Consider the following 140,651-nt stretch of genomic DNA (forward strand, 5'->3'; position numbering starts at 1 on the left):
GAACACCTTCATAAAATTCCTAATAGAGCATAAGGTTCCGGGACAAGTGGTGGTGCACAAATGAGACGGGGAGCAAGTGTTAGAGAATCACAACCAACACCACCAATAGCCCTAAGTTTATATAAGTCATCCAAAGTACGTCAAAAGAGTGTTTGGAGTTATTTCACTGGAGGTAATGTGAATGAGGGAATGGAGCATCTAATTAGCAAGTTCCTTATCTATGAAAATGTCCCTGCTGAGAAGGCATCATCACATCATTTCAAAAATATGGTATTGGGATGTCAACATGCCGGTGTTGGAGTACAACCTCCCACTCCCTATGAGGTAAGAAACAAATATTTGGAAATAGAGTATAAAGACATTGGCGAGTATGTTAACAAGTTGAGATCAAAGTGGGAAACTAATGGTTGCACAATCATGTGTGACGGATGGACTGGCCCGACCAGATTGTCTATCATAAACTTCATGGTATACTCCAAAGGAAAGACAATTTTTTTGAAGTCTGTTGATGCTTCAGACCATATAAAGAACTACAAGTATATTTACAAATTATTGAGGGATGTAATCATGGATGTGGGAGAGCATAATGTTGTCCAAGTCGTGACCGACAACGGTTCTGCATTTGTCAAAGCTGGAAAAAAGTTAATGAAGCATCATAATGTGATTTGGACATCATGTGCAGCACATTGTATTGATCTCATGTTTAAGGTAATGGGGAAGAGAGAGAATATTGCTACTGTCATAAAAAGAGCTAGAACGATCACAAATTATATTTACAATCACGGTTGGTTGTTGGCAAAGATGCATGAATTTTGCAAAGGAGAAATTATTTGTCCAGCTACCACTCGAATCGCCACCAACTATATTGCATTAGACAGCCTACTTAAGAAGAAAGCAGGGTTGAAGCAATTATTCACTAGTGACGATTGGGCCAACCACAATTTAAGCCGCTCAAATGCAGGTCGTATAGTGGAAAGTATAGTGTTTGATCATGCTTTTTGGACTCAATCGGAACATGTGTGCCAAATGTTTGAACCTCTTTACAAAGTTTTAAGGATCGTTGACACAGAAGTATATCCTACTATGGGGGCAATATATGAGTTGATGCGTGTAGTGAAGGATGACTTCGAAAGAAAACATGGTGCAAGGTGGGTCATAAAGATAATTGATGACCGATGGTATAAAACATTATACCACGATTTGCATGCAGCAGGTATAAATTATGTCATAATTTGCAATTCATTTCTTTAGTTGCATAAGTATTATTTCTCTTATTAGAATATGTGTTTCTTTGAATAGCAAATTATTTGAATCCTCGATACCAATACAGACCTAGTGTTGGAGATAATGATACCCTTATACGTGCTGTACATAATGTATACTCTAAATTAGACCCTGCATCACCAGCAGTTGGCCAATTTGGAAATGAGGTACACAATTACTTAAATTATAATAATTACATTGTTGGATTAAACTAACACGATTTATTGAATTCAGCTAACATGGTTTAAAGATGCAAGAAGAACTTTTGGAGAACCAACATCAATTGCTGCTCGAACAAAAATGTCTCCTAGTGAGTGAAAACATATTTCACTATCAGTTTATAATAGAATTTGTTGGAGTTATTAGGCTTATCAACATTGTTTTTCATTATAGCTGAATGGTGGATCATGTATAGGATTGATGCACCAACTGTGAGAAAGTTAGCAATCAAAGTATTATCACAAACAACTTCCTCATCTACTTGTGAAAGAAATTGGAGTACATTTGCACTCATACACACAAAGCAAAGAAATAGGTTGGCTCATAGTTAGTTGGAAAAATTAGTTTATTGCTATACAACATAAAGCTTCAAATTCGAGATAAGGAAGCAGAAATAGATTATGTCGACCATGGTGACCCACTAGATATGTTTGATATTGTTGCTGAAGATAATGATACAGAGGGTAACCAACTTTATTAATGGATTAGACCTCTTCATTTAGATGATGATGAAGGCAACCCAGCTCCCAGAGTTGCTGAAGAAGCACGTAATGAAGGGATAAATGTAGAAAGAGTATTAGAGGAGGAGGTTGGATCTAGCAGCGCTGACTCTTTGGAAGAACTTTTGCGCCGAAGACTAAGAAACACTGGAATTCCACATTCTTCCAATCCTACACAACCACAAGATCATACTGATACTAATGATAACTCTACTACAAGATCAGGAGACTCACATACCACCGGAGGTGAAGCTGGAGGTAGTGGTGAAGGATATAGTGAAGCTGGAGGTAGTGGTGGATATGGAAACTATGTTGGATCACCTCACGGATTTATGAGCCCCTTCATTGGTGAGGCAAACTTCACGCATGCAACACAGGATGATGACCATGGCAGTAGGCGGGCAGGATCAGAAATTGGTGCTATAGGGAAGGACTATACTCGTAGAGAAAGAGGCAAGCAGATTTTGTCAAGTCAAGAAGATGACTCGTTATCTATAACTTTGGACTCTGTTGGAGTGGGAAGTAGTAACTATGGTTATACTCATAACCAACCATTTCCCTACCCTTCATATCTCATTCTTGTTAGGATGGAATCGAGCGACTCATGGAAAGAATCTGAGACTCAATCTTCAAATGATTTTTCTTATGGACAACGTCAACCAATCTCGGATCCATATGGGTGGCATGTTAACAATTACATGCAAAACTATTTGGGGATTTATCATTTGATAACTACTCTATCACAACCCGTCCCGAAAAGGGTTGTGAAAAGATGAAAATGCCCTTGAACGTGGGTGTGTTTGTGTTTTGGGTTAAGAAATTGGGCCAATTATGCTATGTCCTAAATAATTGGACCACACACACACATCCACATTACTTTTCTCTCTCTCCCATGTTCTCTCAAACTCACTATCTCTCCTCCCTTTGAACTTTCCCTCTCTCTGCAAATCGTACGGACGCAGTCTATTGACCTCCATTCCTTCACAAATCAAGCTCCCAGGACCACCATTACATTCCTTGCAAGAGTACGAACCCAACCATACCCTTAGTTGGTAGAATTACCTTCGAAAAACCCAGAAACCACGAGGGCTCCATTGAAGCACAGTAGCACCGATTCGATCGTCGAGGTTTCACGCCATTTTAAGGTTCAGAAAGGTATCTAGTCTCTTTCCTTAGTCATTTGGCATGATTTTGGTTGAAGTTTAACGTGAGAAAACCCCGGAAAAATCGAATCTCCAAGATGGTCACTATTCATCAACTTTTAAACGAAAGGTTTTCTTTGAATTTCAGGACCATAGTGAGCTTTAGAACGTCCTCACGATGCTCGGAGTGCAACGTTGAGGTATTTTGGACATCGGGGAGTAGTAGAATGGAGTTTCACTTTTTAGCCGAATTATCGAGCTTTCTCCGGTGAAATGCCATGAGTTTTAAGGCTTGAAAGTGGTAAGGTTTGGCTCCTTACTTCCTAAGCTTCATTTTGGCTTTGTTTCATGAGATTTGGTGAAGAAATGACGAAGATATATCGATTTGAAAAATGCCCAGTTTTTTTACGAGTTGCAGCAGTGACGGCGAAGAACCCCAGCGAACCCAAGGTAAGAGACGACACGCGCGGCGCGTGGCCTGCGCGTAACCGCACGTCTGGCCGTGCCTTGGCCGACGCGTGGGGCTTCGAAAAATTATTTTAAAATTTAGTGATGATCACGAGGTTGTGTATGTCACTGTTGTATATTCATATACCAAATTTGAGCTATGTATGAGAAGTTATTACATAGTTTTAGTTATGTGCATTAAAGTGATGTTTATTTAGTTAATTCTCATATAGGCGAGACCTATCTCGAGGATGAGCGCAATCAAGGAAGGCTCGAGGGCTACGACCCTTCAACATATCTGTGAGTGGACAGTTTTGTTTTCCGTATGAACCTATATAAATGAGATTTTTCCTAGAAAATCAATTTAAGTGAAATGTGATATGAAATGCGATATGAAATGCCATGCAAAGTATATGCCTATTTATTTATGCATTAGTAATTGCATATATGCATGATTGGTGCTGCGGACGCACAGGTAAGTGCCAGGTAAGTTCATAAATTAAATTTATGAGATTGTTGAGTTGATATGATTAAGAGCTCATAAATCTGCATCCAGCTCGCTATATAATCAACCTAAATTAGTTAAATCCATCATGCAATGCATTTCCTTCTAATTTTTTGTGATAAATTAATAGATAATTGACTAAATAAACATCCTGCAAAGTTTCAATAAAAATTTCCAAGTTTTTCTTACAATTTCTGTGGTTTTTATTCAATTTTTATCGATATCGATAATATCCCGATATTTCCATCTATATTTCCGTGTTTTTGGACTACCAATATTTCCAATACCATCGATATTTTATACCTTGTGTGAGACTCAAATTGGAAGAAATTTCCTTACAACTACTTTGGTACTCAGCATTCAACTTTAGGCCCTTTTTTTTATCTAAAAACGGTCATCAAGCACGTTTTGGTTTTTGCTTTATATGTAACACACGAGTACAATTAGCATCTCCTTTTAACAAATCAAATAAAAGAAATCGACGTTTCCGAGTGTGGAACTTGAATCAACAATGTTTTTTTTTTTGGTGCCACTCAATATTACGGTCTGGTGGTATTATCTTTGTTGATGCACAACAGAAAGTGTTAAGTTTATGACCTTCGCTAGATTGCTCCGGTCACTAGTGTGGATAAGTATGTAAATGGATAGAGACAAAGAAGCAAACACAAGATGTAAGTGGTTCAGCCAGATTGGCTACGTCCACAGAGTAAAGGAGTTCTTATTAATTGTGAAGGGTTTACACAAGTACATAGGTTTAAGCTCTCATTTTGTGAGTACTAGTGAATGATTTAGTACAAATGACATTTGGAAATATTGTGAGAGAATGGTATCTATTTATAGAAGAGAGTTTCTAGTTTCATTCTGACATTGACACATGTCGTGTTGTGATTGGCTTCTGATATTAACACGTGTCGCGCTATGATTGGCTTCTGATGTCGACATGTGTCGTGCTATGATTGACCTCCTAGTTGGAGGGAAACTCTTCTGGGTCCTTGATGGTATAACGTTGATCGGTGCTCAGTAGTTTCGAGATTACTCAAGTATGGTACAAATAGTGCTCCCCTAAGTTCTCGAGTGAGGGAAGCTCCTCGGTTGGGGACTTACAAGATCCAAGCTATTGAGTAATCATAAAACTTCTAAGTACCGAATTGTGGTATCATTTTCACTTGCCTTATCTGTCTCATATGTAGATGTGGCATCTTCTCTGGAAGTGCTTTTCCTCCATCCAGGGGTGGTATCTTTAACCGATAAAGATGCACAAGGTAATGTATCAATTTCACTTGAAGCTTACTTGTAGTTTCGGGCTTGGTCAAGTGCGATACAAACCCTATATTAGGAGTCCCCCAAGTCGCTGAGCTAGGAGATTTACCGAATGAGATAACATACAAGGTAAGCAATCAGACTTCCAAGCAAGCAACCTGGATCGGAGGTTCGACTTCGGCTTCCGGTTGATTGTTCTCATTCTTCTTGTGTCGTAAACAACAAAAAGGATAAGGAGAAGCAAATGGAGAAGAGATGATATGAGATACTTTTGCTTTTAAAGAAATAACTTTCCACATGCTTATTCTTGAATTGGGCTGGAGGGTTTTCTAGTGTCCTCTAAAGTATAAGGCCGACTCAAGAATTTGAGGGTCAAAACAAGTCCATCAAATCTAGAGTACGTTCGACCTTGATGATATGGGATACTTTTTCTGTTGACAAAGTAGTAGATGTATCGGCACGTGTTCTGTTACGCTTGTCTCCACATGCTTTCTTGTATCCTTCTCACTTGCCCTATCTGTTCCTCAGGCAGATGTGGTATCTTCTCTGGAAGCATAAGATGTTGAAGATGAGTACTCGAAAGCAAAGCCAGGTAAGTAATCAAGCAGGGGTTCCATGCAGTTAGTTCCTGACTGGAAGCTTGATTCCAAGTGCTGACTTATTGCTCTCTTTCTCATTGTCTTGTAGGTAAGAACAAGGTCAAAGGAAAAGACAGGGAAAAAGCATGATATGGGATACTCTTGCTTTTAACCCTGATGATATAAGATACTCTTGCTCTGGTGTGGCTTGTTTGTAGAGGTATTATCGGGAGGAAAAAAAAGCTGAGTATTTCGAAAGACTCTGCTGAGAGTGTCCTCTCAGATGTGAAGAAAAGTTAAGCATTTTTTTTATTTGCAGGTCTGCCTGGCTGTGGAGGATGAAGGTCGACATATATAGGAGTCTCCCTAATAACAAGTAGTAGTGTTATTCCTTTACCCTTCTTGGTCATAGCAATGTAGTTGGAGTTGTAAGCTTCACGTGTTTTAACTTTGTCAGAGCACTTTGAAAAAGTGGTATGTGGTATCTAGAAAGCTGATGTTGCGTGTAAAGATTGCAGATAAGCTTTATCCAAGGAAATCTGGCTCTCGAAGTTCGGAGAGCAGTGCCTCTTCGATTTTCGAACAAGCAATCATGTCCGGGATTTGGCTCTCAAGATTCAGATAACGGTGCCTCTTCGATTTTTGAGAAAGCAATCCTGTTGGGAGTCTGACTCTTAAGATTTGGAGAGCAGTGTCTCTTCAATTTTTGAGAAAGTAATCCTGTTGGGAATCTGGCTCGAGATTCGGAGGGGGTTGCCTCTTCGATTTTTGAGCACGTAATCCTGTTGGGTGTCTGGCTCTCAAGATTCGGAGAGCAGTGCCTCTTCAAATTTTGAGAAAGCAATCCTGTTGGGAGTCTGACTCTTGAGATTCGGATAGTAGTGTCTCTTCGATTTTTAAGAAAGTAATCCTGTTGGGAGTCTGGCCCTCGAGATTCGGATGGCGGTGCCTCTTCGATTTTTGAGCAAGCAATCTTGTTGGGAATGTTTTCTTAAATGTGAGTAAAGGTTGGGCATTTTTGCCAGTCTGCCTTGCCACGAAGCACGTAGGTTGACACACATTGGGACTTTCTAGTTATCAAGCAGTGGTGATGTTCCTTTACCCTTGTGGGTAATAGTAGGGTAGCTTGACCTTCAAAATTTATGTGTCTAAACTTTGTTAGAGATCTTTGGCAAAGTTATCTGTGGTACCCGAGAAGTTGATGTTGCGTGTGGAAAGTGGTGCCTCTTCGAAATCCGGAAAGTGGTGCCTCTTCGATTTTTGAACCAACGACCATGTTGCCCTTTCTTTTATAAGAGCACCAATTGTGTGCAAGAAGTACATTCAGAGAGATATTGCTTGTAGGAATTTTCCCCTTACTTTAGAGATTTATTGCACTTCATTTCTCCTTCATCATTTCTCAGAATGTCTGGCCCATCCGACCGTCGTTTTGCCTTGACCTTTGGTGAAGAGGCAGCTATGCCTTTTCAAGACAATATATGGTGCCCATCATTCTTATCCCTTACTAGTCTTCTTACCGTTGGGGACTCTGTGATGAAGAATGATATGACCGCTGCGGTGGTGGCTAAGAACCTTCTCACTCCCAAAGATAACAGACTACTTTCCAAACGGTCTGATGAGTTAGCTGTTAAGGATTCTCTGGTTCTCAGTGTTCAGTGTGCAGGTTCTGTGTCTAATATGACCCAATGCCTATTTGCTCAAACCCGCCAAGTTGAATCATTGGCGGCTGAAGTGATAAGTCTCAAACAGGAGATCAGAAGACTCAAGCATGAGAATAAACAGTTGCACAGGCTCGCACATGATTATGCTACAAACATGAAGAAGAAGCTCGATCAGCTGCAGGAATCTGATTGTCAGATTTTACTTGATCATCAGAGGTTTGTGGGTTTGTTCCAAATGCATTTATTGCCTTCGTTTTCTGGGGCTGTACCGCGTAATGAAGCTCAAAATGATCAACCTTCGGTGCCTCCTCCTTCTGGGGTTCTGTCTAGTACTGAGGCTCCGAATAATCACCCTCAGGTGCCTCCTCTTTTTGGGGCTCTACCGACTGCTGAAACTTCTCCTTAGCAACCTTTGTGAATGCTCCCTCTTATTTGTTTATTTTGATTCATGTATATGTACATATTTGTAACTTGTCGGAGGTATCAATAAACAAGTTTTGCTTCATTTCAATGTATTGTGTTAAATACACCAAGGCCTTCTTCACTAAGTTCTTTGAATTTTTCCTTTTGTTGAATCTTGTATGTTGAAGCTTTGTGAGTGAAGCATGTAGGTTGAGGTAGTGCTCCCTTAATTTCCCGAGTGAGGAAAACTTCTCGGTTGGAGACTTGAAAAAATCCAAGTCACTGAGTGGTTGTGAGACTTCCGAGTATTAAGGTGCAGTAACATATGGTAGGAGTCCCCCAAGTCTTCGGTCAAGGGAGTTGACAAATGAGGTGTCTTGCTAGTAGCCAAGTTTCCAAAGTAACAAAACTTTACAATTTTCCTTTCTAAGTGGTAGCCCAAAACTCCTCCTTCATATATATTTGTTATGAAAGTTGTTAGGCCCAAGGAAGAAGAGGCCTAGGCAATTTTTTTTTTTTTTTGTTTTGAAATTTTCGAATTTTCGAATATATATATATATATATATATATATATATATATAAGTAAAGCTTTGTAGGTGAAGCTTTGAGGTTGAAGCTTTGTTGGGTACCGTGAATTGATTTTGCTTCACACTATCTTGATCAAGATAGTGTGAAGTTTTTGTGGTGAAGCTTTTGTGGGTGAAGCTTTTGTTGATGAAGCTTTTATGGGTGAAGCTTTTGTAGGTGAAGTTTTTGTGGTGGGTGAAGCTTTTGTTGGTGAAGCTTTTATGGGTAAAGCTTTTGTGGGTGAAGCTTTTGTGGTGGGTGAAGCTTTTGTGGTGGGTGAAGCTTTTGTAGGTGAAGCTGTTGTGGGTGAAGCTTTTGTGGGTGAAGCTATTGTGGATGAAGCTATTGTGGATGAAGCTTTTGTAGGTGAAATTTTGGAGTTGAAGCTTTGTAGGTGAAGCTTTGTAGGTGAAGCTTTGGAGTTGAAGCTTTTGTTGGGTACCATGAATTGATTTTGCTTCACACTATCTTGATCAAAATAGTGTGAAGCTTTTGAGAATTTGTAGTTGTCCTCCATTGATGAAGCTTTTGTTAGTGAAGCTTTGTTGGGTACCACGAATTGATTTTGCTTCACACTATCTTGATCAAGATAGTGTGAAGCTTTTGAGAATTTGTAGTTGTCCTCCATTGATGAAGCTTTGTTGAATTTCTTTTTTTTTTCTTTTTTTTTTGGGAAACTAGAAATTTAAAAATGTGGGAGAGACAACATATTCCACACTGTTGAGCAAGAGATTGTGATGCAAGCCACACCTAGTAGTCAAATGTTTGGATGAACCATATAAATTGAATTTGCTTCGAATAATCTTGAATTTGCCTCGAAGGTTTGAGAATTGTAGTTGCCTTCCATTGATGAAGCTTTTGTTGGCACCATAAATTGGTTTTACTTCACACTGTCTTGATCAAGAGTGTGTGAAGCTTTTGAGAATTGTAGTTGCCCTTCATTGATGAAGCTTTTGTTGGCACCATAAATTGGTTTTGCTTCACACTGTCTTGATCAAGAGTGTGAAGCTTTTAAGAATTGTGGCTGAACTCCTTTGATGAAGCTTTTGTTGGCACCATAAATTGGTTTTGCTTCACACTGTCTTGATCAATAGTGTGTGAAGCTTTTGAGAATTGTGGTTGTCCTCCATTGATGAAGCTCTTGTTGGTACCATAAATTTGTTTTGCTTCACATTGTCTTGATCAATAGTGTGTGAAGTTTTTGAGAATTATGGTTGAACTCCTTTTGATGAAGCTTTTGTTGGCACCATAAATTGGTTTTGCTTCACACTGTCTTGATCAAAAGTGTGTGAAGCTTTTGAGAATTGTGGTTGCCCTCCATTGATGAAGCTCTTGTTGGCACCATAAATTGGTTTTGCTTCATATTGTCTTGATCAAGAGTGTGTGAAGTTTTTAAGAATTGCGGTTGAACTCCTTTGATGAAGCTTTTGTTGGCACCATAAATTGGTTTTGCTTCACACTGTCTTGATCAAGAGTGTGTGAAGCTTTTGAGAATTGTGGTTGCCCTTCATTGATGAAGCTTTTGTTGGCACCATAAATTGGTTTTGCTCCACACTGTCTTGATCAAAAGTGTGTGAAGCTTTTGAGAATTGTGGTTGCCCTCCATTGATGAATCTCTTGTTGGCACCATAAATTGGTTTTACTTCACACTGTCTTGATCAAGAGTGTGTGAAGCTTTTGAGAATTGTGGTTGAACTCTTTTGATGAAGCTTTTGTTGACACCATAAATTGGTTTTGCTTCACATTGTCTTGATCAAGAGTGTGTGAAGCTTTTGAGAATTGTGGTTGCCCTCCATTGATGAAACTCTTTTTAATATGTGAACCATGTTGGTTGTAACACTTAGTATCACATACTTTGTGTCAAAGTACGCATGTTGAAGCTCTGAGTTGGAATATAAGGGTAGGTTAGTGTAGGCCAAGTGTTCCAATACTAGAAACGCAAAAAACTCAGAAGAAGTTGTCTGAATTCCCTCTTCTTTAAATATTTGTCGAATGGCTTGTGTGACAAAAGATCTCAAACAGTTGAAAGTCAAAACATTTGTAATGTGTATGCCTTCTTATAATAGCATTTCCTTCAGTACCTAGTCCTCCACTTTGAAAGAGTGAGGCTTGGCCCCATAGTCATAATAGTCGACGGTACGTTGACCCCTGGTTGTCTTGATACTAACTTTTATCCCTCTTGTTGTAATGGGCTTGCTGAGAGTAAAAATCCTTCCTCTTACCAAGAGACAGATACGTTTGGCGACTGAGTGAGTAGCTAAATGAGGCAGGAGATGATGCAATGGGTGTCTGAATGGCCAATATCTCCTCACTTTGTAGAACTTGACTTCCACTTCCCATTTGTTGATAGGGGTTAACCATATGGGGGTTCCCTTAGTATGTCCTTGCTTCGGCGGAGGCGTGGTTGTAAGCTTGTGCCATCACCTAAGAGTAAGTCTTCCAAGTGTTGCCATTGATAATGTACTTGAAGAAACAATCACGTAGGCCTGCCGTGAAGGCCTTGAGGGCGGTCTTGTCATCTGCCTCAGCGCAACGAGAATACTCATGGCTGAAGCGATCGGCATACTCTTGTAGTGACTCGTCCGACTTTTGGCGAATAGTGTACAAGTCATCTGCAGAATGCAAGTGATCGGTCTGGAAGTTGTGTTGAGAGACAAACTGTCTCCTCAATTCCTCAAATGAGTCTACTATCTCAGGTGGAAGACGACAATACCAGTTTGGAGCTCCGCCAGAGAGGGTGGAAGGGAAGAGAAGACATCGTTATTCGTCGGTGTGCATCTGATATGCCATGGTGAACTCAAAGAGGTTAAGGTGTTCAATTGGGTCCTCCCTTCCAGTATAGAGTTGTAAACTAAGCTTTTGTTTTGTCTTCGCTTGAAGGGGGTGTCGAAGATCCTTCTTATGAGAGGGCCAGGCCTAAGTTGGTTCCAATCAGGTATCTCGGCCTGACGTTCGGCCTTCAACTTGTTTACTTCCTCAAGGAGCTGTAGGACAAGGGGGTCCTAAGTGAAGTCATGTACCACTGGAATTTTCTTTCATCGGTCTCCATCGCCTCTTAGAAGTAGGAAAGTTTGAGCAAGGGCGTGTGGTTTTTTCTTGGACTCGCCATACTGACTTCTAAGGGCGAGTTTGTCGAAATACCTCAGAGTCCCCTGTACCTTCATGTTCCTCTGGGACCTGTCGTTCCTTCCCTAGATTGGCATCTGGCCTGGGTCGTGGGAGGGGACCGAGTCTTTCATAAACCCTTGGGTCATTGATCTTCAAGTATATGTGGAGGGGATTCTCTCGACGTTAATTTAGGAAGTCTCGGCAATCACGATAAATGACTTTCGATCCTTCTAACCTTTCTGCAAGGAGGTGTCTTCCTCCACTTCTTCTACTTCGGGTCGAAGCATCTGGGTTGAGAGAAGTTTCATGTTGATCAATGTTTTGATGATTAGCTTGCTCCTCATCAAGGATACCCATGTCGAAGGGAGGTGACCTTCCATGTTGGGGGGCACCCATATATGATGGTTGATGTCCACATGGGCAACGAGCTTGCGTGTTTGAGTACACCTAGTTTCGTGAAGCGTCTCAAAGAGCTTTTCATACTGTTCTTGGATGACCTCATTCTTCATTGCTATCTTGTTGTTTTGAGCTTCTAACTCATCGACTTTAGCTTGAAGAGTAACCCTCTTTCCTTCCTTCTTTCGTTACTTCGCACTAGGTGCAAGAGGGGTGTCATTCTGTGTGCTGTGGCTTCCTTGGCTCCCCATGTTGGAAAGGGATGCCTGGTCAAAAGAGAGTGTATAAATGGTGGAAACTAGCTTGGCAAAGCTAAAGAGAGTGGGAATAAGTGTCGTTCCCATAGACAGCGCCAAATGTTGATGCACAAAATCAGTAAGGACTTTGGTACAACATAAAGTATTAAGTTTATGACATTCGCTAGATTGCTCCGGTCACTAGTGTGGATAAGTATGTAAATGGATAGAGACAGGGAAGCAAACACAAGATGTAAGTGGTTCACCCAGATTGGCTACGTCCACGGAGTAGATGAGTTCTTATTAATTGTAAAGGGTTTACACAAGTACATAGGTTTAAGCTCTCATTTTGTGAGTACTAGTGAATGATTTAGTACAAATGACATTTGAAAATATTGTGAGATAATGGTCTCTATTTATAGAAGAGAGTTTCTAGTTTCATTCTGACATTGACACGTGTCGTGTTGTGATTGGCTTCTGATATTGACACGTGTCACGCTATGATTGGCTTCTGATGTCGACATGTGTCGCGCTGTGATTGGCCTCCTGATTGGAGGAAAACTCTTCTGGATCATTGACGGTATAACATTAACCGGTGCTCAGTAGTTTCGGGATTGGTCAAGTATGGTACAAACAATCTTCATTTGGAAGTGGGAGGTCTTGGATTCAAATTTCGTAGATGGCGAATTCGATACTAAATTAGGTTGTCCATTGTGTGGTTTAGTCGAACTCCCAATTTTTTTTAGTGTAATAATATTGATGTATTAAAAAAACAATTTTTTTTGTAGTAGGTGTTGGAACTTTGCAACGAGAATCCTCTTCGGATCCTCTTTGTGAAGATTTTGAAATCGTGTATGTTCATCGTAAATTGTGCGATCATAAATTATTTTAAATACTTTTATTTAAAATTAAACATCATCAATATAACTTATATAGATGACATTTTAAACTTATATAGAATAATAACTTATATTGAAGACAATAACTTATATTGATGATATTTTTAATGAGGCTTTCTACATTAACACTCTCTTTTCAGTGTGATCATAACTTATATTGATGACATTTTAAACTTATATAGAATAATAATACAAAAATACATATTTAATATAGAATATACCAATATATATAATATGGATATTGTATTTTATAATAAATTTTTTAGTAATTAAACTTTAAAATTATAATTTATTTTTCTTAACGGATCGAAACGGGTTATACACGTGTTATCCACTTGTATACCTTTTAAGAACTCGTTATCTGATAATGATCCGATTAATTATCGTGTTGATCCGAAATATATTACTTTCGTGTTATTTTCATACTATATCATCGTGTCGTGTAAGTAACTGCCAGTCTTGCTACAATGGCCTTCCCGTAGAAACAAAAACATATAAAACTCCGAGCAAGCATCTTCCCCCTCGTTCCTCTTTCTCTCCCGCTTTCAGACAAATCCCTACCTCCAGTATGGCCGGAGGTCCCCCTCCCAAGGGCCCACCACTCCACAAGCCATCTTCTTCTTCCTCCGCCTCCAGCCGCAAATCTCGCTGGGAATCCTACCCCAACGCCACCGCCACCCCCACCACCACCAACAAAAACAAAAACCAACCCGACCCCAAATCCTCCAAGACTAAACCCGGCCCATCCCCGAAACCCAGCCCCGCCCATCCCAAAAACCCGACGGGCCCCTCTCCTAGAGCTGCTCCCTTCCCCTTCTCCGACCCGGCTTCTTTCGGCCCACCACCTCCGCCGGTATACGATTTCCACATGCTCGAGCGCCGGACTTTTGTTCTTGCCGACGGTAGTGTTCGATCTTACTTCGCTCTCCCGCCAGATTATCAAGACTTCCCTCCGCCCATGAACCCGCCTGGCCGGTTCATGCCATTCGGTCCCGGTGGACCAGGTGGGCCGGATTACTGGAATTCGCTCGGGCTCGACGGGCGTGGGCCTGCAGAAGGGCCCGCTAAGAGGAAGTACGCCGAAGAAGAGGGGCACATGGATAAAGCAGAAGAATTGGCGATGCGTCGGCAGCAATTTATGCAGTATGGGAATCCAAATGGTTTTCCGGGGGGTACCGGAGGAGGAGGTCGGGGAGAGTTTTTGCCGGGACCGAGTAGTCCGTTTCGGCGGGAAGCGGGCGGCAGTGAGGGGAGAGCTAACAAGTACATGAGGGTTGGTGGTGGTGGGGGTGGAGGTCATGAGAGTGTGGGGTTTAGGCAAGGCGGCGGAGGCGGAGGCGAGATTGTGGGTCTGAAGCATCTTCAAGTTGATCAAGTTGCGTTGAAGAAGGCGTTTCTTAACTTTGTGAAGCTGATTCATGAGAATACGCAGCAGAGGAAGACTTACTTGGAGGATGGGAAGCATGGCCGTCTGCACTGCATTGCTTGTGCCAGGTCTTGTGCAAATTAATTGCTTTATCTATATTTCTGTCCTTCGATTATGTTCGTACTTAGTATTGGTATTGTTTCATTGATTTGGGTGTCGGTGGTTTATACTTAGGACCCCAACTATTCTAGTTTTTCAACTTTTGTCATTTACGTTCTTCCCCTTTACCATAATAAGCCATCACTATCCAACTACCAGATTTATGCGTTTATTCGTATTGAATGGGAGGAAGAAATCTTTTTGGAGCTTTAGGAATTTCTTGGTTCACAAGTTAGATCCGGTGCTTACAATGCATTCATTTTGAAGGAGTATGGTGGGAAGAAGGAGCTTTCATGTTTTAAAAGATAGGATGGCTGATAAAGTAATGGACTAATGGCATAGTTTGTAAGTATTGTGACTATTGTCTAACTCACAAGAGGTCAAATACGGTCTACTTAGGAGTGAGAATTTGTCTTAAGAGATGTAAGTTATCTACACGTATAGAGTTAGTTCTCAAATGCAAGTAGGGTTTGCTGATTATGTTGTCTTTGTTGTTGTTGTTGGCACTATGTATTTGGTATTAGCACACTCAGTACTACGGTCTGGTGGTATTCCTTTTCACTCGGAAGTGAGAGGTCTTAGGTTCGAATCTCGTGGATGACGAATTCGATACCAAATTAGGTTGCCCATTGTGTGGCTTAGTCGAACTCCCCCTCCCCTTAGTGTAAAAAAATCGATGTACTAAAAATTAATATATATTTGGTATTAGCTATTTGGTGAACTTGAAGGATAGCCATGTTGGTCCTCATAAATGTTTTACTCTTCTTTTGCGTGTGTTTTATCTTCCTCTAGGATATAGTACCTCCACCTAATATTTAAGACATGCTTGCATGAGGATCTGTGCTTTATGGTATGTGCTGCATTAGGCTTCAAGGAAAAGTCATTTCACATTTGGTGGATAATGAAGACTGGTTATGGATAATGAAGACTGGTTATCTCCTTGGAAGAGAGAATCGTTTTCCCTTTCTCTAATTACAAGGGTTGCACTTGTTTTGTACGAGAGTTCATTGTAGGTTTCTGAAAGCTTGCATTTTGCTCGCTAAGTAACAGCTTGTTGCATGGTAGCTTCTGTTTATAGTATATCTCCAAGGAGGTTCTTTCATTTGTCTTTGTTTTTTGCCCCTGCATGGAACTGAAAGTTAATAGTAGAATCTAATCTTTGAGGGCTGCAATTCTATGTATCAACTATCAAGTGAACATTATAGCAAAGTGTGCGTAGTTGACTTTGAAGGCTGCAAGGCTATGTCAAAGAACTCAATGGATGTAATGTCGACTAGTTAGAAGCTTTAATGGGTTTCTGTTTTTAATTTTTAGTTCATCAGTTATCTTTATTGATAATTATTAGTTAAGATTTGTGCACATACACATATGATGCTTCTTTTTTATGTAAATTCATATAGAGTTGGTAAGTATATTGTTATGGTGGCATTTGATGGTGACCTGATGCTAGCCATTCAACGCAAAGTAAAAAAATTTGTTCGATATCCTTTAAAATGGTAAGTAGGTTTGTGAGAATACCAAGAAGTTGCTTGCATATGTGAAAGAATCATGAATGATTCGTAGGAACATTATACATATATCATTACTGCGCTGTGGGAATTCTAAATGTGTGTTTAGGATTAGGAAGAGTCTCATTGCTTTAGGCTTTTCCCAGATTTCTTTAGGGATCTATGCTCCAACGAAGTTTGGAGTATCAGTGGGTCCTTTTATTGATGTATAAGAGGTGCTGTATATTTTCTGTTACAGATTAAATAGTTTATTACCTCCTGGAAAGTGCCAAGCGATAGGGGAAAATGAGTGGATCCTAAAGTTCGTTTTCTTTTCATGTTTTGCTTTTTTTTTTTTTTTTTAAGATTTCCTTTAGAAATCTACCCAGACAGCGTTTGGAGAATCATTGATCCTTTACTTATTGTGTATGAAAGAGTTGTTATTTATGTACGACCTTACTATCACTATATGTATATGCCCATATTATCTGATATTCGATTATACTTTATGGTGAAGGTGGTTGCTCATTATTCCTAAAGGTTTGGACATATATGGCTGTGATGATTTGTAGGTTTTAAGACTACTAGTTGGATGGTAGCTCAAACGACCTGGTTGGTTTAGCCTAAAGCTGATTGAGATGAGGTTTTCTTTTGATGTTACTGACTGTTGTCAGGTCAGGCTAAGACTCAGATGGGCTGAGCTGGCCCTTAAGAAATATATTTGACTTGGGCAAGTCTCAGTCCATCCCAGCGTAGATCCAGGATTATTCAGTGCAATTGATAGGGTGTGGGCATTCGATTTGATTCATGCTCTGTTCTCATAAGAGAGTGGGTTGTGTCTGTACAGTTCTTTTAGATTGTTACCAGTGCTGTCTAACTTGTGGCAAAATGGGCACTAGCTCTTTCTTTATGAGCTGTTCAAGTCTAGAGGCTGAATTTGTTCGATTGAATCTTTATTTTGGTATTTTGGAATTGTTGGAACCCATTTTGTTCGTTGTGAGAATATTTATACAAGGAAGCTCATGCACATGTGGTTGTTGTTTAGTAGGGTTTCGATAGTTTATAATAGCTTATATTTTGAACTGTATTCACACAACATTGGTGTAAAATTGGTATGCTTGCCATACCAGGATGAATCCATATGTAAATATCCAATACTATCTTTTTTTCTCTGGTCTCAGATGATGCACAATAGTATCTACGATATTAGCATTTACTTTCCTGTTTGTTATGGAATTAAGAATATTCTGCATCATTACTGAGGAGCAATGAGTTACATTGTTTATTATTTAGTTTCCTACATCATCAGGCTTCTAAGTACCCGGTAGATTTTTTGTCCCCAAGTGTCTATCTTTGCTTTCTCTTTTGGAGAAGAACTTGTTGCTTTTCAATGATCTGGTATTGTGATTGATGGGAGCAAAGCAAATGTGAGGATGAATTATAATTGCTATTTAATACTTGTTTGTGACATTTGGTTTACTAGATATCACTTGGTTCCATTTCCTATTCTGGTTTGCTCTGCTTCTGTTTTTTTGTTGGTTAGTGGATATAGTGGACTGGGATTGGTTACACAGTGCACACCATAACTTCCCTTATGCGTTTTGAGCTAATTTATTGATAAGGATTCCCGATGCATACATCTCCTTTCTGTTTCCCCACTCTAAAGAATCAGATACCGCTCTACATTTTGCTACTGACTGGTTCAGACTGGTTGATGCCCTTATTGACATCCAAGTTCTGTCTTGTATGTGAGTCGAAAAGGATTTTGTTGGGTGGCATCTTTTTTACTATTTTCTTCTTTCCACATATTTTTGTTCCCTTGTGTCAGGGTCTTTCATTAAATGAAAATATTTACCTTGTTTCAGGGTCTTTCATTAAATGAAAATATCTAAGTAATATCATTTTATGAAACTAAGAAAATGCATCTTTAGATTCTTTACACATGATGATATAATGATATCAGCTCACATGAATTGCCTTGGTAAATGCATCTTCTTCATTGCCCTTTTGAGTTCGAAGCTGTAGGGCATTAATGCTATCTAAGAGGTAAACCTGAAATACATTGTTCAATTCCCTTGATATGCATTATTTCAGGTCCTCTAAAGATTTTCCAGATATGCATAGTCTCATCATGCACAGTTACAACTATGATAGTGCTGACTTGCGCGTGGATCACCTGGGGTTCCACAAGGCTTTGTGTGTTCTAATGGGTTGGGACTACTTGAAGCCTCCCGAGAACTCAAGGGCGTATCAGTTTCTTTCTGCTGAAGCAGCAGCAACAAATGTGGATGATCTGATTATGTGGCCACCTGTGGTGATAATTCATAATACTGTTACGGGAAAGAGTAAAGATGGCCGCATGGAGGGTTTGGGCAATAAAGCAATGGATAGTAATATTAGAGGTATACTCCTTCATAGTTCATATGTGTCATTCTTTATGCTTTTTTCTATCAGAATGTTCTTTGGAGAGGTTGGTCCCAGGTCAAATGCTCTGTACGCGTCCTATTTTAGCTGTGAGCCCTTCCTTTGAATCTTTAAATACATATAGTATATTCAGAGACCATTTTAATAGATTGACATCTATATTGGATGGAGTCAACCTTTCTTAGATACAGCATGAAGCATGCCTATTCCATAGAATATTACTCCTAGGTTATCCACCCCCTGGGGACTTAAGGTTAAAAAATGTGGCATAGAATAAGCCATAGTATCTCGCAAGGATATTCATAGGGCTTACTGGGAGGTGAGGTGAAAAGAAAAGCCATGCGTGCTAGTACCTTTAGTTTCCTGTCACCCTTTACAGTTTATTTGATTGAGTATGGAAAGGGAAGGTCTAGTTGGTCCATGTGAGGTATTAGTGCCTCCCTTCATAATAGATATTTTTTGTTTTATATATTTTATCGGGACTTCTTGATCTTACTGGAATGGCCTTAGGTCGAGCTTAATGGAAAATACAGAATGCATTTGCAACTGTAGTTTGCAGGGATTATATGACGTGTGGAGATTAGTTGTTCCATATAATCTTCTTTTATGTGCGATACTTGTGTTCTCTATGTGGCAATTAAAGTATGCTTGAGATGAGCATGCGACAAACTGAGCGTAATGTAGGGTTCCTAATTCATGCACTTTGTTATTATTGCATTGCCCTCTAATCACCAGGGAGGAATTTTGATTAGTTGAACCTCATTCTTCACTTTTAATGGTTCCGCCTATGGTTTGTACTCGTAGTAGTCATCGTGTATTTTATATTGTTGAGGTCATAAGTTTTAAGTCCTATATCACCCTTTTTCAGTCTGCCACCACCCCCTGCCTTTTTCTTGGTCCAGTTTGACATTGTTAACCATTTTCTTGCTTTTACTTTTAGACAGATTAGTTCCTAATTCTGTGATCTAGTGACTTGGGACCAATGTATTAAAAGCATGAGGCATGGGCAAGGCGTCCGAGGGTAAGCCTGGCCTAGGCCTCAAAGCCTCACGGGATTAATTTTTTTTTTTATATATATGTTTTATATATTATACATATAATTGTATAAAAATAATACTTTGTAAAATAAACATCCATTCTCAATTTATCATTCAAATCTATAGTCATTCAAAAGATAATATCATCTAAATTTATTATTCGAAGGTAATATCATCCAAATTCATCATTCAAAAGGTAATACAAACAAAGAAAACAATCATTCATCCAAATCCTCTTCATCTAAATCAAAATACAAACAAAGAAATCAATCATTCATCCAAATCCTCTTCATCTAAATCAAAGGCAACATCATCCTCTTCATTGCCAAATCTAGATGAACTTGTACGGTATGTCATCAATTTTCTTGTACTGTGTCATCATATACTTTTAAGTCATTAGTAGCGTCAGAAAAGCTTCCCCAGTACAGATGGTGAAAGCAGGTTTAAAAAGAAATAAAGGACCTGCTCCAGATTTATTTCCTACCCCAGAATTATGTATACACATTGCTCCTCAGAATTATGTCCACTGCTCCAGATTTATGTCGCACCCAGCCCTATCCCAAATTACTCCCATATCAAGCCAAAAGTATTACATCACAGACTCACAATACACACCAGTTATAAAAAATAAAAAAATAAAAGAATAAAAAATAAAAATAAAACCCTAACCTTTAAATTGGGGAATTGTGGGCTTGTTGACGGCGCTGGGGTGACGGCGGCATGGCGACCGGTGCTGCTCCAAGTGGGCGGCGGCTGCTGTGTTCTGGCGCGCGGGAGTCTGGAGAAGAGGGTGAAGAAGGCAGAGGACGATCAAAGGTATGGTCGCCCTATGGATGGATTTCTGGATTAAAACTAAAAACCCTTACCCAAACGGCGTCATTTTGGGTTTGGGTGGTTTTATTTTTTATTTTATTTTATTTTTTTTAAAGAAAAGAAAAAAGGGCAGACAAGGCGTCTGGATGCCTTGAGGCACGCCTCCACCGGAGCCTTTCGCCTACTCCATCAAAACAGAGGCGTCAGCCCTTGTGCCCAACCTTAGAGGACGCCAAGGCACGCCCTGAGGCGAGCCTTTTAAAACATTGCTTGGGACATGCAATAACTACCTCTGTGATCCAGTACAGACCAAATTTATTAATTTATCTCAGTCGAGCTAGAATCTTGTACTTACTTTTTATAGCTGCATTTTCTTTACAACCCTTCTTATTTGATTTGATTTATTCATTTTAAATTGTGTGGTGAATGAAATAATCCCGACACATAGGCATGGCTTTTCTTCATACCTGTACAACCGCTCTTAGTGCTGGTTAACAATGAGGGAATCTGGGTTAGGATTACCAGGATCTTGGGCTTCACTATCAAAGATCATCAAGAACAAAGATTTTTTTGTGAGGATTACCGGGATCTTGGGCTTCAATATCAAAGATCATCAAGAACCAAGAATTCTAAAGGCTACGGTAGCTAGTTGTAGCTTGCTAAATGTCTTGGTTGCATCTGAATTCCAATCTCTGTCAATTTGTCTTAAATTTTCCGTTGAAACTTTTTTTTTTTGTTTTGTCATGAAATGAAAGGATGTGTTAGTTTCCTATTTGATGGTTTGGGTGTTGTCTCATGCTGGGTGATCTTGAGGGGGAAGAATGCTTGTGTCTATTGTCAGAACTTTTTGTCCCTCACCTACACCTGCAACCGAATTGAAAACCAGTGGTTTTAAGTGGGTTTGGACCTCTTATCACATCCTTTCCCCCATCTTTTTGCCAAATTTTTTATCCTACATAATAAACTTCGGATCCTCCAAGTCCATGGACTTGAACTTCAACCCAGTTCAGCCAAAAGTGGCATAGTGGATAGATCTCTTACTGAACTGAGACAACCAACAAGGGGCACTGTCTGGCAGAACGAGCAATGTTCTTGCAGATCCTTCATAGATAGAACCTAGATAAACTCGAGAGGATAACTCTAACGTTAGATTTTAACCTTTTGGTAAATGGCTTTTGCTTGTTTAATAGGCTTGGTTGCTAGTTAGGCAGTTCCTTACCAACTCTCTAACTTCTGCAGCATAACATAAGATTTCAGTTTGTCCTAGCCTTTTCAGTCAAATGCAACATGATGCCAGTTGAATAGGATTACGATGGTGACCTTAGCCTGGGCGGAGAGTTGGTCCCTTGTGATACATGCACACAAGTTTGTATTTATAGTTTACTTTTCAGTGGATATGAAGAAGTTACGTTGTCGCATACTACATTATATTAGGAGAATTTGAGGTGATACATCTGGGTTTGGAACCAAGTCGAGGAAAGGCTGGGTGAAAAGGTGGTGTTGCCCTTAACATATAATACTTTCTATTTTGTTGGGTTTTTGATAGTTTATCATTCTTTGACTGGATCTTTTATGCTTATGTATGTTACAATCGATATTTGCAATCTGTCATTGTTGTTAGTCTGATATATTAGCGTTTGAGGCTCAACGCTGTTTTTTCTATATGTTTGGCAACTTGGGTTCATCGAGTCACAAAGTATATATGGTATGTTAACATTGTACCATGTTGGAACATTTTGACATTGGTCTGGTGGTCATCAACAAAGCCGTTTTCTTAATGGTTCTTAACGATAGGGACATGGGGGGTACTTTAAGCACTTTTATGGCTGTTGGCAGCCATTATCATGACATTTCATGTGGATTGATTAGGTCCTTTTGACAAGTTGCATGTTTTCTCATGGAATTTCTGGTAAACAGATCTTGGATTTGGAAGTGGGAAGTCGAAATCCTTATACGGTAGAGATGGTCATTTGGGTATGACTCTGGTTAAGTTTCCCGGTGACGAAGCAGGCCTAAAGGATGCCGTTCGAATGGCAGAGTTCTTTGAGAAGGAAAATCATGGGCGCAGGGGGTGGGCTCGTGTACAGCCGCCAACGCTGGGCAGTAGGGATGATGATAACAATCCAAACCTTGTCAAGTTTGATGAAAAGACGCGGGAGAAGAAGAGGATCCTATATGGCTATCTCGGAACAGCTTATGATCTTGACAAAGTTGATTTCGACACAAGAAAGAAGGCCGTGATCGAAAGCCTTAGGGAGTACAAGTCATCCAAGTAGATTCGTGGTAACATTCAAGGTATCGATGTACGTTTTAATATATGCCATTTATTACTTTTAACACCATATGGTCATCAACCTCAAGGCCTTTTCGTTTCCTTGTTTGGGTTCAGCCATCCCGTCTCATGGCATCGTAGGTGATGGAAGCTCTACGTAATATACGAGCAGCATTCTCTAATGTCGCAAGGCCGAGGCGTGAAGCCCGTTCGGATGCCTGCCGATCATTCTTGGACGGATTTTTTTCGTGCTACAGCTCTTGGTGTGTTGGGATATAAAGCAAGAGAATTCAGTGTAGAAAAGGATTTATTACGAGCGCTTGTATTTGTATGGTTTCTGAGATGAACAACTTGTATGGCAGCCAATAATTGCTTAGTAACTTTTATTTGGTGAATAGTAAGCGTTTAATGGCTACATGTTGGTTGTATAATTGCTCAACATTTGCCATGGGCTTCAGTGTCACGTGCTCAATGCACCTAATAATCGGTTAATCACGTGACACAAAGAGGGCTGAAGTTCCTCTGCCCCACCCACTCGCAAAAGCCCGATTCATTGAAGCCTTAGTCTGTGTGTTAGTTATACAGCTAATTTACAGCACTCTATTTATAATTTGGAAATTGCACAACGTAGCAATTGATGGTTGAATTTTTTTTTTTTAACGATTTAGCTATTAAAATCATTACAAATTAGATTCAAAATGATTAAATAAAAAAAAAATTTTAAAGCCGCATTTACTTTCACGATGTGGAAGACTCAAATTGGTACCAAGGAGAGAGAGCCGAGGCAAAGGAAGATCATCGTCCACCAAAGACCATTGCTGCAATGATCGAGCCGAAGACGTCATCCAAGCTTGTCTCAAAACTTTTTCGTTCATAGATTGGCTCGCTGTCTCAAAGTTGGGATCAGGGGTTGCGATGGGGGACTTGCGGTTGTAGCTGGCTTGGTGTCACTGTCAACCGAAGATTGGGATGAGTTGGCTGTTGGGTTGAAGGGAAGCGAGTTGGGGTTGGTTGGTGCGGTCATGGTGAGGAGGTGAGGGGGAAGGTTGACAACAACGATGGTATGATGGTTCTGCAGTCGAATCAATGATGGTCTTTTTTCTTTTCTTTTTTTATTTTATACTTCTTTTTTGTTATTATTTTCATATTAATTCTTTTATTTTTCACTATGTTACACTGCTTAATGAGAATGTGTGGCACATTAACATACAAACAAAAAATTTGGCGGAATTTTAACAAACGCATCATATTAATTTGGGGCACTCATATCCAAGTATTATATGAAATAATTTCATTTTCCGAGACTATCTTGATACTATTAGTTAATTTTAAAGACTATCTTGATATTATAGGAATTTTTCAAGGACTACTTATAAAAGACCCTTCTAAAATATGAACTCGTAAAGTAGTAACATTATGTAATGATATTAGGCCAAATCAACTTAAATAACACGAGCATAAGCTATTGTAATGTTTGATGCAACGTCAGTAATACAAGACGTCACAAGACTACATGTGCTCAATTTAATGATCCCATAACAACGCTGTCAACAACAATAATTTGATGTCATAACAATAACTATTTGAACCCATAATATCACTATAACAACAACAATAAAATCAAGTCATGCACAGTCCATGTCAGTGTCGTCACAGTCGTTGAATTATTGAAATATCGTTATAACGTTATTAGATTGCACCGAGTTATGTGTAACCCATGCACACGACCCGGTGCGCAGGATAAAACATTAGGAAAACTAAAGAAAATGGCTTGAAAACTTTGAGTTTTAATGATAAGAACAAAATAAATGGTAAAGTAAATAGTACTAGGATTGACTTTTTAATGTAAAAATGTGATTTTTCGTTAAAATGAACAGTACCAGGAACATTTCGTTAAAGTTTCCTAAAACATTTGTAACTTTGTGTAGTTGCCCACCATCGGCTGCTATGGCAAGCTTTCTAAGGTTCATATGTCAATCTTAATAGCTATGAACCCTATCTGTGCTGACTGCTGAGCATAAAGACGAATTTGGAAAAGATAAAAATTGCATTACAGGGACGAAAATGAAATGCCCGACACACTAAGGGACGAATAATGTAAAATTTCCTATTTTCTATTTTGTATGTATGCGTATGACCAGTATGGATGGTATGTATTGCGTTTGAAGTGACTTTGAGTGAGTGTTTTATTTTATTTTTTTAATCCTTCATCGCGCATTTATTTGTTGAAGTTAATAATTTTTATTGTTCAACTTAATATTTAAGTACACTTAATATCTAAGAATTTTCATCGCGCATGTATTGTGTTTGAATATACTTAACATATAAGTATGTACTTTTGAAATGTAATTATTCAATAAAAAAACTAATATCATATATGATCATGGAATAATGACTATATCACGTGAATGACGTAACCTAACAAACTTCCTTTTGCTTACACACGAAGATGGAAGTATGGAAGACTCTAAATACGTTTTAAGCATTGGATTTTTGTTTAAATGCAAAGAACCGAATACTCGAAGCACACAAAAAACATTTGAAGCGTAGATAATGAATGTGTGACAGACGGCTGACTCATCATGACGCGCATGCGGTCATTGTTTGTTCACATACATGCATGACTACATAATCCGGCACTTTATCTGACTATCCAATCCCATTCCTACTCTATTCCTATTCCTATTCCCATGTGCTGCTCTCAGTGGGCCTGCCCCACCCCCACACCCGCCTCTCCCAGCTTTTTCTCCCTCGATCCAGCTTCGATTTCCGGGAAAGCACAATACCCTTATCCAAACACCCCCTTATCCTACGTCATCCTCCCCTCTTACTCCCACTTTACCATTTCCCTTATCCTGCGCACCCTCCCCTCCCGCCACCAGCGCACTCTAGTCACCTTTTCGAGACGCCTCCGCACGTGTCAACCCTTCCTTCACCCACGTCAGCGCAATGTCTTCTTCTTTCTCCTGTCCACCGGCTGTCTTAGCTTTAGCTTAAGCTCACTGCTTAAGGTTTTGCTCTCTCTCTCTCTCTCTCTCTCTCTCTACCTCCGAATTCTAGGGTTTCTCCTTTCTCTCACTACCATATCTTGTTCCCCTTTGGCCGCTGACTGCACCGTACGACGATCATGGGGTCGATCCCCGATCCCGGCGAGTTGACCGAGTCGACTCCGCCGAGCTTCGACGAGTTCCAGCGGCAGACCTCTCTCATGACCAGCTGCACTCTCCTCTGGAAGGAGCTCTCCGACCACTTCTCGTCCCTCGAGCAGAACCTCCTGAAGAAATCCGAGGCCATCAAGCTCAAAATCCAGACCCTGGAGCACGAGACCAAGGCCTCGCTCGACGAGCTCGAGCAGCGCGAGGTCTCGATCAGGGACATCTTCGAAGTCGCGCTTGGCAAGGTTGAGAAGAGCAAGGAGGCGGCGCTCAAGGTGTTGAAGAGAGCCCGCAGCGACGACGAGTACGGGGAGGTGGACGACGGCGAGGGGTTGCTGATGAATCTCAAGTCGTTGTGCTTGAAGATGGATTCTGGAGGGTTTTGGAGGTTCGTGACGGCGAGGAAGAAGGAATTGGAGGCTCTGAGATCGCAGATGCCTCTGGCTTTGGGCGATTGTGTCGATCCGGCGAAGTTCGTGCTAGAGGCGATATCGGAGGTGTTCCCGGTGGACAAGAGAGTGGAGAGGAGCGATAGGGGAAACGATTTGGGCTGGGCCTGCGTTCTGTTGCTGGAGTCACTGATTCCGGTGATGATGGACCCGAAGATCGGGAGAAAGAGGCTTCTGGTGACGCGGAGCGTGAAGCAACGCGCCACCGAGATATCCGAGACCTGGAAGGCCAGCTTGGAGGAGAGAGGCGGCATAGAGAACGTGAAGACTCCTGATGTGCACACGTTCCTGCAGCATTTGGTGACTTTCGGGATTGTGAAGGAGGAGGATGTTGAGTTGTACAGGAAGCTTGTGGTTAGCTCAGCCTGGCGCAAGCAGATGCCGAAGCTCGCTGTTTCGCTTGGCCTCGCCAAGCAAATGCCGGGTGTGTTCCCTAATGCTAACTTGTGCCTTTCTTTTATTGTTGTTATTTGTAATTGTAACATTTTCGATGCAGTTCTTTTGCCATTGCTTGGTGTTGCTTATAGTTCATGGAAAATGTGTTACTTTATAAGCTCTATATATGTAGGATGATGAAGTGGTGGTTTTTCTATGTGGTTAGTAAATTTTGAGTGAGACATGTGTAATTTTTAGGTCATGTTATTTCCCCGACAGTGGCTTCTATGTCGAAATGTCTACTCTTTCCAATGATAAATTGTAGAATTGTTTAATAGTAATTCATATGATCGGCATTACTCTTCAGCTGTTCCCAATGTACTGTTTACCTTATAAATCGGATATTACTGTGGTATGTGTTTCTTTTATATATCACATTTTTCTGTAAGAAACAAAACTCATACATGACTGTATGTTGGACTGCCTATATCCCAAACATTTTTTAATTCGAACCTCTGACCTTCCTTTGAAATCAGAAATTGTGGATGGTAGAACTTCAATGTTTTAACATTACGATGGTAACTCATGGACCTTGTGGTAGTTTCGTAAAGATTTGCTTTTTCCTTCCGTCTTGTCATCTGTGTTAGTTGGGAATGTTTTGATATGGTTCTTTATACGTACAATAAAGAGGGCACCATTCTCCAATTTTTAATGTTTGGAGGTTGTTACTATGTGTGCAGATATGATTGAAGAATTGATCAGCAGGGGACAGCAGCTTGATGCGGTGCATTTCACCTATGAGGTTGGACTTGTGCACAAGTTTCCTCCTGTTCCTCTACTGAAAGCTTTTCTGAAGGATGCTAAGAAAGCTGCGGCTTCTATTTTGGAAGATCCCAATAACGCTGGGCGAGCTGCGGTATTATTTTAATCATTGCATCTGTTCTTGTTCTTGATCTCGTATGTCGTGACTTTCAGTCCTGAATGTGCATCTCAAAGTGTGTGTGTGTGTGTGTGTGTCACCTTTTGGTTCCCATAACTCCCCGTCATTTCCTTAAAATTTCCTTTTTCCCACTCCCCCTTTCTCAAATGATTGGGAGGAGAGAGAGAGAGAAGAAAGAAAAGGGAAGGGATCTTATGCCTTTTTGTTTGTGTATAAAGTAGAAGAGGGAACTCCCCCGCCCTCGCAAAAAACTCTCTCCTTTAATGGAGTGAATGACAGCCATCTACAAGATATGCATGATATTAACATCTTACCCTTTACTAATTATTACATGTGAACATGATCATATTTCTTTCCCACAGTTCTTACTATTTTATTTCATCAGTTTTGCTCTCATAGTGTTTATCCATGTCGGTTTCATCTTATTGTTGGAACATGTATGTAGTTTGACTAGTTTTGGGACAATAAACTCTTCTATATGGGTGGAATATGATTTCCAGTTTATGCATCAATTAAGTAGTCAAGATGCTATTAGAATTTTTGTTTTCTCAACAATAATTGCAGGCAGTTCATATAGAAATGAACGTAAGTTCGCTCGAGTATTTGGTGTGGCCTTATCTTCAAATTGTTGGTAGTTTTGCAAATGAGGCATAATGGTATTTCGAATGGATTTCTTCATGATGAGGCATTGTGCAGTCATAGACATCCTTGTTTGCGTTCTGATTTCTTCGGAAAGAAGCCCCTAAAAGTGCATGAACTTAAGTTTGCTGCCCTCAGTTGTAGGAGAAACTAAACCTATAGAAAAAACTGCACTTTCTTTGATCACTTAACTCTTCGTATGCAGAACCTAGCTGGACGCAAAGAGCTGTCAGCGCTTCGGGCTGTCATCAAGTGCATTGAAGATTATAACCTTGAGGCAGAATTTCCTCCAGAAGACCTCAAGAAGCGCCTTGAACAGCTAGAGAAGGTGAAACCAGAGAAGAAAAGGCCAGTTGTAGTCCCAGCCAACAAACGAGTACGAGCTAACAATGGCGGTCCCATGCCTCCGGCCAAGGCTGGACGCTTGACGAATGCATATGTGTCTTCTTTCCCTACACCTCCTACATTTGTCAGGTCTCCTTCCCATGGCCAGTATCCTGCTGGGTTCTCACCGTACCATTCCCCACCCACCATGTATGGTAGCAGAAGCCCACCAACCCCTTATGCATACTCACCGGAAGCAGCACCCCCTCCTCCTCATGCCGGATCATACCCTGGACCTCCGATGAACTATCCCGCATATGGGGCTTATGGCAATGGTATGGTACCAGCTTATCAGCCGGCTTACTACCGATAGACATGACAAACCTCATATGAAGACGGTAAGCACTGATACGATGACCCGAGATCTCATCCGCTTTTATAATGGGCTTGTTTGTAATCACTAACCGTTTTCATGGTAGCGATGTGTGTATTAATCATGATATTTCGTCATGCTTCTTGCTTCGTCACGGTGAGAAGTTGTATTTCTAATGTTGATCAAACTGTAGTAGTAGTAGGTCATTGTGAAAAAGTTGTTAGGATGACTTAAAACATCGACCCACGGCACCACCAACTCTTCTTCAGTTTAGTTGTAGAAAGACTATTTAATGCTTCTCTACGTTGTTCTCTATGGTTCTGTCTCTCCTCCCTGTCTATGGTTCTCTATGGCGGTCTCAAATCTTCATTTTTCGAGGGCCTATATCTGCTGAGACCGCACATATCAGGGGATTATATGCCAACAGGATCCTCTTCGGATTTTGTTGGTGAGGATCATGATGATTTCTAAATCGTGTTCATTCATCGTACATTGTGTGGATAGTTTTTATCAGGTACTGTTTGTGTTTAATTTTAAATAAAAATATTTAAAATGATTTTTGACCGCACGATATACCATTCACGAATCTGCGGATTCTCACAAAGAGGATCCAGCAAGGACCTGGATTAGATTATATGGTTCTCTTCTCTATGGCGCTCTCTCTCTCTCTCTCACCCTCTGTCTATGGTTCTCTGCGGTGTAACGGATACCGTCGGGTAAGAAAGCTCCCCATGTGAGCTCCAAGCTGCTCTACCAGTATTCCTCTTCAGTGGGAACCTTTACGCCAAAACCTAATTAATTTTTCGTTTTCATTTTTTCAAGTCTTGGGAGCAGCCTCTCCATAAATAGGGGTAAGGCTAGCCGACATTCTCCTCTCCCAGATCCTGCGTAAAGCGGGAGCCTTGTGTACTGGATACGACCTTTCATTTTTTCAAGTATTTAACCAAATATATTCAGAAAATGTTCATTATCTGCTGCATATTTTCATTTGTTTTGTGTAACAAAGCTTCCTAAATTGCAACATGCCATCAAAGTTATGGTAACTAATATTGTTACGACTCAATTATTTTATGTTGCATCGACTTTCAAATTTAAAGCACTTGGTTATTAGCTGATAAAAAAGATTACACGTCTAAAATAAAATCATACAAACACTAATCTATATATAAGGTGAGAAGAATAAAAAGGCAAAACATTCAAAACGCGCCTCTCCCTTTTTAAAGCTTTTGAAAAAGACAATTTAATATAATAATTCAGGACCATTTGAATTCTGAACGAAAATTATACATTAAAAACAACAAAAACACAACCCACCACATGGTGCGTGGTTACGGTGGTCTTCTTTTTCTTTGAATATTATTTTAAACAAAATAGAATTCAGTTATAAAATTGTTTAACGTAAAAAGGCCAATTGCCACACGAACATGCGTGTGACAACATGCTAGCAGTGGCGAAGCCACGTGAGGGCGAGGAGTGGCGGTCGCCACTCCCTTGCCGGAAAAACAAGGCTGGAGCGTTGGCCAGCCCCTCCCCTCCTGCTGCTGCTCTTCGTCTCCTCCGGTGCTATATGGTTCTGCTCTGCGCACAGTAGAGCTGCGTTCAATTTTTTTCTTCAAAACACCCAGGCCAAAACAACGTCGTTTTGGTTTGGTAAAAAAATTTGAAAAAAGTAGAACGAAACAGCACCGTTTCGTATAAGTTGGGAAAAAAAATAAATATATAGGGGGGACCACGTGCCCCCTATTCCATTCAGTCTCTCTCTCTCTATGTGCTCTTTTTCAATCCCCAATCAGAGTAAAAGGTGCAGTAGCAGCGTTGCCCCCCAATTCCTAGCATAAAAATCCCAGCAATCAGCACCCACCGTGCCACCGTTTGGCCTTTTGCTACCGCGCCAGCCATCTCCAACCGCCAGCTTCCAACTTTCAAAGCCACTCTTTAGGTAAAAATTTTAATCCCTAAATTTATAATCCTAACCCTAATTAATTATTTAATACGAATTTTGTTTAATTGGTATAGAATCATATGGTGATGCACTAATATGATTATTGATATGATTCTATGATTATTGGTATGAAAGTATGAAAGTATGAAATTATTTTTAGGATGAAAATTAAAATTTGAATTCTTGATTATTGATTAATTAATTGAATTATTACATAATGTATATTCATATGATTGGTTGAATTTAATTTAGGCGATCGGTTCAATTTAATTTAGGTGAAGGCTAATATAAAATACAAGAGTGATCGGTTCAATTTAATTTAGGTGAGTTTGCAAAAGCCAAAATCGTAACCAAATAATTCATTACAATCTAGTCCAATAGAGACTGACTTTTATTTGGTCAAAAGTTAAAACCAAACAAAAACCGGCCCTAGAATTCAAATCGGCCAGTTTGATCAGATTGATGCCGCCTTTCCTTGTAAATTGCATTTGTCTAGGTTTGAACACGATACATTTAATGGCGTATCCCTCCATAAGACCTGCGTCCTAGCCCCTAGGATTGACCAACCAACCGAGTGACCAGTTTTCAAAGAGGGAGAGAGAGAGAGCTTCATGGCAGCTGGGTAGGACGAGCTGTGGGGATAACTAGCGTGAGACGGGTGCCAAACGAGGTATAACAGTAATCGCCTACCAACTGTTTGATGAATTGCTCCTTAGAGAACTCTCTTGCTCAAATCGCGATACAGCAGTATTACTCTTTACTATAATGTTCTCAAGGAGAGGAATCACATTTGCTTCGGCACTGTCTCCGCATTTCCTTTCAAGGGCTGCTCGTAACTTTTGCTGCAAGCCAACCCCCACAACCATACTTCCCGTAGCAGATCATTCCGGGAAGGTTGCCAATTACTCTAGTAACTTTCATCTTTCTCCTTTGTTCCCCACCGATGATTGTAAACCTCATTCGGACGGTTATGATATTGAGCTTGTTGATCATGAGGCGTGGCAAGTTTCATCCGGTTTGGCATTGGCAGGGGGAGGAATGCAGGGGTCTGCATTGGACTCAAATTTGTTATCAGATGAAGTGGTTGATGAGCCAATTGATACTTGCTCAGTACCTGTTGAAGGTGACCCGGACTTTGATGACATTGACAACATGAGAATTCGTGGCCATCTGTTCTTTAAACTTGACCGCGATTCCAAAGAGTTCGAGGAGTATAATTTTGACTTCCATCGCAGGAAGAAGTCTTCTAAGCAAAAGGATGATCCAAAGGAAAGTAAAAGGAAGGATAATGAGTTAAAGGACAGCAAAAGAGGCAACCCAAGTCTTGACTTGCCCTCCAGAAGCGAGAAACAATCTAGAATTGTGAACTATTCTCCGCTTGATGAATTGGACACTACTTCTGTTGGGAAGAAGAAGCTGAGGAGTCCGACCTATAATCAGCTAACAGGTCCCTTCCATGAGCCATTTTGCCTGGACATTTTCATATCAAAGGCTTCTGTTCGTGCGTGCATCATTCACCGAGTGACCAGTAAGGTTGTTGTTGTGGCACATTCCATATCGAAGGACATGAAGTTTGACCTTTGTTCGACTAGGAATGCAGCTGCTTGTGCTGCTGTGGGGGAAATTCTCGCGCAGAGGGCATTGGATGATGATATCCATGATGTGATTTACACACCTAGGAAAGGGGATAAATTGGAGGGTAAGCTTCAAATTGTGCTTCAGTCTGTCATTGATAGTGGGATTAATGTGAAGGTGAAGTTGAGGCAAATAAACAGGAAGAAACGTAGTTCCTCGTATGCAACTTAGGAAGCTGGTTGAGACAATTTCAACAACAAAAAACTCCTTGTGTTGGAAACTCCTTTTGTTCAAGCTAGGAGAGGGGACTGCCCTGCCCTCCTTTTCTGAGAGATGAGGACTTGCAACAACCACCATGATGGTGTAACTATTTAAGTTACTAGGTATTCACCCCTCTTTTATTTGCACAGCCAACCACGGCACGAGAGGAATTCATCGAGTGGACTGCAGTCCCTTAATCCCCTAGCATTGATTAAACAAATTTACTCTTGTGGAACTATTAGTGTAAATTTTTCTTCTCTGTAATGTATAAACAATGATCAGTTCTCTCTCTTTCTGCATTGAATATGCACTATGCCATATTGAATTTTTTTGAATGGAGCTGGAGAAATTAGTGCATTTATCATCTGTTTAACCTAACTGATTTGATCCCTAACAGCGGTTGAATTCTGTGATTACGTTAAATCCCATTACTTCTAGGATCCTTTCATGTATATGCCTAAGTTGATTAGCTTATTTGCTCCCATTGGCCTAGTGCATGTTACGGTTAGGCCAATCAATGGGTCACGGCAGGGTGCCCACCCTTTGCATTAGGGTTCGAATCTCTCCTAGTAGGTTAAAGTAGTTTAGAATGTCGCCTTCACAAAAAATGAATGGCGTACTCATTCACAAGCTTTAAACAATCATTAACTGGTAGCATAAGATATCGATTCAAGTGATAAAACAAAGCAGAAATTACTTGTATTCAACAACCCACAACTCAATACAAACATGGGTCAACTCCCCAGTTGCCAAAATCCGAAAATTTTCAGTCATTAGCAGTTGCTAATTGCAGTGAGAGCAGCTCATCCTCCGGGATTGTCCTAATAAGACAATCCGACTTGGGGTACGACACGCACAACAATGTGTACCCGCCTTCCACCACATCATCACTCAGCATTCCTTCACTCTGATCGACGGTGCCGGTGAGAAGCTTGGCAGGGCAAGTCATGCACACGCCGAGCTTGCAGTCATGCGGCACAGAGAGGCCGGAGTCCAATGCCTTTTCCAGTATGGTCTCATCAGGCTCCACCTCCAGCTCGGTAGACTGACCCTCGTGTTCCACCACCACCTTATAGGATCGGACGGTGCAGGAGTAGGACCGCCGTGACCGGTGGCGCGGCCGGAGATTGAGCTGGAATGAAGCGGAGAGATTGGTGGTTGTGCGTACTTGTTTTGGGAGGGTGAGAGAAGGGGAGGGAGTGAGGTGGAGCGTAGCCATAGTGTGTTGGGTTCTGAGGTGGGAAACGAGGGGGAAGTTTCTGTGGCAATGCGGAGTGTTGTATTGTTTATGGTGTGGAAAAGATAAGGTTTTGGATGTTTCTGCGGTTTATTTCTGAGGCATGGGCTAATATGGGTTTGCAAGCAAATCAAGGTTTTTATTTGATTTCCAAACCAGAAGTTTTTTGGGGGTTTTTGATATAAGTCCAAAGTAACTAAAAATTGGACTTATTTCAAAAGTAAAAAATTACTAAAAATTGAACATATTTCAAAAGTTGGCCTATAAAATTGGACCTATTTCAAATTTTCCCAAGTTTTTTTTTTAATATGGTTCAGGGAGAAATTTTTGCAAGTGACCGGTATTCAAGAGTGTATTCTACGTGTTATTAGTAAGTGGAATGATCCGAAAAAATATATTATTTCATCTACTTGTAGTATGTCATGCGGAATACTACTTAAATACCTCATGCTTAGGAAAATCGCTTTGATTTAGCACTGTTTGATAACTATTTTTTATTTTTTTTTAAAACAGAAAATCAAAAGTCAAAATTTGAAACAAAGCAAAATAGCTTTTAATTTTTAGTTTTTCATTTTCATTTTTCTAAAAATTGAAAGTAATTAATAAACGAGTTTTCAGCTAAAAAAAATAAACTGAAAAGAAACTGATTATCAAACGGTTTCTAATTTATATGAGAGATGACTTCCACTCTTTTTTTTTTTAATTTTTTTTTATATCTTAGGTATTTGTTTGTTTAACTTTGCCCTCTGATTATGTGATTTTTTTTTATGACATTAATGTTAATTATGCGGGTTGTTCGGATACTCAGGTACTTTACTACTATTATATGGGTTCTAATCTCATCTCCTGCTGCTCTAAAAAGCAGCCCACAATTTCCGGCTCCTATGCAAAGTTTGGGCATCACTCCCATGCTCATGCATGCACTGAGACCACTTGGATTTTCTTTCTTCTTGGTGAGCGTGGCGTTCACTTGTCTACTCCTATTTACTGCATTAAACTGAGTGCTAACTATCTTGCTGCTAACCAAGTTCATAATGCTCGCACACTTCACATTGAACTGGATTATCATTTTTTGTTCATGAAAAAGTTGTCTTGGTAGTCATCGTGTTTGCTAAATTACCTTTATTGTTCAACTGGTTTATCTTCTCATCAAGGCTCTTCATCAGTCTCGTCATGAGCTCCTTTGTTTCAAGGTTGTCCAATTAGGTTCGTACATTTTGCGGGGTGTTAAAATAGGCAATTAAACTGGAGTTGTCTCCACAAGTATTATGTATTATACGAAGGTAATTTTCTATTTAATTATAATAAAATTCTACCAAAACAAGGCTTTATATAACCCTGTATACATTGTAATACTTTGCACAAATCAATATACGGAGTCATATTTATTCGCATGCCATGTTTACCGTAAAAGTAGGAAGACATAAAAGTAAGCTACATTTGATACAAAACCCGGAAAATGATTCTTGCCGGATTCTTTTCTTAAGGATCCCGTGATCGTGATTGTGATTGTTTATCGTACATCTTGCGATCAATTTTCATTAGATACTATTTATATCTAATTTTAAATTTTAGAATGATTTTTTATCGTACAATATACGATGAACAGTCATGATTACGGGATTCTTAGGAAAATGATCCGGCGGCGAGGATTCTTTTCCATAAAACCCAATGAAACATAATCGTATTTATGACGTCATATTTATGAACTAAATATATATGATTCTTGGTAGCTTCATTGATTTTTGATCTTTTTCTTCACAAGGCGTGCTCATCAGCTGTGTGGTGGTGATCATCTTTCAGTCTCAAAAGGTGAAATTCTCAGTCTTTAATTAAGTGTTAATCACATTCACAGATTAAGAACTGTTTTTGTTTCAGTGATCACATCCACAGATGAGTTACCCTATCGTTCTGCAAATTAAACTCATTAAAAATTCTAGGGTTTTGAAAAATAGCGATAAACCCACTAATCTTTATCATAACCAGATTATGAAATCATTAATGAAAGTTAATTGAAACATATTCAAGAAAATACTCTTTAATCTTGTATTCAATTCTTTAACTTTATTGCCAATTGATAACTTAGCAGTCGGTCGTTTCCTTATTTTTGCTACATGATCGTGTTAGACTTTTCTGTCTTATTAATTTTTTAATTTAATTTTTTTATTCCATGAAAATGAAAATGAAAATTTATTGTAATTATGGTTAAGGAATAAATTTGGTGTGTTTTTGGTTGCAGTAATCTGCAAAAGAAGCAAAATGGCGGTTGAGAAGGCCGGCATCGCCAAAGATGTCACTGAAGTAAGTTGTCGAATATCCGAGTTTTATGTGTACTAGAGTATTGTGTTTTCAATGGTTTGTTTATGTTTATGATGCTGAAAATATGTATTTCGTTGTGTATAGTTAATTGGAAAAACGCCGTTGGTGTATCTGAACCATGTCGTGGAAGGTTGTGTTGCTCGTATCGCTGCCAAATTGGAAATGATGGAGCCCTGCTCCAGTGTAAAAGACAGGTATATAGGCTTTTAGTTGTATGGCTTACTGTTTTGTCATTTTCTTGTTATGCTTGTTGGTTTCGCGGCAGCGATACCTGGATGTGTTGTGCTTTTGCTCTGATTTATGTTATTGTTTACTGATTATTGAAAAACAATGCAGGATTGGTTATAGTATGATTGCAGATGCTGAGGCGAAGGGCCTTATCACACCTGGACAGGTTAGTTATTTGATAGGGAAACTTGCTGGCTAGGACTGTTGTGTTTTGAAGAATTTGTGCATGAAAGAGAGGATGCAACCGCCTTCCCCGTATACTATTCTTGGTTTCTCCCCTAGCAGGCGTTTTATTTTAATTTCAAATGATGAAAAAGATGCAACCATGCTTTTCTCATGGGATGTTTTGGCTGAAAACATGAGTGGACTGTGTAATTAGAGAGGATTTTTTGCATTACAAGTGTTAAGAAAAAATTTCAAACATGTAATAATAGTCTACATTTCATAAAACTACTAAAAATATTGGTTTCACCAATATTGTGAGCTCACGGATCTTCATTGAATCTGACTTTTGGTTGGATGGTGTTTTATGAAGAGTGTCCTCATCGAGCCAACAAGTGGTAATACTGGGATAGGATTAGCCTTCATGGCAGCAGCTAAGCATTACAGGCTTATCATTACAATGCCTGCTTCAATGAGTCTTGAAAGAAGAATCATCCTCCGGGCCTTTGGAGCTGAGTTGGTTCTCACAGATCCTGCAAAGGGCATGAAAGGGGCTGTTCAGAAGGCTGAAGAGATATTGGCAAAGACACCTAACGCCTACATTCTTCAGCAGTTTGAAAATCCTGCCAACCCTAAGGTATCTACTCAATCAATTCTACAGGTTATGAAGCTGGCGCAACTTGCAGAAAAACAAAGGGTATATTGTGCTTGGAAAAAGTTATTCGATTTTTGTTACTGTAGATACATTATGAAACGACTGGACCAGAGATATGGGAAGGTTCGGGAGGGAAAGTAGATGCTTTTGTTTCTGGGATAGGTACAGGTGGAACTATAACAGGTGCAGGGAAGTTTCTAAAGGAGAAGAACCCTGACATAAAGGTTAGCTCGCATTTTAAAGGTTAACTAAAAAGTTCTTTGGTAAATTTGTTTATGAGCTTCTTTTGAAGAAGATCTGAACAATAGCCTGTACTTTCTTCGTGTTTTTGATGCTCTTTTACTTTGTCTTATTGTGTTCCTTTTTCTTTCTTAATGTTAGCTGTATGGTGTGGAACCGGTTGAAAGTCCAGTCCTAACTGGAGGAAAGCCTGGTGAGTTATAGTGCATTGCTGCTCTGAGAATATTTGTATTCCTTGCATAATCTGGCCTCTGCAATCTATTTACTGGCCTTTTCACTAGTTTAGAGAAAATTTTGTTCGTAATTTCATGTGAGATTAATTTGGTTTCTGATGGAGATAGGGCTGTAATAAACAGTTGGAGAGTACTGATCTCAGATGTGACTGGTAGCATAGAGAGGAGTTTCGTTGAGGGACACTCAGTTACTACTTCGGTGGAATGAGTCTCTTGCTTCTATTACTGAGAATGTTTTGACTCTTATTTTCTGTAGCTTCTGGCTTTCAACTTTAGTTGGCTTCTGATTTATTAACTCAAAAGTTTGTTGGAGTAAAAATTCTTCCTAAACCCCAATTCTACGATACATGGTGTAAATTATCCCTCAATCTTATACATACTTAGCTTATATATTTATAACTTTATACATGACTGTCAATTCTAGTTTTTGCTTGCACGTTGTTGATGTTAATTATTGTGCTCCTTCTAATGTAAAGGTCCCCACAAGATCCAAGGAATAGGAGCTGGTTTTATCCCGGGTGTTTTGGAAGTCAACATCATCGATGAAGTTGTTCAAGTAAGGCTCAAAGGTTTTTTTACTTAATCAATCTTAATCACTCAAGTGCATGACATTTTTCATAAATCGTTATATTATTATTTGCGATACAATCATTTATGGAAACAGCAGTCAAGCCGGATGTATTGTCTTTCGTAGTGTTTTAATGGACGAGTGTATGAATGGCCAACAATTTCTGTGAGCTGGTGTAAACACAGCCATTGATTTTTCATTTGGAGTTCCTTTAACTCTCTGCAAAGAACTTAGGAAAAGACACAGCTTGTTAGTTTGTTTCTAACAGCTATTAGCCTATTACTGCTGCCCGTGTACTAAATCTGTGATGTGTTGCAGATATCAAGTGATGAAGCAATTGAAACAGCAAAGCTTCTCGCACATAAGGAGGGTTTGCTTGTAAGTTCTTAACCTACAAACAACTAGTAGTGAGTTAATATCTTTGATATAGAGCCATCACATTCGAATTTGTGCCATATCTAGGATGAATCACCGTATTGCAGCGTCTGTATTGAATTACAAGTGTCTGATTATCTGTTCCAGGTGGGAATATCATCTGGAGCTGCTGCCGCCGCTGCAATTAAAATTGCCAAGAGACCAGAAAATGCTGGAAAGCTCATTGTTGTAAGTTGGATGACTCCCATTCAGTTACATAGACCATGTATCAGCATTCTAATCAACTGCTAATACACATCTACGCAATGTAGGTGATATTTCCAAGCTTTGGGGAGAGGTATCTCTCCTCTGTCTTGTTTGAGTCCGTGAGACGGGAAGCCGAAAGCATGACTTTCGAGCCCTGAGCTGATTCCTCGGTTTCTGGCTGCTTCAAGTTTTAACCAGTGGAACCGAATTGTCTCGCTTCTTAAGTTAAAACTAACATAATCTGGTAGTGTTTTTCTTACGTGAAAACATGACCATTTAACCTTTGAGCCCCGTTATGTTGTCTGGGTTTTGGCTGGTTCTCTATACAATTCTGAAGTTCAACTTCACCCGTTTAAGAGTTTTCCAGACTATTACTATTCACACTAATTTTTTTAATGCATAATTAAATAATTTATGCTAAAGAAAATGTTGATTTTTTTTTTTCTAAATATATTTTTAAACGTTTATTTTGTATTTTATTTTAATTTTAAAAGTTGAAAACCTATGCACCGTTCGACCTCCATATTGGAGACTAATCGGCCCAGATTTTGCCGCGTAAAACACCATCAGTTGCCTAGTATGATTTGGACAAGGGCAAAATTTCTCATATGAAATTGACAGGGCACCATTTGAGAAAGGCAATTTCTCATATGAAATTGACAGGGCACTACCAACGCTTCCTTTGCAACCTTGACCATTAATGTCATCTTCAATGGAGATGGTTAAAGGTTTAAAAGTCAAAAAATAAGTAGATTTATTCAAAAACTCGTATTCAAATGATGGTTAGGCTATAATTTTATGGAGTCCATCAGGCTATTAAAGGGGCATCAAGCTAGCCAAAAATAGCTCTCCCCTTGGTCTTTTTTTTTTTTAATTTTATAAATTTTTTTTATAGGGCCTAATTCCTCAATTGCAATAATTAATTCAAATTCAACGGTTAGATTTGAAAACATGCAACGGTAGTTTAATTAAATGAACTAATTATGCCCTGTAGTCCCCTAGCGCATTCTCTCTCTTCGGAATTATATGTATCCGCAGGATTAATTTGGAAAAACAGTAGGGAAGAGATTCGGCAGCAAAGACCCTCGCGATATCTTTCTGTATGGATTCCTTGCCTTTGAATCACAGTCTATTATTGAGGAGCTATGTTTAGCCCCTTCGGTTGTGATGACGTATAACTATGGCCTAACATTGTTCATTTAAAAATAATTTTTTATGCCACTTAGTAATATGGTCTAGTAGTATTCCCCTTCACTTGTAGGTGAGAGGTATTAGATTTGATTCTTGCCACATTATTACTAGCCCATTGTGAGGCTAAGCTCACCCCCTTCCCTTCGTGTAGATAATATCGTTTGTTCATAAAATTAAAACAAATAAAATAATTATAAGGCTACAATTTTGGATGAGGCTATGTTTAGGTTTAGCTCTTTCGGTTGGAGAATGGTCTTTGAAATTTTCGTATACCTTTTGAGTAATGTTATTCATACTATGTTTTTGTACCACATTTTCATATCACCTTAGGTGACATTTGATGTGGACAGCAACATCATTTGAATTAATCAGATTTTGAAATTTAGTTCATTATTTAATAAACTAATAATTAAAAAAAACTAGTTAATTAAATGATGATTGTGGTATACGAGGAGTCTTTCTCTTTCGTGTCCTTAGGTTTTGCAAATTTTTCAAATGATGTGGTTGTCCACATCAGATGCCACCTAAGATGATATATAAATGTGGTATAAAAACATGGTATGAATAACATTACTCATACCTTTTTGAGTTTTGGTTCTTAGTGTTTTCTTTGACTGGTTCAATCTTACAACTATAGAAAAGATGGGTATGTAATGATGAGACATCATTCGGGGGCCGTGGAAAAAGCAAATCGCGTGCCAGTTTCGTCTCTGATGTTGCCATCATGTGGTCCACTCCATGGCGCATTCTGCATTGCCTTGTGCTTGGTACGTGACCTCCTTCTATGAATGTATATTAGCCACTCAACAATATTTTCTCATGATCCAAACTGTTTAATTTTCAGATCTTCGTCTGAATCGAAAAGCGTTGGACAATTCCACATTTCTGCACAAAATGGAGAGAACTCATCGTCTCCTCTTGTTCTTCACTATAGCCGCAGCAGCAGCAGCAGCGGAAGCACAAACCAGTAATATCACCACAGACCAATTTGCTCTCCTTTCTCTCAAATCCCACATCACCAGTGACCCTCAGAACGTCTTGACCACCAACTGGTCCACAACTGCCTCCAATATTTGCCACTGGGTTGGCGTTACTTGCGGCGCACGCCACCTCAGAGTCGCAGCCCTGAACCTCTCTTACATGGGTCTCACCGGCACCATTCCTCCCCACCTAGGCAACCTCTCGTTTCTTGTTAAGGTGGACTTTGTGAATAACAGTTTCCATGGTACCTTCCCCCAGGAATTGGCTCGTTTGCGCTGGTTGAAGTTGGTTAACTTTGGATTCAACAACTTTATGGGAACCATTCCTTCGTGGTTCGGGTCCTTACCCAAACTTCAAATCTTCAATTTGTATGGCAATCAGTTTTCCGGTTCCATTCCTGTTGATATCTTCAACTTGTCTGCACTACAAGCAATTAATCTGAGATATAACCAGCTAACAGGTACCTATTGTTGATCGATCATTAAATTTAAGGGAGCTGTTATTGACACTCCAACTTTTACACTAGGTAGAAGTGTGTGATGAAAATTTTACAAACGAGATAACAATTCCAAATTTTAGTATCTTGTTAGATGTTTAACGTTTATCTGTAAGATTTGGTTGTTTATTTTTGTTGCTTCTTTTGGTGGCACACATAACAGGCAGCATACCAAGAGAAACAGGAAATTTAACAATGCTTAAGGATATACGCCTTGACTTCAACAACTTCAAAGGTATGTACAGTGCACTCGACTTTTTGTTGCACTATTGGATCAGGGAACTGATTTCTGCACACTTTTTTTGTAATTAGAAATTCCAAACGAGATTGGATCCATAGAGAAGCTGGAGAGGCTGTACGTGCAAGCCAATGCCCTGACGGGGCCTGTTCCAGCGGCCATCTTCAACATGTCTTTCTTGACTCTCTTGGCTCTAGCAGGAAACAGCTTGAATGCTAGTATTCCGGACAATGTATGTCTGCATCTTTCTAGCATTCAGCGGTTGCTTTTGGGTCACAACCAGTTTGATGGACCACTTCCATCCAAGTTATGGCAATGCAAAGAGTTATCCATCTTAGGACTCGATTTCAACAATTTCAATGGCGGCATACCCAAAAGTATTGGGAACTTGACTCAAATAACCAAGATTTATTTTGGCTTCAACAATTTGACAGGTACTATACCAGATGAGATTGGTAATCTTCAAAACCTACAGGTTTTGACTCTCGGAGTTAATAATCTAAGCGGTCCCATCCCATCCGCAATCTTCAATATGTCCATGATGACAGCAATTGACCTTACTGAGAATCAGCTCTCCGGTAGTCTCCCAGCAGACATTGGTCTCGGTGTTCCAAACCTACAAGAACTTTATGTTGGAGGTAATAAAATCCGTGGGATAATCCCCAACTCTATCTCCAATCTTTCGAAGCTTGCAAGGCTAGACATGGGCGGGAACTCATTTTCCGGGCTCATTCCTACCAAACCTTGAGTACCTCAGCTTATTCAGAAACAATTTGACGGTTGACACTTCAACTCCAGAACTAAACATTCTTTCTTGTTTGGTTAATCTTAGAAAACTGAAGACGTTATTCTTGGGCGGTAATCCATTGAATGCCACACTTCCTGTTTCCTTTCGGAATTTCTCTGCATCGATTCATTATGTTGCTATAAGCAACTGCAACATGAGGGGTAACATTCCCAATGATATCGGCTACTTGAGCAGCTTGTTAGTCTTAGATTTGAGAAACAATAAATTGGGTGGGTTGATTCCAACTTCTGTGGGAAAACTAGGGAGTCTCCAAGGTTTGTTTTTGAGTGGCAACAAGTTTGAAGGAGGTATCCCATTTGAACTTTGTCAACTAGAAAACCTAGCTGAATTAGTCTTGGATGGTAATCAACTCTCTGGTTCGATACCTTCTTGCTTAAGTAGCCTCGCCCGAGCTCTAAGACGTCTATCATTAGGGTCCAATTTGTTGACTTCCTCAATACCGTCTACCTTGTGGGGACTTGAGTATATCTTGTACCTAAACTTGTCATTCAATTTTCTGAACGGATCTCTCTCGGAAGATATCGGAAAACTGAAAGTTGTGATCTCTCTCGATGTATCAAATAACCATTTATCAGGTGGTTTACCAGGCAGCATTGGGGGCCTTAAAGATTTGGTTGATCTTTCATTGGAATCTAATAATTTAGAAGGCGCTATTCCGAGCTCATTTGGCGACTTGGTAAGCCTGGAATCCGTCGATCTATCCAAAAATAATCTGTCCGGAGTGATTCCAAAGTCTCTGGAAGTACTCTCGCATCTCAAGTATCTAAATTTGTCCTTCAACAGACTTGAAGGAGAAATTCCGAATGGCGGACCATTCCAAAACTTCTCTGTGCTGTCATATGTCTCAAATGGTGCGCTCTGTGGTGAAGCCCGACTCCATGTTCCACGATGCAAAAACAGCACGCTTAACCGGAACTCAAAGAAAGCTAGCACATCCAACTTGAAATATATTATTCCAGGGATTGTATCAGCAATGCTCCTAGTGGCCTCTGCATCAATGTTGATACAACGCAGGAAAAGGAAGGCGGAAGTTGCAACAGAGACTACCTTGCTACCTCAATTTCTTTGGCCAAGATTTTCACGCGCAGAACTTGTAAGGGCGACAAATGGATTCAACGAAAGTAACTTACTTGGCACGGGGGGTTTTGGCTCAGTATATAAAGGTACAATTTCTGATGGGAGAAATGTTGCTGTAAAGGTTTTCAATTTACAGCTTGAAGGGGCTTTTAGGAGTTTCGACAGTGAATGTGAAGTGCTGAGCCAAATTCTTCACCGAAATCTCATCAAAATCATCAGTTGCTGCAGTCAAGTTGATTTCAAAGCCCTCATACGGCAATACATGCCTAATGGGAGCCTTGAGAATTGGTTGTATTCTCAAAGCTCTCCGTTGAGTATTCTGCACAGGTTGAACATAATGACGGACGCAGCATCCGCGTTGGAATACATTCATCACGGTTATTCGATACCAATCGTACATTGTGATGTGAAACCAAGCAACATACTACTGGACGATGATATGGTTGCTCATGTTGCTGATTTCGGAATTGCGAAACTCATAGGTGGAGACTCCATGACACAAACCATGACCCTAGCCACAGTTGGGTATATGGCTCCAGGTGATGTGCTACATGCTAAGTTTACGCTCTCACAAAAACTGGACATATTTGTTGAACTCCCTGATAGAATTGAGCCCTACCGTTATATGTGGGACCCACTTGTATTAGAGAGTGTCAACTGTTTACAAATAGTATTATTGATCACTAAATTCACGTAAATTAAATTATGCAGAGTTGGGGATGGAAGGAATTGTTTCAACAAGAGGGGATGTGTACAGTTTTGGCATTGTACTGATGGAGACGTTCACAAAACGGAAGCCAACGGATGAGATGTTTGTTGGGGAAACGAGTTTAAAGCAATGGATTGCAAGTTCATTACTTTCGGATGATGCATTCGTTGAAATCGTGGATGCCGGTTTACTAGGGACGGAGGAAGATGGTGGTTTCGGGAGCAGGAGAGATTGCGTATCATCGGTCATGAGATTAGCTCTAGCGTGTTCTGCAGAATTGCCGGAAGAGAGGATTAGCATGCAAGATGCTCTCGTCGCACTGAAAAAAAATCAGGATCAAGTATTTGAAGGATTGTGGAGGACTCGAGTCTTAATTTTTCTCCTGTCAAATACGATAATTTTTCGTCGTCTAAGACAAGCAAACGTAGCAGTCCAATCGAACAATTCATCGCATGCTTTGATGCATAGTAGAAAAACCTCCAACCCACGATTATATTCTCGTCTAAACTCCCAAGGTGCAGTCACACCTCAGATCAAATGAAATCTTTGGACGGCAAATACAACACCCTGTTCAAGGAAAAAATAGTTTTACGTATATTCTCAGAACATAAGATAACATCTCTTTTAATACTGTCGAAACCATCAGAGCCTACCTCGAAAATTCTCTCCACGGCTCTGTCAAAAATAAGTTTTATGTACGGTCAGTAGTAGCGAACAAATAGCGGAAGAAATTGAAAATGTTGAAGGTCAACTCCAGAATTCAACCAAAGTGAACTTCAAGTTTTAGGCCTCTTTGGTGTGTCTGAACTTTCAGGCTCTGCTTTGCGCTTTATCCCTAGGAAATGTTCAACCTGAAAAAAAACATAAAATAGAGAATTATTCTTTCTATGGAAATGAGTGGAAAAAAAGGGGAGAGAAAAGAACGTCACAAATGAATGAATCGATATTTACTACAAACTATCAGCACCTGCTGCACGCAAGACAACAGTACGTAACATATCACCTAGAAGCATTTTATATAGATCAAGATCAAGAAACGAGGGCAAAGAACTGTACGAGTTCACTCACCTTTCTGTCACCAAGCATGGGTGTCAAGCCCCCTGGGAGATCCCTCTCAACCGTTGCAAAACCACTTCTGGGATCGCTAGTTTGCCTGGAAACATGAGAACAAAGGGGGAAAAGGGTAAATCAATTGGGAATTCTAATGTTGAATAAAGACAGAAAGACAGAAAGGATAAAGCAGGGAAGCATATACCACAGCTCATGTTTCTTATTCAATTCTTTAAATTAAGACATTCAGATAAGTGTTTAAAAATTTAGAGAATTAATTGAATCATTTCTTAAAGTTGTAAAGCACCGTTTTAACATTTGAATATCTCACATATACCAACTCCAAGCCTACTCACTATACTGATTTTCTTGTTTGGAGCTGTCTTGGTCAAATCCTATTGAAACTAGCAATAACTGATTCAAAACCAAAAACAAAAATCTGAGTTGAATGAAATGATTGAAAAGCATACCCTGGTTTAACATGGCCACTGAGGACAAGATATGGTGTCTGCAAGCGAGCTTGAGTGTCCCTCATCCTCTCCGCAGACAGTGATGGTGTATCTGAACTCTTCATCTGCTTCAACTTTAGTTCTTCCTGGTATTGCTTCATACGCTTTTCTTGCTTCATCTTTCCAGGCCCCTTCCCATGGAACTTATGAGAAAGTATCCTAAAGGCTTCCTTGGGTGTCAACTGGTGAAAACAAGGAAATACGTTAGCAGCGCATAATAATAAAACTACTTGATCACTGATGAAGCAAAGATAAAAACATACAAAATAATGCATGCACCACAGCTTTCCAAACACAAAACTTCTTTGTAGAATAAGCACAGGAATATTTAAATTGAATGTCGCTAACCCTACTACACATTTTTAAAAACTACACATCCAAACCTAAAATTGAGCCCATGTAAAAGGCATAAGAAAATTATCAATTGACCAAGGCTAATATAACTCTATGACCAGATTCACCGCAGTGTAACCATGCCAAACCATAAAAACAATTAACTGTAAAGGAACTGAACAGAAGTACTTACAGTTCTGCCAAATTCATCGGTTCTCTCAATGCGAATATCCTTTTCCTGATAGACTTTAGGTGCACGAGTATCCTTTTGATGGCTGGAAGAGGATGAACGAGTATCCCTTGGTTCATCCTTTTTTTGACGTGATGTATGGGTCTCCTTTGGCTGCTCCTCCTCATCATCATCTACAATACCAAAAAGTTTGCTCTTTTTCTTGTCCATGTTTCTGCCACCCCAGTCAATACCTTCTTTAAGGGTTCCTCGATCTTTAAGCAGCTTCAGTACACCTGATAAGCCCTTCCCAACTGCAACTTCATGAATTGTTTCATCAGGAACTACCTCGTCCTTATCCTCATTCTCAGGCTGTTTGTCTTCATCCATATCATTAACTTCAGTCCATCCACCAGGTTCATCCATTTTTTCTTCATGGGGAACTTCGGGTTCATCTTCTTGCATAAAAACATCTTCACTTTCAGGCTTGTGGGATTCTGAAAAAGTACAACAAAGGATAAAAGTCATTTTCTAATTATAGATGAAACTGTGATGTAGTGGCAGGACATTAAAAAATTTCAAAACCTCCTAGAGAATAACATTGTAAAGCTTGCAGAAGGCTCATAATTTAACACACCATTAAACAAATTTACAGCAGAAAAACAAAGATCTAATTGGCATGTAAAAAGCAGCAGGAGCAACATTATACCCCTCCATGGGACATTGATAATTAACGAACCGGAATTTGGTGGAATAGGAAGATGGTCACCAGCTAACTATAAGATGATGACCATTATAATATGATGTCTAAGCTGGGAAAGGGAAGCACTCCCACCCTCAGCCAATAGAAAATCAATTAAACAATACCCTAAGGTTGATTAATAAAAGCAAAAACACAAAGATAGAAGATACCTTCATCAAGCTGGAGGCCCCAGACAAACTCTTCCATCTCAGTGAAGACAACCTTGTTATCCTGTGACTCTCCAGTTGAGGGGATTTGATCATCTGCAGTCTGACTGCTGGCAGTGGTGGTGGCAAGGAGAGCAATCGCTTGTGGACCAGATACAGTTTTTTCCTCCTCTTTCTTTTTAAGAGCCAATTTCCTTGCTTTCTCTAAGGATTTATACAGATCATCGTCATCATCTGCAAAGACAGGATTTTCATCTTCCTCTCGTTTAACAGAAAGAGTTTGTTCCAGTCGCAATGATTTAGATGCCTCGTCTGCTCTAGCATAAGCCAGCTGGTATGCACTATTTCTCCTTTCAGCTTCCAATCTTTCTTGCTCCTCTTTACTGGCCCGCCTCTTTGCATCATTCCTAGAACCAAGGTCTTCAACACCCAACCCTGCAGATACTGCTTCTGCTTCAAGGGCATCTAAGTCTAGCTTCTCCCTCTTCCGCAAGGATTTCTTTTTCTTAGGTTTTTTAAACTGAAGCATTTCATCTTGAGTATAGAAATCAGATGAGATCTTTCCAGACATGTTGAGATCTTCAAAGCGGTCCTTCGTGGGAACACCCTGTATCCTCTTACGTAGCTAGCAGAAAGAAGTAAAGCCACTGTTAGTCTTTTCAATTTCTTTTGTATTTCTTTGCCTTTATCTAAAAGCAGTAAGATTGCACTACAAACTTCAATTGATCACAACTCAAAAGATAGGGAACCAAAAAAAAAAAAAAAAAAAAGACAGAAAACAATGAAAGCAACACCTATTAGAACACCATTTCAATTCACCGCAGCAAATGCCCTGAAGTCCTATCCTCCTTTTTATTACCGCTCACAAATTATGATGAGAAAGAAAATAATACCTCTTCAAGTTTCTTTTCTGCTTCACCAGTAAAGCGTCCTCTTTCATCTAAAGTTAAGCCCTGAAAATAAACATAAATTAACATATTAAAACCATGTTCCCTGCCCAATGTTTCAAACAAATGAACATGAACAAGGGAAAACACTGGGTTGTGAGGTAAAATGTAGGGGCGATAATAATATATTCACCTCATCCGGGGTTGGATCATCATACTGTGGAAGCATTTTCTTCTCGGTGCCAGGGTCGTCATTAAACCTGATGCACCATAACACATACATATAGTTAATACCAACCAATGTCGGCAATGAGATGTGAAAAAATTCCAGATTATAGGAGATGGTTAGAATAGACAATGTCACCCAATAATTAAGTTGCTTTTGGCAAATCAAATTTTTATTACACTTTATAATTATGGTTAACATACTTATCGACATAAGCCCCCCTTTTCTTCTTTGCTGCCTTGTAAGCATCGTCTCGCTGCTTCTGCTCTCCAATTTCCACATTCTCAAGCATATCAATGTCTGTTACATTGAAACAAAAACCTCTATTAAACAGTATAAAATTAAAACATCCATGGCATGCCTACAAGAGGCTGTGGGCCGTGAAAAAAAACAAAGTAACTCAAAACTTCTTTACCTTCATTAATGTCACCATCAGCTAGAATATTCTGATCTTTGAGTGTTAAAACAACTGCCCCGCCTTCCATTACTTTGTCAAGGCCATGAAGAACTTTAACACCAGCTAGATCATCTGTAAACAGGTATTCAGAGTAAGGTGATATCAAAAAACCAATCAACACAGAAAAAAAGCGTCATAGATTGTAACTAAGTCATTCAGACAGTATTGACACCTCAACTGAAAATGTGAACCAAACTCTAAAAGTACTATCAACAATATTAGACCCCACAACTTGCAACTGTTGGGTCACAGTTAAAGATATAGAAACCATATATCAAGAGCAGGTGCATATTGTCAGAATACTGAATCAAACCTCTAGAGGCAATGAGGCATACAGACACAAGACCTCAAGGTTGATGTACTTTTTATTTCGTGCTCAGGCGTAAAACAAATTCCATAACCCTACAAGTTCTAACATAAAATATGCATTCTAACTTAGCCATAGCGCCACATACCGTATGTTCTCAAATATAAAATGAAACGATAACTAAATTCAAATTCCTGTTGATGTCCCAAAGACCCTTAGCTTCTATTACGAAATATTAAAAAAAAAATCTCAAGTGAGAAGGAATCTTACGAGTGGGATCCTGGGCTGTCTCCTCATCTTCACTTTCTCCTTGACCAATATTGTCCTGAGAAATTAAAATTATATGAATGGTAGTTATAAAATCAAGAAGCTGTAAACACAATACAAAAGGAACACTATCAAACTGACCTGTTCCTCGAAAATCTTAGAAAGCTGTAAAGCTTTCTGCTTTTCTGCATTCCTTTTCTCCTCAATCTTACGACTCTTACTAACCCATGCTAAAACCTCAGGAACATCTTCTGTTTTCTTCTTTAATCTCTCTTCCTTCGTCCTGAGAAAAAAGCAAACCCAATATAACTAATTGTAGCACCATGCAAAGAAATATAGACATGTTACACATGGCAATGTCCTTAAAATAAGTGTTTACGTACATCTATGCATGCAACTCAATATAATTGTATTGCCACCATCTGCTAGAGTGTTATGATATTTGTGTGTTCAAATTAGATTTAAGTAGACCCCATGTAATTGAACGTTGAAAAATTCAGAAAGAACAATACCCACTCTGGGGGGCTGACCATCGCCCCGATTAACCACTAGGCGTTTGAAAATTAAAAATGGACGCCTAGCCCGCCTAAGTCACGGCTCTCACTTAGACAAAAAATAGATAACTTTCATTTTGCATTTTATTTTTTTCAATAAATTGTAAGAAACTTGTTGAATACTTGGATAAACACTCATTATATGCTTCTTCCCATGTTTTCAATATGTTCTAATACTTTATAATCTATATGTCATTCTATTTTACAACTTATGTATCCCAATACAGTTATGTATGTATTTAATTATAAGTACATATTTAATTATAATTTATATAATAAATTTAATAAAAATTAAAAAAAAAGGCCTAGGCCCCATGTAGACGCCTAGCTGTCAACCGACTAGCGCCTACTAGAACCTTGGCTACATTCAAAATAAAAGGCAGCAAATCCAGAAAAAAAGAATGCAAAAAATAAAATAGAATAAAATATCCGAACCGCCATAGTGTAACCACAATTGTGTCGAGCACAAATAACTCCTCAGCAAACTGTACAACCATAGTTATAACTGAGGTTGTGTGAAGAATAAAGTCACTCCTCAGTAAATTGCAAGCAATATCAGGATAACGAATACCTACCGGCATAAAATCACAAGATATAGTATACCAAGCTAATTTGTCAATAATTAATTGATAGTTGGTTCAAAGAGAACACTGCTAACATACTACAATCATCTTTCTCTTCAAATGATGCCATTTACTTTGACACAATAAACCAAATGGATAACAATGAATTGTTTTCATCCTTTGGGAGATGTTGATTCAACTTTTTTTTTTTAAACACCCAGTATGCTTTTGCATATTTCATTCTGCTTACTATTAACTTCGAAGCACATAGCCCAAGAATATTATGCATATTGTATATCACAGACAAGTTCAGGTTGCCCCTAAGATAACTTTTATATGATTCCTTTGAATGCACCAAAATCCAACTTCTTCAGTTCCCAATAAAGAACAATGAGATGCAATAATGCTTAATGCAAAATGGGATATGAAGTGGAATTCAAAAGATAAAATAGGTTGATAACATAAATCAAATATGGCATAAAGAAAACATAAATGAAGCTGTACTTACTTCAAGATGCGTTCCTCAAGCTCCGATGCTGATAGATGTGTTCCACTTGATAAGCCATCAGCATGCCGTTCATCCTCAGCATTATGGGAAACCTTCCCTTGCTTAAGAATGTCTTTATCCCTGTTATCATCACCATTTAGCTTCAATTTATCATCTCTTTCAACGCTTCTCCTGCTTCCTCTGTCTCTTGATTTATCCTTATCTTGATCCACCTCCCTCTCTTTTTCCCTGTACTTGTCTTTCACCCTCTCCCTATCGGTATCTTTATAGCTTTCCCTCCCTTTCTCTCGATCTTTATGTTTTTCTCTCTCTTTTTCTCTTTCCTTTTCTTTTGCTCGGTCCCTTTCCTTTTCCCTTTCCCTGTCCTTATCCCTATTCCCCCTCTCTTTCTCTCGTCCTCGATCACTATCCTTCTCTGCCTCTCTCTCCTTCTCCCGCTCTTTTTCCTTCCCTCTGTCCTTTTTATCTTTCCCCCTATCATGCTCCTTTTCTCTATGACTCTCTCGATCATAATCTTTCTCCTTCACCTTATTATCTCTACTCTTATCCTTATACCGGTCATCTCTATCATCCTTCCTCCTTTCCCTGCCATATACTCGATCCTTTTCCAAATCTTTATATTCTTTTTCTCTTTCCTTCACAACATCACTCCTCGACTGCTCTCGGTCTTTACTTCTGGCATCCTTCTCTTCCCCTCGGCCACTCTTCTTCCTATCCTTGCTCCGGTGCCTGCTTGATTTGTCAGCCCCATTCTCGTCTAAATCATCATTGGTTCCCTCATCCTGGTGCTCCCTCATTGGAGAGTCAGCCCGATCGTACTCCACTTCCATTTGCAACACACTAAACTGCGAAACTCCACCACTGGAATATCGAAAATCAAAGAAATCAAACCACATAAACAACCGATATAACTTTCCAAAAACCCAAGAACATTGTAAAGTATTAAGTTCAAAATATCCGGTGTGCTTGGCAAAGTGATAACATAACGAAGGAAAAAGCATCAAATTCTGAAAATTTCACTTAATTTCGAAAAATAAACAGAACACGATTTTTACATGAACATATGAAATCTGAAAAACCCTAATCAGCAATAACAAAATTAAACAATCGACATTAACTGAAAAAAAAAATCAATATTTAGAAAGAAACCGATACCTTATGAATTGTATCGGGTTTGTTTGGCGGAAAGCGTCGGCGGAGCTTCCTTCGCAATCTCAAATATCTATAAGCTCTGTTTTGCAAACTTGGACTGGAATTTGTTTGATTTGGTAAATCGTAACAACAAGTGAGTAGCGGAATCCGGATTAGGATGGCGGCGATGGCGATTGAGCGCTTGAACTTGTTGCGTTTCGAAGCTATATGGGAGCACGATAGTTGAGTGAGAAGAAGGGGGGAGAGGAGGTGTGGCAGATTTGCGTGGGTTCGAAAGCGAGGAAGTGCAACGACTTGAACAAAGGAAGGAGTCTATTGGGGTAGTTTCGAGTTTTCACCTTTTAACCGAGCCTTTTCTTTCTCTCTCATTTTTAAAATTTAGTTTTTCTATTAAAAAATCACTAATACTTTTTATTTGTTTTTACTAGCATATGCTTGCGCACTTCGTGTGTGAACATTATTTTTATTTTTGTTTCTAAAATGAGAAGGTGGGAGTGGAGTGAGGAGAGATGTTTTTGTTTTTCATTTTTTTTTAATATTAGATATATGCTAAACTCATGTAGCTGAGATTTAAATAAATAAATAATTGCTTTTATAAAATTACATTATTGTTCATAATATTTTTTTGTAATAGAAGATTAAATAGTTTTTATAACATATTTTGGTTGACAAAAAAAAAATTGTTAATACTTTGTTAACGGAGAGATAATTTTCATATACATATTTTAAAAGAAGAATTAATGTGATTAGTTTAGTGTGATTTGTATTTTGGCCAAATCGGACAAATGGTCCCCGTGGTCATAAGGTATTCGGAAGATAGCCCCTGTGGTTTAAAAATTCGGATTTAAACCCTTGTGGTGAAACCTGTTAGGATTTATGCCCCACATTGAAACTTCTGTTTGTTACTCCGTTAGTAGCAAGTGCCACCCTTCTCTTTCTCTCTTTTCCATCTTCATCTTCCTTTCTTTCTTCTATCTCTGCAACCTGCTGAACCAAAAATAGAACCAACGTGACAACTTCATCTTCCCAATCGGTCGATTCGATTCCCCATCTTAAATAGAAGCTATGGAAGCTACTCATTCTTCCACTCTCTCTGCCCAAACCCGTAGCCATCTCCTTTCACCAATTGAGGTTTTTGAACCACCATTCCATGTGGGTTGGATCACAGCAGGAAGCCAATTTTGATCAGCTGCTTCTGGGAAAAGCTGCTTTATCATCCTCTCAAGCAGCTCAAGCTTTGTGCCGCGCCACCCTCTTGAAAAAAATTGATGGCTCAACTTTGTTCTGTGCATGAATGCACCATAAACATGGTCCAAAACACAGTGGAGCATTCCCAGATTCGCAGTCACCATTTTTGAGAGAAACCCAAAAATTCAAACACCAAAATTTTCACAAAAGGTTGGGAACAGAATTTAGATGGCATTATATGCAAATTTTCAGAAATAGAGAAGAACCCAGAATCCAGTGTTGGGAAAAATAAAAATTTGTGAATTTTTTCATCTAAAAATCATGATTTTGGGGATGAATAGATTAGAGATTACTTGAAATTTTGAAATAAATACTAAAGAACTATGGCCATTATGAATCGAGAGGCATGGGCAGTGAAGAAATCAATAGGAAACTGAGAAGAATGAATTGGTGAGGCCAAAGGAGATGAGAGGAAAGGGGGTGGTGAGAGAGTCCATAACACGAAAGCAAAAGGGGAGAGAGGGAGAAGAGAGAGATTAGCAGGGGATCCAAAATACGGAAGTAAAAGTACAATTTTACCAATCCATTTAACGGACACTTAACAGAAAAGTCACCTTGGACTAAATTTGCTAACAAACTATACCACAGGGTTTTAAATCAGAATTTTTTTACCACAGGGGCTATCTTCCGAATACCTTAAAACCACAGGGACCATTTATCCGATTTGGCCTTGTATTTTAAAAGAACAATTAATGTGATTTGTTTTTTAAAAGAACAATTAATGTGCTTTACTGGGTAAAAAGAGATTGAAAATGTTTAACAAATTGCTATGGTGGGCTAGCTTTGGGCTTGCCTTCCAAGTTCCAACCCGCACGAGTTTAGGGTTTAGTCCACCCATATTCGCCTCACCACGTCTTTCACTTCCAGCGTCGCTGCGACCCTACAGTATTAGTACAGTCGACGGAGCCACCGTCTCCCTCCCCCGCTCTTGTCAGAAGTTTTTTTTTTTTGCGGCAGCAGTCAATCAGGTACGCTTTCTTTCACCTTCTTGGATGTTTCCTTCACCTCCTCAGTGTCAAATTTCAATTTCTGACTGAGTGTATCTTCTCTGTATATGGAGTGGGATCGCTGGTTAGATTAATCAATTAATTACGAGTTTCATTTTGGTTAATTGTTATGGGTTTTGTGTTTTGATTAATTGGCTTGTGCTGTTATTTTGGTCAAGTGCTAAAGAGTTGGTGTCTTTCATTAACTGATATGAGTTTTTGTTTCGATCAATTGACATGTGTAGAATTATGGAACGATATTATAAGCGAAAACTATCGACGGTTAGTTCAGATAATGTGGGTAGTTCAAGTTCGGATTATGAAGCGGATGTGAATCTAGTGAATCAAAAGAATGTCGTTATCAATCAGTCAGACCAAGATCGTATGGCTTATGACACTTGTTTGAATGTCTCAATCAATTGCATTAAGTTTTTGTTGCGACAAGATCTTTATTTCTTTGATTATTGTGATAGTGTCACTTCAAGCAATAGGGGAAATTATTTGGAGCTCTTCCAATTTATTGCCGATCACAATGAGAAAGTTAAGCAGGTTGTGTTGGAAAATGCTCCGAAGGATCTCAACTTATTAGCTCCCTCAGGTCAAAAGAATCTTGTCAATTCATGTGCCATTGAAACCATCGATGCTATCATGAGTGACGTAAAAGATAGATTCTTTTCTATATTGGTGGGTGAATCTCGTGATTTTTCGACATTGGATCAAATTGCAATTGTGTTGCGCTATGTCGACAAGAAAGGGGAAGTAATTGAAAGGTTTGTGGGAGTCCAACTTGTTGGCGACATCACTTCAAGTAATCTGAAGGAGACCATTGACTCATTCTTTTCTTTCAACAAATTAAGTTTTTCCAAGCTACGTGGACAAAGTTATGATGGAACTAGTAACATGAAAGAAGAGTTCAGTGACCTTAAAACAAAGATTATGAGTAAACAACCTTGTGCATTTTATGTTCATTGTTTTGCTCAAAATCTTGAAATATGTCTTGTTGCGGCAGCAAAGAAGAATGTTGAAATAGCCAGTTTTTTCACATATATAATTAGTGTAATTAATCTTGTTGGAGCATTTTGTCACCGTCCTGATGCACTTGGAGAGCAGCTCCATAAAGAGCTTAAAGAAGCTTTTGGAAATGATTTTCTAACGGAGAGAGGCATGAATCAAGAAACTAGTCTCAAACATACCGGCAATGCAAATTGGAACTCATATTATGGTGTATTGCTCAATTTGATTTCCATGTTCTCGTCTGTGGTAAAAGTTCTTGAATTGATTGTTGATGATTGCGACATTGATAGGGTTGGTGAAGCATGTAGGACATTGAAAGGAATACTCTCTTTTGAGTTTGTTTTTCACCTCTTTTTTATGAGATCAATTTTGGAAGTCACAAATGTTTTGTCACTTGCATTACAAAAGAAAGATAAAGAGATTGTGGTTGCAATGGATTTAGTCAAATCATGTAAGCAACAACTGCGCCACATGAGGAATAGCGAGTTTGATCTTTTGGTTGATAAAGTATCTTCTTTTTGTATCAAGCATGATATTGAAAATCCTAGCTTGGATGAGACATGTGTAGTTCAAGGGAGGTCACGGCGTAATGCTCCATTAAAGACAAACCGGCAATTTTATGCAGAGGTCTTTTTTTGTGTCATTGACGAGCAACTTACGGAGTTGGATGATCACTTCAATGAGGTGAATACTGAGTTACTTGTTTGTTTGGCATGTTTGAATCCGGATAATTTTTTCATAGCTTTTGACAAACAAAAGCTACTTCGTCTTGCTCAATTTTATCCTCAAGATTTTTCCGATGAAGACCTATTTGCACTTGAAGGTCAGCTTGGGCTTTATATTCAATATATGCGTTCGAGTAGTGATTTTTCTCAATTGCAAGGGATTAGTAATCTTGCAAAAAAAATGTTGGAGAAAGGGATGCATCGAAAATTTAATTATGTGTATTTGCTCATTACACTTGCTTTGGTTTTGCCGGTTGCAACTGCGTCAGTGGAGAGAGCATTTTCTGCCATGAAAGTTGGTGATGGTTCAGTCTGCAACAGAATGGGAAATCAATGGTTGAGGGATAGTTTGGTTATTTATATTGAAAAAGATGTTTTTGGTTGTATTGATAATGAAGCTATTATGCTACGTTTTCATAATATGAAAACTCGCGTTGAACAGTTGTAGTTTGTGCCGGTCTTTTTTTACCGTGAATTATGAATGAAAGAAATATTGTTTGATGTTTGATGAATTATAAATGAAAGCACTATCGTTTAATGTTTCATTAAGTATGGATGAAATCTCCATCGTTTACTTTTTCTCTCGGGAGGTTCCCTCCTTAGCCCAATCACTCTTCTCTTCAAGTCTCCATCGGTTGACGGTACGAGCCTTGAAGGCGGTTAAGAGACTAAGACATAAGCTACACAGCTGATGAATCAGCAACAAAATCAAACCCCAATTTAGACGATGAACATGTTGCACAACCGAAAAGAGATGCCAAGATTCACGAACACTGTTTTCTCAAAAGAAATATTTCTCCACCGTGTAAGATTTTGTTGAACTTGATCTCTGCTTTTAAGTTTTTGAACTTTATAACGTCGGGAAGTTAGAGTTCACAATGCCTAAAAGCGTTTTCACGAGCAAAACACTCTTGGTTATGAAGGTGGACTCAATTGAATTACCTATGATTCCCCTGCATCAGTTTGTTTCCCAAGTCTCAAGTGCCTCTGTGTGAATCCTACAGGTATTGCATCAACCAGAAAGCTCGTCTCTAACTGCCCCGTCGTCGAAGATTTGGAAGTAAGGGGATATTTCCCAAAAGATGGTCAGGACTTTATCATCTCTGCTCCTGAATTGAAGACGTTAACAAGAAGTTTGTATAATCGAGACTGTTACGAAGAAAATGACTATTTGTGTTGTTACAAGGTCTTACCTTCTTCGCCAACCTAAGCAGGAGATACACAAGCAACTTTCCATGTCCAAAATTGGTTCGAAGGGACTTGTTGTGTGGAATTTGTTAGGTTTCAGGAATGACGAGTTCAAAAACGATTCCTCTTAATAGAGACTAATTGCAGTTTGAAAAATGCGTATAAACTTATATTTCGTGTTTTTATTAAGTTACTAGAGTTTGAATATCACTTTCATTTCTTTTTGTGAGCCTTTAAGATAGATACAAAGTGATAAATAATCTGTTTCATGTCCATGATCTTTCTTGTTCATTAACTTGGTTTTCTAATTAGATATAACCTAGGATTTATCCTCCGTGACGCTCAAATTTTGATGAGTGTTATAGAGACATGAAAATATATACTCGGTGACATCCAAGCCTTTTCTTATTTGATGAATTAGACTGAGTGAATGATTTTTCTGCAAAATCCAAAACACGGTCACGTGACGTTATTATTTTACTCAAATTCTAATTATCCAAAACAAGTTTGTATAATCGAGACTGTTATGAAGAGAATGACTTTGTATTGTTGCGAGGTCTCTTACCTTCTTCACCAACATAAGCAGGAGGTACACAAGCAACTTTCCATGTTCAAAATTGGTTTGAAAAGGACTTGTCATGTGGAATTTTGTTAGATTTCAGTAACGATGAATTCAAAAACCATTTCTCTTAATAGATACTAATTGCAATTTGACAATTGCATATAAACTTATATTTCGTGCTTTTATTAAGTTACTAGGGTTTGAATATCACTTTCATTTATTTTTGTGGGCCTTTTAGATGGATATAATGTAATAAATAATCTATTTCATGTCCATGATCTTTCTTGTTCATTGATTTGGTTTTCTAACTAGATATAACCTAGGATATCCTCCATGACGCTCAAATCCTGGTAAGTGCTATGGAGACATGAAACTATATCCTCGGTGACATCAAGTCTTTTCTTATTTGATGAATTGGACTGAGTGAGTGATTTTTCTACATACTCGAAACACGATCACGTGACGTTATTATTTTACTTAAATTTTAATCATTAGTTTATTTTTCAGTTAATACTTATAAATATGATATATCAACTTTGTCGTCTTCTCTTATTATAACACGTGACTTTAGCGCCCACGGTAGCTCATAAAAAATTTCACGGACTAACAGTGCTAACTGGAATGGACAAGAGGGAATGAAAATGCAACAAACATAAGGATGAAAGTGAAAATTTAGTAAACTACACAGGGTATTTGTGTAATTCCGCCAAAAAACCAAAGTAAAATACTCGCTGTGTCAAACCGCGGTTGAGCAGCTTCGTCATTCGCTTCCTCCGTCGCTGCCACTCTCTCTATAGTCCAAAGAGCCACCGTCTCTCCCTCCGTCTTCTCAACAGTTCCTCCGCGCCACCAGTCAGGTACGCTTCCTTCGCCATGGGTGTTAACTTCGTGTTCTTTAATTTGAAGTACGATCATAGGGTTTCGAAACCTCTGATTTCTGTAAATTTAATCAAAATTAATAACAGCTTGGGTTTAACTGCGCCAAGAGCACGGAGAAAAGGGAGTGTTTGGGTAATTGGGTAGCTGCGATTTTCTGTTTAAGTTGGAATATTAAGATGTTCATCACTCGTCAGTATCTGCAGAAATAGCTTAGGTTTTTCTTGTTGTATTCGATTCGAACTCCGATTCTGGATTCGTCTTCCTGAAACTGCATAAAGTAGACAAAGAAACAACATTTTTCGCATTAAACATGTAAATATTGGGAAGTTGGTACTAAGCCAAGCTATTATATGTGAATTTATAACAAACTATCCAATCGAAATCATAAAATTTCTTCAAGTTCTTGAAAAATTTAAAGATATTCAACAACCAATGCCTGTTAATATCTCACGCTGCGTCAATTTCAGTATGAATAGGTGGTCTTAGTGTGTTGAAGAAAAATCATAGGACAGGGAGGGGAAACTTATTCTTCAAGACGAAACTAAAGTTTTAACCTATTCCAGCTTCATTTTGATCTAGGTAGAGATATAGGAATAGATTAGTAATCTCGATGCTTTTAGATTTAGTAAAGAACTGTTTGTTAATAAATTATCTTGAATCAATTATTTTTGAAACATTTTTTATTCTGGTTATCACGTACATCTTCACTTGGGAGCAGCCTCTCCATAAATGGGGGTAAGACTAGCCGACATTCACCTCTCCCAGACCCTGCGTAAAGCAGGAGCCTTGTGCACTGGGTACGACCTTTTTTTATCACGTACATCTTCGAATTCCAGTTCAAGATACTTTAGCGTTAAAGATAGACTCATTTGAAGACTCAAATTTCTAGTTGAGTTGTTACCGGAGGACATATTCAAAGGTCCAAAGGGTGCAACTCAATGTATCAAACATAGTAGAGATACTCGTCCAGGCCAGTGTTTGCCTTGATATTTAACATTTGGAAAAAACTCATATGGTCAGAGGAGTTGCTAACAGCAGATTCTGTGCATGTGCATATTTAATGCAACCATACTATAGAAGATTCACAGAATCAATTGATTACTTAAATGTTTTCTCTTCAATTAAATGCTACCTACCACATATTGTGTCCGTCAGATAACAACATTTGGTCAAGGAGTTTACGATAAGTTGACAACAGATTTTACTTATGTGTTTATGCAGTGCAAGTGTGCTAGACAAAGATGAGTTAACAACCAGAAATAGCCCCGGAGGGATGCAGTCATTTTGCATCCTTAGTTGGGGAGGGGATAGTATCATAGTCACACCAATTTTTTTGAGAAGAAACGATAACACTTTATTAAAATAATTGGTGTGTATCATAGTCACACCAATTATAGTTACAACTAGAATAAGGCTCTTCTTCCTTTTTCATTTTTTGTTGGGGAATGAATAAACTCATATTAGATGAACTTGTTTGTTGTCTATCATGTTGAAAAATTGTTACCTGGTTGCAACAAGCTTTAAGGTTGAATTTTTTCCCTAAATGAAATAATGCGAGTTTTTTTTTTTTTTTGGTCAATAGAAATAATGCGAGTTTGCTCCAAGGAGCATATGAACTTTGTCTATGACTAATGGTAGATGCAGCTGCAAAATTGTGTTTGTTTTTTTTTAGGGTAGTGCTATCCCATTTTTACTTCTCACACACCCTTCTTTGAATTTCGGGTCATCAGATTGAATGAATTGAAGAAGATCAATGGCCAAAAGTCTATGTAGCATGGATACGGATACGGATACGGCGATACGACACGATACGACACGGCGATACGGTTATTTTCTAAATATTAGGATACGATACGGCGTGGATACGTTAATTAAAAATATACATTGATGTATATTAATAAATAAATAAATATATATATATATATATATATTAATAGTTGTATATAAATATATACGGCATGGATGCTAAAAAATATGCATTATTTTCTAATATAAATATAAATATATGGCCTTATTTTCTCATAAAACGGAAGCCCTGGTTTGAAAAGAAAATATCACGTGACTTCAAAAAAACCCTAAGTACCTAGCACAATAGAATCTGCCGCCGTCGCCTTCTTTTCAATTGCAGATCTCGCCGTTTCTTCACAGAGCTCTCTCTCTCTCTCCCCCTCCCGCTCTCTCCCCCTCATCTGGTTAGATCATTTCATCGTCAAGGTGCTTTTGTTGCGTATTCAAAATGTCGGATTCGCGTATCAAAAGCGTATCGACGACGTATCCAGATGTCCACTGGTCAACGGATACGTTCAGATACGTATCCAGAGCGTATCGGCACGTATCGAGCGCGTATCGTATCCCAGACCGTATCTGATACGGGATACGCTCTTAAGTTGGCGTGTCCGTGCTTCGTAGCCAAAAGTTAATAAGGGTGTGTGAGAATTAAAGTGGGTATGTGAATAGCACTATCCTTTTTTAAAATAAATTGCTTACATTGCGAGAACCAGGAAGCAGAAGCTATACGGTTTGTACTAAATGCAATATACTGTATGCCTTTTTGTTGTGATCTATCTTAGCTAGCGAATTTATGTTTATGTGGATTCTTCCTACTCTTGAATACTGTTTGCTCCATCATTTGTAGGGAACCATGGCCACTAGTAAAGCTGAAGATCAGAAGGAATATGTAAATGAACAAGCAGTTGCAAATAAGTTTGCTGCTATGAGGTCTGAACTCAACCAAATTTACTCGAAAATCACAGAGCTAGAGATGGAAGCAAGCGAGCACTCGTTGGTGATCAATGCCATCCAGCCACTTGATCCATCCAGGCGATGCTACCGGATGATCGGAGGTGTTCTAGTGGAGAGAACCATCAAGGAGGTTCTGCCTGCTGTGCAGCGCAACAAAGAGGGGATTGAGGAGGTTATAGCTAGGCTGAACGAGGCATTGGAAAAGAAGAAAAAGGAAATCTCTGATTTTGAGGCTAAGTACAAGATCAGGATACGGAAGGAGCAGGGAGAGGAGAAAGATGATAGTGCTCGGAAAGAAGGGACTGCTCAAGGAGTCCTGGTCGGCCCCGCTGGCGGGAGTGAATGAATGATAAGTCTCCATTTCTATGCTCTTCCACCACCTTTGTTTCGTCGTCTCGAACTTGTTAAATGTGTTTTTAAGTGTAGCAGGTGCTAGAGATGTGGTTGATCAGGGTAGTAGAATAGTTAACAAGTTACATCTATTGTACTGAAATATGATTGTATTTGTACCCTATTTAATTATGTTTTTCTTACATTGGTTAAAATTTCGGGGGAAAACACAAATTCATAAAGTTTGACAAATTTTGAAGGATAAAGTATGATTTTTATCTCCGTAATCTTGGCAAATTTTGATGCAATGCTACTTGGTTTAACACATTGCGGTCGGAAATCAAATTCTCCTTCTTTTTCGTATAGTTTGGAGTAGGAATGTCGCTTGTAATTTAAAAAAAATTAAATTCAATCCCGTCATTTTATGAAACACAAAGAAATGGGTTTCCATTACATGATGTACAGTTTGTCTCTCTTCCATGAAGAAAACACAACACAACACATATGAGGCGGCCCGGGTATGATAGTGGGCCCAGAAGCCCAACATTATCACTTCTCTCTCTCTCTCTCAGCTGAAAAAATCCTGAACCCCTCTCCCGGCAAAAACCTGATCGGAAAACTCGGCCAAAACAGCATTGACAGTGAGCAAAACGACGCTGGAGCCGGAAATGACGCCGAGCACCACCCCGGTGGTTCCCAACACCTTAGCGAACGCCGGCCACTCGATCTCCCTAACTTCCTCCGCCACTCCGCTCAAAAAATCCCCCTCTTTCTCCTCCTTCCTCTTCTGCATCGCTGCCTTGATCTCCTTCCCCAACTCGCTCAACTCGACGGGTTGACTCGCGGCCGATTCTTTGTCTTGGGTTCTCACCGATTCCGCGCCCGACTCTGAATTCGTCTGGCTTTCGTCGACAGCTCTGAGAAATGATTGTCTTCTGTTCTTCTGTGTTAGGGGCCGTCTGGGTTGGGATAGGGGGATTGAGTGGCTACCGGCACATGGCGGTTTCAACCGTACGGGTGAGTTTAGGCTACCGGATATTGTGGGTGGCGGGAAGGGTGAGCTAACCGGGAACTGTACGAACATGCGTAGAGCCATGTTTTGGTGTTTCTGGGTGGTGGTAACTGGTCAGACTGAATTTGGATGGTGGTGGATTTTTGGGTTTTTTTTTTTTTTTACTAGCAAATTTTTGTTCGTGGGGTCCATCATGGGTGCTTGTTTACTGGGTTGGGTCGAACTTGGGCTCTGTTTTGGAGCCCAGAATTCAGTTTTTCTGTTGTAACCGGTTAAGTTTAGCTTTTAGGCCCAAACTTTGGGTTTAGGCACACACTTTTTGAGTGCATACATGGAAGTCGATGTGAAATGACTCGTGTTTGTTGTATTCATCTTCACTCCTTATCTTAACACGTCGCATTGCATCAATCGGTTGTTCAAACCCGAATTCGACTAGTTAAAATAACGGGTTACGCTACTCGACGTGTTTTACCCATTAAGAAATACTTTTGATGTGAATGGATTTTGAAATTTTATTTTAAAGGTGAAGCACCGAACAACAATCAATAAGACCAAATAAATCCAACTATAATCTTATAATCATGCACTATCGAAAATTATTTGTATTTTCAAGATTCAAAAGTTAGTAATAGTAGTTGTCGGAACTGTGAGATGTGAAGGGTAAAGTCTCACATAAGAGAATAACCAAACTGTGCAAGGACTTGTTAGAAATTGTACACCTATTCAAATTGCGTATTAATTTTATAATAAGTCTGAGACCAGTATGTAAAATTATTAAAATATTCATATGCTTCCAACGAGTGGAAACAGGTACAGGGCGCGCTCGTCAAGTTGTATCGCTCTACACCTTTTTTTTTAACATTTATAAACGCTTGTGCCGACTACGATTTGATACAGTAACATATATGCAATGTGAGAAGTGTCTGGACGCGTGCAAACAAGAGCACAAGAATATGTGCATGGCCTACAGGAGAAATGACAAAATATTTCTGTTCCATTCCCGAGGAAAACCAAGTACGATTAAACTCATGAAACTGCAGGAGCTGTAAATATATTGTTTCCATCAGACCCAAAAAAGGAAAAGTACATATGCATATGATTAGACAGAAGTATTGTCTCCATCTGATATGAAGCAAAGTTTGTCAGATTTGTTGCTGTATTTGCCACGAGGACGATACTCTTCGAATTCTTTTTGTGAGGATCTCATCTAATCACGTTTGTTTATCGTACATCGTGCAGTCATAAATTTAAAAAAAAAATTGTATTTAAAATTGAATATAAACATTATCTGATGAAAACTAACCGCACGATATACGATGAATAGACGTAATTGGAGAATTTCCGAGATCCTCACAAAGAGGATCTGGAAAGAATCCTCATTCCTGTATTTGAATGGAAGAGCATCCTCCATTGGCATGGCCTCCAACAGTCCCTCCCTCTCTCTCTCTCTCCTCTTTCCGTGGCAGTGCTATTGAGTGTAATTTTCAAACTACTGCACCATACCTCCACCCGCATTGGAGTGTTTCTGTACAACTACAAATATATATAGTTACTCCTTTTGAAGGGGATCTGCTCTACTGTTCATGTTCATGGAACGGGATAAATTATTGCCCATATATAACACGTATATTCATCTTTTATCACCTATATGATTTCACATTTTGAGTTACACACATGGATAAAAATATGTAATGTATATGTGTGGTATATATGTGAGTAATAACATGTCTCGCTTTACGAACAGAATACTTGCTATAAAGTTAATATATATACACACACGCACAAAGACATATATACATATATATACTGTTATACATATACAGGTATATTGCATGTGTGGAGTTTAGACACTTAATCCAAATCATGGGTTCCCTGGCAAAGATCTCTAGGTCCAAGAAAATCAATGTTAAGTTGATTCATATATGATCATCCATAACCCGACAATCCTCCCAACAGTACTCCTGTTCTCCTGCTATTGCATTATTTTGCATTATTTGATTGTCAAGATGATATATATATATCCTGTACTTCTACATATATTATTTGGTTGTTTCTCCAAGTTTGTAGTCTGCCATTTTGTTAATAACTACTACATTTTTTCTCTTAATGTAGATAATATCGTTTATTCAGAAAAAAAAAAACTACTATATCCTCAAAAAAAGTTAATGACTACTACTAATTATAAGAGATAATCCAACTTCTCGACCGACCTCTATTTCTATCTTATCACTTGATTCGTCGATCCATGTACTCATAAATAATAAGTTGGATTCCCTTGATAATATGTTTGATAACTAGAAATATATTAACACTTACCACAAAATAAATATTGTACACACAAATATATCAACTAAAATATGAAAGAAATATTTGTTTCTATGACTCTTACCACTAAATCATTTCTATTCCATTTAATCTATGACACAAAAAATGTATCCATTAAAAAGATATGAAAAGTAAATATAACAAAAAGGATAAATAAATATGCACTTCAAGATAAGTTTCTCATACTCGATACCATACATGTGAGCACCCGCGCCTAAGAATGTGAAGAAAATTGAAGTTATTCCCTTCAACCTGTAAGAATGCGAGGAGAAAGTTTCACATCAGTGAGGGACCAAATCATGCAAGAGTTTATAAAGAGTTGGGCTATACTCTTATATTATCAATTGATTTTATAATGGAACCTCATGTCACTGATTTTGTTCATGAACATATTCTTTATGGTATCTAAGAGCTAAAATCTTATGACATCATTTGATTCTCCCCTTTTTTTTTCTTTTTCCAAATGGCTTGGAAGGACTTTATCCATCATGCCAATTGATTTTGAAGTAATACCTCTACTTCCTTCAATTTTTTCCATCATGAAAGTATAAAGTTTTTTTTTTTTTTATCTTTTATTGGGGACGTGATTTGAAGCTGTTTTGAATGCTAAAACATTGACATTTTGATTTTAATAATTTTTTATGTGTGTACGCATATGGTTCTCAACTTTTTATCATATCTAAGAACAACATAGATACTAATGTCTAGGAAGCCTTTAAAGGAAGGGATCCCCAATTTTTTTTTTTTTTAAAATGGGGACACTGTCTTGACCGTTAGATCTGACTTTAATGAAATTATGTGGTTGAGATTCTGTGGCCTGTGATTTAATCTCAACCATATAATTTCATTAAAGCGAGATCAAACGGTCCAGAAGGTGTCCCCATTTTTTTTGAAAAATGGGAATTCCTTTCCTTAAAGGCCTGCTAATGTCTAATTCCCCAATTGTTAATCCCCTACATATTTTCTATAGTTGTTAGATTAAACATTCATCCCTTTTAAATATTTGATTAAGGTGCTTCAATCAATTGCCACCTCAATAATTTTCTATTTATTTAATTTTCATGTCATTAATTTAAATGCATTTATATAGAGGCATAAGGTAGCTTAGCAACTAATTGCCTATAATATAGGAATTTAATTTCCTCAATCTCCTTCTGCGCATTAAATGACATTTTTTTAATAAAATAAAATAAAAAATTAATTAACTAATTCCTCATTTCCTTATTATCAGTATTTAAAAAAAAAAACTCTTTCTAATAAAATTGTATCAATAAAAAGTCTTCAATACATATTTTTTTCATGTATAGATATATAAAAAATATACTTAAAACTTAGGGTACATTTGAGAACAAAAGTATCAACTTTTGGTACGTTTAGATTTCAAATGTACCGAGAAACCAAATGTACCAAAAATTCAAATGTACCATAAAACCAAATGTACCCATTGTTATGTAACCTTTTTGGTACGTTTAGATTTCAAATATACAGAGAAACCAAATGTACCAAAATTTCAAATGTACCATAAAACCAAATGTGCCCATTGTCAGGTAATCCTATTGGTACGTTTAGATTCCTATTGTACCAAAAGACCAAATGAACAAAAAATCTCAAATGTACCACAAAACCAAATGTCTCTATCAGATAACCCTTTTGGTACATTTACATTCCAAATGTACCAAGAAATACAAAAAATCAAATCCACTATAAAACTAAATGTGTCCATATTATAGGTAACTAGACGTAGCTATATAATCAAACAAATCTTTACTATGTGTTGGGTCTTCTAAATAATAAAATTTGACAATTTTTTTTTTATAAATATTCTACTATATTCACAAAAAAAATTAAATATTATAACAAACAATAAAAAAAATGCATAGAGATGGATAATAAATGCATAAATATAGGGATAATAGGAAAAGAAAAAAAAAGAAAACGAAATGCCCAGGAGATGAATAATAAATGCATAAATATAGGGATAATAGGAATTGAAATTAATAACCAAAATTTTAGGAAAATGTTTGATCAAATTTTCAGAAGGAGTGTATGTTTAGTCTAAAAAAATAAAAAACGAGGCGTCTATGTCAAAATGCCCCATTATAGGCAGTTTTCAAGATTCTCCTACATGATTGTATATAATTTGGCGTACTCGCTTATGCCTATCTCTCCAACTTGTGCATTTGCCATTTGGAATCATTTTTCATCCAGCATTATTCAGTTTACTTTTCAAAATTTTCAGTTCTGTTCATCTCCACCCACAAGCAGTGGCGAAGCCAGGATTTGCCGAGGGGAGGGGCGAAATTCAAAAGAGTGTAATGTTCAATCGAAGCGGTTGCTTTCACATTGAAGAGTGCAAAGTTTTAAATCAATATTCATAACAGAAAATAGTCTCTTTACCAATGCGGTTGTAAGCGGTAATATCAAAGCCATGTAACAAGCTTAAATTGGTTAGGATTAGATTCTTAAAGACGTTAGGCGCTAGTTAGGCAGCGGACTGGAGCCTAGCAGCTAGGCGCCTAGGCAAGATTTAGGCAGAAGTCTAGATGGATTTAAATGAATTTCTTTTATCGTAAAATAAGCATTGAACAATATTTACATTACTTTAAAAAATTAATACAATATTTATAATAATGTGAAAGTTTATAATAAATAAGCTAGGAGTCTTAAAAAGAGGGGAAAAAAATACATACAAGAATAATAAATAAATAAAAGAGAGAAATGGGTTAACAAACCACAAAAAAAGATGGGTCAGAAGAGAAAAAAAAATAGTGGGGAAAATATAATACTTGAGTAGTCACTGGGAAGTACTCAATTTAGGACAATGATTGTCTGCCCTCCACTTCTGGTGCCCTTCCCGTGCCCTCCTATTTTGTGTGGTCACGGTTAAGCCACGTTAACATTTTATATTTTTTTTATAGATATAATAAGACAAAAATGAATTGTAATATAAAATATTGACATGGCTTAACCGTGACCACACAAATAGAATGGCACGAGGAGGGTACCAGAAGTTGAGGGCAGACAATCTTTATCCCTCAATTTACTGACCAAATGATATGGGCCAATAAAGTCAGCACAGCTGTCCCTTTAATTCTTTGTTACACTTTCGCTATGTTAAGAACCAAACATATCGACCAGCCTTTATCCTGTTTTCCAAACATATGCTATCATGCTATCCAAACAGGTCTTCTCCCTCACTGAAATACTACTAGCCTTCATCCCATTATCCCAAGCCATTATCCTCTCCCACCAGGGCCACCACCAAGAAGGACGACGATGTTGGTGACTGGTCTCTGTGCGAGGAAGTAGAAAATGGACAGCTATGAAGTTCGTGAACAGAAAACCCAGAAAAACAGAGGGCGCCGTGAAGTTCGTGAACCATTATTTTCCGGCGAGGCGCGCGAGGGGAGTGGCGAAGACCTGGGGTTCAGTGGTGTTTCCCGGCGAGGGGAGTGGCGGCCGCCACTCCTCGCTCCCACGTGGCTTCGCCACTGCCCACAAGGGCCACAACCTAATGGCCATGCTAGAAATATGAAATTAAGAGATCCTCTAATATCCCACATAAATTTTATTTGTATTATATAGTCTATTCATTCTCTTTAACATCATTTAGTAATCATACTTATAAAAGATTATTCAATTTGAAGGTTGTTTACTTAATCGTTGTGTCGGACAAATTACGTTTTCATGATAAGCCATAAAAAATTTTATTCGTATGAATGATTAAATGGTCTTTAAATTTAATGAATTTTTCTAGAGATAATTTATAAATGATAATAAAGAAAATAAACGGTTATAATTAAGATATTTGTAGAGAAAATAATATCATATTGTTATTGAATGATCTTACATGTAAGGAGCCTGACAATTTCAGTCTTAAAATAATGCAGATCACACTTAAAGACAAATGGTCTGGTGTAAACTTTACCTAAACCAACCAACTCTATGAATTAGTGTATAGTATAAAATAAGAAAGCAATAATTCCTTCTTTTCTTGTAGCTGTTGGGGTATACTTTCTTTGGATCCTTTTTACTTTGTCCCCCCCATTTCTCTCGATTATGCATAAAAAACAGTATAACCACACTGATCAAATTAACCTTGTTTTACCGCCCACTTGTAACTTTGGGTTGCCCAATACCTCTGCTCAGTGATTTGTACACGGATTACAGAGCCGAGCTTATTTTTTAAGATTAATTTCTTTTGGATTTAGCCACAATATAACACACACACACACACATGCATATATATCATTTCATGCATGATCGATCCGTCCAAGTTTCTAATCAAAGCATGCATCTTTCTTGGCTGAATGCATATCTTTGCCTTCATTTTTAAAGAGCTTTGAGTATGCCCCATATATAACTGATGTTCCAAGCCTATGCAAGTTTTGTTATCTCTTTACCAAAATATAGTCTTGTTATCTTAATCACCTTAATTTGGAGTAAAAGTTTGCTAAAAGTTACTATGGATAAATCTTTATTCTTTTGTCCAATGGTTGACTAGAAGGGTGAGAAACGAGTGGTCATCGTTCTTGTAAAATACTAGTCAATCCTAACTCAACTTATGTATTGCGTTAAAATCATTGGTGTTTAGTAAATTAATAATTTTATTTGGATATATAAAATTGATATAAATGTAATGTGGAGTGTTTAATTATTGAGGGATCCCTCAATGAAAGAGGAGAGAATTAAATTTTATGTGTCAAAATAACATTATTCTTACTAGATTTAATTGTTTATCAATTATCATAAGCCTTTGTTAGCAAACCACGTTAGTTTCATGTCAAGACGTGATCAATTCCAACACGCAAATGTTTAATTTATTTAATTTTCGGGTTCAGTTCTATCTCGTTAATAATTTAGGTTGAATTCAAGTCATTCATGTGAGAATGTGAATGTTAAAGAATCTCACGTCTGTAAAAGTAGAAATTTTACAAGTATTTAAAAGTAAGTTGGGCTACTATTCATATTGTTAATTAGTTTTAGGATGTAACCTCAACTTTCTTCTGTGATTGATATCAGAGCAGATTAGCCCACATATGAAGCCCAACGGCCACATGTGGTTCACGTCACTCAATTTGTGTTGTCTACATATTTGGCTTGAAAATTCGTCACATGCGAGGGGCGTGTGAGGATGTGTAAGGTAAAAAGTCTGCAATCTGCATCGATAAAAAAAAAAACTTACAAAAGTAAAGTGGGTTACTCTCCATATATGGGTGGTGTGTTGAATAGAAAGATATATAGTCACCCTAATTGGCTACGCATGTATCACTTTTCCCTTGGCAGCATTGTTCCATATTTCATCTCATTCATGCATGTTTTAGGGGTGGTAGAAGGTACCAACTTCTTTATTTAGATTAAACTTTATTTATTTTGGATTATTTATTTATTTATTTATTTTAGATAATGTGACTATTCAATTCCTTTCTACCTTGAATTAAGAAATAGTTAGGCTAGCTCTCCTTCTTGTTAATTGCATTCAGGGACTTAATAATGTTAGCAGGACCACCAGAGGTCCACAAAGAGCCAAGAATAGTAAACCATACTTTCTTGCCACCAATTACCATTGCCAATGACGAACATTCAACCACAAAAAGGGTACATTGTTAAACCTAAAAACAATTTTTTACGCAACACAATCAACAAATACTACAAGAAATATGTATAAACATACATCTCGAGACCTCAACATATCCCACGCCTTCCTTGGTTTTGTGATCATCAAAATACGTATTTTCCTTGTCCTCATACATAAACATGAACATCCATTGAAAGAGAAGAGCCAAGACAAACGACTTATCTTTCTTTGTCTTTTTTCTCTTTTTCGAACCGTTACGCTAACCGCCACCAAATGTTAGTCGCGTCGCCACTAACTAATGAGTTTCCGGCTTTTTTTCACGTTCATATCAGCCGCTGAGGCTGGTGCAGGTGCTGGTGAATCTTCAGCACACAGTAGGCCGATGACAAGGTCGGTGAAGGCACTGATAATGTCCTTGTGCGCGTGTTTCGGATTGAGCGAAAGGTAGCACAAGAGAAGCTCATGTAAATACTCCATGTCATCGCTTGTAGCATGAACATGATCACCTGCCGATATATCATCTCGATTCGCTTCGAGCATTTCCTCCATCGAACGCCGAAAATCCATGTAAGGGTTTGAGGAATACTTGGGAACGCGCACGCCTTTGGTGACCAACATTCTTTTCTGAGAAGACTTGGGTTTTGTGGTGGTGTCTGGAGACTCGACGATGGAGTTGGATTGTCCCGGGGAGGAGAAGAAGAAGCGTTGAGAGGCGAAGATGGTGGCGAAATCTGGAGGGGAGTACTGGTCGGCGTCTGAATCGTTGGAGGAGTAGTAGAAGTGATCGTCGGTGGAGGAGGAGGAGGCTGTGAGGGATTTGAAGGTTGAGTGATCTGATGATGAGTTCATCAAGTTGAAGTCATGGTAGACGGAGTTGAAGTTCTTGATGATGAGAGATGTACATGTGGTGGTAGAGGGACGTGGTGGCTGGTTTTGGTGGTCTAATTCGTTTGAGGCTTGATCCGGTGGAGCTTGGATTGTGGGTAGGCATTTGATGAAATTAGGGAAGCAGTGGAAGTTCTTGCATAGGATTTTAGACATGGTTTTTGAGAGAGAGGGAGGCGGGTGTGCTGGTTATTGTTGTGAGTTATGGAATATGGGTTAGCTGAATGAGAGTTGGAGATAAAATAAACGGTGGAATGATAAGTTGGCTTTTATTTGGGGAGAGAGAGAGAGAGAGCACTGCAAAAGTCCGAAGGGACAGGGAGAGAAGGGAGGTGAGAATCGTGAGATTTAGTTGTGTTTTGTTCTCTCTTTAATTGTTGGTCCGACCAAACAAGAAAGGTTCTCTCTTTGTTTTGTTCTATTTCTTCATACAATATTATATTTATACGAACATTGTTACGAGTCATATAAAACTAATCACATTTTAACTCATATATATCTATCTCTCGAATAAAAAATAAGCTATATATTGTTGTTATGAAATTTATCTGTATTAAAAATATAGTTAGCAATGTGATTAGTTTGTGTGCAATTATCATTACTCTAGTTTTAATATTTCTACTTTTAGGATGGCAAGGAAAATTTCGCTTTTTTTTGTTGGATGAAAGCCTCGTATATAAGAAGCGCTAGAGTGTACACGAGCGCATAGCTTAATGTCCAATGTATCAATGGTGAGGACCAGCCACTCATATAAACGACTAACCAAGCTTTCATGTATAATTGTATATTAACTCAGATTATATATGTTAATTAATTTATTAGTACATGATTTATACGATAAAAAAAATCTTGCAACCACTTGGGAAAGTCTACAATCTACGTACATCCACAATCTGAAATGTCCGTGATCACATTCAATTTGGAAGCATAAAGATTGACCTTCAACAAGATTCATCTTTTTGTTAATTGTTTTACATACAAAGTGGATGACCCCTACTTTACTTAACAATTCCTTTATTTTTGTCAATACATATATATGGATGCTAGCTACAAATTTACATTAAAACTCATGTTCAAGCAAAGTCTACTGCTAAAGTGGGATACACTTAGATTTCATATGTTCTTTTTTTGGCTTATTAGGTATTGGTTGAAATAGCACTAGTTTTAAGAAATACTATTAGGAGACTACTTCGCTACTTGTGCTTTGTTTCACCGAATGTTTGGTGTGGGATGGGGATGCCAAGCAAATTAGAACAAAGAAAAGAAAAGCTTACTAATTAATAGTTATGAGAGTTAATTAATCAATTTCAAATCTATCTTAATTTCAAGCTCTCACAACCACCCTTAATTAGAAATTAGTATACATTACTTCTAGAAATATTAAACTTTTATCAATAACAATAAGATAACTTGTATACAATTTTATCTACTATAATGATCATATGATATGGGTGGGATGTAAAGTCCAATATATACTTATGCAAAAAAAATCTAGAAGTAGTACTTTAGTCTGTTTCATCGAGCAATTTTTTAGTATAGCCGCACCTACGTGATGTTACTATTAAACTCAAATTATAACACTATAATTTATTTTGTTAATATATCCTCAAGGTGGGACATCTCAGTCATATTGTCTACTCCTATTATAACACGTGACATAAAATACCACATGATGAGTTGTATTCTCAAATCATTTGAAAAAAAAATCCTTTCCATTGTTCAATTTACAATTTTACTTGCAAGAAAAGTAAATATTAATTCTTGGTAGGAAGATTGAGAGAGAGGAACTAATCATTTTCATGACTTTTAGTCCAACATTGAACGTCCTTTTATCCTTGCAAAGTTGCAGACCTAACATGGTTTAACCCCCTGCTTGAAAATGGAAAACTTTTTCTTGGCTTTTCGTGAACTTTCTATGCCCACTTTGAAAAAGTCACTTCCGGTCTACCATATCTGATTAACCGTAAACAAAAAGTTATGGCGCTCTTCACTTCCATTCAAAGCATCTTGCTGCTGATGATGCGGCTTCAAATGGAGGGCCTGGAGCTCCATGTAGTTTCATCATCACATCAGCTTTTAGTAACAACATCGGATCGTTGGCATCCAATCATTTCACTTCATGCATGCACATCCCAATTGCAACATTTAACATAGAAAATGGAATGGAACAGCCAAACTATGTAAAAACCAAGCGGCCATATGGCATATCCCACATAGACCAAGAATGTACATCCTAATTGTGGAAAATTTGTATCTAGCAAGGTTTGAGTTAAGCATTTAGGCATATCACACTCAAATCTATCCCAAAAAACAAGCCAGTGATTCTTAAAATGGAGTCCAGTTCTCCTTAAACTTACCCCATGGTCTAAGAATTGTGATCACAAATTGTTTAATATTTTAATCCAACGATGGAGAATTGAAATCAAGCAGTGAGTGATCACAATTTTCTTTAAATCACGAGGTCTAAGGGAACCAACACGAATAATGCAAACCAAATTACACAGAGCAAAAATGTGTTACTGTGTATGACACCAACCATTACATCTCCACCTTGCAATTATAAAATCAAATTCTCTGCCAATGATTTGATTGTTCTACTGCAAGAAAACAAAGCCATCCGTCATATCATATCATTGCCAATGAAGTAACGCAAACAACGCTGTAGGAAAGCATATGTATATATGCGCGCAACCAGGAACACAAGTTGTACTGCACTCCACAAATCTCTGTCACCTTCATATTATTATTTGTTGCATGATGCATGGCACTACGCAGTTAGGCATGAGAGTAGGTACTTGTGGGTCTCAGTCCTGTAAGTACGTGCATGATTTTTCTATTTCCAGGAAACCACCAACTCCCACACTTACTTTTACCGTTTTGGATTCTTCTTTACTCGTGGAAATATAACCGCGCCATTGCCCCGACCCTACATCCATGTGAATTATTGTCCTTGCTTGGGAGAGGATCATTGTGCATGCAGTCCATTATTAGAGGCTGATTACTAAGCATAGAGATGTCGGGACTACTTAAGTGATGTATAGGTGCAAACTATACAAGGGTCGTAGAATAAAAAGCACTTAATTGGTGTAAACTAGCTAGTTTATATTCACGTCAATGTGAAGTTTGAAAGAGTCTAATGGTGATAATGTTTTTTTTAGTGGTGCTATTCCCACGTCCCATTCAATAAATAATTGTTACATCAAACTAATTAAAGAAGATCAAATGATAAAGATTAACAAGACATGTGCGGAAAGTAAAAAAAATGTGTGGAGAGCACCACCTTTATTAGTACCAACGATATTCTACACTAACACGCATTGAGGAAAATAGTTTAAACTTGAGACGCGGTTGGCAAAAGATACACCTCATTACATGTTGGGATACTTTGCAGTGGGCAAAAGATACTACATCTCGAAGAGCTTTTAAGTTTTTGTTAAACTAGGAAGTAAATATTGTTAAAAAAACAGTTAATCTTTTATTTCCAACACCACTTCCTATTTTAACAAATTTTGAATATTTTATTATTAACAATTCAAACACAACCTACTTAAGAGTCTACCTCAAATTTTATTACTTTTCATTATTTAAAAAGTGAATAGTTGAAATTTAAAGAGCGAGTCTTGGGTCTAGTTTAGAATTGTTGTGCTTATTTAAAAAACTGTTTTTGCTATAATTTAAGAATAATCAGCTGAAAAATAAAGCAGTTAAACGTTCGATAAATGTAAATTTAAAAGTATTGTGAATATGGAAACTAGTGTAAAGTGATTGATAAACTTTAATGTAAAAGTGATATAATTGCATATAAGGGCAAAAATGGAAAGGACAAATGTGGAGGACAACAAAACCAACGGTAGCTAGGTAATGGTTTGATGGTAGTGTTGGTGGTGTCAATAAAAGGGTGTGGTGGTTAGGCCGATAGAGGTAACAATAGTTGTAGGAGCACCGACAACGGCGAGGATCACAATTGTAGTTGTGGTTATGACAACAATGGTAGTTGTTGTGTTTATAATGATAGTGGTGGTAACAGCGGCAACGATGGTTGTGGCAATTGTAGTTGTGGTGGTGGTTGTGTGGCGGGTGATAGCAATGGTGGTGATAGTAACCTTCCTTAAGAATTGTAATGGTGATTGTGGTCGCTTTTTACGTTTGTAATGGTGATTGTGGTTGCTTTTTGCTTCAAAAATATAATGTATTTGGAATGACATTCTGTAAAATCAATGAGCCTATTATAAAAACTAAAAATATTCATGAAAACTCGATTGCGCTTTTTATTAGAGCAGTTTTTAAAAGCAACCCTTACTTTTAAAAGCTGATATTTGACAGTTATTTCTTATAGATAAGTGGAATATTTATTTTATAGAAAATTTCATTTTAATCTTTAAAAAAGACGAGTTTTAGATTATAACCATATGTAAGATTAAAATTCAATTTTAGTCCCTAGCACATTTAATCATATCATTTATTAGTTGTATTTTGATGTTTTATTTTATCCTTTTATTTTTATTTTAATGTATTAATTACATTTAAATTTAATTTTTATTTCATTCATCATAATATATTTTAATGTCTACATTTAGGCAACTAATTTTTTTATAATATATATTCCGATAACAATTTTGTATGTTCTTTATTTAGGTACATTAATACATTTGAATATTTTGGTATATCCATCGGTACAAATATGTAGTTGCATTGATTCAATATAATGCATTTCGGTCAATATAATGTATTTCGTTACGTACACTTTGATACACACATTTGAGTATCGACTTTTAGGTACATTAATTCAATTATTATATTTCGGTAAATACATTTAGGTACATACATTTTGGTATTGATATTTAGGTACATATATTTTCGGTATTAACATTTAGGTACATACATTTCAGTATTGACATTTAGGTACATACATTTCGGTATTGACATTTAGGTACATTAATTCAATATAATACATTTCGGTACATACATTTAGGTTCATTATAATATATTTCGTTACAATCATGTAGGTACAAATATTTCGGTACAAAAAAGTCAATTTTATATATTTTGGCACAATCATTTCTGAACACTTATGTATTTATATTTTTTTGTATCACAAATGTTTTTTAATATTTTCTCATTTACATACATTTCTAATTAAAAAAAACTAAATATGTGCATATTAATAAAATTAAAATTTAATATGGAGAGATTAAATAAAAATACACATTAAATAACAAAAATTGAATGTAAATTTTGATAAAAGTACACTTAAGGGATTAAATTGAATATTTAATTTAGCACCAGATTTTTTTTAAATTTTAATCTTTTGCAAGAATTAATGTTCAAAAACCCCTTTATTTTATCAAAACACCTTTTTACTGTTTCACTTTGATTTTGGTGAAAAAAAACAATACAAAACTTAAGTTGTTTACAGCATGAGATGCGATGCTCCCCCTAAAATAAGAACAAACAGAAGCATTGGCTGTGTGGGCTAGCCCAGTCCAAACGTTTTATTTTTCACAAACAGCCCCACAATAAGAACCAGCAGTCCAGTCCAAAAATCTAACATAATCCTACCCGTCTACCCAAAACGGACGAGAGAGAAGTGGAGAACAAAAGAACATAAAGAATTAAGGATGCAACCTTCTTATGGTTCTGTAGAACAGAACTCAAACTGGTTAAAAGATACATTTACATATCATATAAGAAGAACGCACTGACATTCAAAGTACAACACAGCTTGGTATTTTACCGCGAATACAAAACCATGGCGCACACGTTTACATATTATTTCATATAGATACGTGGCTTAAAACTGCTAACTAATTTAGAGATTGTTGATCACAACACCTATTCAGTTTACCAGAAAGCATGAACGGCCGAATGTCACATTTTTATACTCTCATTCAGCCTAGCAGCCGCTATCACCGACGCTGCCACTCCACCGGGACGGGTTCCCATGTCCGGATTGTTTCGCAGCTCAGCGCTCACAACTCCTTCAGCATCCTGCCTCGTCGCGGCTTTGTCCACGGGCAGCTTCGCAGTTGCACCCTTCAGCCACGCAACAAAAACTACTTCACATCAAACACCTTACTGACCATATTGAATAAATACATAAAACCACAGAGTATCCATATGCCTAATGGTCGAGTTAATTACCGACAATACATCAGTGAGCTTGATCTTGTCCTGCTCCCTCTCAGTCCCAGCATTGTACGCTGCAGCGGATTGAGCCATGGCGGCCAGCCCACCCTGGCTTATCACACTGCTGCCTGTCGCTCTCACCTCAGCTGCCTGAATGGCCGCAGCATCGCTTTGATCAATTGGCCTGTCACCCGCTGTTTGGGCCGAGGCTTCCAGTGCTTCACCTATGGTGATTGAGTTCTGCTGCATGAACCCCGCCGCAGTTGCCTGCGCCACCGGGGTAGGCTGCACATACTGCCCAACCACCTAACCACATCCGAACACACAAGAAAAAGGGTCACCCACCCCCTTTACATCCATAACAGCATAGCATACATTATGTGTTGGACGTATAACACAATGCCAGGCCTCATATTTATGTTTTTTACGATGTCAAACTATACTACTAATACAAATAGCAGAATGATCAATTCAACCCTACAACATACATGTTAAATTAGTACTGAATAGTACTAATTAATAATTTAGATTCACAGCCTGATAACATAATATATATACATGATAATATTAGACTGATAACATAATATATATACACGATAATATTAGACGTAACAATCCGTATGAAGAAATATAGCGTATATATTAGACAGAATTAACATATTAAAAGTGAGTTGTATCGTTAATTGAATCGATCTTTGGTATCTAAATGATCAGGAATATGAGATAGCAGGTTGGGAACCTGTCCACCAACTGATTCAGTGATGATGCGGCTGCCGGGGACATCAGTCTCGGTAACAGTGACACCTTCACTTCCAGCAACATCAGTAGCCTGGTCATGGCGGACGAGACCGGCTCTTTCGTTCCGGCTGGCGGCCGACTGCATGACAGAGGCCGGACCGCCCTTCTGGGTCTGCCCGAAAATCATGGTCTCAGCGGTCTGCATCATGTTAGCATCTTGCGGTGCAATGGGTTTGTCAGCGAGTTGACCTGAGACGGAGAAAACGTCGCCGTACTTGATCGGCCGCGCCTCGTCCTCCCGAGGCCTCCGTGGCTGTCCCTGGATCATTCTTATCAGTATTTGTGATGAATTACAACGTTATTTCAACGGTTTTGGTGGTTCTGACTAGTTCTATACGTACGTGTAGATGTTAGGGAAGAATGGCAGACTTTATATAAGGTTATATATAATTTAGAGTAAATTGTACAAATGGTCCCTCAACTTTAATCAAATTGGAGCAATGGTCCATCAACTAAAAATTCATTACCTTTGGTCCCTTAACTTATCAAAACGTGCAGCTATGGTCCCTCAACTAAAAATTCATTACCATTGGTCCCTGAACTTTAATTCAAGTGGAGAAATGGTCCTTTAACTTTAACCCAATTGTAGCAATGGTCCTTCCAATATAACTCGTTTTGACAAATTTTTTGACATAATTGATGAAAAGAACCATAATTATACACTTTGATGAGTTAAGGGACCCTAATTATATAAATGGTCATTCCAACATAGCTTATTTTGACAAAATTTTGACAAAATTGATGAAAAGGACTATAGCTACACATTTTGATAAGTTGAGGGACCAATGGTAATGGATTTTTAGTTGAGGGACCATTGCTCCAATTTGATTAAAGTTGAGGGACCATTTGTACAATTTACTCTATAATTTATGGAACGTGATTGACACGTGGATTTTGAGACACGTGTCGATATAAAGGCCAGGACACTTCGAATTCTAGCAGTACACATGTAAGCAGGTGGCTGTGCTTGCAGTTAATCTGCCGACACTTGTCGCTACAGAGGTTGCCAACACTTATCGGCTTAGGACCCTCGTCACTCCATCGAATGTTCGAACTGATATTGGACGCTAATGCTAGTATCCTTTCAAAGGTTGTAGTTCAAGTTTTTACTATTTACTCATAGAGCCAAGAACTGGTGTTCGATTACGTATCCTAGTACCCTTCTGCAGTTGGAGTTGTTATGAGCACTAACTCAATTAATTAAAAATCGATTTTTAAATGGTTAAGAACATTTACTCTTGCACCAAAACCCACGTTTATGGTTTAGTTACTCCCACCCTAGTAGTGTTGGTATGACAAAGAAAAAAAAGTGTCTTTGAGCTAAGCAAAACAGAGATTTTTCCCGAATACTTCACGTTTCAATTAGAAAGTAGAGTGTTCTTTTGAAAATCCTTGTCTATACACACAAGCACTGCGAAAACACTCTTCCAACCACGTCCTGGCGGTGTAGCATAAGGCAATGCAGACATTGCTTGTGATGCAAGAATACCAGATCGAGCCAAATAAGCGAAAAAGAGCATAAGCCACAAACAAGTTGAAAAGGGGATGTAATTGACAAGGGGGGCTTCAGTATAGGAGGGGACTGTTTTGTTAAAAATGTCAAATATCTTTTTAGAGCAACTCCAGCGTGGGAGCTCTCCCCCAGGCTATTCACTATTTAATCCACCCTGTGAACAGTAACCGGCCTTAATGAACAATAACTGCATTTTGTATCTCCACCGTTGCACTTGAATAGCCTTGGCAATAGGCAATAAAATATAATTTTTTTAAAATAATACAGAATAATTTTTTATTTGTAATTTCGGATAAGATTTTTAATCGTTCTCTTTGCACCACATGTCATTATCCGAAAAGACAATTATTGGTGATGGATTTCGATAAGATTTTTATCCAATGCCGTCGTGCCACATGTCCTTACTTTTTCAGAATCTTTGAGGATAGATTTCGATCAGATTTTTAATCGTACCTGCATCAGTAGTCATTTTGTTGAAAAAAATTGGATTGAAACTTTGAGAGAAATATAGGAATTCGATTGAAAGTAGTTAAAAAAATATGAAATTGTGGTGTAAGGTAAATGATAATGAGAAGATATTTATAGAAAAGTAAAAACAATTTTTTTAAAAAAAATTCAGATTTTTTTCCGGATTTTTTACAATTTTTTTTAAATTTTTATTGAACTAATTAATCTCTGCCGTTGGATTTAAAAAAAATTGAATTCTAATACTCCAGATTGTGCCACGTGTCACAACGGTAACTTTTCTTAATTTTAAAACTATTTTTTCTTTTATTTATTTATTTATTTATAAAGCAGAATAATATCAACCGTTGATATCAAATCCAATGGTTGTTATTAAATAAGATTTTTTTATTTTTATTATCGTTGCAAATCGGACGGTCTAATTTAATGAGTCGTTGAGATCGAACAGACCGTGGGAAGCCACGTGGCTTCCCAACGGTAACCTCGGCAGACTGCGACATGGCCCCATACTCTGAAAAGCTGTCAGCAGACGCGCCCCCACGCGCGAGTGAGTCGCACGCGCCTGACAGAAAAAATATATAAAATTGGGTTGAAGTCAGCCCTAGCGTCACATCCACTCGGGCTCTCTGGCTGGCAATTCCTCACAGCCCCGGAGCTCGGGCCTCCACTCTCCCTTGGGCTAGCCATGCTGGAGCTTCAAGGCTGGGTTATCTGGCCCTGTCCCTCGAGCACCAGCCCACGCTGGAGTTGCTCTTATGACTTGAAAATTTTCTACTTCAAGTGTCACATGGTAACAAACTTGCATTCAACTTCTACTAGGGATGAGCAACGGTTATGACGGGCGGGTAACCGCAATTATTTATCCATAACCGTTTATTCTCATACCCGCATAATTTACTTGTTGGGTAATTGTCTAAACGGTTATACCCATACCCATAACAGTTTATTAACAGTTAACCAAACCCATAACTGTGTATCCATTTAACCTTAACCGTTTAGTACCCGTTTACCTATTTATCATTTTTAAACCCCGTTTATCCTTTTTTTTTACTATTTACTCATTTTTCACCCATTTAAGTGTTTTTTGAACAACTTGAAAATTAAAAAAGAAAAATTTGTCATACATTTCCGCATTTTAATTTTTTAAGTCATTATACCATTCCAATAATTGAAATAATAGTTTACAGACGATATTTTTAACTGTTAGCAATGAAGGTAGTATAAAATTTGCTAAGTATTCTTGGGTTACGAAAACTGTTAAAAGACAGTATTCTTGGGTTATTTGACTCGAAATGTAAAATATTAACATAATATATATAATGGACCATGAAATTTAAAGTGGTTAAGGAAAACTATATTATATTAGTTATAGTATAGAAATCATACACTATAGTCAAAAGCATTGATCTAAGTTTTGTCTTATAGGGAACATGATTTGTGTTAATTTTACATATATAAAATAAATGAGTAAATGGTTACCCGTTTATAATCGCGGTTAATACCCATAACCGTCCATTTAAATTTCGCAGGTAAACGGTTATACCCATAACCGTTTATTTATTTAAACAGTTACCCATAACCGTAACCGTGACATATAAATGGACGGGTAACCGCGGTTACCCACAACTAATGGGTATTTGCCCATCCCTAACTTCTACCAAGCCTAAATACTCGACCATCATATACTATGCAATCCGTACTGGCTCATGATACGTTACGATGGCAATTGATGTCAAGCATAAAAGCATACAACATATTTAAGATCATAAATACAGTAACACTTGAGGTACAGCTGCATAAATGAAAGTGATCATTGCTACTTATTGTATATACGATATTTTAATTATCATTTCTTCGGATCGTTCTACTTGACCTTTCGGAGCAGGCTTAGGTGTTGCCGTGCAGTTCATTGACCTGCAACCTCCAATCCATTGCCTGCACAACAAAGCATGATTGAGAAACTGAAAGGAAAGGAATGACAAATGTTCTTCTCTACTAATAGCATAGCAATGGGAAAGCTGATCGAAATCCATAGTGCATAATCAGTATACAACTGAGAGAAGATTCTCTGTGTTTGTCGGTAAATGATCTTCCATCTTCAAAATCGGGCATGCCATTCAATACTGTGTTCAATCTTTCAATTAGTTTCTCAACATATCATATTGATCCTGTCATTTTGTTCATAAAGCGATGAGTAATCCCAGCAATCCCCGCATGCTTATCCAAAATTCTAACACCTTTAACCCAAGATAAATGGCTCTTGCTTAAGTTGCAATCTTGAACACAACATATATCAACAATATATGATTAGAAAGGCTTACCATCTGGATCAAAGAAGAAGACTTGCTTGACCTTACCATCAGGTAAGGACCTCTCAAACGTCTGGATTCCCTTTTCCTGCACAACCAAATTTGTTCATAGAACTCGCATCAAAGAATGGTTGATAAAATAAATAAATTAAATGAGAACAAACCAACATACAAAGCCTTTAAACCTTTGTCTTTGCCCCTTCTAAAAAAAGGCCCCAACCTATTTAAGCCTGTTTTAGAAACCAACTTTGTTTTTAAGGGGAAGAAAACCGCTCCAATCAAATTCTTCTTAAAGCTTCCCAACTTCTTACCCCAACAAAACAAGCTAAACAGAACCAACAAAAAAAACGACTTTGTACGTCATGAGGATAACTTAACTAGTCGTCTCCCACTCTCTCATTTGGTCTAGAAAGGTCAAAGGTTGCGTTTTTGGTTCTTCTTTCTCCCAAAATTTATGCACGTGAGCTTGTTTTGAAGCTTTTCCATTGCATTGAATCTTCAGCTATGTCATTCATGTTCTGTTCCGCGTCTTAGTATATAGCTAAGTTCGTATTACTATCAGTTCATAGTTATACGAACATGTATATATAGGGTGAAAAAATAGTTAGCAAATAAAAGCGAGAGCTCATATTGTACATAACAAATGCCTCATCTAGCCTAAGATTTGATTTCACATTTCAAGACTCAATTCCATAAAGGTTCACACAAGTAGATCCGGCCAGTTGGCAGCGGTAGCGGCGGCACCCTCGAACGCAACTTCGACCGCCCACCACCACTAGTCATAAATTTGAGTAGTTTAGAATATCGTCTTTGTAAAAAGAAAATGGTCCATAAATACTTTCACTTTTCACTATAACAATCAAACTCCACAAAGCACAAATCTTTTTCACCTCCAAATGAAAACCAACAGGGCAGCAATCACAAATTCAATTCAAATCATAAAAATCCCAAAAGGGTAAATTTAAAAACGGATTCATAGTTTTATACCTTGAGGGTTTTCACAAAAGACTGGAAATTGGAGACGTTGAAGCAGATGTGGTGGCCTCTGGGGAGGTGGCTCGGGTCAGCAACCGGTGACGTAGCGCTCCATGGTCCTTCCGGAAGGTTAAAACTAGGGTTTCTTTCGATCAGGTGGAGAGCGAAATTCCCAGGCGCCTTGAGCCATATCACCTTGAACTCCCCGAAGTTTGGGCTCTCAATCTCCTCGAGCCCAAATATCTACAACGATCGTAAAATCAAAATTAATTAGATTAACTATTTGCTAATTAGCTTGTTAAAGTGATGTAATTATAAGAATCGAAATAGGGAATTAAATTAGGAAGGGTGAAGGACCTCTTTGTAGAAATCGGCGAGACGCCGAATGTCGGAGGATTCTCTCGAAATGTGGTTGAGACTCACTCCGGTTGCTATTGCCGCCATTTCTTTCTTCTTTCTTTTGGTAAGCGCTTTGGGGGACCTTATATAAGGCTGATGTGAAAACGACGTCGTGAAACGTCATTGCTTTGTGAATTCAGAACGTGTAAATAGTAGTTGAGCAAAGTACTGGTGTAATAGGCCGCCACAGTTCACAAACAAATCCAGTAAGGAAATTTCACAAAAGCCCCTAATGCACTCCTAACTTCCCTCCCTACCCCTCAATCATGACCCTAATTACTAACAATGCCATTCCTCTCTCCCAACACGCTCGCCTCCCTGGTCGAATCCGCCGTGTCGACGCACTCCCCTCTGCTCGCCCGGGCGGCACATGCCCACATGATCAGAACCCTCGGAGCGTCTCTCCCCTCCTTCCTCTCCAACCACCTCGTCAACATGTACTCCAAACTCGACCTCCCCGACTCAGCCCAACTCGTCCTCCGACTCAGCCCATCTCGCTCAGTCGTCACCTGGACCTCCCTCATCGCCGGTTCTGTCCAAAACGGCCATTTCGCCTCCGCTATCCTCCATTTCTCTAACATGCGCCGCGAGTCTATCCAGCCCAACGATTTCACCTTCCCTTGCGCCTTCAAGGCCTCGGGTTTGCTGCGGTTGCCTGTCACAGGAAAACAGCTCCATGCGCTAGCTGTCAAGGCCGGGCAGATATGCGATGTCTTTGTTGGGTGCAGCGCTTTTGATATGTACTGCAAGACGGGTCTCCGAGACGAGGCTCGGAATGTGTTTGATGAAATGCCCGAGAGAAACCTTGCGACGTGGAATGCGTACATGTCGAATGCGGTGCTTGACGGGCGGCCGCTAAATGCGGTTTACAAGTTTATTGAGTTTCTGCGGGCGGGTGGGGAGCCTAATTCGATTACGTTTTGTGCGTTTCTCAATGCATGTTCGGATACATCGAGTCTGGAGCTCGGGAAACAGTTACATGGGTTTGTGATGCGATGTGGGTTTGGCAAAGATGTGTCGGTTTTAAATGGGCTTATTGACTTTTATGGGAAGTGCCGGGAGGTCGGGTTTTCAATGACGGTTTTTGATGGAATTGGTGAGCGGAATGATGTTTCTTGGTGCTCTATGGTGGCTGCGTGCGTGCAGAATGATGAGGAGGAGAGGGCATGCGAGTTCTTTTTACGGGCGATGAAAGAAGGGGTTAAGCCGACTGACTTCATGGTTTCGAGTGTTCTAAGTGCTTGTGCTGGGGTTGCGTGGCTTGAACAGGGTAGGTCAGTTCACTCGGTTGCAGTGAAGGCGTGTGTGGAGGGAAATGTATTTGTTGGGAGTGCACTTGTTGACATGTATGGAAAATGTGGCTGCATAGAAGATGCCAAGCGTGCCTTTGATGAGATGCCTTCGAGGAACTTGATCACTTGGAACGCAATGGTAGGTGCGTACGCACATCAAGGGCTTGCCGATATGGCTTTGGCATTATTCAAGGAAATGTGCACCCAAAGTCACGAGTTTAAACCAAATTATGTTACATTGGTGTGTGTATTATCGGCATGTAGTAGGGCAGGGGCTGTGCAAATGGGGATGCGGATCTTTGAGTCAATGAAAGCAAAGTATGGAGTTGAACCAGGGGCAGAGCATTATGCATGTGTTGTGGACTTGCTAGGGCGAGCTGGGATGATAGAGCGAGCTTACGAGTTTATTACAAAGATGCCAATTCGGCCAACGATTTCCATTTGGGGGGCACTTCTTGGGGCTTGTAAAATGTATAGGAATACAGAATTGGGGAAGATTGCAGCTGACAAGTTATTTGAACTCGATCCTAAAGACTCTGGCAACCACGTGGTGCTTTCTAACATGTTTGCAGCTTGCGGCAGGTAAATATCCCATTGTAGTGTTGCTATCTAGAATCCTACACGCTTTGTGGCGTTTAAACAAACTGATATCTGTTTGGCAATTCTCAATGCAGGTGGGAAGAAGCAACGCTTGTGAGAAAGGGAATGAAAGATGTTGGGATAAAAAAGGGTGCAGGCTACAGTTGGATCGCAGTCAAGAATGCATTCCACGTCTTCCAAGCAAAGGACACCGCCCACGAAAGGAATTCAGAGATTCAGGCAATGCTAAGTGAGTTAAGGAGGAAAATGGACGAAGCTGGCTATATTGCTGACACCAATTTTGCGCTGTTTGATATAGAGGAAGAAGAGAAAGTGTCGGAAGTTTGGTACCACAGCGAGAAGATTGCGCTAGCGTTTGGACTCATATCCCTCCCTCCCGGGGTGCCTATAAGGATAACAAAGAACCTTAGGATCTGTGGGGATTGCCATGGTGCAATCAAGTTCATTTCTGGAATTGTAGGTAGAGAAATTATTGTGAGAGATAACAATCGGTTTCATCGCTTTAGAGATGGTCATTGCTCGTGTAGAGATTATTGGTGATAATTTAAAATTGTTCTAAGGGGTGTGATATCCACACATCCCATTTTACTTCTCACACACCTTTTTAATTTTCGGCCGTCGGATCGGATGAATTGAAGAAGATCAACGGACATAAATTATCAAGGAGTGTGTGAGAAGTAAAATGGAGTGTGTGGATAACACACCCCTTGTTCTAATCATTTTTAAAAAAAAAATTGAGCTACGCACACAGCATATCCTGTAGATAACAGTAATGCTACTACGGTCACTAACTTTATCTCAACTTTTTAATGTCAATTTACATGAACATAGCACAATTGGCATATTGACTCATCAGGTAGGACCAATGTTATGATAAAAGTTGGCGATTCAACTTTTTAAAATTGGGAAGTGATGTTCACATATCTTTTTTAGCCTTTTACCTATTTAAGTCTGACCCTTGATTCTATCTGATTTATTTAGTCTGATAGTCATAAATAAAAAAGTGAGAAGTTAAAAAATAGTGTGAAAATCATTTTTTAAAAGAAAAAATATGATCGTTTAGCTCAATTCAAAACGTCTCTTGACGCGGAGGAACTTTGGTTGGAAGAAGCTCAAGATTTTCTTTTGGATTCTTTATTGATGATTGTAACTCCACAATTATTTGCTAGCGGAAGACTTAGAATGAAAGACCGTATTTGACAATTCACTCTGTCTATGGATCCTTTATGTGTCTTTTTGCATGATGAAGATGTAGATCATTTTGCATTGTTCGTTTGCCAGGGCTATTTGGAGTGGTACTGTTTCTTCTTGTCCTTCCTCCTCCTTACACACATGTGGTCAGCTATCTCTCTATAAATACCTCATTCTCCACCAAATTCTAGTAAGCTTTTGGTATGTAATTAAGCTCTAAACACTCCCTGTTTTCAAGGAAATAGACTTAGGCATCGGAGATCCATTGGCCAAACCCCCACCATATCTGCTTCACTGACTCCAATCTCCCATCCGTATCCCAAACCCTCAAGCTATATATGCAATGCAATGCATGTTTTATTTTTGCTGGTTATTTATATATTCCTTCCTCTATTCGACTCAATAGCGAGTTATCAGAACAAGTTTGGTCGTGCAGGAAAAGCGAATTCAGACTTCTGAGAGGTGCGTAAATGATGGTACGCTCCAGCAAGTCTTCTTCTTTGATATAGACGGTAAGATTTTCGTATCACAATTATTTTTATATATACAGGTATATTATGACTACGAATTTGAATAAGTTTCGCCATTATCATACTAGGAGTCTTTGTCATTCCTTTCAGTTAAGATTTTAGTTTTAAATTAATTCTTCAATTCTTGGACGCTTTCCCTTCTTTTTCTCAATCAGTCTTTACTGGTGCAGGGAATGGCCTGGAGGTTGGAGCATCTCAATGAATTCCGCAGCAGCACCTAGGGCAGCTTTCGAATGGTCGAGTGGGATTGATATGAAGCAGACGATCACTAAATTTTAATTACATATATATAACAAGTTGAAAACTAACAACGTATGCAGCTGTTTCTCAAGTGTTGTTATATATATATATATATGTTTGCTTTTATGATTGTCCTCTGTTGATGCACAAAACCGGAGGTCTTGGAACAACATAAATCCGACTGTGAATCTGCAAGAAATGTAAATAACACCAGATGTATCGTGGTTCACCCTAAGGTTTGGGCTACGTCCACACTGATTGGAGTATTTGTGAGGGGGAGAGTGTGAGAGGTTTGCTCTAGATAGGAGAGGTTTAGGGTTTGTGAGAGTGAGAAGGCATTTTTATAGAATAAGGGCTCCTCCCTTTTTTACATATTTGCCCATTCCTTTATTACATAATTACATTTGAATCCTCCGAGTATTTATACGAGGTCTAAATACGGAGGTCCTAAGTATGATATAAACAGTAGTCTCCCAAGTCTTCAGTCAAGAGAGTATTTTGGCTGGAGACTTGAAATTCAGTCCATGTGTGGGCCGAAGTAACTAGATGCCGTCTTGAACTGATGCTCGATATGGGGCAGTGCTCAATCTGAAATGATGTTCAACTAGAAGTAGCACACGCTGCGAGGCTGCTCGGCTCGTGGCTTATGTTGCCTTGGTTGACTCGACTTTGTGGCGTTTAAAGGTGAGGGAATCCCTTTTATAGAATAAGGGCTCACTCCTCAATACATGAATGATGAGCTAGAGTTAATGCTCTTTAATGATGGTAAGGGAGTCCCTTTTATAGAATAAGGGCTCGTTTCTCAATACATAAATGATGGGTTAGGAGTGATGCTCGCGGCGAGGCGGTTGCTCAGCTGGCGGTGATGCTCTCTAACGAAGGTGAGGGAGTCCCTTTTATAAAATAAGGGCTCGCTCCTCAGTACATGAATAATGAGTTAGGAGTGATGCTCGTGACGAGGCGGTTGTTCAGCTGGCGGCGATGCTCTCTAACGAATGTAAGGGAGTCCCTTTTATAAAATAAGGGCTCGCTCCTTAAAATATAAGTGATAGGCTAAGTCCCCCAAGTATTTTTCATGAGTGCTCTCTAATGAAAGTGAGGGAGTCCCTTTTATAGAATAAGGGCTCGCTCCTCAGTACATAGATAATGGGCTAAGTCCCCTAAGTATTTTCCATGAGGCCCAGTTGAGGCCCAATATATGGTACATAATGTAGTCCCCCAAGTCTTCGGTCAATAGAGTCTGTTGGCTCGAGACTTCAAATTGAATCCATGTATGGGCCGAAGTGGCGGTTGTTCGGATGTGGTATTTGTATACCCTGCACTGAAGCTTTGTAGGTGAAGCTTTGCAAGTGAAGCTTTGAAGCTAGAGCTCTTTAAATGAAGCTTTCGAAACTGGAGCTTTTGTAAATGAACCTTTTGAAGCCAGAGCTCTGTAAATGAACCTTTTGAAGCTAGAGCTCTGTAAATGAAGCTTTTGAAGCTGATTGACATGAGTGATGCTCATGAATGTTTATGTTGATTGACATGAGTGATGCTCATGGATGTTGTCATGAGTGATGCTCATGAATGTTAACATGAGTGATGCTTATAAATGTTAACATGAATAATGGTCATAAATGTTTATGTATGATTGTCATGAGTGCTGCTCATGAATGTTTATGTATGAATGACATGTATAATTTGGAGTACTGGGTGTACTTTTGATCACCTGGTTGGTGGCATGAATGAGAGTACGGGTTGTATATTTCATCATCTGGTTGGTGGCATGAATGGTTAGTTGCCAAATGATATTAGAGTACGGGTTGTACATTTCATCACCTGGTTGGTGATAATAGCGGCAGGTTGCCGAATAATTTTGGAGTACTGGACGTACTTTTGATCACCTGGTTTGTGGTAATAGTGGCAGGTTGCCGAATAATTTTGGAGTACTGGGAGTACTTTTGATCACCTGGTTGGTGCTAATAGCGGCAGGTTGCCAAATAATTTTGGAGTACTGGGAGTACTTTTGGTCACCTGGTTGGTGATAATAGAGGGCCTGGCTCTTTTGGGCATATGGGCCTTCGCACTCCATATGACATTGCAGCCCATTATTTTGGGCTTACCGTTTTTTTTTAATTATTATTATTATTATTACCCTCTGATGGGGTTTATACAGATATCTCCGAAAGATACGAAAAATAAATTACATCATTAAAAAATAAAGGTTTCGACAGTTGCAGATTGTTGGTGCGTACTGCGCCTACTGCGTACTGGGTTGCTTTTGTTGGTAGCGTTCGTTGGCTTGGATGGTTTTTTTAGAGACTGGAGTAACAGCTGCTATCAAATCTGAATTCGAATGAGTTGGCTTGTTGGCCCATCATCATCATGGTTGTAGACTGCACCATCCCACTATGCACCCCATTAATATTATTTGCTTTTGCTTTTGTTTACTTTCAGCTTTGCTCTTTTTTTTTTCTCTTTTTCTTTTTCTGAAATATTCTCTCAACCACATCATAGTAGGTGTGGCAGCAATGGGTGGAAGGAAAAGTCGCCATCTCTCTCTCTTTCTTCCATTGCTTGTTCAGGTCTTCAACAAGTATTCGACGCTGATAGTTCCCGTACTGTAGGGTTGCCCAAATAGGAAAAACTAAGTGGAACCCAATTGGAGAAGGAGAAAACCTATCTCCACGTAAAGACAGCAGTTGATACTACTCTAATAACACTTCCTGCAAGACCAAACTTCACTGTGATTATGGCGGACACTGGTAGCTGCAAAACCTGGTATATGTGATGAGGTTCTGCACTTATTGAATGACTTCAACCTTGAGATCAGACGCCAGGATTTGGATCACTTAACATCTGTAGAATCGAAGGAAGTATAGTACGCTTAAGTGGAAGTTCAGTTGATGCAAAAAGTCCAATTGCTGAGGTGACCGTCCGCGCAAACTCTTCTCGAACTCTCCAGCTTTTGTGCGTCCAGGCATAAGATCATGTTCTTTCAACAATGATTGTCGAAGAAGAAAACTCCATGAGTGTAAGCAGGAGCCTCCGAGCGGCATCGCGAACAGGCTGTTTGCCATCGCCCAAATGCTCGACGACGGCGGGAACAAGCGTATTGAAATGAAGCTTGAGGTGGTCGCCGAAAAGCACGGCGGCGGAGGCCAATGCCTGCACAGCGCCCTGAGAGACTTTGAAGTTGTTGTCATTGAGAAGATCCAAGCAGCAGTCGACGAGCGACGTCACCTCCGACTAACTTAGGCTCTTTCTGGACGCTTTCAGAAGCTGATGCAGGCGCTCCACTCCCGCCATGCGCTCCTTAGTGTCCTTGGCACGCGCGAGCTCCAGCCTTTCCTCCATCGGAGCAACTTTAGGGTTCTCTGGGGGCGTGATCTGGTGTGGTCGGGCTCAGATCTAGTGAATTAGGTGGTTCCCATGGAAGTTGCTGGTATCTAGTACTCAAATAAGTTTACTTCGCCATGGCTGAGAGACATTGGAGAAGAGGAAGCAGAGCTCCGAACCATAAGGCCTCGGAGGCCATAGCTAAAAAGCTTGAGCTGGGTAGATTTAGTGTATCCAAATGTGGATGATGAAGAAAGGGTGAGAGAGTACAGTTGCTCTGGATCCGCAACTGTCAGACAGGGATAGAAGGGGGTGGGTGCTAGTAAGACACCTGTTGGGTTTTCCAAATGAAGGAAGAAAGGTGGGTGCTTGTTAGCATGTATTTTTCGTTTGGTTTTTAGGTTTCTGCAGATTCACGGTGGAGGTGAAAAAATGAAAGAGAACCGACACAACTTTTCGTATCGTTTCCCACAGACGGCGCCAAATGTTGAAGCACAAAACCGGAGGTCTTGGAACAACGTAAATCCGACCATGAATCTGCAAGAAATGTAAATAACACAAGATGTATCGTGGTTCACCCCAAGGTTTGGGCTACATCCACCCTGATTGTATTTCTCTGAGAGTATTTGTGAGGGAGAGAGTGTGAGAGCTTTGCGCTAGATAGAAGAGGCTTCGAGAGGGGGTGAGAGGGCCTAGGAATTGGTTTCCTCTAATTGTGAGGGTGAGGAGTCATTTTATAGAATAATGGCTCCTCACTTATTACATATTTACCCCTCCATTTATTACATAATTACATTTGAGTCCTCCGATTATTTGTACGAGATCTAAATACGGAGACCCTAAGTATGGTATAAATATCTTCAATAATTACCTGATCTATAGCATGAACCAATTCGGATTGAATTTATAATCTATAACGTCAAATATGTTGTATCATTTCGACCAGTCGATTCTATGAGTTGTGGCTTATGTTCTTGGCTCGATCAGTATTTCTTGCATCGCAAGCAATTGAGGTCTGCATCGCCTTTTATTGCACGGCCACTGCTAGGATGTGATTTAAAGATAGTGTTCTCAAGGGAGTGTTGATTGCAGGAGCTCTCTAACAAAATCACTAACACATGTTTTATTGTTCTAAAAACTAGTGCATATGTTATTTAAATTTTTATAAACTTTTAAATTCAAGAAACATGTGTCATCTTTTGATTGGGAAAAATAAACAAATTTCCTTATTTAAATAAAAATCGACTTAATAATTAAGCTCTATTATTACAAAGCATCACACATGAAGAATCCATGTGAATATTATATGCTCACCAAATATTGAGACAAAAAAGCCAACTAATTAAGTTGTTCCGTTTCCGACATCTCACACACTTTTATCGAGTCTCTCTTTCTCTGTCTATTCACTCCACGCATTTCATGCTCTCTCTCAAAATCAATTACAACTCTCTTCCTCTTTTTTCTCTATTTGTACTCCTCGATCATCGTCCGCTCTGAGAGAGAGAGAGAGAGAGAGAGAGAGAGAGAGAGAGAGAGAGAGAGAGAGAGAGAGAGAGTTTCGTTAGGGCATTTCGGTCGCACAAGGTGGCGACAGCTTAGTACCTAATGCCATGGGATCCATCAACGGTGGACGTGTGATAGCAGCTTCATAATCGTCTACCGTAGACCGGTTCTTTGACCATGATCATATGCGAGAGGGCATTTCAGCGGTTCTGTCGCAATGGAATGGCCAATGCCCCGGAAATGGCTTTCCAGAACCAGTGGGGTGGCCGAGACTCCACCCACAAAGGTCAACAACTCTCTGTCGATATGCTCTCTTGGTTTTCTTCTAATGGTACGTTGTTCTGTTTAACTTTATTTCAATTCACCACTTACTTATAACTTAATCATTATACAATCACCTTTAATGTCATTATTTGGCAAGAGAACGTCTTCGTATATATAATAACATGTTGATGTGCGGTGCCACGGTACGTGGAAGATATCGATGTAGAAAATTTTCACCACGAACGTACGCTACTCTCTTTCGACATTGAGGAATCGAGGAGGTATATATGAATCATACGTGTACATCTATAATACTACTCTCTCGTATGATTTATAAACAATTACACTAGTTAATTAGAATGTATAAGCTTTGATTAATGTCGATATAACCCTAGATTAAAATTAATTAATAGATGTTCCTGTATATTCATGATCATCAGTTGGGATGTGATTAGTTTTTACGATTTCCATTTATATCTAATTAGACTTAAATCTTGTCCATACATAAATATTTGGTGCAGTTTTTTTTTAATCATCATACTTTTCTGCAATTAATTGACCCAGCAGTTGGCAAAACTGAATCCAGTGACATTCTAGAATTTATATAGCCGATCTTACTTAATGAGAAAAACTTTGTTATTGTTGTTGTTTCATCAGAGAACAATTGATGATTGTAAATGACGGATACTTGCATCGGAACCATTAGATATCAGCAAATCTGGTTGGAAAATCATTCCAATTTGTTACCAAATTGCACACATGTAATTAATTTGGGTAATATTTTTTTTTAAACAAATGATATTATCTATACTAACAGAGAGATGGTAGGCTTAGCCTCACAATGAGTTAGTAATAATGTGGTTCAAATTCGTCTTTGGCGAAAATCGAACCTAAGACTTACAAGTGAAAAGGAATATCATTAGACCGTATTACTAAATGGCTAATTTGGGTAATTTTTTTTTTTTTGAGTACATCGATATTTTTATACTAGGGAATGGGGATTTGGGTATGCCACACAATGAGCAACCTAATTTAATATCGAATTCATAATCCATGAGATTCGAACCTAAGATCTCTCACTTCTAAGCGAAGATGAGTACCACCAGACCGTAGTACTGAGTGATAATTTAGATAATATTATACCATATGTTTATGCATTTTTGTCTCACCATGTGCTAGCACCACCTCCTTCCCATAAGGATTTGTATTGAAAAAAAAAATCTCACAACGATTAATTTGTTCCTCTTTTAAGAAAAAATTGCACAAATGGCATCCCATAACTTCATACCCTATACAATTTGGTGGTGTAAAGTTAAGGCTGTTAATTGTTAAAAAGTTTAGTTCATATGGTAATCACATAAAATTACCAAAAGATCGAGTGTCATTTATGCACTCGGTATTTAAAAAAAAAAATGTTTTTAGGGTATAATTGGATTTTACTCGACAATCAAACGTAAAGAAGTATATAAATAGTAGATTTGACAATTTCTAACACGACACATAAACGACACAAAAATAACGAGTTTCGGATCAAGAGGATAACTAATCAAGTTATTATCAGGTGACAAAATAAGAACCTGTTAATAATGGATCTTTAACAGGTTTACAAGAGAGTGACATGTGGGCAGTGGCGAAGCCAGGATATGTCGAGGGGAGGGGCCAACTTAAAATGTCCAAGGTTTAAAAAAATGCACAACCAAATTCTTTGATATAATAATGTATTCCATAATCTATTAAAACAAAAAAACGTGTAAGGATTTAAGCACTGTTTTTATAGTATCGTTCAATTACGTAATTGTATAGTGAAAAAAAAAAAAAAAAAAACTCTTTAAGCACTGTTTGATATTTTACTATACTAATATGACTAACAACTAATCAAACCAACAATTCAATTAATCAATATTAATAATCACTACAAATTATTCAATCAATAAAAATTCGAGGAACTTTAACGAAAAGCTCCCGGTACTGTTCACTTTAACGAAAAACCACATTTTTACACTAAAAAGTCAATCCTGGTACTATTCACTTTACCATTTATTTTGCCTTTATGGTTAAAACTCAAAATTTTCAAGTCATTTTCATTAACTTTCCTATAACCATGTTAATGTACTACCCTATGATTCAATACTAATTAAACAAAAATCATATTAAATAATTAATTAAGATTTGAAAATAATATACATTTTAAAAATAAAAAATTTACCTAAAATGGGAAGGATGGCATGGCGGCTGGATGGCGATTGAAATGGAAGCTAGCATGGCGGTTGGAATGAAAGGGCCAACAGAACGGTTTGGGTTGGGTGTTCAGGCTGCTGCAGTGGCTTTTGGTGATTGCTGGGAATTGAGGCTCTAATGGAAAATGGGGAGAAATTTGGGGACCAGGGGTCCCCCAAATATTTTATTATTTTGGTATAATGAAGCTGTAAAACGATATTTTATTATTTTGTTTTAATGAAGCAGCAAAACGGTGTCGCTTTGCTTAAATAAATATTTTTCCTTTTATGAAAACAAACCCTGCTGCGCATAGGGGCGCTGCACAGCGGCAAAGGCCAGAAACCACCATACTTTCCAGTTTCCGGCCAAAACAAAGGGGCGTTTCTGGGCTTGTTTTTCGGCGAGCGGAGGGGCGACGGCCACCCCTCGCCCTTATGTAGCTTCGCCACTGCCTGCGGGTAACCTGACACGCCCCGATCTTGATGTCCTAGAGACATTGGGATGGCCACATGCTGGCCGACACTTGAAGGTGACGCGAGCCATTTAATAAATGCATATGTTGAAAACATGTAAATCATGTGTATAAATTTTGTTCGAACTACATAAATTGTAGCAAAATAATAGGATGTAACTATTCATTCTTGCGTGAAGATACTATCACAATAATAATATTCAACTGCCAACAATGAATTTAATGATAATGCATGACATGTTCATAGCATACAACTAATGCCTCGTATCTTGAATCGTATTCCTCGTTCCTATGTCCTGAGGGGATGCAAAACAAATATGAGTGAACCAAGTTGATATATATATGTGTATATATATATATATATATATATATATATATAATACGGAAACAGTTATTCAATAACATACTAACCCCCAAAGTTTTATGGAAATTCAATAGTATAATATGTAATAGGTTTTTCCGAAAACTCTAGCATGCCATAAAACCTTTCATAAAACATATCTCGTATATAGTGTGCTAACTGTTGTATTCCTTTCAAGTGAAAATATAAGGATAGTATAATGACACAAGTAAGAGTGTCAAACCATAGGGACTGATTAGAACTCTACAAATTACTAGCTTTATGAGAACCCTAACTAAGTAATGAAAATGAAAACTGAATTTAGATTTTTGTTTTGAAAACTAAAGTAACTTAAAATGCAAGACAAGATAAAGATGAATGATAGATTGATTCAGAAATGATGGGAATGGAACTAGGGATACCGATTTCATCGTTACAAGCCAATTCCATGAAATTAAGTCAAAACGCATTCAACTATCCAATCTACAACTAGGGTTCGTTTTACTTATTTATGATCATCCATTTGATGTGTGGTTTTGATTAAGTACTCCTAATTTACAAGCTAGTTGTGATGTTCAACGTAGATTAGCAAGTAAGAATCCATTAAGAACAAGAAAATTTCAAAGAACCAAAGAAATCACATGGCAGGATGTATGCATAGCAGTTTCTTCATTCATTCACATGTCTACCAAGATTAAGCATGATGTGTACTATAATCTTGATTAAATAATTCATAAACAGCCCTAATGGTGATCAAACATTAAGATGATCAAATAAATTAAACTATAAAACCAGTGAATGAAATAAGAACACAGATTGATAATTTGAATACTTTAACTTAATAACATAGAATAGTTTTGCAAGGCGACATCAAAATTCCCAGCTATGAACTTAAATTACACAACATGATTATAGAATATATAAATATCAAGAACTACATGAGTGAAATTAAAGTTCATAGAAGAAACCCCCTTGAAGCAATTCTAATGTTGAACTTCTCCAAGAACAGCACAGCTGCGTGGTTTCTTCGGTGGCATTGGATGATGAAGGGAAATAGGGTTTTGTTTCTAGAAGAAAGGCTAAAGAAAGAGAAGAGAGAGAGCTCTAGGCAACCCCAAAGGGGGCTTGTGTAAAAGTGATCTGAAACCCTAATATTTATTTGCTAAATGGGGCTGCAGCTGATTGCAAGGTGATCCTAACCATTAAGCCAAAGTTTTGAATGTTTTTCCTTATTTGGCTCCTCCAAATCAGGCTAGATAATCCAATTCTTTTCCCATTCTGCTATTGGTCTCCTAACCAGCCAGATTCGCTTTGGATTCTTTATTTGGGCTTCAAAACAAGTAACAACATTATTTGGGCTCCAAAACAGGCCACTAAACTTCTCTCCATGTTTGAATAAGGGTCAACCCAAAAAATGGCATATTTTCACTTCTTTTGCCTTCAAATTGATCCTAAAGTACATGTAACTTCACACTAACACAAAGTAAGGTAAAATGCAACCAGTTTAACTCAAAAACATCACAAATAGACTAGAAATGGATGGTATAAATGCATGAAATATATGAGTTATCACTAACTAGTGGTATCAGTATCGCCCGAAGGCATAGAGAACTCTTCATTTAGAATACTTCCTTTAGAACACTTCATTTGCCAAACAGGCACCAACCTATGCCCGACCGAAGCCAATATAAGTATCATTGCCCGTAGGCAGAACAATGACCACTAGATATGCACAAAAATATTGAATATAGTCTTTCCCAAAACATAAGTACAAATATCTCAAAATCATCTTCATAGCATATGGTTGTGGATGCAAATTTCTTCCTCCTTGTTCTTGGACAAAATTGTACCTACAAAATAAATAACACCTTAGGTCAAGGCCACGAGCCTCACACACCCACGATGAATGGGGGGGGGCTTTGGCCGAAGAACCTCCGATGCCAAAGTTAGAATTTTGAGGGAAAAGTGTTTGGAGAATTTAGAGAATTTAGCAAGAGAATTGGAATTGAGTTTTGGAGAGAATTATGGGGTTTATATAGGGGTGTGGCCGGCCCCCTTGGGAAAGGAAGGACCAGACACTTGGATGATTTTGTGGGTTAGGTTCACAATTTGTGTTTAATTAGCAAATTAATTGAATAATTAATCAATTAATTAGCTAATTAATATAATAAAAAAAGAATGATTTAGGGGTTACCTTGAGGAGAAGATATGATGAGGGATGGATGAAATAGGTTATAAATAAATACCTATTTGGGCACTTTTCACTTGATTGAGGGATGATTGTCCACTGCTCGCGCGTAGGAATTCCAGTGTGCCTCGAGGGTAATTTTGTCTTTTTCACCCAAAAATTCACGTGTCGCCTCTTGATTATTTTTGGCTCCACAATAGTCATCCATCATATATACTTGTTGACCCTAAAAACTACCAAGCCTACGTGGCGCACATGCCGAGTAACTAATGAGCTAACTACGTCTTTCGGTTGATGCAGGGCTTGCCAACTCGTCGGCTGAGCTCGGCCGAGGAGTAAAATATGTTGATGTTGTGTTGGGTGCGTTGCGGACTTCTCGATCTTGCGATTGCGGTTAAGGAAGGAATAGTCTCGACCTTCACGTTCTAGAGCATGAAGATAAGGTTGCTATTTTTACGAAGTTCACAAATCGTCGTCGTCGGATTTGGTCACGGTGATTATATTCGTAGGAGTATAAGCAAGCCGAATTGACACTAGACTATATGGACATAAGTATTCAAAGTAGATGTACGTTTTAATCGTAAATGTGGTTCGGCCGTCAGAATGCTGAACCCTAAATCCAACTTGTGAGTATCCAATCATAAAATAACTCGGCTTTCAATGCACTGAGTCTGGTGATTCGTAACACCTCACTTCACCGAGAAGGTTCGTGAGATGACCTCTGCCAATAAGGATTCAAAATCCTTTCTCAACCAAGACTTGGATAGATAACCATTCAGCCTCGACGCAGTGCTGTTTATCCAAACTGAAGGTACTTCGCAATCGGCTGATTCTGCGGCGACAATGCTGTTTATCCAAACTGAAGATGTGTCGCCAAAAAAGAAAATAAAAATCGCAAGGTTGTTGAGAGGTTTCGCGTAGAGTGAGAGTTTGCGCAGGGCAGTTTGTGTGTTGAATTGGAGGCTTTTTATTGTCTGCAGTTTGGTATTTATAGAGATCTACTTGCCCAAGTCGCGAAAACCAATCCCAATTGCATTGTGACTATGAGTCTTTATTGGTTGCTAACCTCACGTTTTTGTCAATTAAAACTTGCTGTCATCTTGCAACTTGATGCAATCTTGTTTTGATGTTTTGACTAAATTATTGGCATAATTCCAAGGATATCCAATGGTACTTTTATCCCATCATTACAACCTTTATCCACACATGCACAATAACCTTCTGCCCATGTGCATGCATGATGACTCCTTTACCAACTTAAACTCTTAAAAAGTAATTCTAATTGATGAAGTATAATCACCAATTTCTAGACAAGACCACGTGCACCAATCCCATCCATGAATTCTAAGTCAATTTGAACTGCACCACCCACTTCTATATCAAAAATAGGAATTAGGTTTTGGTAATAATTAGCCACGTAGGAGACTGCATACACTTGGAGTCTGATATGATGAGCCAATTCGAATGTCTTCGCGCAATCCTTTGAAGACGGATCAGATCATCTTTTCTGAAACAACCAACTAGATATATCAAAAATTAGGTTTTAACTATCCTAGTTAATATTAAGAGATAATATTATGATTAAAATCATAATACTACTTCTCAATAATAACTAAAAATCATTTCAACCACCTTATCATCCAACGGTCAAATATCTGCTTATTCAATGGCCTCGATTGCTCGGGCCGATAGTGTAATTTTCGGCCCAAACAATACTATAAAGAAGTGTAAAGAAAACATGTTCATAAATAGTATATAGTCATCCATCATATATACTACAAAGAACATTAGTTCGATAAAATATATTCATTGTATAGCATGATAATCCATAAGTGTAAATCCAAATTGCTTATAAAATGTTTTCACAAAATGTAATCATTAAATCATGCTTTTCATGTATTCATTTCTACTATTAAAACATGCATTTTAAAAGGGGTCCACTCACATATACTCTGTCATCGAAGAGCCGTACGAAATAGGAATGACGGAATTGCCGTTAATATTTGCACTTAAGCACATAAAGGGTACAAGTAACAAAACTATACTCAAACGATTGAATTTAGGAAAGCAAATGTCATAAATGGATTCAGGACGTCGAAATTAGCCTAGAAGGGGTCCCGACCAAAACCCGAAAAGTCAACGAAAAGTCAATGTTGACCGGAAAGTCAACGGTTAATGGGTCTAGGTCAACGGGCTGGGGTTTGGTTAGGGTTGGGCTGAGGGTTAGTGGACCGGATTCATGGCCCAAAGGCCTGGGGTCCAAATAGGGTTTTGGGTTTGGCTTCAATGGGTTGGGCTTAAGTTCCACGGGCCAAAGGCCCAGGTTCCATATGGCCCAAAGGCCTGAGATCTTAGGGTTTTAAAGGGTTTCACCGGGTTGGGCTTAGATGCAACAGCTCGAAGACCCACTTTTCTTCAGCCCTCAGGCCGGTTCCTATAGGTTTTCAAAAAGAGAAATAAATAAAATAAAAACTAAATGGGTTGGGTTTGGGTCTGACGGGCCTAAGGACTGAGTTCTAAATGGCCCAAAGGGCCTGGGTTCGTTGGGTTTGGGCAAGCAGGTCCGTTTCTTGTCGGGGAAGAAGGTCGAAGCCTCCTGTGCTCCAGTTAACGGCAAACCAACATTCTAGGGTATGATTTAACCATGAAATTGAAGGTGAAGGTGAGAGAAATAGATTCCTTACCTTTGATTGTCTTGAAATGGACGGAATCAACCGGAGATTCGAGCTCGACTCCACGGCTTACCAGGGGTTTTCCCTGTGTTCCATAGAGGCAAAGGGAGAGAGAATGTGTGTGGCATGGTGGTGAGTATGGCGGCGTCGTCTCCGGTGGTTCCCTTGGGTATAGGGGTGTCTTGTGTGTGTGGGTGTCGATCGGGAAGGGAGAATGGAGTTTGTCAGAGAGAGAGATAGTGAAAGTGAGAGAGAGCTTGGGGAGAAGATAGAGGTTGGGCTTAGATGCAACAGCTCGAAGACCCACTTTTCTTCAGCCCTCAGGCCGGTTCCTATAGGTTTTCAAAAAGAGAAATAAATAAAATAAAAACTAAATGGGTTGGGCTTGGGTCTGACGGGCCTAAGGACTGAGTTCTAAACGGCCCAAAGGGCCTGGGTTCGTTGGGTTTGGGCAAGCAGGTCCGTTTCTTGTCGGGGAAGAAGGTCGAAGCCTCCTGTGCTCCAGTTAACGGCAAACCAACATTCTAGGGTACGATTTAACCATGAAATTGAAGGTGAAGGTGAGAGAAATAGATTCCTTACCTTTGATTGTCTTGAAATGGACGGAATCAACTGGAGATTCGAGCTCAACTCCACGGCTTGCCAGGGGTTTTCCTTATGTTCCATAGAGGCAAAGGGATAGAGAGTGTGTGTGGCACGGTGGTGAGTATGGCGGCGTCGTCTCTGGTGGTTCCCTTGGGTATGGAGGTGTCTTGTGTGTGTGGGTGTTGATCGGGAAGGGAGAATGAAGTTTGTCAGAGAGAGAGATAGTGAAAGTGAGAGAGAGCTCGGGGAGAAGAGAGAGGGTGTCACATCCCGGCCCAGGTCCACCACTTCCCAAGCCCGTTCCACCACCGTAACACGATATTGTCTACTTTGGGCTTACCATTCCCTCACGGTTTTGTTTTTGGGAACTCACAAGCAACTTCCCAGTGGGTCACCCATCCTGGGAGTGCTCTGGCCTCCTTCTCGCTTAACGTCGGAGTTCCTACGGAACTCAAGCCAGTGAGCTCCCAAAAGGCATTGTACTAGGTAGGGATGAGAATATACATTTAAGGATCACTTCCCTGGGCAATGTGGGATGTCATAGAGGGTGAGGGTTAAGGGATAGGGACTTGCCATGTGGCAAGCAGAGAGTGGAGGAAAAGTGTTAGGAAATCCCAAAAGAGATCCAAATAAGGTAAAGGTTCAGGGGATCAATTTGTCAATTTTAAATGCTTTTCGAGGAAAGGAGAAATTACATTAAATTATGGGGAGGGGTTTTACATAACACGTTTCGACATGTTAATACTCAAAGTTATTTTGATGATTTTAATTTTTAAAACTACTAAAAAAACTATAAAATACAATAGCTATAGTGGATATGTATATATTGTGCATTAAATATGTATTATTGTATTCTTATTTTATATAAATTTTAAAAATTTAAGTTCTATTTATTTTTATAGTATACTATAGGCAAAGTGAGATTAAAAAAATTATAAAACACATTAAAAATAAAAGGGTAAAAGACTGTTTACTACCCTCATGTTTCGTGGTTTTCAACATTTAGTACATCAATTTTTTTTCATCCTAGAGTCATACCTAAAGTGTTAATTTTGGGACAGTTTCATACATCTGTTAGTCAAACTGTTAGTTTTCCCGTTAAGTGATGATGTGGCGCCCATGTGAACAATGATTGGGCGCCACGTGTCATTAAAAAAAATATAAAAATATTAAAAAAAAAAAAACCATAATCCCCTTCTTCTTCCCTGCAACCCGCACCCTCCTCAGATTTTTCTTCTTCTTCTTCTTCCAAGATTCGGTTTTTTTTTCCTTTTCTTTCTTCTGTTCTTCTTCTTCTTCTTTCTTATCTTCAGGATTTAAAAATTTAAAACAAAAAAAAAAAAAAACAAAATCTGGGCTTTCACCCATCCCGACACCGTCCCTCCTTCTCCCTCCCCTCTCTTCCATGCACCCATCCTCCCCGCACACCCACCCATTCCCCTCCTCCCTCCCTTATCTCCTCTGCAGTCCACACGGAGCCCTCCCACTCCTCCATCCGAAGCCACTGGGAGGAGGTCGAGCGTCGTCGACACGGGGGTTATGGCAGAGATCGAAGGCCCCTTGAGGACCCATCAAGTCCGACGACCTGCAATTCCAGATTTTAATTTTTTTTTTATAATTTTTTATACCATATTAATGTTAGGGTTAGGGATTGGAGGGAGGGTGATAGATCTCTATGTGGACTGCAGAGGAGAAAAGGGAGGGAGAAGGAGGGGAATGGGTGGGTGTGCGGGGAGGATGGGTGCAGGGAAGAGAAGGGAGGGAGAATGAGGGAGGGGATCGGGATGGGTGAAAGCCCAGATTTTTTATTTTTTTTGTTTTAAATTTTTAAATCTTGAAGATAAGGGAGGGAGAAGGATGGAGGGGGTCGGGATGGGTGAAAGCCCATATTTTTTAATTTTTTTTTTAAATTTTTATATCCTGAAGATAAGAAGAAGAAGAAGAACAGAAGAAAGAAGAAGCTGGGAAGGGATTATGTTTTTTTTTTTTTTTTTTTTTAAATATTTTAATATTTTTAATGACACGTGGCGCCCAATCATTGTCCACATGGGTGCCACGTCATCACGTAACGGGAGAACTAACAGTTTGACTAACAGATGTATGAAACTGTCCCAAAATTAACACTTTAGGTATGACTCTGGGATGAAAAAAAATTGATGTACTAAATGTTGAAAACTACGAAACATGAGGGTAGTAAACAGTCTTTTACCCAAAATAAAAATACCAAGTAATTTAAAAATACCAAACACATTAAAAAAATTATAATCATTAATTTACGAGTCGGAAAAATGTGAAAAAAATATGCAAACGCTCATGATCGCATCGCCTACACTTTGAGGATGGCTACATCATCGTTTGAATTTTTAAAACCATACAAACCCTCATGAATAGTATTTTTAAGGAAGTTCAAAATAAATAAAATTCATAATCATTAATGAACAGATCTGAAAAATGTGAAAGCATGTATAAACGCTTGTGATTGCAACATCTACACTTAGACAATGGTTACAATGTTTGGTTTTTGATGCTTAGTTTATGTGGAAGAGAGTGCTAATGTGGAAAACCTTAGTGAAAACATCGTCAATATAACTCTTGAAGACAATATATCAAGCCAAAGTTCCAATACTATTTTCATTGGTAATTGATGAAAATTGAAGGGTTTTATTGTAAAAAACGTGCAAGGTTCCTTAACATTGAAACACAACTCCCTTCATTTTGGATATCCTTGAACATTTGGTATTTTGTAGTACTAATATTTTTCCATAGGCTCTTATTTTGGGGTATGTAATACTTGAAAGACAATTTTTTTTTGAAGTAATATTTATGCGACAATATGGTATGCATATACTAATTTAGTATTATGTTTTCCATTTTATTGGGTCAAAGTATGTTTTTCATTTGCATTATTTATTTTAAAATATATATTTTTTAGCCGGTAAGGGGTCGTGTAACATCCCACATCGCTCAGGGGAGTGGATCCTCTATGCCTTATATGTATATTCCCATATCTACCTAGCATGTGGCCGTTTGGGAGCTTACTGGTTTCGGGTTCCATCGGAACTCTGAAGTTAAGCGAGTTCGTGCGAGAGCAATCCCATGATGGGTGACTCACTGGGAAGTTCTCGTCTGAGTTCCCAGAAACAAAACCGTAAGGGCGTGGCCGAGGCCCAAAGCGGACAATATCGTGCTACGACGGAGTCGAACCCGAGATGTGGTGGGGGCCCAGGCTGGGATGTGACAAGTCGGGTCATATTACCTGTTTACTTTAATAGGTGTTACACGACACGGCTCGTTAAGATATTGAGTATGTCACGAAAATGACACAAACACGGAAGACACGACATAATGTCATGTCTAATAAACAGAGCATATGTGGTGGGATGGGATCTCAGAAAAAACCTTACTCGAAAGAAACCACTTGGAGAAACCATCGAGCATGAAAAAAGAGAGCTTCACATGTGGAGTTCGAAAATTACGTGAGGAAGGGACTCACATAAAGTATTTTTTTGTGGCGCTAAATGCTTTTTATCCAAGTTAAAATTAACCTTCCAATATCAAGTCAATATAGAGAGAAATTAATAAAAAAATTAAAGAGGATTAAGAGAAATTAACTTTTCAATATTAAGTCAATGACAAATGCTAAGTGTGTTGTAGGCCTATTTGACTGAAGAATTATAGAGATATTGAGAGAGGGTGCAGCAACCAAAGGAAATTGAGTGAATATTGAGGTGTATCTTCTCACCATGTTGTGCATTTATTTATAATAGTATAGAAGGTTAATTCCTTACCCCAATAGGATAACAACTCTAATAGGATAATACTTAAAGATAAGATATGGTAGAATCTCACAAGGATATCCCAAGATAATATAAGATTTACACGATCACATTCCCAAACTATTAGGACTGTAACACTCCTTCTTGAGTGTGTAAATACTCAAGTAAATGAAGCATCAGGCCTTCAGCTATAAAGTAAGTTCAATTGATGAAGTCATCGGCAAAATGGACGAATGCGAGTTTCAAATCAACAGAATAATGCATAAAAGATAAAACTCACAAAACCTCACTTTGGTAAAACTTAAGGTGGGCAAAAAATTCATAGACTAAGGAGAAAAGTGAGAAGTGTTGGAAATTATATATTATAATATGAAATATTGTAATATATAATTTTAATAGTTGAGTGAAAAATAGTGTTAACCATATTTCTTAGAAATGTTATGTTATTCAGCTCCATTCCCTTGTGAAATAATGTATACTTATAAATGAAAAGTTACATCTCTTTAATAAGTAGAAATTAGATTCTATATAAACCGATGAAACCATTGGTATTAAATGATAGAAAATTAGAGTTAATCTTTACTCTTAAGAAATAAGGTTTCCCCACTTAGTTTCTCTCATTTTTAATTTATCAAATTTCGAGTCGTGTTTTGAGAGTACGAAATATATAAAGTGCACTAGAGTCCGAAGATTGAAGTGCTTCGACTTCGGATTATAGATTGTTAAATCTTGTTAGATGGACGCCTACTGAATTACAAGCACAAGAGTAGGGGTGAAATTCTGTCTTTAGGACATTGCATTTATGCAAACCTCAATCTCCAAGTTTGTTAGTTTTTCTAACTTTCTTCCTAGTTGTTTATATTAATTTCATACATGATGTTGTGAATTTCTTTATGATTATTATTATTGGAATTCTTGTATTATTTTCGTATTTTTTGATATTGCTCCAACAATCTAAAGACATAATTTTTATACACTATGGAACAATAAGAAATATGAATAGACAAAATTCTAAATGTTTGATTAATTGGTTTAGTAATGAGAATTACAAATATCTATATGCTTGAATTCTGCATATCACTTGGTATATGTTTAATAAAGAATAAAGTGGATTGGATAGCAACGTTCCATTTCACGTCACTTCTTATTACATGTATATGTCAGTGCCCAGTTTTCTTTTCTTTGAAACTGTTTAATTTTATACTTCTAAAGGAATTTCAGTGATAGATTTTGGAAAAAGTCTGGTTACTTAATATGTATAAATCTGACATTGAAAGTGCAGCACCGCTGCTTTATACTGCACATTTTTTATGAATGATTATGCAAGTCCATTTGTATATATATTTGAAATGGCATGAGGTTGTTAGGACCTGTAACTTAAAAATGGCAACTACCTTGTAACTGCAAATGTCCTGTCTAATCCAGAAGGTATTGTATCTTTTGTGAATGCTACTGTTATTGTTCTTGTTTCTGAAAGCATGTTTGAAGCGGTGCATGCGGTCACTTTACTAGACAACTTAATGCATATTATTTATTTATATGAATGCTTTGCTAACTGACGTTAATAGTTGCGGCATTTAGACTCATATTTAGATTGACTTGGACATTTATGCATGCCTTCATTTGCTGGTTACGTTCTGTTTATATACTAGTGTCGGTTATGAGGATAACTAGGGACGTTTTGGTCTTCGATGTTTGAAGCCTGCTAGGTTTTATATAGACTATTATATTCTTTGTTTGTCATTTATGCACGAACTGATATGAATATTCGTGGACAACCACCACATACATTTGCTATACATAAAAGCTTTCCTAAAACGAGGCATATCGTTTTCTATTAATTGGTTTGCATATGAGATATCTTTTCAAAGGCCATGTTTGATGTTTACTCTTCTGTTAGAAAAGAAATGATATGATACAAAATCTGCATTATCTGGTTAATTAGAGATGATCACAATGTTGTATTGGGTTTGAATTTGATGTTAATTTGGTACTGGGAATCATGCCTAGTTCATGCATAAAGTTCCTTTTGCAGAAAGGAATGACATCTGTTGTTCAATCTTGAGAATTCCTAGAAAATTTGTGAGACGTCTTCACTCATTGAGGAATTCAGTAACCACCAACGGTTCATGATGAATTTTCTTGTGCATTCTTATACCAGTTGGTGGAAAAGTTGTTTATACTGTAAACAATGAGTTTTTTGCGGTAATATTTACTTTTTTGTGATTTGGCACTAAGAAGGATTAATGATCGGTTTTTATTGAGGAAACCTAATAATCAGAAAGAAGCAAAATGTAATCCATTTGGACTTTGGGGCTGAAGAACCTGATGATATGGTTTTTGTCTATCACCAGATAGTGTTCGAGGTTGTTAAAAGGATGCACCATTTGGCATCGTTTGAATGAGAAGGCACTATAGAACGTGGTGCCATAAATCACAGAGATGTAGCTTTGTAGTGCCAATAATGATTATGGCCTACTGCTTCTTTTAAGACAAGTTATGTCATGACAACTACAAACTGAGTATTGCCATAAGTCAAGAGTATTGGTTATTTGAGAAACCCAAAATTCTTTTGAGATGAATTAATTAACATTGTCTTGGAAAGATGACGATTGAATTGTGGGGGGCCGAGGCAAAAAGGGAGATAACATTCCTATGTGGGGGTTTGAGACCCATGACAATTTTGAAGGCTTATAAGCTGAAGGATGAAGGCTAATAAGTGCTTTTCCAAAAACGGCTAGTAAGGCATTAAGGCCCTAATTATATGAAGATATAGTCTTCATTGCTTCCTACTTTTTAAAGTACGAAAAATGATCAATTGAGTGATAACATTAAAAGCAACCACAATTATGAAAGAATTGTGGGGGTTAGTTAAAAGTAATTTGCTAACTGAACGACAATCAATATGTCATTTCTTGTAATGAGTAATTGTTTAAGGTATGGCAAGGTTAGAGACTTTCTTACAAATACCTTAAATGTGAGGGAAATCTACTTCCAAGTGTTAGCAAATTATTGAATAAGTCCTAACCTATGTTTCGAGGACTTAACATTGGAAAACAACTACTCACATATGAAATACAATTTCATAAGATGGATTGTGTACACCATTAAGTCTACCTAGTAGTGGATCCAATTATTCAAGGTTAGACTAGAGAGTGAGTTGATCATCGAGGGGAATGAGGTTAAAGGCAACATAACTAATGAATCAGCCGGGTGGAAACCTAACTTAGTTGATTGGAGATCCTATGGTCTAAGTCCAATAGGCAAACTGGTTGGACATGATTCAAAGAAGTTAACACACTACATACCTCAGTCCTATGGTGGAAGAAGTGTATTGTTTGCAGAAGTTTTAGGGTGTATATTTATACTTAATGACATTGGTATCTTATAAATAAGAGGAAAAGAGCAGATTATTCTTAATCAATAGTCACCTATGTGAGAGTAGAAGTGGGTCGCTTCTATGAGAATGAGATAGCTAAATTTTCTAAAGCTCTCATGAATCTAGAATTTGTTCAGGACCAAAATGACCATAACCGTATGAATCGTAATATATTAAGATAAGTGATGTGTGTTGCTTATTGTCTCGGTTTACTGTTGTGGTGAACAGTTCAAGATCTTCCACATCCATTGCGTCACTAAGTAAATCAGATAAGTATTCACTAGGGTAGGTTCAAGTCCAAAAAACACATCTCCCGATGCATCTCGTCCGCCTGTTCTCTCAAATTCTTCCTAATTTTTCATTCATATGGGGGATTGTTGTAAACTATATATTATATATGAAATACTGTATAATAATTAAATGAAAAATAGTGTTAACCATATTTCTTAGAGAGGTTATTTTATTTAGGTGCATTCCCTAATGATGTATACTGGCCTCGTTTGGTAGCTCGGATTGTACTGACTATTTCTGTCGGATATAATAGATAGCCACCAAATAGTACTGACACAATTAATCGGGCATTTGGTGCAGTATCAGACTAATGATTGTATTATTTATACTGTGTTTGGTACTGAACCAGATAAGGAAAGGGAAGAAAAAAAAATTGACAAATCTTTGTTTGTTTGTTGAACTTTTCTCATATTTATACCTATTGAAAATTTGAAAACCACACAAATTTTCAAATAACAAAGAAAAATAGTAAATTCCATGCATCAAATTCAAAATATTTTCCAATAAACTGAGCTGCAAAAAGGGCCAAATTCTAGCCATTAAACCGAGTTGCTAAAATGGCCAAATTTTAGCAGTTGACTACGTGCGATGTCGGTGAAGAAGTGGAAAGCTTGGGAGGAGGTGGATGAGTGGGAGGAGGTCTTGGCCGGAGAGGGGTTGAGATCCGAGACGAAGCGCCGGAGAGTCTACGGTGGAGGGAGATGAGGCATGACTGCTACAAGGGAATGGGACGGAGTCTTGGGGAAGTGGAGTCGGTCAGGAGAGTAGGACGAAGTCATGTTGAACAAAGAATCGCCACAACGAGAAGCAGATAGAGAATGCTTAAATGCGTCATTGGGGGTGGTCGCAGATGAAGGGTTATATAGGTCGGAGATCCAGTAATGGAGAAGAGGGAAGGAGATCCTGCGGTAGCAAGAAGAATATGCAAGAAAAGAATAGTCTTGTACTAGGTGGTTGGATGGAACCTGGTGGTGGTGGTGGTTCATGGTGGTTGGCTGAAGAATTGAGTTTTGGGATTTGTCGGAAGGAGGGGAAAGAACAGAGGGAAGGGAAACAAAGAAGAAGAAGAACAGAATGAGAGGAATAACAGAGAGAAGGGAACCTGGGAAGAAGAAGAAAAATGAGAAGATGAATTGGGATTCAAACGAAGAAGAAGAAGGCGTGAGAAGACTAACCTGAAGCAGAGAGAGTGACTGTGTCTAGAAAGGAAGGAGAGCGTCCGACTAAATTGTACCGTGGTTTTGGAGAGGATAAGGAAGTGGGTATTTACAGTATAAAGTAGGTGAGCCCGGATTGTTTAATCCAGTGGCTATTTAATACAAATGGACCAAACACCGTACTCCGTATTATTAGTACTATTCGGTGTCTTATACGGTGTGCCAAACGAGGCATTATAGATGAAAAGTTACATCTCTTTAATAAGTAGAAATTGGATTCTATATAAACCCATGAAACCATTGGTATTAAATGATAGAAAATTAGAGTTAATCTTTACTCTTGAGAAATAAGGTATCCCCACTTTGTTTCTCTCATCCTTAGTTTGTTAAATTCTGAGTCGTGTCTTGAGAGTACGGAATATATAAAGTTCGTCAGAGTACAAAGATTGAAGTGCTTCGACTTTGGATTATAGATTGTTGAATCATGGGAGATGGATGCCTACCAAACTACAAGCACAAGAGTAGGGGCGAAATTCTATCTTTAGGACATTGCATTTATGCAAGCCTCAATCTTCAAGTTGTTTTTCTAACTTTCTCCCTAGTTGTTTATATTAATTTCATACATGATGTTGTGAATTTCTTTATGATTATTATTATTGGAATTCTTGTGTTATTTTCGTATTTTCTAATATTGCTCCAACAAGAAGTTGCATTAAGTCAAAACTAAACGTCTTCTGGATGCAAGTAGAGAATCTCACAAGGGTATGACCAGCTTAGGATGGGTGCCTCATCAAAATCTAGTTATGTAACAAAAACCCAGTGGGAAAATGTTCTTAATTGTAGGGAAAGAGTACATTCAGATCAAGTGAGTATACTTCTGGATATGGGTGAGATTTTTTGTCAACTTAATGTACCAACCGAATTACCAACCGTACCACACCAAATTTGTGCCGAAACTTACCAATTGGCAATGATACGGTATTTGTACCAAACTATACATTTTCGGTACGGTAGTGATATTCAAAACCATTATCGGTGATATATCGTACCGAATTGATATTATTAATATTATGTTATATATCGGGCTTCACAAAAAATAATGGGACACAAATGTACCCAAACAAAAAAGTTCTAAACCAGCCGAAAAGAAAGCATAAAATAATGCGGGGATAATTTTGTTATAAAATATTTTTGTTATTACTTTTTTATAATTAGTATCTCACTATTACGTGGAGTATCCACGGGTTTCTTCTAGGCTCTAGCATGGTCTAAGATTATTCATTAAGTCCAAATATATGACTTTCTTTTTCTTGGGTAGAGTTGTCTGTTTGCACTTGGAATATTGATTACATGGAACATCCACAGGTTTCTTCTAGTATATATAATTATTTATGTAATTATTAATAATTATTATTATGTATATTTCATTTATTTTTTTAGTGAATTAGATACCATCTTCTGGTTCTCTTCTCTCATTCCCAGACCTCTGTTTGTTTCCTCGATAGAAAAACCTAAGCTTTCTCGCCGTCTCACAACTTCATCTTTTTCTCATCTTGCCGGCGACTTCATCTTCGTTTCTTCCGTTTCTAGCGACTCTCTCTTTCCAATCCATCTCATATTCTCTTTCATCAACTTGGGTTATCTTTATCTGCGGGTCCATCTATCAAAGCACAACTTGTGTGCATTGTAGATGATGAATGATAGATGATGATTCTTGAATTTAGGTTATAATATATGAGATAACGGCATAAAAATTGAACAAAAACATGTGGGCCTTGAATTGGGTTGAAAATAAAAACCAACTTTTGGCCGAAAAAATAGCCCAAAACAAAGTGACAATTACCATTACCATACCATACTAACTGAATTAATTGGTATATCGAAAGTTTGGTACGGTCATGGTAACAGATGTTTCCTTACCAAAAGTTTGGCATGGTAATCGGTACAGAGATTTGGGTGCCGTAACCGCATCAAATCCACCCTACTTCTGAGTACTCTCCTTAAGTTTGACAAAACTTTCAAATGAAAAGTACAAGCATTGCATATGAATAGTTAGGCAAACCATTTATGACTTGGGTTTTCGAGGCTCTTTGACGGACATCATCCCCTTTTTCTTGAATGTTCGTCAATTAGGCTACTAATGTTCTTATTTTGCAAGTGTGATTTTTGTCAATCTACCGTTGAACGAAATTTGCATCTACAGGACCCGTTTGTGCAAACTCGGTCCAACTCTGTCTAAGTGCCTAAACCGACCAAGACTTATGCTTATGTAAAGGAATCTACCCATTCATCTTTTGATGCGCCATACTTGTCTGTATAAATGCTGCCCAACTCAACCTGACTTATAGCGGGTCAACCCGGCCCGTAAAACAATATAAATAGGCATTACCCCTTCATTTTGGATAATCACAAGTTGCCCATTTCTTGCTAATTACCCTAATACCCCAATTTTCAGAAATTTGCTTTCTCCCTCTCCCTCTCCCTCTCCGCCTATCTCCGGTGACCCCCGTCGCTTTTCCGCTGCAACTCAATCCGATCTGTACGCCCACAGTGACCCTCTCTCGTTGGTTCGAGGGTTTTCCAAGGGGTTTGCTTCTTTTGTCTTTTTTTTTTTTGTTTCCTTTTGATCTTCCTTTTACCTTTCTTGGCCTCCATTTCCCCAAATGGTTTCTCTGAACCCGTTGTCTTTTTCATAATTTAAGAATTTATCTATTTCAATTTGTTTAGCTGATTTTCTATGAATTTGATTTGTTGTTGCAGTGACGAGCTGACTTTCTGGAATCCGAAACCCTAATCTCTCCGAGGTACAAACATTCTTCCGAGCTATAAGATCTAATCCTATCATTACTTTCTGTTGTTTATTCTTATATAATTATTGGGGTTTTGCATATTTTTCATAGGTACCCATTGTCTGCATATATAACAAGGATTGATATTTCAAGTTAATTTTGGCTCCTTCATCTCCTATTTTTTTTCGTCCTTTCCTTCTTCCGTGAATGCATGTGCAACATTCTCCTATCAAAAAGTTCATCTCCTAATTCTTTTTCTTTTTTGTCTTTTCCTTCTTCGTTCCTAATTATTTATTGTCTCAATCGATTAAGGCTTCTTGCGTAGGCATAGTAATCTGATTAGTGTATTATTTGCCGTGTATGTCTCACTGTCAGCAAGTCGGAATTTGCATATGCATTTCCATGTCCTTTTTTTGTGTTGCATAGGCCTCCATTGGAGGCTTTCACTGTGTGACCGTGTTGTTAAAATATATATATAAACGAAACCAGTTTTGGAAAAAAACCGAACCGATTGAAACCAAACCCACCCAAGATACAATAACGATAGTAATAAATGGGTTTGGGGCATGGCCACTTCTGACCTAGGCTTGGCTTGCCGCTGCTGATAGCTTAAGCTTTTGGGCTTCTGGCAGTTGTTGAATGGATGGTGGGAGATTCAAATATGAAATCAGTATCAAACAAACTTTGCTCAAAATTTTCCTTGTTTGAAATAAGTGGAATGAAATCTTTGCCTAGTGCCTACATATAGATGTGAAATTACAATCTGTTACAATTCTAGGTCAAATACTATGATAGACGGCATAATTACTCATACTCCCTATCCATTCGTGGAGTCTGAAAGTTGGATTAAGTTGGATACCTGTCTGGATTTCAAAGAATTATTGATATTGCAACGCCGTAGATATCATGTAATTATAATATCAAAGAGTTTATTTCTAAGAATAAAATGAATCATTGGCATGTGCTCTGGTTGTTGTTTTTGCATTGTGTTACTTTGTAACTAGAAAAAATAATGTTGGTTCATAGGTTATCATACTCTTCAATTGCTTGAAAGTACACTACCCTCACCCACATGTCAGCTGATACAGGAATCATGGAGATCGATTTTGATGCTGAAAGTGATAGAACACCAGAGACAAATGAAAATGGTTTTGTTTGTAATCCAGTTTTACCTGATGAGTCTGGGGAAGGTTTGCCTTATGCTCCTGTGAATTGGCCTAATCCTGGTGATAATTGGCGCTGGAAGGTGGGGAAGAGAGTTTCTGCTGCTGGACACTTTCTGGATAGGTATCTCTATCTTCCAAAGCGTCTTCGCAATCGTGAACATTCAACTCGTAGGAAATATGGTTTTGCAAGCAAGCTTGCAGTTGAACGATATATCAAAGCAACATTTCCTGGTTTAAATCTTGATGACTTTTTTACAAAATTCTCCTGGAGGATCCCTGCACACCAGTCAGCATTGACAAATGGTCAGCCGTAAGCAAATTTGATTTTTATTTTCTATTTTCTCAACTTTTGTGCTTTTATATCTTTAGGGCATCTTTATATAAATAAAATGATAATATCTTTGTCTGTCTTTGAAATGATCTGGTGTTTGTGTACCTGTGTTTTCTTTTCCTTTTCATTATCTTTTGTTGGTGATTTGATCCAGAGCAATTTATCTTGGAGACTGGTGGCTAAGCTCTTATTTCTTGACTTATGTCTTCAAGACACGTGTGTTTGGTTGTTTATTTTCTAATTTGTATTTAGTGTAGTGAATGGCTGAACTAATGGTGTCAATTTTGGAAAAAAAAAAATAGTGGGGTATTTAAATGCTGTCAGATTCTGTTCAACATTCCTATACGTTAAAGTTTCATTTTCTATCTACAATCCAAACCGAGTCTTGTTTTTTTTTTATCATGATCTTTTCTCCGTCTTTATAAGATTCTTGAATTTTTTTATGTATAGCGAACAGCGAGCGAAGTGTATACATCATCAAATTCAAGCTGTCATAACAATATATCTCATTTTGGTTTTAAAGCTTTTCACAAATAAAAAATAAAATCCATGTTCAAGAATTTACTAATTTAGTTTACTACGCATCTAATATGTTTTTCACTTCTCAACTTATTGGAGAACCAATAGCATTACTTTCATGTGGAATTTATGCAGGTAGTGCGAAGTTAAAGCATGTGTCACGTGTTCTACCCCCTGAAGAGTGTGCAGAACCTGATTACATGTCTGATACTGAGCGTTGTAAAGCCGGAAATAAGAAGTGCAGCAGTCTGTTGGAACAAGCAGAAAGCCCAGTTTTAGCAGTAATGGAGTGTGATATTTGCTGCACTGAACCTAAGTTCTGCCGTGATTGCTGCTGCATTCTTTGTTGCAAGTCTGTAAACTCGTCCTGTGCAGGTTATGATTACATTCGATGCGAAGCATTGATGCATGATGGTAGCATATGTGGGCATGCTGCCCACATTGATTGTGCTCTGCGATGTTACATGGCTGGCACTGTAGGAGGAAGCATTGGCTTGGATTCTGAATACTATTGCCGGCGCTGTGATGAAAAAACAGATTTGGTTTCACATGTCACAAGGCTTTTACTTGCTTGCGAATCTCTTGATTCTCGGGATGATGTTGAGAAGATTTTAAATTTTGGTATCTGCATTTTGCGTGGTTCACAGAAAACCAGTGCAAGGGACCTGCTGAAACGTATTGAAGTGGCCATTGAAAAGGTAAATATAGTAGCTTCACAGTATTTAGACTCCCACACTTACACTTCCTAAAATTCCGGCAATATAACATTTCTATTTTAAGCAGCTCAAATGTGGGACTAATCTTGAAGATATTTGGAAAGAGGGAGACAATTTTTCGACAATCTCCACTGGTAATCTTCCTTTTCTAAAATTAAGTAATTATGTTATGATAATTACTTGCAACTTTTTGGATGCTGTACAAAAAATAAAATTAGTTAATTTGCACAAGGTTTCATCTCTCTCTCTCTCTCTCTCTCTCTAAAATGTTTTCATTTGCATACAGATGTCTCTCATCATGGGGATACTGTCATGGAACTTACTGGCTTCCAAGAACCCTTGGATGTCAGGGGCTCGCAATTTTATTATCGAACTGAAGCTCAAAAACTTGAGGAAGAGATTGATCAGGTTCTCCATGCACTAAGAAGGTCACAGGAAACTGAATTTAAAATGGCGGAGGAATGCCTTAATGCACAGAAGAACTATCTCTGTAATCTGTATCAGCAACTTGAGAAGGAGAAGTCTGATTTGGTACAGCACGCGTCAACTGACTCGGATGCTTTACTGAGTACTGTAATGAGCAGAGTGAAGCAGATTAAAAGCGAAGTCAAAAAGCTTAAGGATATGGAAGAAGTGGCCAACGGATTTGGAAAGACTTCTAGAGCTGTCCTGAAGGAGCACTTCAGTTTGGCAATTGAGGATTGAAGTAAACCTTACTGGATTATGATGGTTTAATTTCGTTGTTTCATCAACTTTGGTATTGAACTGGCTTCTTTATGGTTTGAACCGATTGCGCATTAGATTTTTGTGCAATCGGGCTGTCACATTTTTGTGTGAGGGTTTGTAAGCACGAGGGCATCTAGTAGAATCAGCCTGTGCCTACTGGCAGAAGAAAGGTATGAAGAGGCCGTTGAAGGACTTTCAAGGAACCCTCTTATGTTGTGAATTGTATCCTATGAGCTCCCAAAGAATCTGCACCTTCTTGCAGTGATTGCGTTGTTTGATGAAACGGTGCATGAGAAAGGTCGTCGCAGATTATAGTCTGTTTGAAGCATCAGGCAAGTGCGCTCTCAACCTCCCAATTTCCCCGACTGCGATTTTTGCTTTTCTTTATGTCTGTGAAGGCGGTTCGCCTGACTGGGGAATCGGAAATTTTGGCAACTAGAGAACACTTTGGAGCAGGAGTGCTGCTGCTCTTCGTTCGTGTGAATAGGTTGGTTGCAGATGTAGGCATTTTCATTTCCTGTACAATGTGTGTACAATGTGTGCACAATGCACAAATATAGTTTCTTCGGAATGAAATGGACCTTTCAAGTTGTTAAAATGGTTTGGTTATGCTTGCTTATTTGGTTTTCCGATTTATACAAAAACTGAAAATTTAAATAGTCATCAATCGTGGGTTTGTGCTACTTTCGGACGAATGAAGCTAAAGCAACCCCCCCAGCTTTCAGTTTTCAATCTCTTAGTACTAGGATTAATAAATCAAACGAGAATCAAGGAACGGAAACAAGGACAGCACCGAGCAGTGTCAAAAGGAGTAAACGGGAGTGTGAAAATCGCAACGGCGGAAACACCGCATGCAAAAGCAAAAGCAAAAGCAAAAGCAATACCAATAACCTAGATCTAAAAGACCAATCCAGATCCAGTACACAATTGCATCATCATTGCTAAAACCAACATTTCTTTCATTCAACAAGAACAGCAGCATAAAACAACGGCAGCCTCAAAAGCTCAGTTGCAAAGCTAAATCCAACTTAATTGGAACAACTAAAATTATAGCCCAAACAAGTAAAAAGATTTAAAAAATACAGAGATAATTACTGTACAAGAACAAGGCGGTTACCCATACCTCCTCTGAAACCCCCACCCCCATTCCCGTCGCCACCGCCCCAAACCTCTCCGCCACCATCACCCCCGTCCGCATTCTCCACTCCCACATCCTTCGGCACCGTCACGATAAGCTCCCCGTCCACGAAAACCGCGCTGGCCAACTCGGGTCGAGTCGATTCCGGCAGCCGAAACCTCCACATGTCGAGCTCGAGCTCGTCCATCGTCAATTCCGCCGATCCACTTTCGCGAACCACGATTTTGGTCACCCCGGGATGGATTTCGATGGTGTGGGCCCTCACGCCGTCGCCGATATTATCGGCTTCGGCGACGAATCGGAAGCAATCGGGATTCTCCTGGACCAGAACGTCAGCGTCGGACCGAAAGGGGAGCTCCAGGATCCGGCTGAAGACATGGGGGAGACGGCGGAGCTTCTTATGGGTCAGACCCAAAAGTGCCTGCGCTTCAGAAAGTGGGTTTCTTGATCTGTATTGGACGGTGATGTTGCGCTTCCTGGGCATGGGGTGGACCTTCATGGTTGGCGGCTTCAGTGGCAGCTGCTGGGGCGGCGGTGGCGGAGGTAGTGGAGCTGCAGAAGAAATAGAGGGATGCGACAAGACTAATAGAAAGATGAAAGATGCCCTTCTTGTGAAAAAGGCAGGCCAATCTTGGGTGGGAATCAAAATCCTGATTGGGTTGTTGTTTTTACCAAAAGAAGGAATCATAAAGGATCGGTGGGAAAATTGATTTGGGTATTTTTTGGGAAAATGCCCTAACCCTAGAAATTGGATTGGATTGGATTGGATTGGATTGATATTGAAATGGATTGGATTGGATTGAATTGAATTGAATTTTCCCAATTTCTTTCTGATAATTTAGAAATTGGGGAGAATGAAAGAAATGTTGGCTGCAATTTGAAAAGGGCGTTAAGGAAAGCTCCCTTTCTGGGTAAGCATAGTGGCTAGAGAGGCGATGGGCAGAATCACAGCAGAATATATAAAAGGCAAGATGGTTTAGGTTTCATCCTTGGACTTTACTATAATTACAATTTTGGCCATATTTTAATTTTTTGCACCATCGTTTATAGCTACTTTGATGTCAAGGAAATCTTAACAGGACAAGGATAAAAAAGGTTATTCCTTGTGTAATTATATAATAATAGAGATATATAGGGTGTAATTTCATAGTAATTGTAAGTCACCTTCCAAGCTCATGTCTTGTGACACAATTTAGGTTGTCCTTTTGAATTCGTTTTCGTTTTATTATGTGACAACTTTGTCAACGTGTTTTGGGATTTTTTTTGACGTTTTTTCAGTGGCAAACGAGTGATCAACGCATAAAGACATGTCCTTGTGAGAAGAACAACACATGGAAATGACTGCTTGCTAATATTTCTAGGTTGACGAGCAAGTTAACTAACATGAAATGGGTACATTTTCATATTTCTAACTTTCTAAGAGGAAGGAAGTAAGGGACATTCCGTTACCAAAAAAGAAGAAAGGGACATTCCGTCTCCTAGACTCATTGGCAACTTCCTTGAAGTTACACTCCCTCCTCCACCCTTGTCTAATATGGCATTTTACAAAACTAACATCGATCGACTTTGCATGAGCTCTTTTATCACAGAATTTAGAATATACAAGAAATTTTAGATGTGTGCATATTCTATCTAGTTATACAATAGTAATTTTTTGCTCAGCAGCGTAAAATGATGCCCACCGGTGTAATTATTGTCGATTAAGATAAGTCTGGTTTAGTCTATCTTCTATACAAGTTTCAAGATTTAAACTCTTCAAAAAAAAAAAAAAAAAAAAAAAAAAAAAAAAAAAAAAAAAAAAAAAAAAACAAAGCGGTGAGCAAAACTGTTAGCATTGTATAAACTATAGGACAGAGAATGAAGGTTCCCCGACCCTTCGCAGAAGGGGTGACCAACTAAAACAAAACAATTTTAATTTATTATCTCTACAAAATTTTGGATTAAGTGCGCAGATAGAGACAGTGCTTGCTGTAGTTTTCATATAGCAGTACATGGGGTGCTCGGTGACAAACAACCATTGTCCATTGAAACTACTCTAAACCCAGCACCCATAGATTTGTTTTTTTTCTTCTTGTTATTTTTTCAATATCTTTGAAATTAATCCAAAGATTAGAGGGTGATTTTTCCTAACTGGGGACATTTGGTGACCATAAAATTCCAAAATCTGCTTGCTAGCTTTCAGATTAAGATTTTCACGTTTGGATTGTGGAGCTTCTTTCGTTTTTGAAAAAATACGTCTTTCCAACAGAATGATAAAATGGGAAACATAATACATGCATATCCAAACTAACCACTTATTTTAATATCGCTTGTATTAAAAAAATTAACCGCTTATTGTTGTTGCTCATTGAAGGAGCACTCTGCATCTTCAAATGCATAACGAGCCCAAATGGAACTCAACTATTGATTCATCAATAATTACACAGCGGTGAAAAGTAAATGACAGTAACTTGCCTGATACTGTGGTAAATTGAGACAGAGATGCTCTCTTCCTGGAGGGGTCTGACAAACACAAGGCAATTGAAAGGGCAATTTGTACTTCCCTTAAGCTCTCCCCTTTGATCTTCTCGTATGCTCAACCACATCGACTCTGTTACGTATGTTCCATTTTTGGTACGTCTTCCTCATGGTGCATATGACGCCTACGGTGAGATCTTCTATGTTTACGAGTCTGTACTTTTGGGGGATTGACAGTGCTAGAGCTACTTGGAAGAAGAATCTCCTTGCTTGTATTACCAAACACGCAATCAAAAGGGTCAACCATTACATCAACACCAGAGTTCACCTACGATAAGAAATAGATGAGTCAGAATACAAGAGACCCTTATCATATGCCATGAAAAGTAAGTGTAGTTTCCTCATCATTATTCAGATATGTACATAGGCAACAGGGAAGAGTGGAAACCCCTTCTGAACGTGCAGAGTACAAATGATCCTACTATAGTACTATTGCTGTTGATTTCATCATGTAACTTATCTGAAGACACACCTGTGAAAAAGATTGAAATTTATATACCTAAGCAGTTAGGTTTGCTACCGGTATAGGCCCAGGGCATGATACTTTCTTTGGCATGCAAATTTGATCGGGGTATGGTTTTCTGCACCATGTAATGGGGTTCACATGCATTTGGTGGGTATAATGTTCAACTCTATGAATTATTAAGGCTACAAACTATCTTATGTACACATTCCTCGACAGTGACAAGTTTATGCTACATCAACAACAACAACAACAACAACAAAGCCTTTTCCCACTAAGTGGGGTCGGCTATATGAATCCTAGAACGCCATTGCGCTCGGTTTTGTGTCATGTCCTCCGTTAGATCCAAGTACTCTAAGTCTTTTCTTAGAGTCTCTTCCAAAGTTTTCCTAGGTCTTCCTCTACCCCTTCGGCCCTGAACCTCTGTCCCGTAGTCACATCTTCGAACCGGAGCGTCAGTCGGCCTTCTTTGCACATGTCCAAATCACCAGAGCCGATTTTCTCTCATCTTTCCTACAATTTCGGCTACTCCTACTGTACCTCGGATATCCTCATTCCCAATCTTATCCTTTCTCGTGTGCCCACACATCCCACGAAGCATCCTCATCTCCGCTACACCCATTTTGTTTACGTGTTGATGCTTCACCACCCAACATTCTCTGCCATACAACATCGCTGGCCTTATTGCCGTCTTATAAAATTTTCCCTTGAGCTTCAGTGGCCTACGACGGTCACACAACACGCCGGATGCACTCTTTCCATCCAGCTCGTATTCTATGGTTGAGATCTCCATCTAATTCTCCGTTCTCTTGCAAGATAGATCATAGGTAACGAAAACGGTCGCTTTTTGTGATCTTCGCTAGATTGCTCCGGTCATTAGTGTGGATAAGTATATAAATGGATAGAGATAGGAAAGCAAACACAAGATGTACGTGGTTCACCCAGATTGGCTACGTCCACGGAATAGAAGAGTTCTCATTAATTGTGAAGGGTTTACACAAGTACATAGGTTCAAGCTCTCCTTTAGTGAGTACGAGTGAATGATTTAGTACAAATGACATTAGGAAATATTGTGGGAGAATGATCTCGTAATCACGAAACTTCTAAGTATCGGAGTGTGGTGTCGTCTTGACTTGCCTTATCTGTCTCATAGGTAGATGTGGCATCTTCTCTGGAAGTACTCTTCCTCCATCCAGGGGTGGTATCTTTAACTGGTGGAGATGCACAAGGTAATGTATCAATTTCACTTGAAGCTTACTTGTAGTTTCAGGCTTGGTCAAGCGCGATACAAACCATGTAGTAGGAGTCCCCCAAGTCGCCGAGCTAGGGGGTCTGCTGAAAGAGGTGACAGACAAGGTAAGCAATCAGAGCTCCGACTGATTGTTCACCTTCTCCCCATCTTGCAGCAGCATGAAGGATAAAGAGAAGAAAAATGAGAAGAGATGATATGAGATACTTTTGCTTTTGAAGAAGTAACTTTCCACAGGCTTATTCTTGAACTGAGCTGGAGGGTTTTCTGGTTTCCTCCAGAGTATAAGGCCGACTGAAGAATTTGAGGGTCAAAACAAGTCCATCAAATCTAGAGTACGTTCCACCCTGCTGATATGGGATACTTTTGCTTTTGACAGAGTAATGGATGTATCGGCACGTGTGCTGTTACGCTTGTCTCCACATGCTTCCTTGTATCCTTCGCACTTGCCCTATCTGTTCCTCAAGCAGATGCGGAATCTTCCCTGGAAACATAAGATGTTGAAGATGAGTACTCGAGAGCAATGCCAGGTAAGTAATCAAGTAAGGGGTTCCAGGCAGTCAGTTCCTGGCTGGAAGCTTGATTCCAAGTGCTGACTGATTGCTCTCTTTCTCCTTGTCTTGCAGGTAAAAACAAGGCCAAAAGAAAAAACAGGGAAAAAGCATGATATGGGATACTCTTGCTTTTAACCCTGATGATATGAGATATTCTTGCTCTAGTATAGCTTGTTTGCAGAGGTATTATCGGGGGGAAAGAAAGCTGAATATTTCGAAAGGCTTTGTTGGGAGTGCCCTCTCAGATATGATGAAGGGTTGAGCATTTTTGCAGGTCTGCCTGTCCGTTGGGGATGGAGGTCGACATATATAGGAGTCTCCCTAACAACAAGTAGTAATGCTATTCCTTTACCCTGCTTGGTCATAGCACGGTAGTGGGAGCTGCCAGTTTCACATGTTTTAACTCTGTCAGAGCACTTTGAAAAAGTGGTCTGTGGTATCTGGCTCTCGAGATTCGGAGAACGATGCCTCTTCGATTTTTGAGAAAGCAATCATGTTGGGGGTCTGACTCTCGAGATTCGGAGAGCAGTGTCTCTTCGATTTTTGAGGAAGTAATCATGTTGGGAGTCTGGCTCTCGAGATTCGGAGGGCGGTGCCTCTTCGATTTTGGAGCAAGCAATCTTGTTGGGAGTGTTGTCTCGAATGTGAGTAAAAGTTGGACATGTTTGCTAGTCTACCTTGCCACGAAGCACAAAGGTTGACACATAGGGACTTTCCAATTATCCAGCAATGGTACTGTTCCTTTACCCTCTCTTCGATTTTGAGAAAGTAGTCATGTTGGGAGTCTGGCTCTCGAGATTCGGAGGACGGTGCCTCTTCGATTTTGGAGCAAGCAATCTTGTTGGGACTGTTTTCTCGAATGTGAGTAAAGGTTGGGCATGTTTGCTAGTCTACCTTGCCACGAAGCACAGAGGTTGACACACAGGGACTTTCCAATTATCCAGCAGTGGTACTGTTCCTTTACCCTTGTGGGTAATAATATGGTAGCTAGACCTTCAAAATTTATGTGTCTAAACTTTGTTAGTGCTGTTTCTTTGCTATTCTTTTACCTTTCTTGGTCAGAGCGATGTAGTGGGAGCTGCAAGCTTCACGTGCTTCACGTGCTCAACTTTGGCAGAGAACTTTGGCAAAGTGATCTGTGGTACCCATGAGTTATTGTTGCGTGTGGGAAGTGGGTGATTGAACAGTAAGATTCATGTGCTTTCTACTTCACCAGAAGTCTTCGACAGAATGCCCATAATTTCTGCAAAGGTGAGTGTGCGTGTGACAGGTGCTGACAAGGCTAGAAAAGTAGGTGCCTCTTTGATTTCTGAGATCGGCCCTCGTGGTCTCTGAGCAGCCCAGCTTTTGAGAAAGCGAGCGCCTCTTCGATTGATTCGGAGAACGGTGCCTCACCGATTTTTGAGAAAGCAATCATGCTGGGGGTCTGGCTCTCGAGATTCGGGGAGCAGTGTCTCTTCGATTTTTGAGAAAGTAATCATGTTGGGAGAGTGGCTCTCGAGATTCGGAGGGCGGTGCCTCTTCGATTTTGGAGCAAGCAATCTTGTTGGGAGTGTTTTCTCGAATGTGAGTAAAGGTTGGGCATGTTTGCTAGTCTACCTTGCCACGAAGCACAGAGGTTGACACATAGAGACTTTCCAATTATCCAGCAATGGTAATGTTCCTTTACCCTCTCTTCGATTTTTAAGAAAGTAGTCATGTTGGGAGTCTGGCTCTTTAGATTCGGAGGACGGTGCCTCTTCGATTTTGGAGCAAGCAATCTTATTGGGAGTGTTTTCTCGAATGTGAGTAAAGGTTGGGCATGTTTGCTAGTCTACCTTGCCACGAAGCACAGAGGTTGACATACATGGACTTTCCAATTATCCAGCAGTGGTACTGTTCCTTTACCCTTGTGGGTAATAATATGGTAGCTAGACCTTCAAAATTTATGGGTCTAAACTTTGTTAGTGCTGTTTCTTTGCTATTCTTTTACCCTTCTTGGTCAGAGCGATGTAGTGGGAGCTGCAAGCTTCACGTGCTCAACTTTGGCAGAGAACTTTGGCAAAGTTATCTGTGGTACCCATGAGCTATTGTTGCGTGTGGGAAGTGGGTGATTGAACAGTAAGATTCATGTGTTTTCTACTTCCCCAGAAGTCTTTGACAGAATGCCCATAATTTCCGCAAAGCTGAGTGTGCGTGTGACAGGTGCTGACAAGGCTGGAAAAGTAGGTGCCTCTTCGATTTCTGAGATCGGCCCTCGTGGTCTCTAGGGAGCCCAGCTTTTGAGAAAGCGAGCGCCTCTTCGATTTCTGAGATCGGCCTTCGTGGTCTTTGAGCAGCCCAACTTTTGAGAAAGCAAACGGCTCTTCGATTTCTGAGATCAACCCTCGTGATCTCTAAGCAGCCCAACTTTTGAGAAAGCAAACGCCTCTTCGATATCTGAGCAGGCGCCTCTTTGATTTCTAAAGCTCCGTCGAGTGCAGATTTTTATAGGGGCTGGCATTAAGTTCCAAAGCACACTTGAATCTCCACCAGTAGAAGCTTCATTCTTGCACTTCTAAGATCTTGATTTGTCCGACCTCTTCTCTCTTCAACACCTTTGAAAATGTCTGGCCCCTCCGACCGTCGTTTTGACTTGAACCTTGTTGAAGAGGCAGCCCCGCCTTCTCCAGACAACATATGGCGCCCATCCTTCGTCTCCCCAACTGGTCCTCTTACCGTTGGGGATTCCGTGATGAAGAATGATATGACCGCTGCGGTGGTGGCCAGGAACCTTCTCACTCCCAAAGATAACAGACTACTTTCCAAACGGTCTGATGAGTTAGCTGTTAAGGATTCGCTGGCTCTCAGTGTTCAGTGTGCAGGTTCTGTGTCTAATATGGCACAACGCCTATTTGCTCGAACCCGCCAAGTTGAATCATTGGCGGCTGAAGTGATGAGTCTCAAACAGGAGATTAGAGGGCTCAAGCATGAGAATAAACAGTTGCACCGGCTCGCACATGACTATGCTACAAACATGAAGAGGAAGCTTGACCAGATGAAGGAAACTGATGGTCAGGTTTTACTTGATCATCAGAGATTTGTGGGTTTGTTCCAAAGGCATTTATTGCCTTCGTCTTCTGGGGCTGTACCGCGTAATGAAGCTCCAAATGATCAACCTTTGATGCCTCCTCCTTCTAGGGTTCTGTCCAGTACTGAGGCTCCAAATGATCCCCCTCCGGTGCATTCTCTTTCTGGGGCTCTACCGACTGCTGAGACTTCTCCTAAGCAACCTTTGTGAAGGCTCCCTCTTGTGTGTTTATTTTGACTCATGTATATGTACATATTTGTAGCTTATCGGGGATATCAATAAATAAGCTTTCCTTCATTTCAACGTATTGTGTTAAATACACCAAAGCCTTCTTCGCTAAGTTCTTTGAATTTTCTTTTGTTGAAGCTTGTATGTTGAAGCTTTCTGAGTGGAGCATGTAGGTTGGGGTAGTGTTCCCTTAATTTCCCGAGTGAGGAAAACTTCTTGGTTGGAGACTTGGAAAATCCAAGTCACTGAGTGGGATCGGCTATATGAATCTTAGAACGCCATTGTGCTCGATCCTGTGTCATGTCCTTCGTTAGATCCAAGTACTCTAAGTCTTTTCTTAGAGTCTCTTCCAAAGTTTTCCTAGGTCTTCCTCTACCCCTTCGGCCCTGAACCTCTGTCCCATAGTCGCATCTTCTAATCGGAGCGTCAGTAGGCCTTCTTTGCACATGTCCAAACCACCGTAACCGATTTTCTCTCATCTTTCCTTCAATTTCGGCTACTCCTACTTTACCCCGGATATCCTCATTCCTAATCTTATCCTTTCTCGTGTGCCCACACATCCAACGAAGCATCCTCATCTCCGCTACACCCATTTTGTGTACGTGTTGATGTTTCACCGCCCAACATTCTGTGCCATACAGCATTGCCGGCCTTATTGCTGTCCTATAAAATTTTCCCTTGAGCTTCAGTGGCATACGGCGGTCACACAACACGCCGGATGCACTCTTCCACTTCATCCATCCAGCTTGTATTCTATGGTTGAGATCTCCATCTAATTCTCCGTTCTTTTGCAAGATAGATCCTAGGTAACGAAAACGGTCGCTCTTTGGTATTTCTTGATCTCCGATCCTCACCCCTAACTCGTTTTGGCCTCCATTTGCACTGAACTTGCACTCCATATATTCTGTCTTTGATCGGCTTAGGCGAAGACCTTTAGATTCCAACACTTCTCTCCAAAGGTTAAGCTTTGCATTTACCCCTTCCTGAGTTTCATCTATCAACACTATATCGTCTGCGAAAAGCATACACCAAGGAATATCATCTTGAATATGTCCTGTTAACTCATCCATTACCAACGCAAAAAGGTAAGGACTTAAGGATGAGCCTTGATGTAATCCTACAGTTATGGGAAAGCTTTCGGTTTGTCCTTCATGAGTTCTTACGGCAGTCTTTGCTCCTTCATACATATCCTTTATAGCTTGGATATATGCTACTCGTACTCCTTTCTTCTCTAAAATCCTCCAAAGAATGTCTCTTGGGACCCTATCATACGCTTTTTCCAAATCTATAAAGACCATGTGTAAATCCTTTTTCCCATCTCTATATCTTTCCATCAATCTTCGTAAGAGATAGATTGCCTCCATGGTTGAGCGCCCTGGCATGAACCCGAATTGGTTGTCCGAAACCCGTGTCTCTTGCCTCAATCTATGCTCAGTGACTCTCTCCCAGAGCTTCATTGTATGACTCATTAGCTTAATACCCCTATAGTTCATGCAATTTTGTACGTCGCCCTTATTCTTGTAGATAGGCACCAAAGTGCTCGTTCGCCACTCATTTGGCATCTTCTTCGTTTTCAAAATCCTATTGAAAAGGTCAGTGAGCCATGTTATACCTGTCTCTCCCAAAACTTTCCACACTTCGATTGGTATATCGTCTGGGCCTATTGCTTTTCTATGCTTCATCTTCTTCAAAGCTACAACCACTTCTTCCTTCCGGATTCGACGATAAAAGGAGTAGTTTCTACACTCTTCTGAGTTACTCAACTCCCCTAAAGAAGCACTCCTTTCATGTCCTTCATTGAAAAGATTATGAAAATAACCTCTCCATCTGTCTTTAACCGCGTTCTCTGTAGCAAGAACCTTTCCATCCTCATCCTTGATGCACCTCACTTGGTTTAGGTCCCTTGTCTTCTTTTCCCTTGCTCTAGCTAGTTTATAGATATCCAACTCTCCTTCTTTGGTATCTAGTCGTTTATACATATCGTCGTAAGCCGCTAACTTAGCTTCTCTGACAGCTTTCTTCGCCTCTTGCTTCGCTTTTCTATACCTTTCACCATTTTCATCGGTCCTCTCCTTGTATAAGGCTTTACAACATTCCTTCTTAGCCTTCACCTTTGTTTGTACCTCCTCATTCCACCACCAAGATTCCTTTTGGTGTGGGGCAAAGCCCTTGGACTCTCCTAATACCTCTTTTGCTACTTTTCGGATACAACTAGCCATGGAATCCCACATTTGGCTAGCTTCCCCCTCTCTATCCCACACACATTGGGTGATTACCTTCTCTTTGAAAATGGCTTGTTTTTCTTCTTTTAGATTCCACCATCTAGTTCTTGGGCACTTCCAAGTCTTGTTCTTTTGTCTTACTCTTTTGATACTATCGCTACTTATAAAACTAAACTTGTCAGCAATGTAATGCAACCATTTCTAAGAAAAAAATACTAGATAAGTTTCTTACAGGAACTTGTTTGGGAGCAAAACGTATTTTGTGGGAATCATTCTGGGTGTTCCGGGAGTCACTGTCAGAGGAACTCTGATGGTCACCATGGGAAGCCTGGTCCGGATCACCTTGAGAATCGCTGTAATCTGTTCTTCGACCATGGCTAATGTTATCACTAAAATAATTCCAATAACGCCACCTCAGCGTTGGCTGATCTGAGTTCGCATCATAAAAAACTTTCTCAGAATAGAACTGTTTAGAGATAAGCCCCATCATAGAAGGATCATTCTGATACTTATTCACCATTCTGTTATTTGAATCACAGTTCACAGTTCAATAATTCAAAAATTTCAATTAAAGTTAGTAAACAAGCAGATATTGGTCATATACTACAATGCATTTCTTTTCCGGATAAATACATGTACAGTAATGTCCCATATATACTCAGATAATTACATACAAAATCAAGTACGGGTTGGCAGAGATGTGATGGAAGGGCAGACATTAGTCATATACCGAAAATGAAGTTTTTGTGAATGAATAAATGTATCAGAAGGACTTCAATTCCATAAGTGTAAGAAGGACAATGAACTCAAAATTTTCAACTCCTAATTACAACTCATGAAGAATAGATCCACACCAAGATGGCTAAAGATCCACACCAAGACAGCTAAGATGACTATTCATGCATACCAGAAGAAAACTAGTGTTTCTAGCCAATTACACAAAAGTGAATCATCAAACATCCTAAAAATAAAAATGGTGACATACATAGTTGCTAACTCCGCCTGCATACGACTTCCATCCTGAGAAAGAATATGGTTAACACATGAATTTAAGGACCTAGACAAGCTCCATAGTCCAAATAGAGCAGCAGCTCCTGCAGAAGCATAAAACTTGTTCAAAGGAGAAGTGATAGGTACCCATGATTCATATATATATATATATATATAGAGAGAGAGAGAGAGAGAGAGAGAGAGAGAGAGAGAGAGAGTTTAACCCACCTCCTGAAAGGTTAAGTCGAATAAACGTATTCAGCTTCTTTGATGCTGCGATAAAGAAACTGAGATTGTTAAAAGAATGAAACATATAAATAAACAACAATTATGCTAACGAAGTAATAACAATCCAAACTTACAATAAAAAAACCTGAATCATTATTGGAACCCAAAAGAGGAACCTTTACATGTAAATTAAATGGAACAAAAAAATTAACATAATTGTTTATTAAAGAATCCTATAACTTTTCACCAGCTTGCTCCTTCGAATGATTATAAATGAGTATAAAAGTGATATGCAGATGGTAAACATTCATAAAAGCCCCAGGAAATGTGTAAGATTACAATTCTATGAACCATAAATATCAATTGCAATTTGCAAGCTGATATCCTTTCCCTTGTAATGTTTCAAAAAGTGCAGAATTAAGAAAAGAAGAAAAGAGAACAGGATACTAAAATGTATAAACTCTAATGCAATGAATTATTATTCCAAGCAGCGAAACCAACGTACTTCAATACACTTTAATAAGTACATATCCTTTTTCACTTGAACATAAGTGTGGCACTGGCAATCAGTAAACATCTCTTGATAACTACCTCAAAACCATGTGGCACTGGCAATCGGTAAACATCTCTTGATAACTACCTCAAAACCATGGAACAACGAAAACTTGAAATACTGGAGAACCAATGTTTCTCTATCCAAAACCAGTGCACACTGTTGTAACCGACAATGGCCTAATGCAAACTCTCCATCCAAATAATGAGAAATCGAACCCTCATTTCTCTATCCGAAACCAATGCAAACTCTCGTAACAGAAAATGACCAAATCAAAACTGGGTTTTGCAGCTTTTGGCGAATGAGAAACAAAATGTGTGCCAAATTAGCTAATATCGAAAAAAGTCACTCGCTTGTACCACTACCGCTATCACACAACTGGAAACTCCAACCTCCCAATGAATTGAAATATACAGAAATACATAGTTGGCAGATAAAAATTCACAAAACACACAGGAACCCTGAACAAGAAGATTGCCAAACGAGAGAGAGACCTGTCCAGGCAACAGTGGCAGCAGCAAGACCTCCGAATGTAAACTCCCTGACAGCTTTGGACTTGCAAGTCAGAAGAATCTTAGTTTCTTCAGGCGTCAGTTTTACCTGCATATATACACATATTTGGTACAGCAAGGTTAGCAACTAATGGGTGATTCTTGGGTAAACCTGAATTGGGATTAGGGTTTCGAGGAATTTGGTGACTGAAATTGGGGAAATTTGTGAAATGGGAGTGGAAATTTTTACCTGTTTGTACCTGAGATGTTGCTCCAGCTCGAACAAAGCTTCTCCCATTGCTTTTTGGGGGCTTCAGATCGTAGAACGTTTCCTCCTTGTAGATACAAATTACAAAGGAAGGAGAGCCGCATATAAACGACATGTCGTGTGTTCTATAGTTGTATAGTCAGATTGTTGGCCAATTTTTTTTTTTTTTTTTTTTTTTTTGATAAAGTAAGAAGAGGAAGGTTTGATAAGTAAGAAACAAGGTTGAAGCATTCGCATAGTTGCAAAGACTGGCATACTTTGATGAAGTTTGCTTCAAAGGTGTATGAGAGAGATTATTGTCAGATATGGGACTAGGTTTCACCACTACAAACATGGTTTTTCTTCTTGTAAAGACTATTGATAAACTCTATTCTCCGTTTGAGATTACATCTCTTTCTACTCGCTAAAACATGAATGCGAAATTCGTTCAATTCAATCAATCAGAAAACTATCCCAATGATCTGGTCTAATGTTCTTGCTGATGACTAACATTTGATTGATTAACGCTTACATCGCCTCTAATATTTACAAACGCTTCCCACGAATTGTATTACCTGGAAATTTGCAGGTCAAATGCAGTATTTTCAGAGGTAAAAACTCTTCAGGTACAAGTCGTGTTGAAAAAGATATTTCGTTTGCTAAAAGGCGAATGAAGCTTTTTCATTTAGGACAATTTGAGTTACTAACTATCTACCTGGATTCCTAACGCCAAACAGAGCCTAGTTTGTTGCTAGTTAATCATGATCAGGAAAGCAACAATTTCCCGATTACATTACACCGTTAGGGAACATATACAGTTCGAGATTAGATTAACAATTAAGCTCATCAACCGGTTCCACAATACAACATAACAAGGGGACATTTTTTCGAAGCTTCTCACAAGATATGAGGTCCGGATATCTGCTGAGAGAAAACATTGCACCTCCAATGATGTCCGCTGGGCTCTTTAGGTTGGGATTTCGATATTGTAATTTGCAGTAGTTTCAAGGTACTGGTTGTTGCCAAAAGTAGATAAGAGCCAAAATTTCTGCTGCATCTTTCCAAGCATTCTTGAGACCATATTCTTCAAAAAGGCTAGTGCTGCTGAAACCAATCTTTGGTTATCACATATCGTGCTCCACCGGTACTCAAGAATCCATGTATTCGGATCTAGCTGCACGGCTGAGGCACCCCAACTTCTCTGCACCCAGGAACTGTTTGGCTTCCGAATCACATACCTGCCGACCTTTCCATCCGACCACTTCTCAACAACAACAATGTGGTAAGAAAATAGTATATGTTTGTACAGCATGACACAAAACTCAGAAACACCTCAAGGCTGACCATACAACATTAACATAAATAATCTAGCAAAAACGTTTTCAGCTTTACCTCTGTGACTCTGCCGGATAAGATTGTGAAAGACCGGGAAGAAAACCCACTCGTGAGCAACCCGGCAGTCTGCAAAGGCCATCCCCATATCCTCACCTCCTCGATTGCGGATTTGTACAATGTGCAATGTGAGCTCAGAAGCAAACCATCCTAACATTTCATCATTAACAAGTTTGTGAATTTTGGAACAGACATTTCAAGTTTATCACCGAATAATGCTGAATTGCTGATTAAACTTGTAAAGCAGAAGTTTGATTACAAAGTACCTGACTAATGTCCCATATAGATCTAGGATAGCTGCAATTCGAAACCCTCCGAGGAACAAGACCCTGCATTTCTTTCTGCAAGAACCTCAGCCTGCCATTCATATCATCCACAACCCAAGATTTTTCACTAACATTTATCACCATCTCCGGCGACAGAATAGGTTTCAAAGCACCCGAAACCATCTTAGAAAACCCGCACATCGCCACATAAACCAAGCTTAAACCCAAAATCAATCTCCAGAATTCACACCCAAAACCCCATTTTCTCTCCGTCTTCTTAGTCTTCTTCTTCGATTTCAATCTTGCGGCCGGTTTACGCTCCGGAGACACAGGAATCGAAGGAGAGCCCGACGTGGGTGTGGACAAAATCGAAGCATCGAAAGAGATGGGAGTGCGTTCAACACTAGGGTTGTTCTTCGGCCTTGAAGATGAGAATTTGGTGAGCGGGCTTTTCTGGATGCTGAAAGGCATGAGATCGAGAGTGGCATTGATGCTGGCCAAGCACATTTCGCAGTTGCAGTTGGCATCTTTCCGGCATCCTGGGTAGTAGCAGCTGTCGCGGTTTTCAGATCTGTCATCGTCCATGGCTGTGGTGGTGCTCGATTTCACTGAGGATGATGTAGTTGTCATTGACGGCGACGATGAGAGGGCGGATTTCATGGCTGCTTGAGCGTTTCGGGGTTTAGGAGAGAGGCTTTGTTTTGTGGACATGGTGTTTGAAGCGTTCACAACTATGCTGTGTGGGGAAAGATGTGGTTTTAAAATTCTAATCCCCAACGGTCATATATGGCATGATCTGGTGGGAGTTGTTTTTTGAATCCAGTGATGGGGTAACAAATCTCTACATGATCTTTGTATGGTTAAGAGCCTTTCCAATTCAGAACACTTTTTTATTTTTTATTTTTTTAACAAATGATATTATCTACACTAAGGGGAGGAGGTGAGCTTAACTTTACAATGAACTAGCAATAATGTGGTTCAAACTCAACTTTGACGAAAATCGAATCTAAAACTTCTCACTTACAAATGAAAAGAAATATCACTAGACCGTAGTACTAAATTGCTCAAATTCAGGACTCTTAATGGCAAACACTTATCACGTCTCCCAAACTCTAACGGTTAATTAACTTGATGAGTGGGATAATGGATCTCAACCTAACCAATCACAGCACGCCCATCATACTCTAGTAAAATCATTTTCAAGTTCAACCCTACTAATGTATAATAACATGACCTTTAACCTTGAGAAGGTTCTTCTGTTAAGAAACTCGACCTCTTGAATTCAAATTCATTAAATTTAACTCGGGCATCGAAGAGATGTTTGTTTATTTGAGCATTAGTCAAAGAAAGTCTAGTAATAACCAAGGTATTAAATATCGATAATATCGGAAATATCGGTAGTCCGAAAACACGGAAATATCGATGGAAATATCGGGATAATATCAATATCGATAAAAATAATATGGAAATCACGGAAATGTAAGAAAAACTTGAAAATTTTTATTGAAACTTTGCAGGATGTTTATTTAGTCAATTATCTATTAGTTTATCACAAAAAATTGGAAGGACATGCATTGCATGATGGATTTAACATTATTAAGTTGATTATATAGCGAGCTGGCAAACATTGTGAGTGTAGAAATATGTAGTAATTAATGAAAGAAGTTTAAACACACCATAATAATTTATATATAATGAATTAGTACAATATTTTACACTTTATACATTGCATGGTAAGATACATGAGTGACTTAGTACCATATAGAGTTCCTATGAGGTTCAAATTTTTCACTATTTTCATCATCTCTATGTGTAGAGTGATTGTATTGTGAAGAGTAGTTATCAAATGATAAATCCCTAAAATAGTTTTGCATGTAATTGTTAACATGCCACCCATATGGATCCGAGATTGGTTGACCTTGTCCATAAGCAAAATCATTTGAAGATTGAGTCTCAGATTGTTTCCATGAGTCACTCGATTCCATCCCAACAGGAATCGGATATGAAGGGTATGGAAATGGTTGGTTATAAGTATAACCATAGTTACTATTTCCCAATCCAACAGAGTCTGAAGTTATAGATAACGAGTCATCTTCTTGACTTGACAAAATCCCCTTGCCTTTTTCTGTACGAGTATAATCCTTCCCTATGGCACCAATTCCTGGTCCTGTCCGCCTACTGCCATGGTCCTCATCCTGTGTTGCATGCTTGAAGTTTGCCTCACCAGCGAAGGGGCTCATAAATCCGGGAGGTGGTTCAACATAGTTTCCATATCCACCACCACTACCTCCAGCTCCACTATATCCTTCATCATTCCCACCTCCGGTGGTAGGTGAGTCTCATCCTGATCTTGTACTAGAGCTATCATTAGTATCAACACAATGTTGTGGTTGTGTAGGATTGGAAGAAGGTGGAATTCCAGTGTTTCTTGGTCTTGGGCGCAAAAGTTCTTCCAAAGAGTAAGCGCTGCTAGATCCCACCTCCTCCGCTAATACTCTTTCTACATTTATCCTTTCATTACGTGCTTCTTCAACAACTCTGAGAGCTGGGTTGCCTTTATCATCATCTAAATGAAGAGGTCTAATCCATTGATAAAGTTGGTTACCCTCTGTATCATCATCTTCAGCAACAATATCAAACACATCTAGTGGGTCACCACGGTCCACATGATCTATTTCTGATTCCTTATCTCGAATTTAAAGCTTCATGTTGTAGTAGCAATAAACTAATTTTTCCAACCTACTATGAGCCAACCTATTTCTTTGCTTTGCGTGTATGAGTGCAAATGTGCTTCAATTTCTTTCACAAGCAGATGAGGAAGTTGTTTGTGATAATACTTTGATTGCTAACTTTCTCACAGTTGGTGCATCGGTCCCATACATGATCCACCGTTCAGCTACAATGAAAAACAATGTTGATAAGCCTAATAACTCCAACAAATTCTATTATAAACTTATCGTGAAATATGTTTACACTCACTAGGAGATATTTTTGTTCGAGCAGCAACTGATGTTGGTTCTCCAAAAGTTCTTCTTGCATTTTTAAACCATGTTAGCTGAATTCAATAAATCGTGTTAGTTTAATCCAACAAAGTAATTATTATAATTTAAGTAATTGTGTACCTCATTTCCAAATTGGCCAACTGCTGGTGATGTATGGTCTAATTTAGAGTATACATTATGTACAGCACATATAAGGGTACCATCATCTCCAACACCGGGTCTGTATTGGTATCGAGGATTCAAATAATATGCTGTTCAAAGAAACACATACTCCAATAAGAGAAATAATACTTATGCAACTAAAGAAATGAATTGCAAATTATGACATAATTTATACCTGCTGCATGCAAATCGTGGTATAATGTTTTATACCATCGGTCTTCAATTATCTTTATGACCCACCTTCCACCATGTTTTCTTTTCAATTAATCCTTCACTACACGCATCAACTCATATATTGCCCCCATAGTAGGATACACTTCTGTGTCAGCGATCTGTAAAACTTTGTAAAGAGGTTCAAACATTTGGCACACATGTTCTGATTGAGTCCAAAAAGCATGATCAAACACTATACTTTCCATCATACGACTTGCATTTGAGCGGCTGAAATTGTGGTTCGCCCAATCATCACTAGTGAATAGTTGCTTCAACCCTGCTTTCTTCTTAAGTAGGCTGTTTAATGCAATATAGTTGGTGGCGAATCGAGTGGTAGCTGGACGAATAATTTCTCCTTTGCAAAATTCACGCATCTTTGCCAACAACCAACCGTGATTGTAAATATAATTTGTGATCGTTCTAGCTCTTTTTACCACAGTAGCAACATTCTCTCTCTTCCCCATTGCCTCAAACATGAGATCAATACAATGTGCTGCACATGATGTCCAAAACACATTATGATGCTTCATTAACTTTTTTCCAGGTTTGACAAATGCAGAACCGTTGTCGGTCACGACTTGGACAACATTATGCTCTCCCACCTCCATGATTACATCCCTCAATAATTTGTAAATATACTTGTAGTTCTTTATATGGTCTGAAGCATCAACAGACTTCAAAAAAATTGTCTTTCCCTTGGAGTATACCATGAAGTTTATGATAGACAATCTAGTCGGGCCAGTCCATCCGTTACACATGATTGTGCAACCATTAGTTTCCCACTTTGACCTCAACTTGTTAACATACTCGCCAATGTCTTTATACTCTATATCCAAATATTTGTTTCTTATCTCATAGGGAGTGGGAGGTTGTACTCCAACATCGGCCTGTTGACATCCCATTACCATATTTTTGAAATGATGTGATGATGCTTTCTTAGCAGGGACATTTTCATAGATAAAGAACTTGCTAATTAGACGCCCCATTCCTTCCTTCACATTACCTCCAGTGAAATAACTCCAAACACTCTTTTGACGTGCTTTCGATGACTTATATAAACTTGGGGCTATTGGTGGTGTTGGTTGTGATTCTTTAAGACTGCCTCCCCGTCTCATTTGTGCACCACCACTTGTCCCGGAACCTTGTGCTCTATTAGGAATTTTATGAAGGTGTTCTCTTTCCCATGCTGACTGTTTGGAGGCACGTAATGCTTGTTTCAAACTGCGTCGTTCTTCAGGTCCCATGTCATCATCACATTCGTCCTCATCGTCATCATCATCACTGTCAACCGCTTGGACAATGACTCCTCCTTGTAGCCCAGCTCGAATATGTTCCATTCCATGTGTTATCTTTTCCTCCTGCTGTTTTTTATTTTTTAATAATGTGCTGATGAATGCCTTCACTTCTGGGGGGACATTATTGCATCGTTGGACATTTTTTGCTGGATCTAATCCACTAAGATAGTACTTAAGTCGTGTCACTCCGCCACTCTTCATTACCCGACCACAATATTTGCAAATTGTGCCATGTTTGTTTCCGTCTATTGGGTCTCCATGTTCCCAAGCTAGATCACGTTTAGTAACTCCACTAGACATCTTAAACGTACCTATATTTATTTTTCATGAAAATTAGACAATTATTTTTTGGCCAAAAAATATAGTAGTGATGACAGTTATATAAGAGAACCTAAATAATAAAGTTATTCTACAGAAGAATTAAATACGAAGTAAAGAAAATGATTGTAAAAATTTAAGTAATTATAAAAATAATATGGAATAATAAAACCTAATATTAATGAATAATAATCCAATTTGATAAAAAAATAATCCTAATATAAAACATAGTGATGAATAATAATCCAATTTGATAATAATCCAATTTAATAATAATCCAATTTAATGAATAATCCAATTTGATAATAATCCAATTTAATGAATAATAATCCAATTTGATAATAAAAAAAACCTAATATTAATGAATAATAATCCAATTTGATAATAAAACCTAATATTAATAAAATAATAAATAACATTAAACATATTAAAATTATCCTAGGGAATAATTATACAACATTACTTAATTACTTAAAAAAAAATTAACATGTAATTGTTAACATTACTTAATTACTTACAAAAACTAACATGCAAGTATTAATTACTTAAAAAAAATTAACATACGAGTCCACACAAATTTTTTTGTTGTTGTATAAATTACAATAATATAAATATAAGTTTGTAAACTTACTTTAAATATGGAACCCTTTGTGTTCAAGCTCTGGAATGGATCTGGAATGGCTTTGAAAGGGGTAAGGGAAGAAGAAGAAACGAAAATGCTCTGAATGACTCTGATACTCCACCTCTTGAAAGAATATCACAGTGGCACACGGTTTTGAATGAAACCACCATCCATGGTCTGAAGTTGTACAAGTTATAATTGTAAAAGTTGTCTGCGCTTTGAATTATTTAGATTCTTTTCAAAGAAATCACCATTATTTTTGTCCATGGTCTAAAATTGTCAAAATAATTGTAAAAGTTGTCAGAAGTTCCTGAGTGTGTCCTGAGTCCTGATAGGAGGAACCCCACACACACACACAACGCACGCACACAACAACGCACGCACACAAACATCACACATGCAGACACATAGAGACCTTTGTCTATCTCTCTCGATCCTTCTCTATTCTCTCCATTCTCCACTCAGAGATTTCTCGATCTCTCTTCTCCATTCTCCCACACACACACCACGGCCTTCTGCTTCTCCCTCTCCTTTCTCTCTGCACCGAGGCCCATATACACCTCTCATTTCTCTCTGCACCGAGACCCACACGCACACCATCGCACCTACTTTGGCGAGTTTATTCAATTTCTCTCAATTCTCCACTCCCACACACATACACACACACAGATCTCTCGATCTCTCTTCTCCCTTCTCCCACACACACACCACGGCCTTCTGTTCCTCCCTCTTCTTTCTCTCTGCACCGAGACCCACATACACCTCTCATTTCTCTCTGCACCGAAACCCACATGCACACCATCGCACCTGCTCCGCGCGAGTTTCTTTAATTTCTCCGGTTAGGTAAGCTTCAGGTTTTTCTTTTTCTGTTCTAGATCGAAGCTTAGATGTGAAATTGAAGTTCTATCTCGTGTTTTTGCAAGGTTTTTGGGATGAAATCGGCTCGGGAATAGGCACACCCATCTCCGGCAAGGCCATGGGTGTCGACGAACTTTCCGAACACTTCCGACCGTTTCACGGCAAACGGACATTATAAAGATGTTCCTTTCGTCTTCTATTTCATTTTCATACCTAGATCGGAGTCTAGGGGGCTCTTTTACAGTCGGCCGGAGCTGTAGAAGTTCTGGCGTTCTTCTCCGATTTGCACAGTTCCGAAATTTCGCGATAATATCGACAATATCGCGATATTATCGATAATATCGCGATATTTTGATGAAAACCAATTGGATAACCATTAAAATATCGGTCTCGCGAAAAACCGATAATATTGGCGAAATATCGCCGATATTATCAGCATTTAAGACACTGGTAATAACACAGCTGCTTAGTGTGACAACTCGTCCATAATTTTACGATTTTATTCATTTTAAAGGAATGAATTGATGAAAATACCCTTGAGGCGAGATTGTTGACTTTCGTTGACCATCTTTTTGTGACGCGTACGAGTTACCATTTTATCGTGTTCTTAAAGTACTCGACGGTACGAACACGCAAGCATAAGGGGAATCGAAATTGGAGTTACGATGAAGATTTTACGGAACTACTAATCCGAAATATACTTTTGTAAAAAATATTACTATTTTATATTTTATATATTTCTTTTAATTATTATATTAATATATTATTATGTTATTATTTTTCTGTGGGTTTATTTAAAAAATATTTTCTGGCCATGGGGTCAACACCTCACTCTTCCCCTTCTTCCGTGTTCCCTTTCAAATTTCTTGGACCACTTATTTTCTGCCACCTACTCACTTCTCTCTCAAACGCTCAACTCTCACTCTCTTCTTCCCCGGCAAGGACCGAGATGCTGCAACGGCGTTGCCACGCACCACCTTCCCGGTGAACTCCACCATAGCCACCAGTGAATATCATGACTCTCTTGTTCCCTCACTCTTTCTCCCTTACTAAATATCTAAACTCTTTGGCATGTACGAACTGAGGAGAGGTCCATTTCGAGTTAATTGTCTTAAGCATGACTCCACCATTCACGGCCTAGGTAAGATTCGAGGTCTATCATTTCTCTTTCCCTCGATGAGATGGCTTGGCTTCTGAGTTACCATGTGAAAAACGAATGTGTTTTGGTGCAAAAATACCTAGGGGAAATACTCCCCAATTTTCCGACGAACCATTCGAATTTTGCAGGCCATTTCCAGCCACGACTCCGTCTCCCATTGGTATATTTCGAACCATTACTTCACGGGCTTCATTTTGACTTTTATTTCGTTGAAAATGCTTGAGTTTTGAGCTCGAACGGAGCTCTAGTTTGCTGCCTATATTCTGGCCGAATCTGGCAACCTACAACCGAGTTGACCATGCCCGATTTCAAAAAAAAAAAAAAAAAAAAAAAAGGCCCAAGCCTGGATCTAAACTCGGATTTGAACCAGCTGACCCGGACCCATTTAGGGATTTTAAAGGAATATTCCGTTAAAGTTAACTGTTGACAGTTAGTTGACTTTTGTTGACTTTTTTGGAATTTTTTTGAAAACCCTCATAGGCTAATTTCGACGTCCTGATTCTGTTTTTGACATCCATTTAGTGAAAATTCAAAGTTTTAATGTAGTTGACTGTTGGAGCATCTCAGTTGACTTTTTCATTGACTTTTACAAATTTTTCCCATAACCATTTTTAGCGTATTTCGACGCGTTGATTCCGAAACTACTGTCCGTTTTTCTAAATTCAAACATTTTAATTGAGTTTTAC

At 38.8% G+C, this 140,651-nt stretch overlaps 15 protein-coding genes, 1 long non-coding RNA gene and 3 pseudogenes across 23 annotated transcripts; 10 read left to right on the top strand and 9 right to left on the bottom strand.

The window, feature by feature from the left end:
* The first annotated feature begins 13,651 nt into the window (after positions 1-13,651).
* LOC126596689 (uncharacterized) lies at positions 13,652-23,172 on the top strand. The gene is made up of 4 exons (XM_050263357.1): positions 13,652-14,677; positions 18,290-18,597; positions 22,387-22,764; positions 22,859-23,172. Exons 1-3 carry the CDS (start codon positions 13,752-13,754, stop codon positions 22,743-22,745), a joined length of 1,593 nt encoding a protein of 530 aa, XP_050119314.1. The 5' UTR covers positions 13,652-13,751; the 3' UTR covers positions 22,746-22,764; positions 22,859-23,172.
* A 2,450-nt stretch (positions 23,173-25,622) lies between these two features.
* Positions 25,623-29,293, top strand: LOC126596280 (FRIGIDA-like protein 4a). The gene is made up of 3 exons (XM_050262807.1): positions 25,623-26,769; positions 27,461-27,636; positions 28,505-29,293. The coding sequence occupies exons 1-3, from the start codon at positions 25,869-25,871 to the stop codon at positions 28,994-28,996; spliced, it is 1,569 nt and encodes a 522-aa protein (XP_050118764.1). The 5' UTR covers positions 25,623-25,868; the 3' UTR covers positions 28,997-29,293.
* A 1,471-nt stretch (positions 29,294-30,764) lies between these two features.
* On the top strand, positions 30,765-33,109 carry LOC126597502 (uncharacterized). Of its 2 annotated transcripts, none has more exons than XM_050264295.1 (2): positions 30,765-30,935; positions 31,969-33,109. In XM_050264295.1, the coding sequence occupies exon 2, from the start codon at positions 31,977-31,979 to the stop codon at positions 32,742-32,744; it is 768 nt and encodes a 255-aa protein (XP_050120252.1). In that variant the 5' UTR covers positions 30,765-30,935; positions 31,969-31,976; the 3' UTR covers positions 32,745-33,109. The 2 variants fall into 2 exon arrangements, with proteins under 2 accessions (XP_050120252.1, XP_050120250.1); XM_050264293.1 differs by lacking the exon at positions 30,765-30,935 and adding an exon at positions 30,962-31,213 and having other exon boundaries at positions 31,262-33,109.
* Positions 33,110-33,451: 342 nt separating this feature from the next.
* Positions 33,452-34,102, bottom strand: LOC126597503 (ferredoxin C 1, chloroplastic). The gene has a single exon (XM_050264296.1). It carries the CDS (start codon positions 33,991-33,993, stop codon positions 33,541-33,543), a length of 453 nt encoding a protein of 150 aa, XP_050120253.1. The 5' UTR covers positions 33,994-34,102; the 3' UTR covers positions 33,452-33,540.
* A 1,566-nt stretch (positions 34,103-35,668) lies between these two features.
* Positions 35,669-39,464, top strand: LOC126596040 (cysteine synthase-like). The gene is made up of 11 exons (XM_050262492.1): positions 35,669-35,823; positions 36,251-36,312; positions 36,415-36,524; positions 36,667-36,724; positions 37,094-37,357; positions 37,462-37,599; positions 37,757-37,808; positions 38,325-38,404; positions 38,735-38,794; positions 38,939-39,019; positions 39,103-39,464. Exons 2-11 carry the CDS (start codon positions 36,271-36,273, stop codon positions 39,193-39,195), a joined length of 978 nt encoding a protein of 325 aa, XP_050118449.1. The 5' UTR covers positions 35,669-35,823; positions 36,251-36,270; the 3' UTR covers positions 39,196-39,464.
* A 121-nt stretch (positions 39,465-39,585) lies between these two features.
* On the top strand, positions 39,586-44,990 carry LOC126596038 (LRR receptor-like serine/threonine-protein kinase EFR; annotated as a pseudogene).
* Positions 44,991-45,005: 15 nt separating this feature from the next.
* Positions 45,006-52,737, bottom strand: LOC126596039 (SART-1 family protein DOT2-like). Of its 4 annotated transcripts, XM_050262490.1 has the most exons (15): positions 52,432-52,737; positions 51,277-52,137; positions 49,793-49,934; positions 49,655-49,709; positions 49,036-49,149; positions 48,824-48,920; positions 48,588-48,654; positions 48,401-48,460; positions 47,511-48,132; positions 46,623-47,095; positions 46,058-46,278; positions 45,606-45,690; positions 45,303-45,388; positions 45,191-45,212; positions 45,006-45,104 (listed from the first exon to the last, which is right to left on the bottom strand). In XM_050262490.1, exons 2-13 carry the CDS (start codon positions 52,104-52,106, stop codon positions 45,314-45,316), a joined length of 2,841 nt encoding a protein of 946 aa, XP_050118447.1. In that variant the 5' UTR covers positions 52,107-52,137; positions 52,432-52,737; the 3' UTR covers positions 45,006-45,104; positions 45,191-45,212; positions 45,303-45,313. The 4 variants fall into 4 exon arrangements, 3 of the variants coding, with proteins under 3 accessions (XP_050118447.1, XP_050118448.1, XP_050118446.1); XR_007613810.1 differs by having other exon boundaries at positions 45,191-45,388; XM_050262491.1 differs by lacking the exon at positions 45,006-45,104 and having other exon boundaries at positions 45,108-45,212.
* A 1,694-nt stretch (positions 52,738-54,431) lies between these two features.
* Positions 54,432-56,902, top strand: LOC126595541 (uncharacterized). The gene is made up of 2 exons (XM_050261817.1): positions 54,432-54,644; positions 54,908-56,902. The coding sequence occupies exon 2, from the start codon at positions 54,912-54,914 to the stop codon at positions 56,847-56,849; it is 1,938 nt and encodes a 645-aa protein (XP_050117774.1). The 5' UTR covers positions 54,432-54,644; positions 54,908-54,911; the 3' UTR covers positions 56,850-56,902.
* Positions 56,903-58,850: 1,948 nt separating this feature from the next.
* Positions 58,851-62,317, top strand: LOC126594801 (prefoldin subunit 2-like). Its single transcript, XM_050261057.1, has 2 exons — positions 58,851-59,008; positions 61,666-62,317. The coding sequence occupies exon 2, from the start codon at positions 61,672-61,674 to the stop codon at positions 62,116-62,118; it is 447 nt and encodes a 148-aa protein (XP_050117014.1). The 5' UTR covers positions 58,851-59,008; positions 61,666-61,671; the 3' UTR covers positions 62,119-62,317.
* Positions 62,318-62,504: 187 nt separating this feature from the next.
* Positions 62,505-63,265, bottom strand: LOC126594800 (preprotein translocase subunit SECE1). Its single transcript, XM_050261055.1, has one exon. It carries the CDS (start codon positions 63,196-63,198, stop codon positions 62,671-62,673), a length of 528 nt encoding a protein of 175 aa, XP_050117012.1. The 5' UTR covers positions 63,199-63,265; the 3' UTR covers positions 62,505-62,670.
* A 7,689-nt stretch (positions 63,266-70,954) lies between these two features.
* LOC126594798 (transcription repressor OFP12-like) lies at positions 70,955-72,308 on the bottom strand (annotated as a pseudogene).
* A 5,199-nt stretch (positions 72,309-77,507) lies between these two features.
* On the bottom strand, positions 77,508-79,162 carry LOC126594795 (late embryogenesis abundant protein D-34-like). 2 transcript variants are annotated; one of them, XM_050261053.1, is made up of 3 exons: positions 78,768-79,162; positions 78,044-78,334; positions 77,508-77,935 (listed from the first exon to the last, which is right to left on the bottom strand). In XM_050261053.1, the coding sequence occupies exons 1-3, from the start codon at positions 79,092-79,094 to the stop codon at positions 77,771-77,773; spliced, it is 783 nt and encodes a 260-aa protein (XP_050117010.1). In that variant the 5' UTR covers positions 79,095-79,162; the 3' UTR covers positions 77,508-77,770. The 2 variants fall into 2 exon arrangements, with proteins under 2 accessions (XP_050117010.1, XP_050117011.1); XM_050261054.1 differs by having other exon boundaries at positions 77,860-77,955.
* A 3,342-nt stretch (positions 79,163-82,504) lies between these two features.
* LOC126594802 (uncharacterized) lies at positions 82,505-84,607 on the bottom strand. The gene is made up of 4 exons (XM_050261058.1): positions 84,446-84,607; positions 84,101-84,331; positions 83,126-83,201; positions 82,505-82,739 (listed from the first exon to the last, which is right to left on the bottom strand). Exons 1-4 carry the CDS (start codon positions 84,530-84,532, stop codon positions 82,711-82,713), a joined length of 423 nt encoding a protein of 140 aa, XP_050117015.1. The 5' UTR covers positions 84,533-84,607; the 3' UTR covers positions 82,505-82,710.
* A 38-nt stretch (positions 84,608-84,645) lies between these two features.
* On the top strand, positions 84,646-86,974 carry LOC126594791 (pentatricopeptide repeat-containing protein At4g14850). Its single transcript, XM_050261046.1, has 2 exons — positions 84,646-86,361; positions 86,454-86,974. Exons 1-2 carry the CDS (start codon positions 84,773-84,775, stop codon positions 86,917-86,919), a joined length of 2,055 nt encoding a protein of 684 aa, XP_050117003.1. The 5' UTR covers positions 84,646-84,772; the 3' UTR covers positions 86,920-86,974.
* A 6,325-nt stretch (positions 86,975-93,299) lies between these two features.
* LOC126594805 (uncharacterized) lies at positions 93,300-93,861 on the top strand. The gene is made up of 2 exons (XR_007613432.1): positions 93,300-93,492; positions 93,583-93,861. It is a non-coding gene; the product is annotated as an uncharacterized LOC126594805 (long non-coding RNA).
* Positions 93,862-112,892: 19,031 nt separating this feature from the next.
* Positions 112,893-117,347, top strand: LOC126594792 (protein OBERON 1). Of its 3 annotated transcripts, none has more exons than XM_050261048.1 (6): positions 112,893-113,089; positions 113,263-113,306; positions 114,318-114,760; positions 115,443-116,005; positions 116,091-116,157; positions 116,310-117,347. In XM_050261048.1, the coding sequence occupies exons 3-6, from the start codon at positions 114,364-114,366 to the stop codon at positions 116,726-116,728; spliced, it is 1,446 nt and encodes a 481-aa protein (XP_050117005.1). In that variant the 5' UTR covers positions 112,893-113,089; positions 113,263-113,306; positions 114,318-114,363; the 3' UTR covers positions 116,729-117,347. The 3 variants fall into 3 exon arrangements, with proteins under 3 accessions (XP_050117005.1, XP_050117007.1, XP_050117006.1); XM_050261050.1 differs by having other exon boundaries at positions 114,371-114,760; XM_050261049.1 differs by having other exon boundaries at positions 114,380-114,760.
* A 340-nt stretch (positions 117,348-117,687) lies between these two features.
* Positions 117,688-118,847, bottom strand: LOC126594799 (uncharacterized; annotated as a pseudogene).
* A 1,334-nt stretch (positions 118,848-120,181) lies between these two features.
* On the bottom strand, positions 120,182-130,803 carry LOC126594794 (uncharacterized). The gene is made up of 6 exons (XM_050261052.1): positions 130,682-130,803; positions 130,435-130,540; positions 129,388-129,432; positions 129,155-129,263; positions 128,402-128,690; positions 120,182-120,672 (listed from the first exon to the last, which is right to left on the bottom strand). The coding sequence occupies exons 1-6, from the start codon at positions 130,727-130,729 to the stop codon at positions 120,481-120,483; spliced, it is 789 nt and encodes a 262-aa protein (XP_050117009.1). The 5' UTR covers positions 130,730-130,803; the 3' UTR covers positions 120,182-120,480.
* A 525-nt stretch (positions 130,804-131,328) lies between these two features.
* On the bottom strand, positions 131,329-133,155 carry LOC126594793 (uncharacterized). Its single transcript, XM_050261051.1, has 3 exons — positions 132,337-133,155; positions 132,071-132,220; positions 131,329-131,939 (listed from the first exon to the last, which is right to left on the bottom strand). Exons 1-3 carry the CDS (start codon positions 133,045-133,047, stop codon positions 131,646-131,648), a joined length of 1,155 nt encoding a protein of 384 aa, XP_050117008.1. The 5' UTR covers positions 133,048-133,155; the 3' UTR covers positions 131,329-131,645.
* Positions 133,156-140,651: the final 7,496 nt, after the last annotated feature.

Source organism: Malus sylvestris, chromosome 13 (genome assembly GCF_916048215.2).
Source record: "Malus sylvestris chromosome 13, drMalSylv7.2, whole genome shotgun sequence".
In the NCBI taxonomy this organism is placed as follows: Eukaryota; Viridiplantae; Streptophyta; class Magnoliopsida; order Rosales; family Rosaceae; genus Malus; species Malus sylvestris.

Bases quoted from the DNA above. Each gene is read 5' to 3' on its own strand.
- LOC126596689 (XM_050263357.1), top strand. From the start codon at position 13,752: ATGGCCGGAGGTCCCCCTCCCAAGGGCCCACCACTCCACAAGCCATCT. The intron at 14,678-18,289 runs GTCTTGTGCAAA...GCATTATTTCAG, and splicing joins CACTGCATTGCTTGTGCCAG to GTCCTCTAAAGATTTTCCAG. The intron at 18,598-22,386 runs GTATACTCCTTC...TCTGGTAAACAG, and splicing joins AATGGATAGTAATATTAGAG to ATCTTGGATTTGGAAGTGGG.
- LOC126596280 (XM_050262807.1), top strand. From the start codon at position 25,869: ATGGGGTCGATCCCCGATCCCGGCGAGTTGACCGAGTCGACTCCGCCG. The intron at 26,770-27,460 runs GTGTGTTCCCTA...CTATGTGTGCAG, and splicing joins CCTCGCCAAGCAAATGCCGG to ATATGATTGAAGAATTGATC. The intron at 27,637-28,504 runs GTATTATTTTAA...CTTCGTATGCAG, and splicing joins ATAACGCTGGGCGAGCTGCG to AACCTAGCTGGACGCAAAGA.
- LOC126597502 (XM_050264293.1), top strand. From the start codon at position 31,704: ATGTTCTCAAGGAGAGGAATCACATTTGCTTCGGCACTGTCTCCGCAT.
- LOC126597503 (XM_050264296.1), bottom strand. From the start codon at position 33,993: ATGGCTACGCTCCACCTCACTCCCTCCCCTTCTCTCACCCTCCCAAAA.
- LOC126596040 (XM_050262492.1), top strand. From the start codon at position 36,271: ATGGCGGTTGAGAAGGCCGGCATCGCCAAAGATGTCACTGAA. The intron at 37,600-37,756 runs GTTAGCTCGCAT...TCTTAATGTTAG, and splicing joins AGAAGAACCCTGACATAAAG to CTGTATGGTGTGGAACCGGT. The intron at 38,405-38,734 runs GTAAGGCTCAAA...GATGTGTTGCAG, and splicing joins TCATCGATGAAGTTGTTCAA to ATATCAAGTGATGAAGCAAT.
- LOC126596039 (XM_050262490.1), bottom strand. From the start codon at position 52,106: ATGGAAGTGGAGTACGATCGGGCTGACTCTCCAATGAGGGAGCACCAG. The intron at 48,655-48,823 runs GTATGTTAACCA...ATGGTGCATCAG, and splicing joins AGGGGGGCTTATGTCGATAA to GTTTAATGACGACCCTGGCA. The intron at 47,096-47,510 runs GTATCTTCTATC...GTACTTTTTCAG, and splicing joins GGGCCTCCAGCTTGATGAAG to AATCCCACAAGCCTGAAAGT.
- LOC126595541 (XM_050261817.1), top strand. From the start codon at position 54,912: ATGGAACGATATTATAAGCGAAAACTATCGACGGTTAGTTCAGATAAT.
- LOC126594801 (XM_050261057.1), top strand. From the start codon at position 61,672: ATGGCCACTAGTAAAGCTGAAGATCAGAAGGAATATGTAAATGAACAA.
- LOC126594800 (XM_050261055.1), bottom strand. From the start codon at position 63,198: ATGGCTCTACGCATGTTCGTACAGTTCCCGGTTAGCTCACCCTTCCCG.
- LOC126594795 (XM_050261053.1), bottom strand. From the start codon at position 79,094: ATGATCCAGGGACAGCCACGGAGGCCTCGGGAGGACGAGGCGCGGCCG. The intron at 78,335-78,767 runs GTTCCCAACCTG...GGATGTGGTTAG, and splicing joins CTGAATCAGTTGGTGGACAG to GTGGTTGGGCAGTATGTGCA. The intron at 77,936-78,043 runs GTAATTAACTCG...GCGTGGCTGAAG, and splicing joins AGCTCACTGATGTATTGTCG to GGTGCAACTGCGAAGCTGCC.
- LOC126594802 (XM_050261058.1), bottom strand. From the start codon at position 84,532: ATGGCGGCAATAGCAACCGGAGTGAGTCTCAACCACATTTCGAGAGAA. The intron at 83,202-84,100 runs GTATAAAACTAT...TTGGTTGTGCAG, and splicing joins CTTTTGTGAAAACCCTCAAG to GAAAAGGGAATCCAGACGTT. The intron at 82,740-83,125 runs GTAAGCCTTTCT...TTTGTTGTGCAG, and splicing joins CTTCTTCTTTGATCCAGATG to GCAATGGATTGGAGGTTGCA.
- LOC126594791 (XM_050261046.1), top strand. From the start codon at position 84,773: ATGCCATTCCTCTCTCCCAACACGCTCGCCTCCCTGGTCGAATCCGCC. The intron at 86,362-86,453 runs GTAAATATCCCA...TTCTCAATGCAG, and splicing joins ATGTTTGCAGCTTGCGGCAG to GTGGGAAGAAGCAACGCTTG.
- LOC126594792 (XM_050261048.1), top strand. From the start codon at position 114,364: ATGTCAGCTGATACAGGAATCATGGAGATCGATTTTGATGCTGAAAGT. The intron at 116,006-116,090 runs GTAAATATAGTA...TATTTTAAGCAG, and splicing joins TTGAAGTGGCCATTGAAAAG to CTCAAATGTGGGACTAATCT. The intron at 116,158-116,309 runs GTAATCTTCCTT...ATTTGCATACAG, and splicing joins TTTTTCGACAATCTCCACTG to ATGTCTCTCATCATGGGGAT.
- LOC126594794 (XM_050261052.1), bottom strand. From the start codon at position 130,729: ATGGGAGAAGCTTTGTTCGAGCTGGAGCAACATCTCAGGTACAAACAG. The intron at 129,264-129,387 runs GTGGGTTAAACT...ATGCTTCTGCAG, and splicing joins TCGACTTAACCTTTCAGGAG to GAGCTGCTGCTCTATTTGGA. The intron at 128,691-129,154 runs GTATGTCACCAT...TTCAAATAACAG, and splicing joins CAGGCGGAGTTAGCAACTAT to AATGGTGAATAAGTATCAGA.
- LOC126594793 (XM_050261051.1), bottom strand. From the start codon at position 133,047: ATGTCCACAAAACAAAGCCTCTCTCCTAAACCCCGAAACGCTCAAGCA. The intron at 132,221-132,336 runs GTACTTTGTAAT...ATGAAATGTTAG, and splicing joins CTATATGGGACATTAGTCAG to GATGGTTTGCTTCTGAGCTC. The intron at 131,940-132,070 runs GTAAAGCTGAAA...GTTGTTGAGAAG, and splicing joins TATCCGGCAGAGTCACAGAG to TGGTCGGATGGAAAGGTCGG.